The sequence below is a fragment of the Camelus ferus genome, chromosome 5 (assembly GCF_009834535.1).
Source record: "Camelus ferus isolate YT-003-E chromosome 5, BCGSAC_Cfer_1.0, whole genome shotgun sequence".
Classification (NCBI taxonomy): domain Eukaryota; kingdom Metazoa; phylum Chordata; class Mammalia; order Artiodactyla; family Camelidae; genus Camelus; species Camelus ferus.
Genome location: NC_045700.1, coordinates 19,944,328 through 20,067,022, shown reverse-complemented (window position 1 = coordinate 20,067,022; position 122,695 = coordinate 19,944,328). Strand labels below are relative to the sequence as shown.

The window sequence follows — 122,695 nt, the reverse complement described above, 5'->3', positions numbered from 1 at the left end:
GTGGGTGTTAAGGTGCTGTCCAAGCAGATACAGAAAGCTGGAGTGTGAGACGTTAGGAGATGAAAGTCATTCAAATATCTAGCAAATAAAAATTGGAGGTACCTAAATAGGGAAAAACCATGTCAAGGGAAAAGGACATTTGAAAAAAAAATTAGTGAAAAACCACTTCAAATTCCTTCTGCAGAAAATTGGTGGTGGTTGGGAGGTGGTCAGGCTCTTATAAAAGTCAGTTCCTGGGAGGATAGGTTTTCATTCCCCGTTCTCTGGGGTCCAACCTTAAGCTTCTGCAGCTGTGCCTCCACCACTTTAATGGACTTACACTCAGGATGACTGACCCAATATTCTGCTCAAAAGTTTCTCAAATGAGCCTCAAATCGCCTGGAACTACCTTCAGCCTTTGAACTTACCATTCCTCTGAGCCATTAAATGGCTTTTTGTTGTAACTGTTTAACGAGTTGTGTTTGGGTATTTGCAACCAAAAGGCTCATTTGACCGTCTAGGCTCACTGTGGGGCAGGGCGGAGCTGTGGCATACCTACTGCCTGATCCACAAAGCTGAAGAAAAAGACAGTGAAGGAAAACACATTTACAGAACACTACCTTAGCTAATCAAACCCAAAATGTCCAATTTGAGAGTGCTTAGGGTTCCCAGAAAAAAGAAGACAGAAATCTGGGATGAAGAGAGATTGGAGTGAGCCCCCCACCCCACCCCCAGCACTGTCCCTGGGGTCTAGTCTTCTGCCATAGCCTGGCTGTGTGACCCTAAGAACATCACTTTCCCTCTCTGGGCCTCAGTTTTTTCATCTATGAACTGAAGTGTTAAGGAAGATGTTCCAGTTCTGACCTTCTATGGCTCTGTTCTCCTGCCTTTTCTCTATATATGAAGCTACATCAGAAGGAGGTTAAATGATTTCCTAGTAATGGTATCCATCATATTTGATGTACAAGTAGAAAAGGTGATTATTCATTCAAACAACCACACATAGATGAACAATGCATGGGAACACATGTGGAAAGATAGTGACAGGTTTACAACAATCAGCCTGATCTGGTGGAGATGTAGTATCAGCAGTCAGGGCAACAGTCTCTCTGCCTTGTCAGTCTCCAGTGATGTAGTCTTCACCCCGTCGCCCTCTCATCACCTGCTGGACACCCCGGCTGCCTCTCCTCCCCTCCCTCTAGCCTCTCCCCTCGGCTGCTGACGGTGGCATCAGCCACCTTACACTGCTGGTAGTGCCTTCTAACGTTCAAGTGAAGAGACAGAGTTGTGGCAAAAAAAAAAAAAAAAAAAAAACAGTTTCACTACAGAGGAATCCTTTGAACCTGGAGGAACTGATACATTTCTGTGATAAAACTTCATAAATCCCCCAGTCATGCCGAAACATCTACAAAGAAAATGTCTAGTTCTCTCCTGAAGAGTCCTATAGAGCTAAGGATGTAAATAGGTTCTGATAATATTCTGTTAAAGCTTTAGTGCATTCCAAATGTGGAGGCTACGATTCTGTAGGGAGAGGAAGAAAAGAAGGAAGGAAGGGAGGAGAGAAGGAAGAAAGGAAGAAAAGAGGGAGGGAAGGAGGAAGGGAGGGAAGAAGGGGAAAAAAATAAGTTTCTAGTAGAGCAGTAGTTCTTAACCATGGCTGAAAAGTAGTATCTCCTGGGTGAAAAATGTCAATGTTTGAACCCACTTTTAAAGAGGTTAAAGTCCCCAGTGCCATCAGCATTGAGAGTTAAATAACATAGCATCATATTAATAAAATAGTGACTCAAAAATATTCAATAACTCAAAAAGAGTGGCAAACCAAATGGATTTTAGTAGTTCAGAACTGCTACCAAAAAGCCCACCAGCTTCTTAGGGCCCCTAAGAATTCCCTCTCTCCTTGGGGTAAGACTGCCATGTTCTTGAGTCCCAAATCCTACTCCTCTGAGGAGGGCTCCTCATCTCTCCCCTTTCCTAAAATCAGTACCAGACTAATGCTCAGGCTCAGGACAGTCAAACCTCTTTTCCTGATGATGCTGGGGCTTCTAGCATCCAGAGATCATTCCCGCCACTCTTATGAGTGAAAGGTTCATTCATTCACTACATCACAACTTTTATAACTGCTGGCCAGTTGAAAAGTACCTGAGGCAGAGTGGTGAACTGGAAACAGCACTGCACCGAGAACCCGAAGGCCTTGAATGGAGTTTCAGATTTGCCCACAGTCTCTCCAGATGACCTGAAGCAAGTCACAGTGACCTTTCAATCTTCCATTTCCTTAAAAGTAAAACAAGAAAGGTGGTTAATGTCTGAGATCCTCCACAGCTCTGAAAGGCTGGGCTGCATATGATGTTCTTATCTGCATTCTTGTCATGATGCTAAGGGACAGTAAAGGGTGAGAAAGTAGTACAGAGGAGAAGCACAAGGAAAAAGCTAATGGTCCAATGAGCCACAGGCTGCCAAATTTGCTCTCAAATCATCGACAACATCCTTACAAGTTCCCGTTTTAAAAGACTACAGTGGGATCATATGGCAGTAAAATTTGGTAAGTTCTACTCTCTGCTACTTGTCTATATGAAAAGACCATTTTCACTCCCTTGCCACCACAAAAGCCACCAAAAAGCCATCGTTTTTGCAAAATGAAAAGGCAATGATCTGATTCTCTGGTCATTAAATTGCCTCTAAGAGGAAAAGTAATGATGTTAAAAAATAATCATAACAATTCCTCAAATATGCCAGGAAAGTTTTAAAATATTCCAACCCCAAGTTTGGTTCCCTGTTCCTTTATAGTAGCTCTTGCAGTCACATCTCTCTGTTCCTTTCTTTCCAGCTACCATAATCATCTCCTCATGCGGCCTCCTCCGTAAGACCACCATGCATGTTAACACTGCATGTATCTTTATGCCACTTGAGTATGACTTTTCTACTCCAAGAAGTTTTAAGACCCCTTATTTCCCGCAGATCAAGCTTAACTATTTAGACTGGCATTCCCAGCTCTCTACAGTCTAACCCATAACCTACCCTTTCCACTCACTTTTCCTCAAAGCTGATCTGGTCCACTAATTGTCTCTCCCTCAATTATGCTGTAAGAAGTCCCTCCACTGGGTCTTTGCTCACAGCTGTTCCTCCCACGAGGAACGGCTTTCCCCCTCTTCTCCCACACAGACTAATCGTGGCCATTCTCAGAAGCTGACCCAGCTCACAGTTCATCTTGGCCATGAAGCTGTCATGCTGGTTTACAATGATCTGCCCTTCCTCCAACTGTACAAGGCAGCCCTTAAATTTAACCTCCCTGTGTTGTCTGCTGTCTTTTGTCTGTTGCATGTTTCCTGGTTAGACTGTGTGTTCAGAATGACACAGTCAACATACTTAATGCTTCTATCTGCCTATATTTCCCCGTTCCTGCCTCTTTCCCTCTTTTTCTCCTTTTCTTTCTTCCTTCCACTTTCCCATTGTATGTACAACAAACTTTGGGGAGTACATTAAATTAGGAGTAGGCACCTTATCAATAAACTGAGTAATAACAGACTTCAGTCAGTGGGATCCTTGTTGCTTTTCTCTCACTCAGCTTGATCAACGGCATACACACATTCTCCTGTGTCCCTTAGCTTGGAATTCTACATCCTTCAGCAAGTCCCTTTGTGAGAATACTTTGTATTATTAAGACACATGTCCAAGTTTTGGTTCCACTTTAAAACTGTATGTATAAATTTCCCAAAAGGGCAGAAATGGCCTAAGGAATAGGAATAATTTAAAGAAAGAGTGAAGTATTCCAGTAATTCAATCACTTATTCATTTTAATAGTGTGTAAAGTCATGCACCCCTCCTTTAGAGAGTCAGTGATAACAGAATCGGAAACTGCTAAATCAAGAAGGGATCTTGTCCTCTCGTTTTATAGATGAGTCACCTGAGGATCCAGCAGAAAACACCGAGTCTAAGTGAGGTACTGCACCTTGCAAAGCTGTTTGCCCTTATTCCTCTCCTACCAGCCCCTCTCCAAACAGGGGTTCCTCTAATGTCCGCCAAACTCTTCCCTATTAATCATTTCCCAAATATTGCCCATAAATAAAATGCAGCCTTATTCAGGGACTTAAAATTGGACAAGAAGATCAACTCACAGAGATGTCTTCCAATTTTTGATACTACCTTATTTATGCTTCTAAGATCAAGTAACATTCTAGAAGTGAGCTCTAAGCCTTGATAGAGAGAATCTGTGTGGAGGTGAGGGCTGGCTATGGGAAGTGAGTTCTATATTTAGATATGGAAATGATTATTTTGTTTGTTTTTGAGTCTCTTGCAAGGAATAGGAAGAGTCTGAGGACCAGCAGAAGTGAGTTGTTGCTGCTGCATCCTTTACCATGGGCCCTAGAAGCCCCCAGTCAGTCTTGGTAAGGGGTTAGGAAGGATACACAACCCTCACTTGCCTCTCTTCCTCCGTACAGGGATGGAGTTGTACTCTAGAGATACCCTACATGCACCCTCAGGGACAACACCTCTCAAAGTCACACTGGGATCCCAGAACACTGTGGAATGACCTCCCTCCCCAGCTGCACAATCTTGACACACTCAGTGAAAAGAGGGTGGGACCTTACCCTACCCAGGTCAAGCCTCCTGCTCTTGGTCCTGGACCATTTCAAAGACTTACAAACTCCCCTTTTATTTCTATTTTGAAGTAGGGGGAGTAAGAGGAGGAGAAGGAAACAGCCCCCCCCCGCCCCAAATTTCAACGCAAATTTCACTTTTTTTTATGTTTTAAAGGCTGGAAATCAATCTCAACTCCACCCCCTTGCCGCACAATGTTTCTCTTCTGTAAGAGAATGTAGAAACTAGCCTTGCCTAGTGTATTCTTTTGAAGCAGCTGCCTAGAGACATCCCTGGAGAAGTGATTTTACCTCTCAGGACCTTAGATCTCTCATCTGTTCAATAAGGAGGTTGATAGATGATGTCTAAATCCTCATCCATCGTAAATGTGGAAGTCCCTGAGCCCCACTGCCCCCTGACTTTTCCACTCGAGTGTCCAGCAGAGAGACAGTTAAAGGTTAAGGATCTATCCAATGAAGAATTGTTAACGTGGGGGTGAGGATCACGGGCAGCGAGTTTGCAGCTTCGCCCAGCCTCGGCAAGTGGATCCTTCCAGAGTGAGAGTCTGCGGCAGGGCCTCTTCTTCACCCTCTCCCCTGGTTCCCTGGGCCCCCGCAGCGCAGCTCTAACCGGTCTCCTGGACACCCAACAGCCTACAGGATCCTCAAGCCCGAGTAAGCCTGGACCTGCACCGCTGCACCTAGCTCGATTTCTCACAGCCCTGCCGCCGCCCCTCTTCTAGGTCCCTCTTGGTTCCCACTACTTTCCACTTCCAGAAATCCTTCCAGCCGCTCCAGCCGCACTTCGCATCCCGTGCTCTGAACTCCGCGAGCTAGGACTGGCGCGGAGTGGGGCGCTCTCCCGGTTCCGCCGCCCCCACCCCAGCCCCCGACGCCCCGCCCCAGGACCCTGCCGTCGCCGTCCCCTAGAACTCCCTGTGTGCTCTCCTGGCGCGCTCTTCCCTACGTCCACGCAGGGAGACCCTCCCCACAACCCCGCTGCCGCCTCCCCAGCAGAACAAGAGCTGGTCAGTGGTCAGGGTGTCTGGGCCAACCGAGCCACCCAGACCGGCCCTCTGCTGGGCAGGAGCGGAGCAGGCACCGGGCCTCGCCGGGTCCCAGGAGCGCTCAGCTCTGCGGGGCAGCGACCCGGCGGGGCGGGATCCCTACAGCAGCCTCGCGCAGGAACCTGACACCAAAGCGCCGGAACCACCGCCTCCCTGCCCTCGGGTGCCCTCCGCGCTCACTCGGACAGGGGGACGCAGGAGCCCCGGGCCCGGCTGGAACCGCGCGCAGCACGCCGGAGCTCCAGCGGCCCCGCACGCTCCTCTTCCGGCCCCCTCCTAGGAGGGGCGCGCGGGGTTCCAGAAGCACCGCCCGCCCCCCTCCCCCTTCCTCGCCCGCCCACCCACCGGACCCGCGCGGCGCGGCGCGGCGCTGCGCTCGGATTCCAGGAGGGAAGCGCCGCGCCGTGTCCCTGGCGTCCTCAGTCCTGCCCCCGAAGTGGAGATGCGCGAGAAGCTGGCGAGGGCGCGCAGCTCGTGAGACGCCGCGCCAGCCGGCACCATGCGCCTGCGGCCGCTGCCCCTCGTCGTGGTCCCCGGCTTGCTTCAGCTGGTGAGTGCCGGCCGGCCGCGCGCCGCACGCCCCACGCCCCACGCGCCGGGGCCGCGTTTCGGCGGGAAAAGCGCGCCGGGGGCCGACTCGGACGCTGAGCCTGGGGCTGGGGGCGCGCGGTGGCGGGAGTTTGGGGTTGCCTTAGAGGCTGGAGGGGGAGAATCGGGGAATAGAACAGAGGGGACCCTGAGACGGGTGAGGGGCTTGCGAAGGGTTGGGGCTTGCGGGCTGAGGTAAAAAAGGCAGAAAGTGGCCGGGAAGAAGGTGCGAGAGAAGGAGGGTTACTGAGAAGCGGTCGAGGAGGGGATAAGGGTGGACGGACGTGGTGAGGATGGGCTGAACGACCTGCCAATGGCCGCGTTTGGGGGGCTTGGTGGTTCCTATTTTTCACGTGGTGGTATTTTGCCCGGGTGCCTGCAGACACTTATTCTAAACCCGGTATCGCGCCTCCTCGTTCGCTAGGGCCGGTTAGTGGCTCCTTGCTGAGGAAAACTTAGGCAAAAGAGCGGTCTGTGAGGTAGACTGGATTTCTCGTTTTCCATCTGGCGCAGGGCACTGGGACGGGGTTTTGCGCCGGCGGGGACGCAGGGAGTAACTTTGAAGCCCAGCTCCACGCAGGAGCCCCCTCCCCGGCATCTCTAAGCAGTGTGCTGCCGCCGGCCGCTCCCGCCGGGTCTGGGCGGCCCGGGGCGCGCTGGGGAGCACGAAGCGTGTTAGAAGGCGGTTCAGGGTCCGCCGGCGAGGCTCTGGGCGACTGTGCCCGGGGAACTCTAGTCCCTCCTCGCTCTTCCCGCCTGGCGCCCCGCTCTCCTCCTTCCGAGATGTATCTATATGCTGTGTGGATTGCTAGTTACTTACACTTAGGAGAGATTCCAAGTAAGACCTTCAGGAAGACAACTTACGAAGTAAAATTATAGAAGGGGATTGCTTTGGCTCCTTCCGCCTCTGTGATGGATTTCTCTTGGCCCTTAGCTTAATACTTTGCTGTTAGAGGGTTTTCTCCAGATGCCAGTTTCTTTGGTCCTCATATTTAAGACTTTACCCAGTTTAATCTGGGTGTTAAAATTAGGTTCAGGAACCCAAACGTAATGATCCTTCCTTCCTCTTTCTTTCTCTCTGTTTCTCTCTTTCTATTATTTCCTTTTAGAGGTAAAGAACAAGTAACTTAACGAAAGTTTGTCTATGATAGTATGACATTGTAAAGGCAGAGATAATTGTGCAAGTTTTCGAAGATGGAAGGGCTTCTGAAATGTCTCAGTGAAGAGGAGAGGGCATGGAAGGGCCTGTCCATTCTTTTTAACAGCAGAGATTAGCTTCACCTGCACATCATTAACTAAGAAATTCTTCAGTGGCATCAAGAAGAAAATGCAGTGATGTTCCCAAATGTCCTTGAATGAGCCAGTACATACTGGCTATACACAATATTGCATGTTAAAATAAATTTTACATCTAAGGCATTAAGCATGCAACAGTATATGTCAGGTTAGTCTTTAGTATCACTTGCTTTTTAAAATGTTTGCTCTGGATTCCAATAAACGGTGAGCTAACAAAGCAGCAATTGTATGGTGTGTGTAAGTAAAATTGTAAAAGCCTGGGGAAATCAGGTACTTAGGTGGGATCTTCAAAATATCTTCATGAATCTCTTAGTTCATTAATTTGATTTTGCATTTAGTGATCATGGACTGTGTATCTGTTCTACTGTGTTAGACTCTTAAAGATGAGGAGCGACATTGGCGGATGTGTTGGGAAAAGTTCTATCAGCTACTGTATTGGAAATGTTAGCTTTTTTTTTTTTCCACACCACCATAGTCCATAAGGAATAAGACATACATCTTAGACGGGATTATATACTCTCCTTAAGAGCTAGATTCTAATATTACAGCATGGATTGATTGATTAGTTTTTAAGGACGTGGATGTCCAGTTCTAACCCATTTTTGGATTGTGCTTGGGTTGTAATGCTTTTTCCCTGGAGCACTTTATCATGGTAAGTGAGGTGGGGAGCTGCAGCTGTGTGATAAGCACACATTCCTTACACTGCCATCCTTTTGGACAATAAAAAGCTGTTTACATTCTCCACAATCTTAGAGCTGTTTCCAGCCTTATAACACAAAAGGGTTAGGCTGTGAAAGGAAAACAGAGTGGCTGAGCCGGAGAGATCTAAATTAAAACATACCCCAATGCTGCCACTTGCCCCATCCCAGCAGATAGAAAAAATAAAAAAAAAGATCATAATTTGGCTCTTTGGATGGCTTATAGTTTTATTCTCCCTTATCAGCTAATATTGAACTTCTTTGCTAAATCCAAATAGCAAGTGGATAAAAGTATTTTCTACATTTGAAAACTAGTGTTTTAATTTTCTAGGAACCATGTCCACTTAGTACAGCTGCCCTTGGCAGTGGAGGGACTGGGGACGTGGTTAAGTTATTGTTGGAATTGGATTTTATTTTTCCACTCACACTTCCAGCCTGAAGAATATACTTTTTTTTTTCAAGTGCTAAATATTTTTTAAATGAGTAGTGTATTCATTTGGGGATATTGTAATTTTAATTTTGAGAATATTATCTGATTCAGTCATAGGGAGTTGGGCCCAAATAAGTCACTAGCCACATAATACTGGTACAATAACTAGAAAGTTTTTACTTATTTGGAGAATATTTAAAAATTTTAAGAAAACGGTGAACTGAATTGCCAAGTATTGCAGGTAACCTGTAAAGTGTGTGTGTACGTGACCTGTCCTTGCCCAGTTTTCCTGGTGTGTGCCCAGTGTTTCAACAGACAAGTTGTTATACCCAATTAATAGGATTACAAGGGATTTGCAAAATTTGAGTATCAATCCTGAATGTGTAAGTTATTTTGAAATTCTTATTCAGCAATATATTCTTTATAAAAATGTTATTAGCACATTATTTCTTGTCTGCCATCTAATGAAGAGAAAATTAGCATTTGAAATTATTTTAATAAAACAAGTGTTATTTCATGACATGATACAAGGTAAAGACTTTGCCAGTTGACAGCTTCTTACAGATTTGCATGATTATTTGTAACTCATAAGTGGGAGTTTTGCCTCTAAGTTAAATGTAGATTGTAAAAAGATTCAATTTGAATTTAAATAGATGATTAGCTTGAGTTTAAGATAAAATTTAGGGGTGATTTTAAAAATTAGTTTGTTATACATTTCAATTTGTTTGTCCGTGATATAATGATGACATGAGTTTATAAAGTAATATATAAATTAAAAGCGGTGTAAGTTAGTGAATTTTTAAAATCCTATAAAATCAGAATACTTGTGATGCAAAGTGTTACTATTTTAAGTTCATCCTCACTATATAGTATCATCCCAAATGAACTTATTTAAGGATATTTCTGTTTATCTTAAGAGATTATTAATTTTAACATCTATCTAGTAAGGTATTCATAACATATATTTATCCCTAGTTCTGTAGTTATAAGAAGTGGTAACTCATGACTGTCTTCCATTCAAGAATCACAATTTCCCTCATACAGTTTTGATCAATAAACATCAAAACAGTATTTCCCAGCGTAGAAATAGTAGTGGTCTATTGTCTGGATGACAATGCAGAGGGAAAAAAATACTACCATATCGTGGTTACGACTTAGAGTTGTCTGGGCTTTAAAATTCTCTCCTCGTTAAAAGCATCATTACCTTAGACATTTTTAAAAATGAGAATTGGAATGAGACAATCAAGTCCTCTATTCCAGCCACTCATCTCTCAGTATAAATTGTGTTCCCTTGGCCTGTTCTAAGATTGCATTATGTAGTTCTGTTTTAAATGCCTTCCACATAGAAAACTGACTCCTCTTGGAAACTTCTTTTATAGCACAAGAGATTTCCGAATGAAAAAGAAAAGCTTCATTATTTTTTGTTCTGTAGCTTTTTCTTAATTTTCTCTTTTTTTGTTGTTTCTGGTTAGTGGTCAAGATGCTTAATAAGGCAAAAGGCTTTTTTGAAAAACCTTTTAGAGGTTTCACATTGTCAGCTTAAAATGTGTAGCTCTTGCACATCGAATGAATGAAGAAATGTTGCTTTTTACAACACCTCGCCCACCTTTTATTTATTAAAGAGCTAATCAATACATTATGAATGATTTAGTTATTTAGTAGTAGCAATCAGAGATGAATATAAATGTGTCACAGGTTTGTGATTTTGTAAAAGCTCTAGGACTATCTTTCTGTTTACATATTCTGCGGACCCTTTTACCTGAAGCTTTACTGGGTAAGATTTGGAAAAAGAATTATAGCCGCACACTCAACTGCCTACAGTTAGGGCTGTGTCAGCGTTTCTATTAAGAATCTCATTTCTATCTTAGCCATAAGCATTATTGCGGGTTAAAAGTTGGCATTTAATATCTTGATTTGGGAGTCAGTTATTTTAAGGCTGCTTTAAAAAATTGGTCCAAATGATTTTGAGCACTCATCCATGTGAGTTTACTGTCTAGGTATTCTTACAGTATGGGAATGACGATTTAACAAACTAGTTTCTATATCATTCTTGCACAGTAGTTATAATTTAAATCGTAGCATGTTTTAATTATTTAATAATCTTTTTGCATTAAACCTATTTATTGAACCACTGTATGATTTTGTAACACTCTTTCATCATGAGTATTTTTAATTGTGCCAAAATCAGATGCCCTGGTTGGTCTTTATTTACTAACAATTGTATAAATCTTTATTTACTAATAATCTATTTTATTTTTATTACTTGTGATGTGACCAGTGGTGTTAATGACAACTCCATTCTTTATTTTAAAATCTTGCTCAATAAAAAAGGATCTAAAGAAATTTACAGTATAGATTTTCATATTACAAAAAGAATTCTAAGATACGATTGATCGAAAACTTTCAATTTATGTTATTTTTAACTTATGAAAATCTAGATGAAAACCTTCAGATAACTGGTTCATTATGCTGTAAGGTCAGTATATAATAAGGAATTCTGTTTCTTTATAGCACTACAATTAACAATGAATGTTTCATTATTGAAACCCAGAAATTGTAAGAAACAGTTTTCCTAGCCAGATCATTCAAGACATTAAAACAGTTGTCTTTAAAATTGCCGTTCTTATAAATTTTGCCTTCCTTAGATTTATGGACCTATGGTAAGGAAAGTGGGAAGTTGTATAAATGTAAGCTACAGCGGTAATAACGCTGTCTTAGATTTACATACACTTACTGTTTTCAAGTTTCTTTCACAGTTTATCTCATTGTACTCTCCCAGTAAATCTCCAAGATAGAGGACACGTTAAATGTTTCCACTTGTGTATTGAAAAAAACAATGCATTTGGAGCCAAAAGACTTGGGTTCTGTCTCTAAATAAATTACATACTCAACAAACATTTACTGTTTTGTCCCGATTTTACACTGAGACTATAGCAGACATTGAGGACATAGCAGTAGACAAAAGAGAACTGCTATGAGCATGTGAGTGTGTGAGGGCATGTGTCCACACACGTGTGTACCTGTGTGTCTGTGTGTACCCTGGACCCCCGATCTGTGCAGTGAAGCCATTAGTGATGAAGAGAATGAAAAATTTCTAACCTCCCTTTCCTTTTTTTTAATGCAGAGTAACAGTGTTTCTGATTTTTCTTTTTATGAATTATGTACATCTTCAGTTACTGCACAATGTAAAATGTGTCTTACCTACAAACATAATTGCTTTAAATGTTTTACATGGAGTTTATGCTGTTAACCATATCACAAATGATGCACTTATTTAAAAACAGATTTAAAACACTGAAAGACTGATTAATGTTATATCTTCTTATGGAAAAGGGAAATTTAGTGAAACTAGGCAAAGAGAATTGATGAACACTTATTTAACAGCAAAATCAACCAAATTTTAATTAAAATGGTGCATTTCTCCCTCTATACCATTTTTAAATTATAGACTACTAACATCTAGTCATTACTTTAATTTAAATAAAAAGTAAATTGACTCTCAGTTAAATTCTAATTATTAAGATAAGCAATATTACAGTTTAATACTGCACTTCAACCAGAAAACTAGCATGTGGCTTTTGTATGCCTCAGTAGAATCCAACCTATTTTTTTTTCTATTTTTTATTGTGGTAAAATGCATGTAACATAAAATTTACCATTTCGACTATCTTTAAGTGTACAGTTTAGGAGTATTAAATAGATTCTATTTTTTTAATTGAAGTATAGTTAGTTGATTTACAATATGTTAATTGCTGGTGTACAGCATTAGTGATGTATATATATATATATATTCCTTTTCATATTCTTTTTCACTATAGACCATTACAAGGTATTGAATATAGTTCCCTGTGCTATATAGTAGGACTTTGTTGTTTATCTATTTTATATATAGAAGTTAGTGTCTACAAATACTGAACTCCCAATTTATCCCTCCCCACCCTTCCCCAACCCTGTAACCATAAGTTTGTTTTCTGTGTCTGTTTTATAAATAAGTTCATTTGTATCCTCTTTTTTTTTTTAGATTCCACATATAAATGACATCATATGGTATTTTTTTTTTTCTGGCTTACTTCACTTAGAATGACAATCTCTAGTCCATCCATGTTGCTGCAAGTGGCATTATTTTGTTCTTTTTTATGGCTGAATAGTATTCCATTGTATAAATATACCAGAACTTCTTTATCCAGTCATCTGTAGATGGACATTTAGGTTGCTTCCATGTCTTGACTCTTGTAACAGTACTGCTATGAACACTGGGGTACATGTGTCTTGTTGAATTTCAGTTTCCTCAGAATCTAACCTATTTAAATCAGGAATACTTTTAATAACTACAAAGGTTTCAGGAGTTCAGATGTAAATGGTTCAAAATTTTAAATAGAAAATCAACAAAGAACTGACATGTGAGACCTATGAAAGATGGAGAAAACTGTTAATGGTCTCAACATTAGGAGACAGGTCAACTCAAATAGTGACTAGTCCTGGAGCTCAGTCCAACTACATTTTAAACAACATAAATGTCTCTAAAAACAAACCTTGACTTTGTGATATTGCTGGTTTGGGCCAAAAAAGGGATTGTCAGGTCATAAAAACGCTTAACTAAGTCTCTGAATTCAAGAATATGCAAGATTGTGATTTTCACACCTTGTCATACATACTGACAATTTTAAAATCTCATCAGCTTTACCTTAATGTTACACAGCATGTGTATTTATTTATTCACTCAAAACAGCAAGTAATAGTTTAGATTATTTGAAGGGAGAGACCACATGTGTAATTTATATGCCTGTTAAGAGTCCATGATCTGCATGAAATTTGAATGGATAATGTATACAGTAAGAGAATAGGGACTCAAAAGAACCATTTAACATTTTGTAGCAATGATAACAATCATTTTTATTAATAAAGTTTTGCATTTGAATAGCCCAAACAGGAGACAGGTGGGATCAGTGTAAGAAATATGGCTACAGAAATGAAAAGGGAGGCGAAGTTTTTTTCAAAGGTGTCTTTTCCATGCTCATGAATTCACCTGCTGCTCCCACGTGAGAGAGAAAGGCTTTAATTGCTGTTAAGTGCCACTCGATCTTGGTTTTTTTTAATGGGCATGTGGGAGTATGAGAAGGAGCTGGTGTGGGAGGCTGTCTAGTAGGTGTTGGCACTTGTGCAGAACTTGGGAACATTCATAGATCACTTTGCTTTACCAGTAGCGTACTTGTTCTCACTCTCCCTTTCTTCCTCTTTATGAAGATGTGTATTTTATTGTAGAGGTAGCATACCATAGTGGGTGTTGTTGGCTCTCCACCCAGATCTCTTTGGATCTTTTTTCAGCATTTCTGTGCCCCCTCCCCTTTCCTGATTTCTAGAACACAAGGCACTTGTAACTCTCCTTCAGAGCATTCCTCTGGGTGTGAGGTGCCCCTTGCCCAGCACTCAGAGCCAAAGTGCAGTCCCCCTCCTCCCTCAATAGCTCTTGACAAATGACTGACAGGTGCTAGAATGTGAAATGCTTGGCTCCCTTGCTTAAGGTTAAAGGAGTACACTGGAGTGTCCCTGTGGGAGCAGGTTGAAGCTCCCTTCAAGGGGCCCTCTCCTGAGATCACACACATCCGTGGCTTCCTCTTATTCATTGACCTCTTGCCCCAACTCCTTTCCAGACTTCCCTGGAAGCGCTTCATTATAAATCAGTTGTATTCAAACACTTGTCTTGGTGTCTGCTTTTGGGGAATACAACCTAAATTATCTGTTTAATTTTTTTTTTTTAATTTTTAAAGGTTACACTCCAATTACACTTATTGCAAAATATTGGCTCTATTCCCCATGTTATACAGTACATCTTTGTAGCCTGTCTTACCCTTAGTAGTTTGTACCTCCCACTCTTCCACCGCTATATTGCTCCTCCTCCCCTTCCCCAATGGTAACCACTAGTTTGTTCTCTATATCTGTGAGTCTACTTCTTTTTTTTGGTTGTATTCACTGTTCTTTTGCATTTTTTAAGATTCTATATATAAGTGATATCACGCAGTATTTGTCTTCCTCTGTTTGACTTATTTCACTTAGCATAATGCCCTCCAAGTCCATCCATGGCACTGCAAATGTCAAAAGTTCATACTTTTTTATAGCTGAATAGTATTCCATTGTATATATATATGCCACATCTTCTTTATCCAGTCATCTATTGGACACTTAGGTTGCCTCCATATCTTAGCAATTATAAGTAATGATGCTATGAACATTGGGGTGAATGTATCTTTTCAATGTAGCATTTTTGGGTTTTTTTTTTCTGATGTATATGGAGAAGCAGAATTGCTGGGTCATATGACAGTTCTGTTTTTAGTTTTTTAAGAATTTTTTTTAATATTCAAAAAATTTTAAAGCAGCCATTCTCACCCCTGTTTGCTCTCTGCCATCTCACACTAAGATAATTACTATTACTAGTTTAATGTGTCTCTTTCCAGAAATTATAGATATATGTACTTTCATCACAATTATATCAACACAGCATAATGTTCTGTACTGTGTGTTTTTAATACAATAATACGTTGTGGCCATTTTTATACAATATAGAATAACATATTTTTGAGGACTTATAGTATTTCATTGCATTGATGTGCCCAAATGTATTTAATCAGTCCCTTATTAATATTTTGATTATTTTGAATTCTTTAATACATTTCTCAGTATATCTAAAAAATGAATCCCTAGAATTGAAAATTCTGGTTGAGAATTTACAATATGAATTTTGATAAATACAAATTTTCGCCTAAATGACTATACCAAAATACAGTATCACTCACAGTGGATATACATATCTATATCTCTATTTGGCTAGTGATTTTTTTTTAACCTTTCCCCTCTATTAGAGGAAATCACCTCATTGTCTTTTAAATGTGTTATATATTACTTACTAGGAAGATGAAGAGTATTATATTTAATAACCATTTGAATTTATTTTGTGATTTTTCCTTTTTAATAATTCCCCATTTTTCAATTTTTCTTCTACAGCTTTTAAACTTTTTTTTTTTTTTTACTATTGCTCTTCCACAGTTATTGTTTATTTTATTATTCCTGGATGTTTTATACATTATGGGATTGTTGTGGCTACCATTTCTAGGCCTGACATTTAAAAATTGTTTTTTGCTGGAATATATGGAAAGCTATTTATTTTAGTGTATTTATTTTATCAGTTTTGTTTCTGAACTGGATTATTAGTTTTAATAATTTTTAATTTGATTCTCTTGAATATTTTGTATAGAAAATCATATTATCTGTAAATAAGCCTATATTTGGTTCTTTCTATTGAACATTTATTACTCTTAAATTAATACTTATTCTCCTAGTGTACTGGGCAGAACCTTCAGAATATTACTGAATGACACTGTGAAAGTGGGTATTTTTTTTCATACTTCCAACTTAAATTTAAACTTTACTAAATATGTTAGCTTTAGTTTTTAATAAATAACCTATAAAGAATATACTTTTATTTTTAATATATCTTAACATAAATTTATGTCAATCATTGAGGTGGATTTAAGATACATTTTTAGCACCCCTCAAAATGATCACATATTTTTAAAATGTTAACCTGTTTATGTTTCTTATTTATGAATAGGTCTCCTAATACTAAGCTGTTTAAGCAAAGTTAAATTATCTATATTTTAATACACTGATATATGTGTTTTATGTTGTTGGTATTTTATTTAAGACAGTGGTGCCACATTCATAAGTAAAATATAGCAAAAATGAAACATCAGATTTTACATCAGGATTATTCTAGGATCATAATTAGAAAGCCTTCTATTTTTTTCCCCTCAGTTCTGGGAGAAGTTAAAACAGTTGAGAATTGTATTTTCCTTGGAAGTTTGTTAGGAACAGTTTTAATCCATTTGAGCCTTTTTGTTTTAGGAAAGGAAATCTTTTGTAAACATTTCATTTCCTTTGGCTACTTATCCATTCAAGATTTTTTTTCCACCCTTATTAAATCCCTTTTATTAATGTTAAAAGAAAATTATGCATTTTTATGTATCTTCAAATTTACTTAGCATAAAGTTACACTACAGTTATCTTAATTAAAAAAAACTTACTCCATCTTTGGGATTTATGCCGTATTCTCCCCTAAGTTTGTACTAGTGGTTTGGGAACAGTGGTGATAAGGGGCTGCCTTCACTCTCCTTCTGCCCCTGGGAGTAGAAGCCTTTTTGGCAGATTCCATACCCAGTTTACTAAGCCGTCTAAGCTGAATGAAGCCTGTTGTTAGCGGGTGAGCCTCCAGGACCTCAGCCCTCTTTCTGCTTCAGTGAAGGACATGCAGCATCCTGGTACCTGCCCCGTGCCTGTTTGCACTCCCCACTCCTCCTGTGCTAAGCTTGGTGGTGGGAAGAGGGATCTCTGTGGGAGGTAAACCCTAGTTTACTGCTCTGGTGCTGTTCTCCTTCACCTTTGGTTGGTTACTGGCTGCTCAGCACACGGGCTCTTCCATCATTCTGATTCACTCTTTTTTGTCTTCCAGAGATTCTTACATTTTGTAGACTCTTGGCATTCTTTCCTTTTTGTAGCACCACTATGCATTCATTCTTGTTTTTGCATTTCTAGTCCATTTCATTGGAAGTTTGGGAGGGAGGCAAGGTAAATACATTCACTCTGCTTTTCTCATTGCAACTGGAAATCTGTTAGTCATTTTTGGCTCATCTTTCTTCATCCTCTGCATTATCCATTCAGTCACAAAATCCTATGAAAATTTGTTCCAAATCCATCTGTAAACTGTCTCTTTTCTCTCCACCTGCTGCCATTTCATCACTACAGCAGCCTCCTAGCTGGTCTGTTTGATTTCAACATGAGCCCTCTAAGTGCATTCCATATGTCACAGATCATCTTTCTTAAATTCTCCTTTGATTTACTATGCCACTCCACTATTAAAGATGAGATTGTGGTTTCCTTTTCCTTAAACATTGAGTCTAAATTTCTCTTTCTGGTTTTCCAGCCTTAAATCTCTCATCCAGTATTCATCACATACTCTTAACTGTATCCTTTATACTCTATGAATACTTTAGAGTAAAGGGAAGGCATAGATTTTGAGATCAGACTGACTTGGATTCCAATGCTTTCTCTGGTGTCTTGGACAAGCCCATACATCAACTCAATTTCACTTTCTTCTCCTAATATAATAGTGATAATTATAGCTATCTGTTGGAGTTATAATCATTTACAAAAAATGTGACATGCTGAACACGTAAGCATTGGTTTAACAAAGGTCAGGTTTCCTTTCCACCTCCAACTGTTTAGGGTCGTTATGTGCAAGCAACAGAAACTGACTTTGACAAACGTAGGCAGAGAAGAAATTCGTGAAAACTGGAAAGGTTGGAGAGTCAGGCATGTCTCGAGTAGAATCAAGTGTCTAGGTATCAGGAAAGTATCAGTTAGCCGAGATGATGAATAAATGTCAATCTCTTTTTTCTCCAGTTTTTGTTTCACTTCATTTAAGATGTCATGTTCTGGCTGGGAGAATGTGGTTGACTTGGGTCATATGCCTTGGCTTCCCACGGGTGGGGCACTTTGATGCATACTTCCACACATCCTATGAAATCAACACAGCATGTTCCTGTTAAAGGATTTGTGATCATAACTCCCACCTTAGAAAGAGCTCTGTTAGAGAAAGAAAACCAAGCACCTACAGAGAAGACTAGGATTGAAGAATGGAATTCCAGGTCTTCATATTAATCAAGCGTGATCTTCACTTGTAAACAGACATAGACATCAAGATCACTAGACATTTAAGCAAAATTGTTAGCAAAAAAAAAAAAAAGCTAAGAAAAAGAAGAAGAACAAAGAGTAACAGTGGAGGGGACAGATTTCAATTTTAAATATTCCTAAATAGTATTCTTGGAGAGTCAAGAGGATATTGCATACTGAAAATAAGAGCTTTTCATAGCCTGTTATGAAGAAAGATCAATTAGATAATGAGAAGGAATTCGTGGAAGTGAAATATAAAACTGACAAAATTTAAAAGTTGGGAAGAAGATTGAGAAGGACCATGTTGGTGAACTGTAAGGTGAAGTCAAGGAACTCTGCCATGACAGAGCAGAAAGACCAATGTGGGAAATACGACAACAGTGAAGAGACATGGAGGAAAAATCCAGCGAGGACCCCCAGAAACAGATAACAGGATATGAGGGGAGGGCACATAGTCAAAGGAACAGTGTTGAATGGGCTGATTTTTAATCAAAATAGGGGGTGGGGATATAGCTCAGTTGTAGAACATATGCTTATTATGCACAAGGTCCTAGGTTCAATCCCTAGTACCTCCATTAACCCAAAAAATTAATAAATACGTAAATAAATAATTAATTTTTTTTAAATTAAAAGAAAAAATCCTGGAGAAATTCCTTTAGTCAAAGGAAAAAAATAGAAAATCCTAAGAGCTTTCAAGAGATTACCAATGAAACAAACACATACCTCTTTAAACATACAGGATGTTAGAAGCAATGGAATAGTTCCTTCAAATTTCTGAGGGGAAAGAATAGCAAACCGACAGCCAAATTATCAATCAAACATGAAGGGAAAGAGGAGGAGAAAGAGAAAATCAGAGAAAATAAACAATGACATTTGGAGCATGCAGGAGTCTCAGGGAAGTTACCCCTCACTCTCTATGGGAAAATACGCAAAGAGGTATATCAGCAAAGCAAGAAAGAATATAGCACAAGGGAATGATGTGGGGTACAGTGGGATCTGAGGATGACTTAGAAGAAGTGAAGGAAGCTAGAAAGGGTCCTTTAGCCCCTAACCCTGGGATGATGTGGGTTCTGGTTTCTCCTCTGTGGGCCTAGTCATACTGTGGCTTTACTGGGAATTTCATTTAAACAGTTTCAGTTTTATGAATGCTATTTATTAGTGTGCTGTGTTTGAAATGGATTTATACACAAAGCATGAATGATTTAAATATAGTTTAAGAGTGGAATGTAACGATAATAAACATTAATGAACTAAAATAATATAACAAAAAATTGGAGGTAGTGATAAAGTTAGGCGAACATACCTGTTTCCTTATTTTTCATAGTAAGTTGTCTTCTAATGTCAATAAATTAAGAAATAGACTGAAAGTCTTGAAAGCTACGAAATAATAGAAGAATGAAAAATAATACAACCAACAGAAATTCAGTATGTAAGTTTAGTTGTTTACTATGTGCTCTAATTTTTTCTTATCATTTAAGTAGATTAGAAAAAATAAATTTAATATGAACATCTGGAATAGACATTTTGAACTTAAAATGTGATTTTGTATTTGTGTACTTATTTTTCTATAATGCTTTTGGCAAATACTATTGATCTGAGAATCCAAATAGAGGAGGTCTTTCCAGTGGAGGGAGCTGCTCAACAGTTGTAAAGACGTCCTTATGATGTGGCCATGAGTGTGCGTTCCCTAGGAGATGGTGAATATGTTTATGACGTAGATTGTGGTGATGGTTTTTCACAGGTGTATACCTATCTCCAAATTCACCAAGTTGTATACATTAAATATGTACAGCTTTTTGTGTGTCAATCATACCTCAGTAGAGTGGTTTTAAAAAAAAAAAGAAAAAGAGGTAAGCAGAGGCTATCTGTTGGGTCATGCCGTCTGCAAGGGCTTCCCAGCCTCAGCACTGTTGACATTTTGAGCCAAATGATTACTTGTGTGGGGCATAGGGGTGGGAAGAAAGGGGTTGTCTTCTGCATTGGAGGATATTTAGCAGCTTGCCTGGCCTCTACCCACTTAGATGCCAGTAGCACTCTCTCACAATTGGGACAACCCAAAGTGTCTCCAGACATTGACAAATGTCCCCTGAGAAGCAAACACACCCCAGCTGAGAACTACCACTGAAGGGGATTCCTGGCTGTAGAAGGTGAACCAGGTTCCCCCTTTGATCTCTCCCAACTAAATACTTTGCCTTTGAGCTGTTGGGAAGGGGTCAGCATTTTGCAAAGACCAAGTTTATTTCTTGGTGCTTATTTCCATTTTAGGCAAGTTCCCTTCAGTTCAGTTTAATTCAACCAATATTTTTAAGTGCCGGTTCCATCAGGCACTGTGCCCAGCGCACACATATCTACTTGACAAATCTTCCATTTCGAGGGAAATGATTGATGAGTGAGCCCTCCCCCACCACCCCCACCAGATATTCCTCTCCTGGATAAGATTTCCCTCTCTGGTAGAAGTTCACACGTTTCATTTTGCCTCAGGTAAACATCTTACCAGTTGTTAGGGCTAGCTCAGGGGGTCTTAGTAACTAAAACTTTCAAATTTCCATATTTTAAAATGCAGTAATGAGAAAAAATTTCTTTGTAGAAGACAGCAAATAAAACCAAAAATGATAATCATAAATAATAGTAAGAGTGAACTAGATCACACTTTGATGTGCATAGTTATGACAATTAAAATATGGTGGGATTACAAACCTCAGTGAATGTGTCCCAAACCCAGATAACACGATGGCTATCAGAACTGGAGAGCAGCACTTTTGAGTGGAAAATTTGATCCAGTGTTTTTGAAATTTTAAAAAATAGCTTAAAACTATTCAGTTCAACCCTTAGGGAGCTAGGATACACTTCCTTTTTATTGAAAATTGGGGATTTTCAAGTTTACAAATGTGAAACAGGGAGTTACTCTATTTTTTATAAATGGAATGAATGAGTTTCTTCTACAATGAAATGCATTTTTAATCAAGTTTCTCCTTTAAGACAATTATCATTTTTAAAAAAATTGTGTCTATGAAGGTGCTGTAAGACTTGTATCTACTCCCCTAGAGATAAACATGGTAATAAAAAAGCAAAAAGAATACCTGTTGGTATTCTTTGAAATTTTGAAATATGGTATATTTTCATGAAATTAAAGCTATACATAAATAATGACCATGCTTCCTAGGATGAAGTCTGAGAACCCCAGTGGACGGCAGCTGGGCTGCTGCTCCAGGGAGGTGTAGAGGGGTTTTTCCCTTTATGATTATGGTGGATGAACCTCTGGATAGGCTGTAGCTTTCAGAGTGAGTGTGTTATGGACGTTCCGGGCAGGCCAGTGCGTTCAGGCACCTGCCTTTATACATACACACGTGCGTGCACAGGGATGACATTCTCCTTCTGAACCTCTCCCACCACCTCAAAAGTGTTATCTTTTCATTTGCAAGAGGATGTCTTGTCTCTACTTTGAAAGTTATAGACCTATATTATCCTTCTGTCACTCTGTCCAAATGCCTAAATAAGCCGTTATTGACTGATACTTACTCTTAGCTTCCTAGCTTCCATCAAAGACTAATGTAGGATATGGCCATAGAAGAACTTTTTTTTTTTTTGGTAATGTATGTTCATATTTTCATTCATTCTTCCATTCAGCAGTTGAAGTGTCTTCTGTAGGCACTGCACTACACTCAGCTTTTCCTAAAAATGTATTCATAAGGACAAAAACCTGCTTTCCTGATAAATCAAGTGTCTTTATTTAAGGAATGAGAATTTCAAGCTCAATATGTTTCCTTTTTCACTTTTCCTACCAGGAAGAACAGAGGTAATTTTTAGCTCATTGCAACAAATACCCAATTAAACCCAAATTTCTTGACGTTTTCTCTCCTTTATATAGTTCTTGACCTTGTACAAATGGTTCCCTTATATATGGCTTATATTATGCACCTTGGAAGTACTTTTTGGAGGCATTTGGGCCCAAAATCTATGTGCCAAGTTGTACTACCCTCACTGTCCTAATATGCCCGAGATTTGATGGAGTCATTTCAGTTCTGTGGGTATGAATTTCCTCTAAATTTCTTCTTCTGAGAATTAAGGTCTTTAGATTCAGTGATTCCCAAATGCTGGTTCCCAGGCTGGCTGTAATGACCACAGTGAGAGAGCATTTTCAGCGCCTCCAGGTGTGTTACATCACTGTCTCTGGGCTGGGGCCAAGGCACCAGGTGATGCTGGGGCCCAGCCAGATTTGGGAACCCCTGGACCGGATGGCCTCTTAGATGTCCTTTAGCTGTATGAATTGATAATGCTGTAGGAGCCTTGGCCCCTGGTGGGTGGAACATAAGCCAGCCCCGAGGGAAAGAGCTGCATTTGTACTGATAACACTGCCAGTGATGCAGGCGGGATAATGCCCCAGGTCATGTAGATCTCCCCTCCGAAGGTGCGTTAAGCGTGTCCCTCTGGGCTCCAGCACACTTAGTGCACGCCTCCACTGTAGCATGCATCTCATGACACTGCATTTGCAGGTGGACGTCTTTGTGTATTCCACTTAACCCAAGTGAAATCTTTGAATGCAGAGAATATGGACGTCAAAGTGTTAATACCACTTTGACATCCAATCACACAGTAGGCATTCACTAGATGCTCGAATGAATGAACCATTGACAAAACCCACTCAGTAACCGCCCCCCCCCCCCAAACAAAAGGCTATGCTTCCAAGTCAACGGAAAACTACCTGGGACCAATTGCAGAGAAGTTTGGGTGGCAAATCAAATCTAAGCCCTTAGCTTGCTGGTTCAGTGTCGCTGACCTCCTACAAAGTGTGCGTGAAGCCCCTTTGTCTTGGAGCTCTGGATTTATATGGGAAAAGACCCTGAAATTTTCTTATTAACAGTATCATAAGGATCCTTTGGGACACAACTTCCACACATAGGTTAAAGTGCCAAACTAAAATAGACTGTTGTTTGTTCTGTCTGATTCTTTCAAAACTAAGTCTGTTTTCTTATATAAGGACAGAGAAAGGACATTCTCAACAGCCAAGGAACTGATTTGTTCCGTTGTTAACCCTTTTAGAAGGAAATAGAGGTAGCCTACAAATAAAATTTGAAGTTTATCCACAAATGCCCACTTTATATGCTTTATAATCTCTTCTTTCCTATTATTGACGCATGTGTTTCTAGTACAATATGCCGTGGTCTTGTCCTTTTTAATGTATCAATATTTATATAATTAGAAGAATAAATATTACAGGAAAAAAGTTTTATTTCTCAAGTGTCAATTGTTAGGTTATAAAAATACTTTGAAAACAAGGATTTAGACATTCAACAATTTTATATTCTGACATTTTAGTTCTCTACATTAAGCTCCTTATTTCGTTTATTTACTTTTAGTGATGTAATAGGTAATAGATTAATCTGCTGACATTTATATACTAAGGGCTCTTTCTTAGTATAGCTTAATTTACTCTCTTTTCAAATTGTAATTACTGAATCAGATTTTTATTTTAGTATTAATTAAGATGATTATTTCATGATTGAGTCTTTTTCAATTTCAATGACCAGATACGGTTTTAACAGTCATCACTTTACTTACCAATAAGCACTGCAGCTTTCTTGTAACGATGAGATATGCCCCAACTCTCCCATCTTCTGTATAAGTAGATGTAACATAATGTAACATAATGGTGTGTGTTAGTAGGCATGTCCTGGCCTGGGGCACCAAGCCTGGCTGGGAGGGAATGGTGCCTCTTCTCATTATACTAAACAAGGGTATCTGCAGCAGACAAGGAAGCAGATCTACTTGCAGTGGAAGAGTATGATCTGGTTTAAGCAGGACACAGCCCACAAGCTCCTGTGTGATAAAGGCATCCTCTGTTTATCCACAGCAACTCCATACAGGCTGTCAGAGACGGTACTTTTTATCTGGGCATAGCTTTTCTTCTGGGTTCTGAACAAACACATCAAGGTATACTAGGCCCTTCTGGTATGTTGTACAGCATTCAAGTCAGTAGACCAAAAATGACATGGTGAAGGCACGTGACCAAGTAATTACGTGAATTCCTTCTGTGATGTTGGGCTTGATTTCCTGCCTTCGGATTGATATTGGGAGGATGTGGAACCAAAGCATCTGTGTCCAGTTGTTATTGAATGACATCCCTATCATGGAAGAACAGCCCTTTATGAGTGCCTACAGTGAGCAAAAGCTGTCAGCTTTGAATGCTACTAATGACAGATTTGAAGGGTTTTTTTAGGAATTCCGGGATGCTAGGGGCTTCTGGGTACAGTGCTAATCGCCAGGAGAGATGTGCATGAGACTTGGTTGCTTTGGTGATGTAACAAATGTAGTAGCTTGTAGACGCCTCTTATCTGCAGTTGACCTTGTTGATGATATAACAGGCTCTCATCTCCAGGAATGTCAGGGATAGGCTAGAGGATGTGCTGTAAAAGAAGCAGAAGTTGTGGTTTTTGTCCTCACACCTGCTCCCTCTCCCATCTCACATATACTCAGCTTTGAATCCGCTTCACATGCCTGCCAACAGAATCTCCTGCTAAGCTCTTTCTCTGGGGACCCAGGTTGTCCTGGCTACTTCCCAGTCCTGTGTATACCGTCATTCCCTAATCCAGGAAGAAACTCTCTCAAATTTCAGTTGTGCCTGACCTTACGCCTCTCTGTGTTTTAGGAAGCCTCATGTAGGGTTTCCACCTTTGTCATCCTGTACTCTCTGAAATGTGATGACGTTTGTATATTTAGCGCTACTCCTATGACATCGTCTTTGAACACCTACAAGCACTTTAAATGGTTAGCTTCAGACACCTGGCTTTTAATTTTCTAAATCTCAGAGCTGCTAGGTTTCTCTTTAGCTGAATCTGCTAACCTCCTTTTTTATCTTCAGATGATACGTACATTTGAATGCACACGATAAAAAGTATTTTGCTTCAGATACGTACTTCAATCAGAACTTTGAAAGTTAAATATTCTTATATCTGCCAGTGGCCGGAAAACTACTTTCCCAACTTTATTTTAGTGAACTTTGGGGGTGGAGGAAGATGTGCTTGAATACCAACGCCCAAGCCCGGATCCTCCCTTCTCAGCCTCCAATGGCACAGGAAACCCCCTTCAGATTTCCAGCAAACTCTCAGAATAGCACTCCTTTCTGTGCCACAGAACATGCTTCAGCATCTTGCTAAAACCAACAGGAGGCACAGCAGATGTATTAGTAAATCACAGAAATTTCAAAACTCTAACAAGATACAACCGTGTAACACTGAGAAGCCCTGATGCATCAGAGTGACTGGAGTGGGCTGTGGCCCCGGACTGTTGAGGACCTGACCAGGAAGCTGGGTGTCAAGGTTTCCCCATCCATAGGTGATGGGTGAGGTCCGGTAGCAAGGATCAGAAAGAATATTCGGCATACAGTTAGCCTTGGGCAGCCAGAGAACGTTTTAGAGCCTGCTCTGGTGAAATAGTTAATAGAGGTTCAGTGGAGCTCAGATGGAAGAGACTGGAATGGCCTGGATAAGCTCAAATAGAGAGAGGGTTGAGGCAAAGGGTGGCAGGAGGTCAGGCATGAGGAGGACATAATAGATCTCTGAGCTTCAGGTAGAGCTAGCTCCAGCAACCTGAAAATTCCTTTAGGATGGAGGGTCACTTGGCAGTGGTATTAATCAGTCAGAGGCTTGTATGTGGAGAGCCTGGTTGAGTCAGTGGCCACTCTTGCTCTGGATGTTTGCTTGGCAAGGGGAGCTCAGGCCTTTGTCCAGAGCGTGCTTCCTGTCAAGGAATGAAATAATTGTTCTTCCACAGCATTGGGCTTCAGAAAGAAGGTCCATGTCTGGGCTGAATGAGCACTCCACCTGCCTGTCCACGCAGTCCGTGAGCCTGGAATGCTCATCTATGAAAATGGTTCTCAGCTTTTAGTTTGCAGCCACCTGGGAAGGTTGCTAAAGATGTACCTTCTTTGGCTGATGCTCAGGAAATGGATCCCAGGTGTTTAAGGATCCCAGCTGCTCAGGAAATGGATCTCAGGTGTTTAATGGATCCCAGGAGCCTGAATTTTAAACAGCATCTTAAAGGGCTTCTAAGGCAGGTTTTAGAGACAATTTGAGAAACACTAGCCTAAAGGTAGCTGGTTCTACTTCATTTTAGGAAGTATTCCCCCAGGGACATTATGGCGTTTTATGATGAACCATTAACCTAAAGATCCTGAGAGCATTTTCTCCCCTAAAGCGGGGACCCTTATGCAGCGGATGAGATGGGGTTCCCCATAATCTCAGGATTGTAACTTCTCAGGATTTCACCATACCAATGCTAAACAGGTTTCTAACAGCTCTTTCTGTTTCAAAGGGTCAAGCTGAGTGATCTTAAAACTCAAGCAGATATTGAGTAAGAGGACAGACTCAGAATATGCAACATAAGAAAAAGGAGAATGGTTTGCAGATGAGTTTATTACTGCCCCCTTAGTGGCTGGGGAGCAGGTAGCCCGTTTATCTCACTGCTGTGTCACTAAGACACTTGGGTGTTTGTCCACTATACGGTTGTGTTTGTTACCTTTCCCAGTTGTCTTTGAGAATAAACAAATTGTAGGTGAGTTTTAACTTTTTGATTTAGGGGAAAAAATGTTTTAGGATTGGTTATGAATGTGAAACCTTTTTCAGAATGATTGTTAATTTAAACACATTTTAGAATAGTGGCATAGGAGCCTATAGTAGACACTATTGGCTGGCTGTCACAATCACCGTCTATAACCTCTTTGTTCTTTATAGAATTCTAGCATAGTGTGGCTTATAAGACCTGGGTTTGGCATATGATTAGAAATTTGCTGAGTGCTACTTCCAGGAAAACTTTTGCTGTTTTTGGTTAAAATAAGGATACATTAAAAAAAAAATAAGGGTACATTTGGCTGGAATGCCTTTTGCCCTTTGGCACCTTGCCCCTTTTCCACCTTCCACGTGGGTTATAGACTTGTAGCTAGAGGGTGCAGCAGCCATCCTGTGAACATGAGGCAGCAAGCATAGGAAGAGGGCTACAATCTTGAGCATGGCAGGCAAGCATGATGACAAAGCCTGGGTCTCATTGCTTTGTCAGGCATCTGTGCCAGACCTAGCCTGCCTGTCTCAGGACTTTTTCTTGAATTTCTGTCTATTTAAGCCACTGTGGTAATTAAATGTTTTTTGTTCTGTTTTATTTTGTTTTAAACAGCATGCTTTCCTAGCAGATACAGGAAACTAAAACATTTTGTGACATATACCACCTAAATAAAAATACCCATTATCAAAGATGGCTGTGAACCATTATGAATAGGATTTTTTTTTAAAAGGAAGAAAGAAAATCCTTTAAACCCATGCACAGTAGTCTAATGGGGTTTAGAAGGTGTTACAGGGAGTTTCAAATGACACTTTCCCTCCCCCAGCATACATGGTCATAAATTGATTTTATAATTTGGGAGTGAGGGGCACCAAATGTCTCAGGACCTGAGATGATGACTTCTGTATCTCCTAAGATAGCCGGAGGAAACACCTGCATGACATGAATGTTTTGTGATTGGGCCAGCTCTCATCCCCTCAGAATAGGAGGCTGAGAGTGAAATGTTCTGGACCTGTTTTTGAGTGAACTTGTGGCAGGTGTTCTTGGTGAGGTACAGTTGGTGTAAGCAAAGTCTGATGCCTCTGGAATTCTCCAGACATGGTGAACCATCAGGGAAATAGATCTGTAAGGCCACGGTCTCTTAACTATGAGTCTTTTAATTTTGAGAACTGGAATCTGCAAATGTAACGCTATGACTTAACAAATGTAGGAGGTTTGAGAGTGAAGCAGGGCAGGTTTAAGCCAGAAGACTGACGCAGGAGTCTGCTGGGCCCGGCCAGGTGGAGCATGACTCTGCACAGAAACGTACGGTGTAGGGCACTCGAGGCTGGGGCAGGAGATTGAACTTGAAACAACTCTTCTCACTAGGCCAGCTGTGTGACTCTGAGCCTGTCACAATATCACTAAACCTCAGTGTTCTTCCCTGTAAATATTGTGTGAACTTTAAAATTATGCTCAGACCTAAAATTCTATGATTCTACAGTCATTCTATGAGTCTGCAGTCACAGGGGTAGAGGAATGTGGTCCTTTGGATCAGAGCAGAGTTCAAGCAGGAGCCTCCTAGATCCCTGGATAGCTCTTTGGTAATAATACTTAATATTATTATAGATAGAACCCAGGTGATAATATTTAAAATCAGTGGCCAGATTTTTCAAAAGAGGTATAGTTTTTTCATTTTGTTTATAGTTTCCTTTGCCGTGCAAAAGCTTTTAAGTTTAATTAGGTCCCATTTGTTTATTGTTGCTTTTATTTCTATTGCCTTGGTAGATTGCTCTAGGAGAAAAGAGGTACAATCTTATTCAATTTGATTTTTGATTTTTCTGGAGTTCTTAAAAGGTTTTGGCCTCTTTTATAAGATGTGGTCTGTGGATTTAGGAAATAGAATTTTTTCTGAAAAACTTGAGTCTAAGAGTCAGATTCAGCCCTGATTTATCTTTATGCCTCTCCCTTCTCTCATCACACAGCTTGTAAAAAGCCAGATTGTGACAGTGTACTCCTTGGACCACCACTCCTGTCATTCAGAAATGACTCTGGGAGAAAGTTCATCGTTGTATATATTACAGTTCAGCTAGGCAAGCAGAGCCAATGGGAGATTAGATAGGTAGGTAGACAGACACATACATACATATACATACATGTGCACATACACACACATATATACCCATCCATCCATATGTGTTTTGCATATATATATATACACACACACCCCTACACACTTACAGCTGACATATATGAGAAAGAGAGATTTATCTGTGAGTGTGTGTGTATACATATAAATGGATTTATTACAGGGACTTGGCCTATGTAGTTTGGGGTCTGGCTAAGCAGGTCTGTAAGGCTGTCATCTCTGCTTCCAGTGCTGGAACTTGAAGGCCACACAGGCAGTCAGGAAAGGGAGATCACAAGCTGACCAGAACTAACAAGCCGGAGTTGTAACCCCACGAGGATAGACTGGCACCTATGTCAGCGCTCGTTAACTCTGACCGTGGTTACAAGGGTGTCCTGCAGAAGCCAGGGCTCTTCAGGCCCAGGAATGAGACAAGATGGGGGGGAATCCAAAAGAAGGTGGATCCAATCTCAGACCCACCTGCTGCTTCGTGTCAGTGCAGCAGATCAGCAATGTGTGTGAGCCCCAAAGTGGCCTGTTTCCTTCTGTCTGCCCTAAGAATCTCCCAGGAATCTCTCTTGTGACACCCCCCCCCCAACCTAACTCAAAGAAAATTCCGAGCAATATGGTTCAGCCTAGCCAAACTGACCCTTGGCACAGCCAATACAGTGGAGAATATGCAGAGATGTGAAGCATGTTCCTGCCCCCGGGAACGTTATGGCTCGCTCTGGTTGATGGAGATCTCTGTGTAACAGTGCTCAGCATAATCCTTGTAAACTGCTGGTTCCCTTTCCCAGGGAGCCTTGTTTTGAGGTGGATTTAAACCTACGCTCCGTCTTTTCTGTTGCAGCCATACTCCTTAAAGACAGTCACACTTCCTCAAAATAAAAAAGAAGACTATACGTTACATCACTTTGCTTAGTGTGTGAGCTTAGTCATTAAAATGAGCAGGTCACAGACCCGCTGAGTGTCGCCTCATTTGTTCAGTGGTCCGAAATTAAGGCTATCATTTAATACAGTAAATTACCGTTTATCCCATTTAACTGGTTTGCCTGGTGGCCTTGACTTTCTGTCAGAAATACTTACTAGTCCCATGCAGCCCTGAGAGTTTGAAGCCACTGGATGCCTTCCTGAGAACTTTCTTAGTACAATAGAGTTGCTGGTATCAAGTTAATTTTCTTTTGCACCCAAGGTATTCATGCCATCTCTGTTATTGTTATTCTGTAATGTAATGAATTATTATTGTGAGCTGATAAATATTGAAAGGTGTTTTTATTTCTAAATGTTTAAATGCCTTTGAAAGGTTAAATAAAGGCTGATTATTATTATTATTTTTTAATCACTGGGAAATTAGGATGGGCAAGACAACTGGAAAAAAAGGCAAAAGATATCCTGAAACTCTCAGCAGGTTCTGCACTTAGATTACTTTGCAAGTACGTTCTTTGGGGGGAGGCGGGGTACTTAAAAAATAGGCACTGGAAATCTTTTAAAAAGCGTGTGGTTTTCGTAAGAAATGCAACACACAACTTCCATCATTGGGCCCATTCTCAGAGAAAGATCTTGGCCTTACAGTGAAAGACTGAGTTATTTATGTGTTTTGGTCCAAATTTGAAACGTTTATATTAGAAGTCCTAGCTAATGTATTAAGACAAAGAAAATAAGTAAATGGTGTTCACATGAGAAAGGAATGAATAAAACTGTCCTGATGCACAGATGACATGTTTGCATAACTAGAAAATCCCAAAGAATCAACAACAACAGCAAAAACTCCGGGAATAAACAAGTGAGTGCAGCAAGGTCTCAGGATACGAGGTTAATGTACAAAAGTCAGCTTCTTTCCTGTACGCCAGCAAAGAACAATTGGACTTTGAAATTAAAAAAAAAAAAATTTACAACAGCACAAAAATAATGAAGTACTTAAGTATAAATCTAACAAAATATGTCAGGATCTGTATGTGAAAAACAATAAAACACCAATGAAAGAAATCAAAGACCTGAATAAATGGAGAATTAAGCTGTGTTCATGGATTGGAAATTTCCATTTTGCTAAAATGTCATTTCTTTCTAACTTGATCTACAAATTCAATGCAATACCAGTTAAAAACCCCAGCAAGCCACTTTGTAGTTACTGGCAAATTCGTCCTAAAGTTTATGTGGAAAGACAAAGACCTGGAACAACCAACACAGTATGGAGGAAGAACCAAGTTTGAGGACTCACATGACCCAGCTTTAAGACTTACTACTAGGCTATAGTAATCAAGACAGTGCAGAATTGGCAAAAACAGACACATAGATCAATGCAACCAGTTAGAGAGCTCAGAAGTAGACCTGCGCAAATATAGTCAGCTGATCTTTGACAGGGGAGTGAAGGCAATTCAATGGAGAAAGGACAGTCTTTTCAACAGATGGTTCTGGAACAGCTGGACATCTGTATGCGAAAAATGTGCCTAGACACAGACCTTACATCTTTTACAGAAACTAACCAAAATGGATCATAAACCTAAATGTAAAATGCAAAACTCTTAAAACTTCTAGACGACAATATAGGAGAAAATCTAGGTGACCTTGAGTCTCTTGACAAGTTTTTAAACACAAAATCAAAAGCACAATCCATGAAAGAAAAAATTTGATAGTTTGGTCTTAATTAAAATTAAAAATTCTAGATGAAAGCACTAATAAGAGGATGAAAAGACAAGCCACAAACTGAAAGAAAATATTTGTGGAATACATATCTGACAAGGGACTTACATCTAAAATATACAAAGAATTCTTAAATCTCAATGATAGAAGACAGCTTAAAATGGGCAAAAGATCTGAACCTCATCATAGAAGACATACAAATGGCAAATAAGCACAGGAAGATGCACAACATCATTTGTCATTAGAGATCTGCAAATTAGAACAGTTATGAGATACCGATACACACCTGTTAGAATGCTGAAAATCGAGATAACTTTCAATAGCAATTGCTGGCAAGGATGTTGTGGAGCAACAAGAACCCTCATTGGTTGCCGATGGGAATGTAAAATGGAACAGACACTTTGGAAGACAGTTTGGCAGTTTCTTACAAAGCTAAACATAGTTTGATTGTGTGATTCAGCAGTTTGGCTTCTAGGTATTTACCCAACACATTTGAAACCCTATTTGCACATAAAAACCTGCATGCAAATGCTTATAGCATGCATTTATTCATCATCACCGAAAACTGGAAGCACACAAGATGTCCTTCAGTTGGTGAACAAATAAACTGTGGCACATAATAGAATATTATTCAATAATAAAAATTTGAACTATCAAGCTATCAAAATATATGGATGAATCTTAAACACATATTGCTGAGTGAAAGAAACCTACTGAACAGCTACCTACTTTATGATTCCAATTATATGACAGTCTGGAAAAGGCAAAATTAAAGAGATAGTCAAATGATCAGTGATTGCCAAGGGTTCAGGGGGCAAGTGAGGATTTGAATGGTAAAGCACAGGAAGAGCTTTTAGGGCAGTGGAGCTCTTCTATAGGATACTATCATGGTAGATACTTGACATTATGAATTTGTTAGAGCGCATACAATTTTGCAGCACACAGAGTGAATCTTCATGTATGAAAATCTTTAAAAAATTATTTAAAAGGTTGACTGAACTGAAAGAGCTTCCAGTGGTTAAAACTGGATAATTTGAGCAGCAAAAGAGCTTAGTATTGATCCTAACTCAAGGTTTAAAATAGATATGTGTGAGTCCTTACTGATACGAATGCCTGAATAAACAAATGAGGGAGAACAAACGAGTCTCCCATGCAGGAGAATTCCAGACGTTTTGTAGAAATGCCTCACCCTCAAGGAGAGAGAGCATACTCCACTTGTTAATCTCAGGCTGTGCATAGTGACTCCCTTCCAAACAGAACAGTATGGAAAGGGGAAACCATGGATGTGTGGTGGGACACACACATGGGAGGCACTACCTCAGCCAGCTGATCAAAGTTATAGCCAACTGTGGTACCATGTTGATAGCCTATATTCCCTTGATGTAATGGGAACAAAATGGCACTTAAGCTCCATGGTCTTCCAACTAAAAACACAGTCTAATCATGAAAAAAACATCAGGCAAATCCCATTGGAAAGACTCTCAAAATACCTGACCCGTACCCCTCAAAACTGCTAAGGGCATCAGAACCAAAGCAAATCTGAGAAACTGTCACCACCAAGAGGAGGCTAAGGAGAAATGATGACTAAATGTACCACGTATCCTGGATGGGATTCTGGAAAAGAAGAAGGACACATTGGGGGAAACAAAGGGGATCTGAACAAAGGATGAGCTTTAGTTAATAATAGTGTGTAAAAATTGGTTTATTCATTGCAAGAAGTATACCATACTGATGTCAGAGGTTAATAACAGGCGAAATCAGGTATCAGGTAAGTGGGGACTGTACTAGCTTCATAATTTTCTATAAACTTAAAAAAATTCTAAAAAGGTTATTTTTGAAAAAAATATTTAAGGTATACGTGATGTGCATACACATCTCAGATATAGATAACTCGAACTGGCCAAGTGCCAGGCCTAATCTCATGACATAAGACGTCTTCTCCCAAAACCCCTGTGATTAATTCAGGACCAGGAATTCCACGTGATGTTTTCCTTTTACTACATTATCCAGTCCCCACTGTAACCCCACAGGGGTAGTGTTTTTCTTCAGATCTGTCAATAAGGAGACTGATGCTGAGAGAAAATGAGAGTCTTATCAGGATTCTGTATCTAGTAAATAAGATTGGAGTGGAAAAGAAATCTTATGTGGACTTTTTGTATTTCCTTTTCACTTTGGAAGATTCGAGAGTCCTTTTAGACCATACGTTGTTAGATAAAATTGAATCACTCTTTATTACTCTATTCTCAAAATTAATCTTTTAATCCCTTCAGGGCTCCATTTCATAGTTTAGTGTTTCTTTGAGACCAAACTCAAAGTATTTTATGCATCTCGAATATTCCTAAAGTTAACTCCCCACAATCTCAATGTCAATTTCTCAATTTCGTATTAAGTATTTAGTGTTGAATATTAAATGTAGTATTTAGTATTACAATTTAAATTCAGTATTCCTCACAACCTTTCAAATAAGAATTGAAGATACCCTGGAAATAAAAATATAGTAAAATTAATTAGAAAACATGTAAACAGAAGTATGAGAGGATAAACAAATACTTTAGCTGTAAAAGTTAATACAGTTGTTAAAATTCATCATGAAAGCTGCCACTATTTTACCCAGTGGCCAAGAAAAACAAGGAATGTGATTAAATCATGTCTTCTTTGAAGAGCGAAAATACCAATTTCTCAGAGAAGCAAAGCTTTCCCTTGTTCCAGATCCGGAAAAAAATTTATTTAGGATATTTCAAGGGGGTAAAATGAAAGAATTATTCACAGTAATTTCACAACAATACAGAAATCAAATTCATACTTTTGTTTCTCATAAAACCAGATTAAAAGATGGAAGCCATAATGATAAAAGACAACTCTGTGCATGTAGTTACTACAGATTGTGTTATAATGGGGTCTATATGTATTGTAATATATTCCAGATTGCACTTTGAGACTATGTTGGACAACCAAGAGCAGTATATGGATATATGATTATATAGATGGACCTGTCTGACATGACGTTTGAGCTGAGACCAGGGTGAAATGAAGAAGTGGGATGTGAGAATACTTGGGGAAGGTTAATCTGTTCCCAGGAAGAGGGCACAAGAATGCACTGATGCCCATTTATTTCCTATTTTAGGTGTTAATTGACTGAATAACAACAATATTGAAGTAGTAAGATATAAATGTTACAGGAAAGATACTGGGGCTTGTCCTGTGTGACAGCATTTAACATTACCTGGTTGAGCAAGAAGCCTTTTTCCCTCCCCTTGATGATGGTGGTTTATTACAATGCAGCTTTTGAAACAGTCGTTTAATAAAACTGGAGACTGTGTCCTTAGAAGATGTAAATAGACTTACGATTTCCTTGGAATATTTTTCCATAAGATAAGAAGGATTATAATGGGAACAGACGTGCTTCTTCCAAATATATATGTATATGTGTTGGATTGAGAGACGTAAATTTGCTACTTATTAAAAGTAATTTTTTAAAACTAGGAAGAAGATTAAAAACATTATTGAAAGACCCTAGTAAAGTAATAGGCCTATCATTATAAAAAGTTTAAATGTGTGGTAATTTCAATTATACTTTTAATTTATCTACAAGAAATCATCTCTGAACTAAAAGGTAAAATGAGGAAAATAATTTGTGAATGGCCAATGGCAGGGTTTAGATGTTAGAGAGATGTACTTAAGGAGGTCTGATCTATTAAGAAGCACAGGACCATGGATTTTGAAGCATATTTCCTAGAACAGAAAGCTTTATGTTATTACTCTAAGGTTATTTTATTTCACATACCACCCACCAAATAAATATATTCCAAACTGACCAAGTTCTGAAAGCTAAGCCTAACACCTCCTATGGGGGTTGATTTTATACTTTTTTTCAAGTAACAAAGCATTTGTTAGATAATATCTAATAAAATAAACTCTGTTTAACTTAACTCAGTGCCATGAGTAACTCTTGGTTAGTTTCTTAACAACCTAAAAAGGTTTCTTCTTTCCAGTTATTTTTAATCATGTTTAGGGGGTGCATTTGTCTGGCCACAGTATGTTCTCACTGAATCAGACTTGCCGGGTCCTTCAACCGGAAGATCTTTCCTGTGCCAGTGAGAAGCTGTGAAGTAGACTATGGCTGTGGAAACCGGCACTGCTATTTATAATTGGTAATGAGAGCCTCAATGTTTCTTTCTGCTACAGCCTGTAATATTTAGGATTTTTTTTAATTGTCTTAAAGTTTCTGGGACTCTGCATACATCTCCTTTTCCTGTTAATTTTTGAAGCCATATCATTGTACAATAGATTTGTCATCATCCACTTGTCTCTAAGGCTTTCATAGGTAAGGACTGTGTCTTATTCACCTTTGTGTCTCTAATATGGTAGGCATAGTTTGTGGCCTTGCAGCAGCAATTAATACATGTTTGCTGAATGAATGAAGATGAATGAGGCTTCACCTGCTGCTATGCATTTATAGCTCAACTTGCTGGGCTAAATCCATGACGTTTGTAATATCTATATACTCTAGATAGAATTTTTCATTCTTTTGTGAGCTGCTTTTATTTTACATCCAAAAGTGATGAGTTATTCAGTTCTTCACTTGCTTACGTCACCGACTATATATGGACTGTATATTAATATTTAGAATTAAATTATTTGCATATATTCCAAGTTATTTTTTTACTCCATGAGAACACATGAGGGCTTTCACATTCACAAAATGCTTCTTTTGAACGTAATAAATGGCACACTATAAAAAGAAACATCTTTTCAGTCTTCACCATGGAAAAGCATAAAATAAGAAGACTTGTGTTTCTGATGCAGCAAAAGATGGCATTATTGCTTTCCTCCTGTAGGAACCTCGTGTCACCCTGAATATCACTGCATGTATATCACTTGTGTGTTTTCTGTTTAGGACCAAGAGGAAAAACTGTTTAAACTGAAATGCCCCCAATCAGTGAAATGCCTACTGCATTATTCCCTTGCCTTCCTGGAGATCCACAGATAATCAGCACCTGTGTTCTGGGTGTCTGGCTTTCCCCTGACTTCTCAGCATTTTTTTTGAAATGAAAAACAAAACAAGTCCTCTATGTAAGCAACACACTCCCTGCTGTTGGTTTGATTTAGATACCAGGAAACGCTTTTACTGGTCTCAAATTAAGTTGGTAGAGGAATGTTTGCTCATTTAAATTCATCCCTTATGAGGAACAAAACTTAGACTGTGGTGTTTTCATAAAAGAAATATTTCATGTCAGTGAATTTAGTTATTTTATCCTGTCATTATAAACTATACTCTTAACTGTTTGTGATTTAAAATTATAACTCTGTGCATTCTTAGCATGCACGAGGTCCTGGGTTCAATCCCCAGTGCCTCCATTAAATAAATAAATACACACATAAACAAATAAACCTAATAACCTCCCCAAAAAACTGAAAAAAAAATCCTAAAAATAAAATAAAATAATCACTCTATTTTTTTCGCCTGTAATTACAGCAACTGTCCTCAAACCCTTGAACGTTTTTGCTGTTTTATTTTTTAAACTAAGAATTCTGCATGGGATAAAGAAGCACATAAAAGATAGTTTTAGGGAAACCTTTAATTCTTGAACTTGTGTTAAATTTTCTGCTTTTCTTAATAACGAGTTTATTTTTTCAGTATCTTACATGCTCAAAATCCATCATTAGAAAGTTTAGAAACATATTGATCATTTAAAGGGTAAAGTATATGACAGTACTTTGATAAACACCTATGACAGTAATTTGATAACTGAAAATTTAGGCCTGAATGAACCAAGTTATGAGAAATTATGGCCTTTTGGAAAGAGAAGTAGAGGTAGAAGCAAGAATGCAAAACTACTTTTCTTCTGTTCCATTTTGTCTTGTAATCGCAGAGTAGTCCTTAAGTTTGCCGACCACAATGCACAATGTTCTTTTTAAAAAAAAAATACCGTTCTCAGTCTAACTGCAGGTGCTCTGTTTGGTATATTGATTCCTCTTATTCTTAGTTTGCAGGAACATGCCATCTTTGATTTCTAAAAGCAAATCCAATAGTAAGTAGAAGTTCCGATTTTCACTGTTTAGACATAGCAATATCTTCTTCCTGTCACAGTAACTACATTTTCCACAGGGATATTATTGTGTACGTGTGTGTGTGCGTGTGTGTCTCAGATGCAGGTATTTTTCCATTTCTGGCCCATTTCTATAAATTTCAGCAATAAATCTTTCTAGCTGGTACCATAATTTTAGCCCACCTTTTTGTTGTTTCTGCTGTCATTCTTGTGCAAGAATTGGACCATGATGGGGAGGCGGCCCAGAAACAGCCTCATTGGGCAGCAGGATGTGTCATTGCGAAGCTGACCTATGCAGGATATAAATAATGACGCACAGCTGAGGTTTAATGAGCGCTCACTCTCAGACATTGTGCTAAGAGCTTCATGGAAGTCCTCACAACAGTCCTCCGAGAACAGTAAAGCCATTTCACTCCTGTGTTATGGATGACAAAACTGAGGCCAGCGAGGTTAAGCAAATGTTCATTATTCATCAACCCTCTTTCTTCCTGACACACTGCAGTGTCACGAGGACCTAACCTGGTGCCTGGCGCATAACAGCGTCCACAGGGCATTGGTTGCGTGAATCCATGAAGATGCTTGCCCTGGTAAAGGACAAAGCCTTTATAGGAATCCATGGCATCTGATTCCAAACCCATTCACCTAATCTCAAAAGTAATGTCAGTGGGAAGCTGTTAAAATCATCTTAGGGAAGCAAGCCCAGGAACGAAAATCAGAGGATTTGCAGGAAGGGCAGAGGATGAAGAGCAAGGGGAGGTGTGCAGATTAAGAATGAGCCCAGGGCAGGGGAGATGAAGGCAGTACTCAGAAACTGGACAAAAGAGAGGTAGTCTAGACAAATTATGAAGAGACAACTAATACCCATAAATGAATTTTACGAGTGGTTGGCACACTTACGGTTAAGCCCGGTCAACTTCGAGAAGGGAAGGGACGCTCCCAGTCCTTCTTGTCAAGGCCCCTGTCCCAGGAAGGATGGGCTCGGCCAGAGTTTGCCTGATTTCAGATAAGAGCTCTTAAAGGGCACTGACATGTGCATCTGGTAAGATTTATGGCCACCTTTCTGACCCACACTCTTCCTAGAGCTAACCTGGGCACAGCAGGGCCTCCATCACAATGGTGCCATGTTCCAGAGAGGATCCATCAATACTGTGATGGTCTCACAGCATGGCAGGAGAAAGGTCATAGTCTGGGGCGAAGTGTACCATGTGGGACCCCCAGCAGCCTTTGGGATTGCATTAAGGATTTCATTTGGATCTCCAGTGGTTCTTAACAGTGGTCCATCCAGATGGTGTCAGAGCAGTCCCAGAACTAGGATATGTGCCTCCTTGACTGCTTGTCCTAGTAAACCAGACCCTCCCCAAACTCTGTGCCCAGCACAGCCAGCTGAGGACACTCATCGTTTCAGCAAGGTCCATTAGGCAAGGACGCCATTTTTCTCTCCCTGCCAGATCTCCGTCAGGCTTACTGAACTGTCATAACCTTGTCAAGCCTGAGGACATTTGATAAATGCTCATGAATGTTCATCACAGCACTGTTTATGATAGCAAATAATTAGGAACAACATAAATGTCTATCAACAGGAGAATGCTCAAATAACTTGAGATTTATCTTCATAGTGGACTGTTTAACCTTAGATGGTCAGGGAGTACAATGTACTTGATGAACCCCTGGTATGGATTGGCATCTATATATTTATGGAGAAGCTTCCCACAAGGTTTAAAACAAAAGGATACCCCCAGGGTCAGGCACCATCTCTGTCAAGGTCAAGTTGCTTGTCTTTAGAGTCTCCTGGTTTAAAAACATCTTTCTTTGTAGGAAGTCTACTTGGGGGGTAAAAAAAAACGAAAGGAAGTATGTGTTGGCATTGAAACCCTCTTTGAGGTAAAGACAATTTCTGACGTGAAATCAATGGTGGGAATTATTTAGTAATAATGGAGCCATAGGACTTGCCAAGGTGAGTAGGGTGGGAGCAACAGAGAGCAGTAGTCTTTTGTTGCCTTCCCATCTACTTAGTTCAGGATTGTTGGTTACAAGAATATTAGCTTCCTGAGGATCAGTGATATCCTTACCCACTGGGGCATTCTTGGTCAGGTGGACAGCTGGGTATACTGGGCAGGGTTTGGCTACCGAAGCTGTCTGTTGCCCTGAGAGCCACCACAGGGCAACAGCCATCACCTGACAGTCAGATGCAGGTCACCTTTAGTTCTCTGTCTGGCTGGAGCCTGGTACAGTGAGGGGGCTTGGAAACTCTTGGCTAGTTCCTCCCCAGGAGATGCTCTTTATTGTGGAAGTTGTATCCCCAGGTACTTGCAGGCAAAGTGAACTGCCCCCTTCACAGCGCACAGGTGGTTCTTCTGTCTAATAGCTTGCCCTTTCTTGAGTCCCAGTGGGCAATAAACATAGACAGGTATCAGAGTGATTGATGGGGGCCATGAAGAGGTCTCCATTGGTTCCCTGGGGCATCTCCTATTATTACATCAAAATCGATGAGCCTGGAGAATCTGGTGGGCGTGGCTGTTACTGCAGGCTCGACATGCAGTATCACCTCACACCATCGTAAAATGGGCCCACGGTGCCAATTTAATCCAGTCAAACAACCACACAAGAAGGAAGTCCAGTTGTGTGCTGCCACCTTCCTCACTCCAGTCCCCATGACTGTCAGCACTACCACCAGAATTTCAGGTGGTCAGTAGTGATCTGACCATCTCTTGGTGGACTAGGCCACCAGCAATGGTGTCCCGTGTGGGTAGGGTGACTGTACCAACACCAAACGAAGTTATGACCCTTCAGTCATCTCCTAACTATGAAGTATATCAAATTCAGTAAATAAAACATTATAGATACAGTTAAAGCACTTTTCTGCTGCCCTGGTTCCCACCCTGTAATCCAGTTCCTCTTTTTCCCATCCCGGGTATAATAGCTCTGAAATTGCTCCTGAAATTGTAGAATGGCTTTTCCTGGTGTGTTGCATGTTTTAATACGTATAAATAAATTTATTATAGTGTTTAGGACTAGTCTCTGTGTTTTAAAAATGTACATAAATCATATCATACAATGAACATCCATTTGCAACTGTCTAACTCAGTATTATGTTTCCAAGGATTTTCCTTTCACTTTCAGGTTTCTTTTTTTTTTTTCCTCAGTTAGAAAATATTATACAATTAACTTCCTTATATAAGACTTCAAGTCCGTAACAGGTCCAGATAACTTAGTTAAAAAAAAAAAAAGAATATACATAGGTAATGAGCAAAAGTGAAAACTTCCATGGCCAGTACACATTTGAAAGCATTTTCAACCTCACTAATAATCACTAGCAAAATGATTCTATTTCCATATCCATCTGTGTGTTGGGACAATTTAGGTAAACTTACACTCTTAAGTACCATTCTCAGAGTGTCATCTGGAACAACTACTTTAGAAAGCACTTTGTTAATATCCAGTGCAAACCCTATGATCTCCTTGGTCCCGATTTAGGGAATGACTCCTCTCAACTTCTCCTTTCTAGCATAAGTCAGGAATCATTATTATTCCGTTTTCCCAACATACTAGGTGTCTGGCGTGCCCAGCTACAGTTACAATCAAAACAATGAGCAGGGCAGTCTGAAGGCTTTCTCTGTTAGTCTCTGGAGCAGCCGGAGCCAAGGTGTGGCTGAAAATCAGGCTCCCATTGTCAACACTGTAGCAGCTACAACTGTTTCCAAAGCTTTGCTGGCTACACATGGAAAGGTGACGGCTAGGCACACCTTTCGGCACGTGCACCCTAAAGGCTGTGTGGCTAAGAGCCCCAGACTCTCCAGGGACACGTGAACACTCAATTGTACACTGCATACGGGCATGGGGATGGGAGGACACCTCTGGAAGCAGCAGTCAGCACTCAGAGATCCCCCATCCAACCAGGGAAGAAGTGAGCCTGACCCTCGGTCTTCACATGGTGAGCCTGGAGCCAGGAAGAACTCTTCCTGTCACATGGTGGAAGAAGCCAAAACGTAAGGACCAGAGGTGTGCCCAGGAGAGAGTAACTGGAAGCATATTCAAGTTGGTCTGTAAAGTAAGGGAAGTTCAAGAAGAGGAAGGGAGTCTGGACTCCTGAAGGAGGGAGATGTAGGGAAGATGGCAGCAAGAAGTAACTATAGGGAGGATCAAATGGACACTTACCCACTGCCAAAGCATGGAGCTAATCAAGGAAAAGGTTAGTCTAAGAGGTGGTTTTAGACACTCGTAGAACAGCCAGTTTATACAAGCCTCTGAAGACTAACATGAAATAGTAGGACCAGTACCAAAGATGACAGTAAATTACCATCCTGCCTCTCTCCCAGTGCAAAAGCCTGTTTTTTTGCCCTACTCTTTTCACTTTCCTTTATATTGATAGAAAAGAGATCCATTATTAAGCCAATCATCAATTCACAAATTATTTATCCGTACTAATTAGAGGGAAAAGCTTGTTGCCTATTTTATTAATGGAAAGAAAATCCTTTATCATGTGCCTGTAGGCCATTTGTATCTCTTCATTGGATAAATGTTTGTTTAGATCTTCTGCCCATTTTTGGATTGGTTTGTTTGTTTGTTTGTTATTGAGTTGTATAAGCTGTTTGTATACTCCGGAAATTAAGCCTTTGTCAGTCACATCCTTTGCAAATATTTTCTCTCATTCCATAGGTTGTCTTTTTGTTTTCTTTATAGTTTTCTTTGCTGTGCATAAGCTTATAAGTTTAATTAGATCCCATTTGTTTATTTTTGCCTTTATTTCTATTGCCTGGGTAGACTGCCCTAGGAGAACATTGCTGAGATTTATGTCAGAGAGTATTTTGCCTAAGTTTTCTTCTAGAAGATTTATAGTCTCATCTGATGTTTAAGTCTTCAAGCCATTTTAAGTTTATTTTTGTGGATGGTGTGAGGGAGTGTTCTAGTTTCATTCATTTACATATGGCTGTCCAACTCTCCCAATGCCACTTGCCAAAGAGGCTGTCTTTTCTCCATTGTATATTCTTGCCTCCTTTGTCAAAGGTTAATTAACCATAGGTGTGAGGGTTTATTTATGGGCTCTCTATTCTGTTCCATTGATCCATATGTCTATTTTTGTACCAGTACCACTCTGTTTTGATTACTGTAGCTTTGTAGCATTGTCTGAAGTCTGGGAGGATTATTCCTCCAACTTCGTTCTTTTTCTTCAGTATTGCTTTGGCAGTTCTGGGTCTTTTGTGATTCCATGTAAATTTTAGGATTATTTGTTCTGGTTCTGTGAAAAATGTCCTGGGTAATTTCATAGGGATTACATTAAATCTGTAGATTGCTTTGGGTAATATGGCCATTTTAACAATATTAATTCTTCCAATCCAAGAGCATAGGATATGTTTCCATATTTTAAAATCATCTTTAATATCCTTAAATACTATTTTATAGATCTCCACATATAAGTCTTTCACCTCATTTGTCAGTTTTATTACTAAGTATTTTAATTTTTTAATGCTACTTTAAAAAGGTTTTTTTTTTTTTTTTTACTTTACTTTCTGATATTTCATTGATAGCATAAAGAAATGCAACAGATTTCTGTATGTTAATCTTGTATCCTGCCACCTCGGTGAATTCGTTTATCAGTTCTAGTAGTTTTTGTGTGGTGCCTTTAGGGTTTTCTATATATAGTATCATTTCATCTGCATATAGTGACAATTTTATCTCTCCTCTTCCAATTTGGATCCTTTTTATTTCTTTTTCTTGTCTGATTGCTATGGCTAGGATTTCCCATAGTATGTTGAATAGAAGTGGTGAGAGAGAGCATCCTTTTCTTGTTCCAGATTTTAGTGGGAAATCTTTCAACTTCTCACCATTGACTATTATGTTGGCTATAGGTTTCTCATAAATAGCTTTTATTATGTTGAGATATTGAAAAGATAGTTTTTATTAAGGCCAAGTCACTCCTCTACTGATAAAGTTCATAAAGAGAGTAGGATATTTGAAGACATGGTAAAAAAATAAATTAAAACAACAGGATAGCTTCAGTCATCTTTATAACAGTTTCATTGAGATATAATTCACAGACCATAAAATTCACCCCTTTCAAAGTATGTAATTCAGTAGGTTTATTATAATCAGAGTTGTGCAACCATCACTGCTATCTAATTTTAATTTCAGAACATTTTTATCACCTCAAAGGAAATGCCATACCTAATAGTCACTCTCTATCTTCTCTCTCTTCCAGCACTTTAATTTACTTCTTATGTGGATTTACCTATTCTGGACATTCACACAAATGGAATCATATGATAAGGTGGTCTTTGGTAACTGGCTTCTTTCATGTAGCATAATGTTTTCAAGGTTCATCCATGTTGTAGCATGTATTAGTGCTTCATCTGTTTTTATGATTTTGTAATATTCTATTGAATGGATATACCACATTTTCTTTATCCACTCACCAGTTGATGGACATTAGTATCAGTCTTTTTCTACTAGAACTGGATCCTGTCCAGATGACCATGACTTCAAAGAGTTACCTCATAGCATATGTAAATGCATTTCTCTTTGCGTTGGGGAACCTAATGTAATTGATGCAGACCAAATGCCTTTGTCACGGGCAATCAAAGAACTATTTTGATGCAATAATAGCTTCAGTCATTTTTATAACAGTTCATAAGTCTCTCTTTTTATAACAGTATCATAACTCTCTTGAAATACATTTGCAAATTCTTTCTTTCAGCAAGTTTTTGAAATGTGAGTTATAAGTACCAGAAAGAACAGTCCTGAAAATAAGAAATGATCTCACTAAATTATACCAATATGCATGGATTTAGAAGTGCAAGTGCAGGATGAAATATTGCTGCCGTTTCTGTTTGCCATATCCAAGGCCAAGCAATATTGGCTGTTTTTTATCACTGCCATATCTCTATTGTGTGTTCATTCTGTTCAGGGTCAATCTCTAGGCCTCCTTGATATCTTTGGAACCTGAGCTTCAAAAAACAGTGTTGTCATTGCAAAACTTGTCAGGTTTTAAATTATGTCACCATTTCCTTCTTTTTGGGTTCATCTAATAAAGTTGCCTTTCTCTGGACCCAACAGCACGGGCAGATGCCAGCCTGCTAGGAGCAGATGTAGTTGCAGCCATTTGGGAGATTAGCACTGCTCTTCCGTGTGTCCTGCTGGTGTCTTACACACACTCCTGTCCCGTGCATACATCATGGGATCCAGTGTTGTCAGTGCACGCTCACGGTGTGTTGGAAACCTTGGGAAGAAACCTTCCATCTCATCTTATCTGGCTCTACAGTCATACCAGAATTTTTTGAAATGATTATTCTCCAAAAATATCATTAAGAAAAGTCCTGTCAAAAATACATTCTGATATTTTCCCATCAGAGCCCAATTCATCTCTTAATTATCAAAAGAAACTACTGGTTTCTTTCAACATGCTTCATTAAAAAGCCCTCACTTCCTCCCAGGATTCCTCAGTATTTTAACATATGTAGGTTCCAGAAAAAACCCACACCTCCTTCAGGGCTCTAGCCGCTTCACCACAGCAAAGCACCCAAAGATAGAGGCATCTCACATCGGCGAGGCTGTCAGACACCCTGCTCTGAAGTTGTTGAGGATAAATAAAACCATCTAAATTTTGAGCCCAAGACTCATTATTCCTGGGATTAATACCTCAGTAATGAACTGGTTCAATTCGAGCCAAATTTTGTGTTGATCTCTTTCACTGGGAATGCTGACAGTTGGCTAGGATTATGGGCAAATGATTGCATGAGGTTGATGTTGCAAGCCCACTAAATAGAGAGCAGTATGCTAGCGTCTGTGGAAGGTGTAACCGTGACTTAGCAATAACGCATTTTACCATGGCAACACTCTTCCCATTAATGCCCAAGTCAAGCCCCATACAGGGCATTCTCTGCTTTGGGGATCCTCTCCTTCTGTCTGTTCTGCATCCAGTTAATTATGAGGACAGGAGGGAGATAGAAGTAAATGTAGTTGATATCCAGTCATTTCTAGCAGTAATCCAGGGTAGGATTAGATGGAACCACTATAGAAAGTATATAATACACCACCTTGCTCTCAAGTCAACGTTTGCTACTTTTGTTGTTTTAATCTAGGCTTGCTTTTTTCCTAGTTAAATTTGGATCTTGGTGCCTAGGTTACTTCATTTTAGGACTCCATGTAATTTATGAGTAGAACTACTTCTGCAAGTAAGGAAATTAGTTGGCTGACAAGAGGTGCTATTGGCCCCAATTGAGATATCAGATTACTTGTTTATCTCTTCCAGAAATCACTAGGATTTACATCATACCATTTCAGAACTTCATTAGCGAGAAGTATTTTTGAAAGTGGAGGATGATTTCCCATTTTTCTAACATTTTTGAAAATCACTTTGAAAAGCTGCTCAGCAAAGGTAGCTGTCAAGGACTCTGGGTTGACATTTCTCTACCACCATTTCTGAACCACCCCGTGCTCATCCCGGTCTGAGTGGCTGAGTGAACGGGGATGCGCGAGGCTGGCCAGGCCATCCATCTCTTGGACCAGGGGTGTCCATGGCTCTGCCAGCACTCTCTCGGTCAGAGATGATAACCACTGTGAACATCATGCGTCTGCGGACAGATTCCTCCTGCCAGCTTCACTTGTCCCCATCCACAACAATTGTGTTGGTGGGGAGTCAGGCCAAGGTGTACAGACAAAGGTGTTTTCATTCCCTTTCTCAGATCTGTTAAGTGGATTTCTGTTCTATTTTAAAATAAGTCATTTTCACAAGGAGTGGATACAGCGCATATTACTTGCCAGAAAAATCTGGAGGGGGAAGCCAGAAGTAAGGGGATTGTCCCAACATGGTTCTCCACCTTAAGGAGCTATTTCAAGGCGTATTTTCCCACCCAGCCCCCGACTCACAGCTCTATTTGTATTGGCTGCTCAAAAGTGCAGGAGGAACCAGCCCTTGTTCCCACATGGCTTTAGCAGAATTTGCAGCATGTGGTTATTATGCACATCATTTCAGGTCTATTACATAGCCTCCCCTTCCCCCTCAAGCCCCATTGTGAATGAACTTCTTACTGTGATCTATTAAGCAAGCAAGAGACTTTAAACTTTATAATGCAATAAGAATTAAAATTTTGGATGATAAAAGTTATTACACATGAGTGAGTTTGTCTCTCCAAATCAAGGAAATAAATTAGGTTCCCTGCTTTGTAGCATATGGTATCCTCAGAATTGCCTTCATATAATTATAACTCTGTTTATTAAAAAGAATTATGTAACAATATGGTTGATTTATTCTGATGTGATTGGCTTAGTAACTTAATTGGACTGAGCAGTATGCCCGAGATAAAATTAATTTAATTAGCTGATTCATTTCAGGATGACTAGACCCCCTCACCCCACTTTGATAATCTTCTGGAAAGGTGTGCAGGGAAACAGGCAAAGTTTAAGAGCAGCTGGGTACCTACCTGTGTGGCATATTGAGTAAGAGAAGAAACAGGGAAAACAGAGCACCTCCAGCCAGAAAATTGAAAAATAATACTTTACCTCATGTTCTTACCTTTCTTTTCCAAAGGACAGACTCTGTCTACAACTTCTGTGATTCTAGGACCCACTCTTCCTAAGGTGACTGGGACCCAGGTACCAAAATCTCCCCTGGTGCCTGACTTGCCCCACCCCTTCTGCTGCAGTGTTTCAGTCATGATCTCCAGCTGCTCAGAGATCCCTCGTGCCATCAGGGCCCTAATGTGAAGACCTGAGCATGAGGGTAAGCCTGAGCCCAGCGTGGGCCAGTTGGCACGATTCTTTTCTGTGGATATGGAACACCATTGTGCAGAGTTGCACCATTCCACATGACAGGATTATAGTGAACAGATACAGATGGATTAGGGCAAAAATAGCCCAGTCACTACAAAAACCACTGAGACTCTACATCCAGGTAGTTCTGGAGTCAAGAACTACACCCTCCCATCTGCTTCCTATCTGTTCTCCCTGCTTCTGTGTGGATCTTTTATTTTCTTCTCATTCTAATCCATTCTGTATAGTGCCACGCTACTTTACATATATATTTTTTTGTTTGTTTACACACACATAGAAATCCTACCTCATTCCAAAAAGGACCTGAGACAGCTTCACAACTGCTCGGTTCATATTGCACCACACCTTTGATCATATGTCTTTTCCCTACTTGAGCGCAGATGGCTTCCCACCAACTGAACTGCGGAGGAGAATCGCAGTTCCTCAGCCTGGCAGCCAGGTCCCTCTGGGATGTGCTCCCACCATAATCCCCTGGCCCTGCTGAGCACCACCTCACTGTGGGCCCATCCTCAAGTGGCAGGCGCTGGGGTTTCCGGCCATTTCCTCCCTCGGCTGTTCTCTTCCTCCCGCTTTGTGCCCTCCACGTTCATCCCATCTTCAATTCACAAAATAATTCCCATATGAAGCCTTTCCTGGGCACCATGGCTAGTAGTTACTTCTCCATCTTCTGAATGTGTGTGTGTGTGTGTAATCTTGGTGTCAAATATCGTGGGCATTTAAGTCCACAATTTTCCTTACACATCAGCGGCGGTCCTCCTCCGTCCCAGTGCCTCCGTGCACAGTGGTGTAGCGTGGAATCTCAGATGGAATCCGATGGTTACTTGTTGCGTGAATGAAAGCACATTACTATTGTTGGGTTGGTGGTTGTGGTTGTTGCTGTGGTTATTTAATTTTTATCATTGATCCAGTGCTTTGTGGTTTCTGCTCCTCGGGCAATAAAAACATTGCACATGAAAACAATAATTGCAGTCGCCTTCACCATCCTACATCCAGTGTGGACTTTAACTCATTGTTTTATGAAGTTTCTCCTCTTAAAAAAAAAATAGACCCTGTTTGCCAGGAGTTGATTAATTATTAGGACCAAGATGTCTTTCAGGGTTTGCTGACTTTCATTGTACTGTCTGATGCATGTATGAGTTGCAAGCAGACAGGTTCTCTGAGGATGCTGTTATAGGTCTGTCCATCTGCAAAGAAGCTGATGAGAGATAAAATTCCCAGCTCCTCTGATTCTGTCCCCTTCAATGTTATGGCACATATGACATGAGTGATAACATATTTCTCCACAAACAGGACTAACCAGGCAGAGCAAGGGGAGCAAATTCAGACAGTTCCATCGGTTCTGACTCTTTGTTTCAGTGTAGTTAGATCAGACTTGCCCTACATTGCATTGAACTTGGGTGCATTGATTTCCTTTGTTGTAGGAACAAAACTGTAAAAGAGAGAATAAAGCAGAGGTGCTTCTACAGTGAGCACTGAGGTGATGGAGGAAATCTATATTGGACAAAAGACTCATTTATCAGTGCCATGACAGTCCTTTGAATAACCACAATGTTTTTTCTTAGTCCTTTATCCTTGTGGACTGAAGTAATAGGCATATCTCTAAAAGGCCACATACAGATTTTTGCACAGAATGAAGGGAGATGAAAATATGTTTTCCAAAATAAAATTAGAAATAATACTTACCATTTTAGGTGAGTCCACTAAATGTCATGCATTATTCCAAGTGTTTTTTTCTTCATAATTTTATTTAATTGCACAAATAGACCCATTCATTACATAGCACTCCCATTTTACAAATAAAGAAAATAAGTTTTAGAAAGTAATGAAGTCATATTTAGGGCCCCAAACCTAATCCAAACTCTGCTTTTTTTTCCTACTACACTGGGCTGTGTCCACATATGAGAATGAAGGTGATCTGTTTAACGAGACGATAGCTTACCTCCTTTGTGGTTATTAACCACAAATTAGACTGACAGTGACTTTCAAAGGATGACACACTAAATAATGATTCAAAGAAGTGCTCTACTTATTCGTTGCCTGAAAATCGTGTAAGTATTTTAGAGATACTGATTAGGATGCCAGCAACTTCAAGGGCTGGAAGGACCATTCAGTTCTGACTAATCAAACATACTGCTCTTGACTTGAAAGACTTGAGAGAGAATGTCCCAGCGAGGCTGAGACACTCCACAGACAGATTGATGCTGAAACACGTATTAAAATGGGTGGAGATTGGAGACAGGGGAAAGTGAGAAACAAGGACACCAGGTTAGGATCCTTAGATCCCTGATAGGATCTAAAACGTCCTACAAAAATCACTGCCAGCATTCTGCTCTTTTCAGATTCACAGAATCACCCGGGACTAGTGACGTTTAGGTCAGTAAAAACCAACATCTCTACATTCAGACATCCATTATCATGGATTTTGCAGAATAGCACCATATCTATGTTTACACACAGCATATAACCTTGACACAACCCGCCTTCCTACCTGACATCAAACTACCGACTCCCGTAAGATTTTGTTCTTGGATTCTTCTCACTTGCTGATATCTTCTCTACCACACCCAGATAATACCACCCTCTATCAAGACTTTAATTCCCACTTACAAACCAGTAACTCCTAAATCCACATCTCTGACCTTGACCATTGTTCTGATTCCCATCTCCTTATTCTACATCTGTATCAAGATGCCGCTGAGCAGTCACAGGCTCAGTCTACCCAACGCTGAGTTCTTGGTCTTCCCCTCTTATCCCTGAACACACCCTCCTCACCGTGTTACCACTCTTGGTTAGTGGTACCATCGGCCATCCAAGCACCTGTCGGGGAGGGGAAATAATCCCCGCCTACCCCTCTTGATGTCTTGTAGCTGGACTAAGAATAAAATTGACACAAAACAGATTAACAGCAGAAAAAGAAACAAATTTTAATCCATATGCATGGAGGTTTCATAGCAGTGAGATCTAAGGAGTGACCAAAGCAGACAGCTTTTATACTTTTTAGAAAAGAAACAATAAATGTGTGAGGAATTAACAGGACAAAGAAACATAGCCTTGGGGTGCTCAGTCCACGAAGAAGAGAAATTAGGCTTAGGGTAGTAAATTAAAGAAGGTAACAAGGTTTGTATCCATAGACTTCTCAGCCCAAATTCCCTATCTTTGGCCATAATGGTGTCCTTCCACCTCCACCTTTCACTTGAAAGATTTATTTCCTGCTTTCATGGAGACAGAAAGGAAGGTCATAGTGTCCCTTTGAGTTGGCCGTTTCTTAAATAACTTTAAAACAATCAATAATCATTGAGGCACATTTCGGGGCAGCCAACCTTGAGCCCCAACACCCAAATACAAGTCCCTGAAATCATTCTGGGTGCATTGTTCCTTCACCCTACTTGCCCACCCCATCAGCCACCAAGGCCCTATTCATTCTACCTCTTCCAAATCTCTCACCACTGCTGTCGTCTCCCTCTCTTCCATGTTTCATCCGACCACAAGTGCATATTTACCTTTGAAGATTCAGCTCAAGCACACTCTCCTTCATGAAGCCTTCCCTCGCTTGGCCATCTCTTCCTCCCTATCACCTAGAGTGTTAAACAGTTACTTTATCTCCTCACCTCCCTGCGATATTGTGATTTATAAGAAATATATTGGTCATTCATTTATGGTCTTCAATATATTTCTCCTATATATGTGGTCTTCCTGTTTTGACTCCTGGCTCTCAGCTCCCACAACCTTTGAAATTTCCTGAACAGTAAGAGCAATAGGAGCATCTTTTGTTATTATATTTGGTCTCTTGTCCTCAGTTCCTTAAAACCACTCCAGAGCAGTAACAGTGAAATGGATGTCTTGTTATTTACAAGCCCCTTCCCACCACAACTGAGTTTATATTAATGAGATGACTTTGGAAAGCACCTGAGGATGGGGGCTGGTTGCCAGGGGAACCGATTATGAATAGAGGGTTAGAACTTTCACTCATACTCCCTGATTTCCACGGAGGTGAGAGAGGCTAGAGGATGAATTAGTCACCAGTGACCAATGACTTAATCAGTTATGCCAGTGTAGGTGGTGCCTCCAAGAAAACTCAAAAGGAGGGGGTTCGGTAACCTCCTTTGATGACCCTGTATAATCTCTCTTAATGCGGCCAGAAGTCATGAGAGCTTTCTTGGATGTCATATCCCCTCGTTGGCATAATTGCAGCTAAAAGACAATTAAACATACAACTATTTTTTTTCACATGAAATGACAATTTCCCCATAAAAATTTTTTTTTCAATTTTAAGTGCAGGACTTCACATTTCTCTCCATTCATTTCAATGCTTTCCTTCTTGACTTTTAAGGTCTTTTTGATTCTTGGTTCTATAATCTGACATATTAATCTTTCACAGCTTTGAGTCATCTACAGATTTGATAAATGGTTTCCCTCTTGATATGAACAGAAATGAAATATCTAGATGTTCATTCAACCCTTGTTTAAAGTCAGCTGTTCTCTCTTAATCTCTGTAAATTTCCATTCTTCCTTTCTACATTACCCTTAGTTAACAACATGGCCTTCTGTTTATCTTGGTTTCTTTAAATACGCTTATCACTGGACCATTCATACTGCTAAAAAAGAACAAAATTCAGCTGAGTAGATTTGCAGATCTAATTGGATTTATTCAAAGATTCATGAATCAGACAGCATCCCATCTATCAAGTAGAAGGGAGCTCCAAGGAGCTGTACAAAAAGGAAGGTTTTTAAAGGCAGAGAGACGGTAGGACAAGGAAATAAGAAAAAAGAAGAAAGGATTATTTCAGGCAAGGTCATCTTCCTTTTGGGGAAGAGTGGGGGTCCATCAGGCAGATTACATCACCAGTGTTGATGAGGAAATTCCAGATGGGCTGGTTTAAAATTCTTCTGGAAGAGGCTGAAGCTGCAGTTTAATTAGGCATTAACTTTTGCTGATGTGCGGCTTAACACAAGCGACTCCATTTTGGACCTGTCATTTCTTATTTTTAAACAATTCTAAAGAATCTCAAAGAAATTTTTCAGATCATAGAAAAATCATCTTTAAGGGAATTTCTTCTTCATACTACTTCATTATAGGTTGTGTAGATACAGAGAATGAGAACAAATTCTTAGCACATACAGCACAGGTTACTTCAATACATTCACTTTTCTTGAGTTCTAGAAAGAAAGGAAAGGAGGGAGGGGGAGAAAGAGAGGAAGGAAGGAAGGAAAGGAAAGAAAGAGAGAAAACGAAGGGAGGGAAGGAGGAAGATAGGAAGGAAGGAAGGAAGGAAGGAAGGAAGGAAGGAAAGGAGGAAAGGAAAGAAAGAAAGAAAGAAAAAGCCATGCAGGGTGTTTGAAGGATTCGTGCGTGCCAAACAGGACAAGAGATGATTTAAGAGAGAGGGGTCACAGAAACTGCACAAAAAAAGGGGAAAGGTAGTCAGTTGCTTGGAAGTTTATTTTTCATAATACCAAATATTTGTGATTTACCTCAGAATGTCTTCATTTAATTGGGAGGTTTGGGCTTTATGTCAGATGTGCTGTGATGTGTGTGATCAATAGCAGTGAGCAAACCTCTAAAAGTAGAATAAAATAAAGAAAGAAATAACTCTGAAATTTAAAAAAAAAAAAGAGAGAGAGAGAGTAAGGGATGGAACCAGGAAGAGCCATATTATTCAGAATTATAGAAGTCAGTTTTTAGGCTTCAAGTAAAAGGTCAAGGCCACAAAATAGAATCAGGATACCAGCAGAAGGAACCTGTAAAAGACCCCAGGCTTAGAAAGAGAGGTCAAAGAGATTACCGCACAGGCGCATAAAGCCAAGGTGACAAGACAGTGGAAAAGGCCGGGGCCTGTGTAGTGCGGCTTTGAGGTGCAGGCATCAGAAGGCCAGGCCAACAGATCCGAGAGACCCTGAGGACCTCCCCTCATTTAGAACAAGGTCCACAGCCTCCAGTCTAACATCAACAGAATTTTACAGGAGACTTTCTCATGAAGAAAGTCCCCATCATGGTGGGGACTTTGGAACAGTGCCTTTTATCTTTCTGTCCACATGACAGGTCACCTGAGGAGCTTCCCGCCCCCCTCCTTCTCTGTGACTTCCCACGGGCCAGACTTCTTTCCAGGATTCTAAAAACACTTTTGATTGCGCGAGATGATTATATCCCTAGTCCCAGAGCCCCCCTTCTGACACAGCATGTGTGAGATCAGCACACTTGGAAAGCAATGCAGTCGGTAGGTTCTTCTTTCCAATTTGACATACTCTGGATTTAAACCAAGATTTCTGAGAGCAATCAGCCAGTTCCTTAACCCGCTTTGCCACATTAGTCACATTTTCTGTATGCCTGTTTCCTCTTAATCCACGTATCCTATCCACACCTGCCCACTCGGAGCAGCCTACAGAGACATCACACTGAGATTTTGGCAGAGGTGCATACACGCAGATTATAGGTTGAAGCAGTGTATAACTCATGAGAACTGAGAGAAATAACTTAAAAACAACTGTAAAACTTTGGGACAAAAAAAAAAAAAAAGAAGAAAGGGGTACTATTTCAAAAGGAAGCGACTTTTAAGAATTATGAGGCTGGACTTGTCAGGACCGTGCCACCACTTCCTCCTTGTGATGGTTTGACGGCTCTGCTCACTACAGACCAGAATGCTGACGTTGGGTTCTGAGTGTCCAGCCCTTTCCTTGGTCCCTAAGCCTCCAGTTCTCTCCATGAGTTGACCTCTCCATTTTCTAACAGGTTTGCTTAAATCTTTCACCTTTTATGTCCTCAGACTTCTCAGTCTCAGCCTGGCATTTATGGGAGAACACCATCCAGGCACAGCGATGAGCATTTTTAGTTCCATCCCAGTAGTTCCATCCTTTTGACTCCTACCTTAAGTTGCCAAAGCGCTGGAGAGACTCTGCCAAAGAGCAGACTATTTGTGAGTTACCACAGTGCTGTCCTCTCCAGGATTTATTTAACATGTGGGTTTCCTTGGTTGTCATTGCTTCGTCAGCTCCTGGATTAGAGCTGGCAAGAGCAGGTGCTCAGTAAAGCATCCTGCTTAAATTTAACCAAGTCTCTTCCTAAATCCAATCAGTTTACTTTCAATGACTTTTTTTTTTTCAGCCAGAACAGAGCAGTGCTGAGCTCACAGTTGTCTGCTCGGCAGCTAGTCCCCAGCCTCCTATTATGAGCACACAGAGCATATCCTCTGCTCAATGAGCAAACAAAAGGGGATTCCTGCTCTTAAAAAGCAAGTCGTATCACAGAGGAGACAAAAACTAAAACATAAAAAGAAATAATTAAATACTGTTAAATGTTTGTGGAAGCTCTGGAGGAGAACAGGGAACTCTAAGACAATATTTACACTGGTCATCAGAGGAGACCACTCTGCAGAGGTGAATCAAGGGCAGGACTCAGAGGACAATGATGGAGAGCAGAGGGGAGAGCATTCCAGGGAGAGAAAAGAGCATATGTGAAGCCCCCAAGATGCTGTTAGAGATACCTGTTGCAGCATAACAAACCCCCACAAAGTGAGTGACATAAAACCACAATGTTCTACGCTCCTGGGTCCTGTGGGTCAGGCATTTGTACAGGGTGCGGACTGGGATGGCTTGTCTCTGCTCCACAATGTATGGGGCATTGTCTGGATAACTTATATCACTAAGGGCTGAAATCAGTCGGAGTTAATTGGACTTCACTCCTATGTCTGACTCTTATGCTAGCGTGACCCAAAGCCTAGACTTAGCAGGGACCATGAACCCAAGCATCTACACGTGGCCTAGCCAATGGCTCAGTCTTCCTCATAGCATGGTGCCTGAGGGTAGTCATATATCTTACATAATGACCCAGGGGCCTCGAGAGTGAGCAGCATATGACCCCTAGCCCTTTATAGCCTGGTCTCAGAAATATTATGGTCTGAATATGTGCCCCCAAGTTCAGTGTTACAGTGCTATCCTCCAGTACCTCAGATTGTGACAGTATTTGGAGATAGGGCTTTTAAAGAGGTAATTAAGGTAAATGAGATCATAGGGGCGGGCCCGTCTACTATGACTGGTGTCCTTGAAAGAGGACACAGGTAACACCCACAGAAGGATGACCATGTGAGGACACAACAGGAAAGTGGCTGCCCGTAAGCCAAGGAGAGACTCCTCAGGAGAAGCCAGCCCTGCCAGCGTCTTGGACTTCCAGGCTCCAGAACTGTGAGAAAATCCGTTTCTGTTGCTTGTCATCCAGTCTGAGTGTTTGCTACAGCAGCCCTGGCACACTGTTACATCACACAGCATCATTTCTGTTGTGTTCTGTGGGTCACAGCAGTCCCATGGACAGAAAGTGTCAGAAGTGTGGGGCCGTGTTTTAAAACCACAGCATGTTGGAAGGAGCTTGGCAGTTTGAGGAACTAATAGGCCAGTGTAGTCTGGCTGTAGAGAGCAGGGCACCTCATGGGAAGAAGTAGTGTCCACAGGTAGGCGGGAATCCACTCTTTGAGGACATTTTAGCCATTGCGGAGAATTCACAGTGTGCTCTAAGTGCAGCTGGAAGATTTTAGAAGGTTAATCAGGAGAGTGATGTTTCGATTTATATTTTTTAAAGGCACTAAAGCAGCTGCGGGGAAGGGGACAAGAGGAAGTGGAGTGACTGACTCCGACGCTGACTGACCAGTTCAGGTGAACAAAGTCTTTGGCTTGGATGAAGGCAGTGGTGGTGAAGGCAGTGGTAGATGGGCCCAAAGTAGGGTTTGAAGGTAAAATGGACAAGACTTGATGCAGAACTGAACGTGCAGTGGAGGGAACTGACAGTACGAAGGTTCACCACCAGGTTTCTGGCTGGAGAAACTAACAGTGATGTTTACTGGGATGGGAAAACCGAGGAGATAGGATTGAGGCAGGAAGAAGAAAGCAAATCAAAAGTCTTATTTTGGACATGAAAAGTTATCTCCTGAACATTCTTCAAATGGGGTTTAGCAAATCTCCCCTAAAAGAATAAATTCTCAGAAATGAAAAGGCTCCCTGATTATTATTCACATTTATCTCATTGAACACTGAGAAGCAGAGTAGTACGAAATTATCTGAAACCATCAAAGACAAATGCCAGCAAGGTCGCCTCCAACTTCAAGCCTCTACCTCCCTACCTCACCCCTAGTTGAAGGTGGGCTCCAAGCATACAAATATGCACTAAAAGCTGTGCTTTCCATTAAAAAAAATAATAGAAGATTAGCCTTGTTCAAACATCAATCTCACTTTATGAAAGAAGAAATGTAATTCCTTTTAAGGCACAAGTAAATCCAATTTGTCCAGGAGAATAATCAGAATGGTATTAGAACTCTGTATACATATAGAAAAAAAAATATAGAACTCTAAGCAGAATTCAATATCAGTCTCACTTTTTAGAAGAGGAAATAACATATTTTCATTTTAAAAATAAGTATAACTTAATCTCTAATGAAATACAAGGATAGTTCTGAGCAGTTGGGAGAAGAATGGACCCATATACAATAATCTAAAAGGTTTTTCTCTGAAAAGCAGGTAATCTTGTTTAATAACTGGGCCAATATGTATAAGAAGAAATATTAATTAAAGTTCTGATCTAATGTAACCCTAACAATTAATTAGATTCATAAGATACCTTAATACCTACCAGGAAAGGGTTTAAACCCTTCAGCAAAACTGTGTCTACATGAATTCCAACATTTGCAATGAAAAATGAAAACAAAAGTCATTAAAATATTTTATAAAGTCACATCTGGATTTTTTTTATTGATTTTTCCCATTGTACTCTGTAATTTTGTCTTTGTTAATTATTCAAAGCTTGATGTCTAGATAATGGCAAACATTTTTATCAAAGGCTAAGGGAGTCTACATTGTTACTCTGGCAGTATTTTCATCTAGGAATTTTTTATTTACACTCTTTGGTGTAAGCACAATTTATGCTTTAAGGAAGAATGTGTTTCAGGTGAACGCCTTCTCTTTGACTTCTGGTACATTAAGCACCCTCTTATCAAAAATAATGAAAACTAATATTTATATCGAGATCTTTCACTATGTCAAGTGCTGTGCTAAGTAATTGAAATGACTTTCTTTTTAATCCAAATATTCATTATCAGATAGGTGCTATTTTTGTACTCAGAAGGTTGAAAACTCACTTTCAGAGATTATATTGGTCTGCTGGGGATGCTATAAAAATATACCACAGACTGGGTGGCTTAAACAAAAGATTTATTTTCTCACCGTTCTGGAGGCTGGAAGTCCAAGATCAAGGTGCCAGCAGGGTTGGTTTTGGTAAAACCAGATGGCCACCTTCTCGCCATGCCCTCACATGGGCTTTCCTCCGTGTGTGCAGAGAGAGAACTCTGGTGTCTCCTCCTCTTCTTATAAGGACTCTGATCCTATCAGATTAGAGCCCCACCTTATGACCTCATTTAACCTTAATCACCTCTTTAAAGCCCCTGTCTACAAATATAGTAACACTGGGGTTAGGGCTTCAACATATGAATTTGGGGAGGCAGGAGGAACACAGCGTAGTCCTTAACAGAGATAGGAAGAAACTTACCCAAGGTCACGTACCCAGGAAATACAGGACTAAGTTTGCAACCCAGGCAGCCTGACTCAGCCTGACTCCAGAGACCTGAGCCTCCAACTACTCTTTCATATTTTCCTGCACTTAACCTTATATAATCACATCTGTGTCTGTCTTCCAGAGACCTTGGCAGGGTACACAACAATTAGGAGTAAACACAGTGAGCAGAAATTTATTTAGATCAAAACAATATGAAAACATGTCTTGTATATTCAACTAGTAAAATTTGGTTTAGGTGCTGTGTTGGGGATATTTTGTATCTGTGTGTTCCTTTTTTTTACTTTTTTCAAACTGACACAAAGTAAGCAGCTTACTTCAGTCAGGACTGAATATTTTTAATCTCTAGAAATCCTAAGGAAAGTAGTGCAGTAATAATAATAGTTCATTTGTGCAACACAGTTTCTACATCTTGGTTAGTAATCTAGGGGGAAATATATCAACATTATGTTAATTAAGCTCTAAGTTGGCCTACCAAGGGGGATATTATGAATGGTGCTGAGGAGAGAAAGTCAATATGCAAATAGTTACAATATGGAGATATAGTCAGGAAATCTGTAGCACAGATGAGACAAACTCATACCTCCATGAAAGAAGAATATGAATGGAGCTAATGTGAATGACAGTAGACACTAGCATGCGAACTGGAACAGTGCTGATACTTCTTACCTGTGCATTTGAGAATTCTCTACACACAGTAAATGGGTTTTTTAATGCAGGAAAATAAAAAAGCACAGAGAGACTGTCAAAGAAAGCCACTGATTATTGAAACTGGAAAATATAAGTCATTGTCAGAAGACTGTTTTGAGATACAAAGAACAGTTGTGTACATAGCTTGGTGGAACATGTGGGATAAGCTCAAGAATAGTGGGTATAAATATATATTAAATGTATATAACTATATAACAGTGTCCCTACAGTGCCAAATATTATGTAACACATATTACATCTATAACATCCTTTTGGGCAAACTTGAATTAAAATTATTTGTGAAAAAAAGCTTGCATGAACTTTACCTAAAATGGAGAGTCACAATTTAGCATCTGTTAATTAATTATTTGCCTTCAAGTCAACAAGTATTTATTGAATCAGATACTCATGTCACATAGGAAATCATAGCTTTGTGGATTGATCTCCTTTTTCCATCCTTCCCCCAGGACCTGCTATTTATCACAGATTGGGATATTAGTAAATACGGTAAAATCTGAGTTCAGAGAATGGGTAAATATGTGAATCTGTCTTACCTGTTTGGGAGTGCAGACTCCATTAACAAAGCATCAGATGAAAAATTTAAAAATCAACCACTTTGTAAATATTTGTAGTGCATTACCTCAAGTACCTGCACATTTAAAAACATACAGAGGATTGAAATAATGGGATAAAATATTTCAGTAATTAACTGGCCTCTCAACTCTTTTGTTATGGAATGGACATAAGCCATATTTATATTTCAGACAACATTCTCAAAGCAAATATAAATAGTAGTTCAGTCGTGCTGTATCTTAGCTCATCTTTTCCACTGCTCCCATTTGTTAATACAGAAACACAGTGAGCCGTCCGTAGGTGGAACACCATATGTGGAAGGGCAGGCTCAGTGATAGTAACAGTGGCAATCCCAGTGACGGCTGTCACTGTTGTCTCTTCCATTAATAGACTGATTCGCAACTCTGTGTAATCCTATTATGTTCGAGAGCCTAGTTCCAGAGGGAGCAGGTAGCACAATGCCTGCTGTGTAATAAGTACTCCATTGCTGTTGGTTTAATTAATCAATTTTAAAATTCCTTTTCTTGAGCCTTTGACAGACTAATATGGACAAAAAACACATACATGCACAAACAATTATCAGTGGTAGAATTTGGCCAGTGTACCAAATCACTTTAGCACTGAAGGAATCATACACGATGGCCTACTTGGTGTTTCTTCCCAGTGAGGCTGTGGTTTTCTTAAAGGTAGAAATTACGATAAATAATATGAGGGGGGGGAAGTGGTTAGTATGAAAAGGACAGGTATCCAACAGTGAACAGTGATCTGCTGAGCTCTCCCCACAGAGCCATACAGAATGCTACATATGGTGTTTGCAAGCACACAGACACATGCGCGCGCACACACACACATACACGCACACCAGCAGCCCTTTGCACAGCAGTGGTTTGGTGAAGGTAGCTCTGACATGAGTTCATTCCTTGCTATATGTAGCCTCACACACTGCAAACTCTGAAGACTTGGAGAGAAACAGTCATGCTAAGTGTGAAGCAGTCCTCCCTAAACTTGATAAAATCTTCTGTCTATCTAATGTGATTCCTGATAAAAGTATTAAGAAACCATAAAATGAATGGTTTAGGAATAATGGTGAAATAGTCCAGAGGCTGTGAATATGAGCCCGTGATAGAGAAGAACACCTGAGGCCAGAGGAAAGAGGCCTGAGAACCTATTTCAGCTTAGTCAGACTGCAGCTTCTGGATGTAACACCTGTGAGCTTGGGGTGAGTTTCCCAGCCTCTCTTAGTCTCAGTACCACCTCTGAAAATTGGAAGTAATGATAGTCAACCTAAAGCAGTACAATTAAAATTAAACTGAGTGCCAAGGACCTGTAAGGAGGCTGTAAATGTTTTGGTTTTGGGGTGGGTTTTTTGAATCAATTTTTATAAATAGTGGCTAACATTTGCAAATCTTAAACTCCCAAATTTATCCCTTCCCACCCCTTTTCCCCTCATAACCATTGTTTACTATGTCTGTGAGTCTGTTTTTGTTTTGTAGATGAGTTCATTAGTGTCCTTTTTTTTTTTTTTAAGATTCCACATATAAGTGATATCATATGGTATTTTTCTTTCTCTTTCTGGCTTACTTCACTTAGAATGATGTTCTCTAGTTCCATCCATGTTACTGCAATTCTTTTTTATGGCTGAGTAGTATTCCATTGTATAAATATACCACAAATTCTCACCACTTCTATTCAACATAGTTTTGGAAGTCCTAGCCATAACAATAAGGCAAGAACAAGAAATAAAAGGGATCCGAATTGGAAGAGAAGAGGTAAAAGTGTCACTATATGCAGATGACATGATACTATATATAGAAAACCCTAAAATCTCCACACAAAAACTATTAGAGCTGATAAAAGAATTTGGCAAGGTAGCAAGTTACAAGGTTAACACAGAAATCAGTTGCATTTCTTTACACTAACAATGAAATAGCAGGAAAAGAAAGTAAAGAAACAATCCCTTTTTAAATTGCATCCAAAATAATAGAATACTTAGGAATAAATCTGACCAAGGAGGTGAAAGACTTATACATGGAGAACTATGAAACATTGATTAAGGAGATTACAAATGACTTAAAGAAGTGAAAAGATATCCCATGCTCTTGGATTGGAAGAATCAATAGTGTTAAAATGGCCAATAAATGTTAATTTCCCTTTATGATTTAAAACTTAAGGGTTTTTTACATGCCTAATGCTAGGAACTGAATGGGCAAGGTTCAGTGTTTTATATGGAGATACAGCTAGATAAAGCAGGATGCTAAGAAAATCCAAGGCTGTTCCCCTAACAATTGGCTTAACACGAAAACCTCACTTGAAGAAAAGAGGCCTTACTCCTTTTTTATCATGAAAACTAGATTTCAAGGACGGGTTTGAGTCAAAGGGGCTTGGTTTCTCCTCAGATGCAGATATCTTCTGCAAAGTACACTTAACCATGTTTTTCTACATCCATTTTTTACCTTTCAGTATTTATAATATTCAGTGGATTTCTTTCTTTCCATTGCTCCCTCTTGAACTAAATTCTCTGCCACTACTGATTGTTGATTGTCGAGGCTTCATTGAAGCTACTTGGAGTAAAGCTTTGAGTCTTGAGGAACACAGTTTGTGCATTTGTTTATTTACGTTGCTTGGCTTTGCATTCATGTGAAAACCTACAGTGAATCTCCTCAGTGTTGTTCTGAGAAAGAAAGTATCTCATCTCAAGCCGTTCTTGCCTCTTCTTGCCCTGGTGATAGATATAAAATAATGTGACACTTAACCTTTTTATTTTTGTTCACCCGGAAAGCAAGTAGTCAAGGACACAGGAGGCAGGAGATAATAGCTGAGAAAGCACCCTATGTCGCTCTTTTTCCCCTTTATTTTATTTTATTCTTCTCTCCCCTTGTCATTTATATTTTGGGCATTTGCTGATGAGGAGAGAATTTCTGGTGAAAAGTCTAAGCTCAGATCTGGTTGGTACAGGGTTTCATCCTATTCTTTGGCCCTTCTTTCCTCACTGTGACACTCTTGACTGTGTTCCTGATGGGCCAAGCAGCTGGAAGGGAAGGTGGAAGGGAACTCACGGTTTTGAGCAACTGCTAAATTCTAGGCATTTTATTTACCTTACTTTATTCTTATAAGATCAGCCAAAATTTCTTGAGCCAAAGATCACACCTTGGTCGCCCATCAGCAAATCCTCTCAGCACCACTTTCTTAAAAACCTAGAATATAACCATTCCACAACACCTCCACCTTCCGGTCTAATCTGGACCATCTTCCTTCTTCCACTGGCCCTTTCCCGTATCGCCTCACTGTGGGAATGATCTCTGCTCCCGACGCCCCCTACAGTCTCTACTCAATACTGCAGCCCCAATGAGGCTCAAACAAGTCAAACGGTCAGCGGAGCTCTGCTCGGGGTGGCTTCCCATCTCTCTGATCACTCAGAGAAGATACTGGATGCCTGTGCTTACTGGGCAAGTCTCCGCGCTGCCCACGGATCCCACTGTGGTCAGACCTGAAGAACCTCCCTGTTCTCATCTCCACCACTTTTCTACTCTGACCACACACGCCTCCTTGCCTTGACATTCCTTCCCCCATGCCCAGCTTACTTCCACATCAGAGCCTTTGTTTTTTTGGATTTTTTTTGATGAAGATTCTTTATTTTATATTTTATTGAAGTATAGTTGACTTACAATGTTAGTTCCAGGTGTACAGCAATGCTTTTCATTATCCATATATAACTGACAATACAATTCATTTACACATACATATATATATATATATATATATATATATTTTCAGATTCTTTTCCACTATAGCTTAATACAAAATATTAATATAATTCCCTGTGCTGTACAGTAGGCCCTTGTTGCTTATCTATTTTATACATAGTACTGTGTGTCTGTTAATCCCAAACTCCTAGTTTATCGTTCCCCTCATTTCCCCTTTGGTAACCATAGTTTGTTTTCTATGTGCATGAGTCTGTTCGCATCAGAGCCTTTGTACGTTCTATTTTCTTGGCCTAGAATTCTCTTTTCCCCAAATATCTTCAAAACTTACTTCCTCACTTCCTGCAGGAGTGTGATCAAACACGACCTTATCGCAGACCCATCACTGACCATCTTATGTAAAAAGCAGTTCTCAGTTTCTCAGTTACTGTATTTCCTTGAGCTGCTGTGTTCTTCTTTACTATATTTAGAATATATATGTTTATTGATGTCCTGTCTGCTTCCACTAGAATACAAATTTTGTGAGAGAGGCTACTAACAGATGCAGTTGAGTCTCTGGGAGAAATTAACTCACTTACCCATAGTGTAAATGGAACAGCTAGACCACAACCTCCAGTCCGACTGTCTCTGCTGCCTGTGCTCTCTCTCTGCTAAATCAAGCAGCTGACAGGAGCAAAAATAGCCAAGCTCCATCCGTTGCTACTGCGGGTCTGCACATTCGATAAAGACAGAATGCTCAAAGCACATTGCACTCGCATATCTACCTGCTGCATCTAAATCCTGCAAACTTACAGGCATTATCCACTTAGCTGACAAGGTTACTTGGCCTGGGGAAGTTTAAGCCTCTGTCGCTCTTAGGTTTACAGGAGAGAGAAGAAAGGTAGGAGAGCAGGACGGAGCCTGACAGGGGACTCCTTAACTCCCAGAGTTTGTGTCATCTCTCTAGCTATTCAACATACTCTTTTTTATTAGCTTTCTTCTGCACACATCATATCTCACCCATTAAAAAAAAAGTCATGCTTAAAGTGATCATTCGGCTTACAGTGTTACGGCCAAGCCCTACCTCCCATTCCTCCAGTACTTCCTCTGTACTGTGGCCAGGAAGGTCTTTATAAAACATGAATCTTATTATTTCAAAAATCCATTTGGAAAAAGAAAAAACTGCTCTACCGTATAATCATGATTCCTTGACCTGGCACGCTAGCCTCCAGGACCCTTTCTAATTGAATTCTTGTGCCCCTCTCAGCCTTCTGCTCAGACTTTCTCCCTCTGGCAACTTTTAATTTCACAATGCAAAAGTATTTAATAATGCCCTGCATGCATCATTCCATTTCACATTTAAACACTTTTTTTTCCCAACTCCAGACACTCTGAAATACTACCTTCTCTGCCCAGTTTTTGCCTGTGGTACATTTCCAATCGTCCTTAATATCGAGCATCTGTTGAGAGCCTGCTATGTCAGGCGTCGTCCGAGGTGCTTTATCCATGGTTAATGCTCACTGCAGCCTGCTCACAAGCATTTCTATCCATCTTTTCAGATAAAGGAATTGAAGCTAAGAGAGCCCCAGACCCCATGACTAGATGGTGGGAGAGCAGGCATCTGAGCCACACCTCCCTGCCACAGCGCCGGTGCCCAGAGTCCTCCCCCTGTGCTGGGTGCTTGGCACCTGCCCCTGTGATGGCGTCTCCCTCTGATAGCTGCAAGCCCCTCGCTGCCAGAGGTTTCTCTTTCTTTTTGTAGCCACAGTGCCTTTGTGACCTGGATCATCAATTTTACAGTTATATAAATAGGATTAATCGTCCGTGAAAAAGACCATGACTGGGAGTTACATCGTCCCATCACCAGTCTTGGACCAGTCAGCCCTCACTCTTAATCACATGGCCTTGTCCCTCATCACCCATTCCAAGCTGTCTAAGAAAGCCCGCACTTCATCGAGGTTTATTCCTTCGGTTTGTGATAACCACAGGTCTGAGAACCCAGCCTTCCATGCACACTCCTGTTCCGTTACGACCTGCCAGTGAGGACGTTTGCAGCCATCCTTATCTTCTTTTAGCGAGATTTTGCTTTATGCATGAAGATGGGGTCCTCTACCACTCATTGCCTGTGCCCGTCATATAATCAGTTGGAGATCTGCTTTGCACAGTCCTTCCTGTGGTGGAAATGACCTCTGCTGATTTAACCATACTCCTTTTTTTATTAAAAAAAAATTATTACACTTATAATGTATGTTTCATGTAATCGACCCAAAATTCAATAGATTTATTTTTTATACTGAACTGGATGATTTAAAAGTTCATATGAAAAAATAAATAGAAGAATTCTCAAGAATGTAAGTGGGAGGAAGAATAATGAGGTGGTACAGGGAGTTCGAGATATTGGAATTTACTTTAAAGCTAATGTAATAAAAAAAAATGCTCTTTGCACAAGAAAAAGCAAATAGAGCAGTGGAATAGAATCAAATTGAGAAACATATAGAAGTAAATGTGAGACGTTACTATATAATAATGAAAGCATTTCCATGCCATGGGAAATGGAGTTCATTTAATAAAAAATATTGCCATTATTTGGCAATCAAAACAAAAAAATAGTTTGAATTTTAATAATGTAAACAGTTCAGTTTTAAATGAAGAATGTAAGGGGAAATATAGCACTTTACATTTATAAATTTATATTTTTGACTTGTTAAAACATGTATTACCTTTTTAATTTAAAAGAAATAGTTACATATTACATACTATATGTTACATATTCCTAACATTAAAACAATTCAAAAGTTTTTAAAGTAAATACTGAAAGACTCCTTCCATTCCCCAGTACTGTCAGTTTATAGTTTCTCCTCCCTAATATTCACATATATACATACACACATATTTTTTTTACCTTAATGGGGATGACACAATGTTATTTTGCAGATTCCTTTTTTTTACATAAAGTATGTAATTGTGTACAACCTTGTACAAAAATAAACATTGACAAATCTCATTCTTTCCAAAGGCTACATACACAGTGTTCCATTATGATTCCACTTCAATTTATTTAAGTAATCCTTTACTAATAAAGGAGGTATAATGTAGTTTTAAAAGCCAAATCATACAACAGAGGGGGTCAAAATTGAAAAGTCAGTCAATCTTCTATTTTATTTCCAATATTCTTCCCCCGGAATAAACAGGTAAAAGGTTCTGTTTTGTTTCTTCTGGGGTTACCATTACAGCTTAAATTCTATTTTCCTCCTTTTTTTGTTTGGTTTCAACGTTAGAGAGTAACTGTTGACTTCCTGATGTGGAAAACTATACAGTCTAATGAGTTTATAATACCTCTGCCATCACCTCCACTTCCCTGCATCTGCTCTTCAATACTACGATTATGTATTCACGTTTAGTCTATAGGTTAATGCAAAAGTTTTAACCCCGAATTTAAGAGGCTTCAATGAGATTATGCTCTTACAAATATTTACTATACAACCAAGTTATGCTGTTGGATTTAGAGAGAAAGAAATACACCGTTGAGACTCTAATCTCCAGCCACTCAGGCTTATGCTCCAAGCATGATGGCAGTGGCTTCTCTTCTGATTTCTTTTGAGTGTTCTTTTCTTCTTTTGAGTCACTTCAGCTGCTACTCCTGTGGCTCACAGTGGACTACTCTTTTTTAATTATTTCTTTTTTGTTTGATCTGCTGGAGAACCTGAATGAGCAATGCTGTGGAGAGCTTGTGAGGGCGATGAACTTCCTGAGAATTTGTATGACTGAAAATGTGACACAAAATAATAGTTTAAATATGGAATTCTAGATCCATAGTCATTATCCCAGCAAGTTTTTTGGACAGTTTTTGTCCTTTTGAGTTTTAGTGTTTGGTGTTGCTAATGGAAAATCTGTTGTTAATCTGATTCTCCTCCCATTATAGATGACCTCATTTTTTCTCTCTCTGGGCACTTTTTTCATTGTCTTTCCAGAAATTTCAACAGAGCAAATCTAAGTTTGGATCTTTTTTCTCTAACCTCACCTCACCTCAACGGGCCTTTCCATAAAAGGGTCTTGTTTCTTCCTCCTGGAATATTTTTATTCCATTATTTCTTTTATTATCCCCCTCTCTTTCCTCTCTATTCTCTTCTCTTGGAACTTCTTTTTGTCAGCAATTGAGCTTCTTGGATCATTCTCCATATTTTTAAATGTTCTCTTTTATTTCTTTTTTTCTTTTTTTTTTTTGTTATTTTGGATGGTTGGAAATTGCCTTACTTTAGCTTCCAAATCCATGATTTGGTTTTTAACTCTATGCTGATATGTGGTGGTCCATTGAATTATTTATTTTGGCAATCATATTTCAATTTCCAAAAATTCTTTTTTGTTTGGTAGGTTTAATAGTCTCTCTAATTTTTCTACAGATAATATTTAGAATTTTTAGGGTCATTTGGGATCCATTTTGTTTCCTCACATTTCTCTTGATCTTCTGCTGTTTGCTCATATTTATGAATTGTATAGGTTGACCTGAAGTATCATGCCATCGGTGCTGTTAAAAGTTCTTTTGTGGGCTAAAGACCTCAGAGTATTTCTGCTGGGTGGTAGGGTAGGTATATGATTATGTACATGCTTCTTTACCTTGTCTGCATTCATCTAATAATAAGTCCCAGTAGATTTTTCCTTATCGGTGTATAAAGAGCTTTCTCCTTTGTGAGAGCTTCATAGTATTCCATTGCGTAGGTACTTAATGATTTCCCTATTGATTTGAAACATTTGAGTTGCTTCAGATATTAGAACGAGGGAGTCTTTCCTCTAATGCTGCAATGAATAATCTTAGCCATCTGTCATTTTGTACCTGTGTACTTATCCTTACAAGATAAATTCTCTAAAGATGGAAGGCTGGCTACAAAGTTAAATGTATTTTTAATTTTGATAAAGACTGACAAATTGTTCTTTAATTATAAACATTAGGAAACAGTCCTAGAAAGCTGGGGTGACTTGCTCATCATTATAAAACAAGTTTATGTCAGTATGGGGAATGGAACTATCACCTTGCAGTCGTGTAATCCTGCGTTTCTTCTCCTGTGTGACACTTCTCTCACTGTGTTCTACAAACGGGGACTACAGCTATGTCAGGTACTTTGGTGAAATGGATCATCAGAGGCTATTCATGATATCACGAATTGGTGTCTGGAAAAGACTAAATACCTATCTCCTGTTTCCCATAGCCTCATTGCAATAGTGAGAAAGGTGTATGCCTGTGAAGACAATGCAAGAATGATATGAAGATAAAGCAAAGCAAAATGAAAATGAAGTTAGCCATGAGCCAGAAAGTTTAAGGAAATTTTGGAGAGAGACAGCCAGAAACACCAAAGATAAGGGCAGTTCTTCTCAGGATAGCTTCTGAAGAAACTGCAAGTACAAATCATTTAGGACAAAGGCAAGAGCAGATCATCAGGCAGGCGCCAAGATTTTTGAGTTAAGAGCTAAATTTAGAACAGCAGTACATCTCCTTCTGTAGCTCTCACCCCATCCCAGTACACAGAGTTTGGCAGGGGAAGGGTTTGCCCTTAGTAGTGAAGACCTGTTCACTAAGGAATAGATTGGGGAAGGGTCTTAGAAAATGAACTGGACCTGGGAGAGAAAAGAAATGGAGATTTTAGGTAAACTTAGACCTCTACTTCAGAAAGGAAATATAAAAGAAGCAGCTCTGTCCAGGAGTAAACAGCCTTCTACCACCAGAATAAAGCCCCTTTTCCTTGACCATTGTGGGATTCCCAGCCTCCTGTCTGCTCCAAGCCAGCACATAGCTGTCAACATGCGAGAGCACTGGCACAGATGAATTCTGCCCTCCAGTGCAGGAGAGAACGTGTTTAGGAAGCCAGCCTGCACCAGGGCTGTGTCACTTGGTTATAATCCACCCAGCTATGCACATAAAATTTGTGCAGTGTCACATACATCATAAAAACTCAAGCAGTGATTCAGAGTTGCAGCCACGATTGAGAGACCCTGCTCTAAGCAGCTGAGCTGAATAGTTGTATGTCTCTAGTACAAAATGATCTCAGCTCTTTTAAAATTGAGTTTAGAGTGAGAAATCAAATTCTAAATTGACTTAATAGATAATAGCTCTTGTGCCAAGAGAGCTATTAGCTTCTAGTCAATTATAATAAATGTACAGGAACTCGAGTAAAAAGCGAAGTGACTGTAGTTGGACCTAGACTGCAATAGAATCCTTTTCAGCATGTTTGGACGAGTGTACCGAGAGTTGACAGAACATCACTGTCCCCATCACTAATGTAATCAGTGAATAATCTATAGTTTGTCTCAAATTTCACATCTCCTCTTTGTCACTGGCATTCAGGAATTTCACTATGCTTTGTCTACTCAGGGATTGTTTTACTTGTCCTCTTTGGATCATTATCTGTAGATTAATGTCATTTCTCATTTCTGGAAAATTCTCAGGTAGTACCTCTTTAAATATTTCTTCTCCTCCAATCTCTCTTTTCTCTCCTTCTGAAATTCTAACTTGACATTTGCTAGACCTTTCCATTCACTTTGTATTTTTAAACTTTTCTTTCATGGTTCGATCTTCTTGCCTCTCTCCTTCAGATCTCTCTTTCTGTCCACTAATTCTCTCTTTAGCTCTATCCAAATGTCACTTTGGACATTTACATCCCCAAAATGTTTTCCATTTTTAGACCTTATATTTGATTTTATGAGAGAGTTTATATTTTACATATCAACACGGCCATTCCTGATGATTCCTTGCTTCTTGCTTGTATTTTTTATTTTTATGTTATTTCTTTTCTTTGAATTGTTTACAGATAACTATTCCAGTTTTATATCTGACAGTTTCAGTGTCTGCCTCCTTGAAGCTCCAGATCTGGTCCCTGTCATGTCCTCTGACTCTCACCCATGGAGCTTGCCTTCTCTTATGCTTGGTGATCTTTGATGGCAAGCTTTTTATTTTTTCTTCATCTATGGGGCTCCTGAGGGGATGCTTTCCTCGAGAGAGCATTTGTGTCTGCTTCTGCTGGGAACTAAGGTTCTGCACCAGCCTGGGAACATTTGGTCCCTCTGAGGTCACAGTTGGAGACAGGATTCTCAGGCTCAGCCTGTCTGTGTTGTTGTTGCCCCAGTACTTAGTGTCACACTTACTGCACTACTGCAGGGGTAAGACCTCAGGGCAATCTTGCCCTCTCCCTCCACTCTTGGTTCCGAGCAGCTCACAGTTTGGGTTTTTATGATCATACAAAAAGCATGGCCTTACCAGGATCTTTTCTACAGTGGGAGGGTCCTTCACAACAACACTGGCCCAGTTACCTTTATGAAATATTTTTAGCAATTTCTGGGAAGCCGGGAGTGATTGTATCACAAGTAAATGAGTATAGAATGAAATAATCTATTTGGTTAGTTAAGATAAACTCTAATCAGCTGGTTATCATATTTATATAGTGAAAATGACTTTCTTCCTGATCTCTTTTGTATTAGTCCAGAATCTCTTTTCTCACATTTTTAATTAAATCCTAAGTTAATTTACTTGGCCACAATGTTTTATGGATTTTTCATTAAAAAGTGTGAGAAAAATGTTTTAAGCCTTTTAACTAACCTTGCAACTAAATTCACTGGCTCTATTGCACATATGTGATGCTTTCTCCCATCTGTGTTTCTCTAAATAAAGGAATCACAGAGCTGATGTTAATGGACAGCAACAATTTGAAGAAAATGTATCTGCATCTATCTATCCATCCATGTTGTACACATGTATGTCTTTCGAGGTTATAGTATTTGGCATTTGGCGTGAAGTTAGGTTGCATTGTACATGGGCGAATTTCTTTAGGTGCTTGGCTGTGTTCTTGTGCTATGTTGCATAAATCTATTGAAACAAATTAGATAATTTGGTGGGAAATAAAGTAATTCTAATGTCTTAACACCAGTATCTCAGAAGTGGACCTGGTTCTTCAGTACCTCACCTCTTTTTTTTTTCCATCAGGCCATTAGCAGCAAAGTGTATTATTTCCAGTTTGTGGGGAAGTGAACACAGCCTGCTTCCTGCCTCTGTGTTTAGAAGATTCCGGCATTTGCCTTACACATCATGTTCAAAAAACTCCAAGGTTCTGCCTAAGGTGCTGGGAATAGGGAAGTCTTTTACTTTATGCACAAAGGGTTACTCCATTTCTAGGAATTCAAAGAAATTCAGGATACAAAGATCAGCTAAATGAGGGGATATATATGTATATCTCCAGCATCAAGTTGGGTAACTGACGGGCACATAATCAATAATTGTCGAATAAATGACAGAATGAATGGGTGTACTTTTTAAAATAAGGAACCACTAATATAAAACTATCGTACTAGTAGGGAGCTGATGGTGAGATTTTATTTGCTCTTTTATTTAGCATACTCCCACTCCCGTCACATACATACACACAAGAGAGAAGCAGGAATAGAAAATAAATTTTATTTATTCCAGTATGAATTTGAGGCCGGAAATAGCTGATAAGTATAATCCAGATGAGTGATCTGTTGTATTAGGGTGTACATTGACGCTCCTACACTTCCATAACAAGAAAAAGGAGGAAGATCTTCTCACTGGCTTTTCTGGCCTGTTTTGTTCCACTAACTGTAGAATTGTTTTGTTTTGTTTCAGTTTTTTAACATAATTTGAGAGCGGTGTACTGAATAGGAATGTGCCAGTAGAAACTAAAAGTTATCTTGTGAGGAGATAAAAAACAGTATCTGGAGGATTGTTTGGTAATTCGCACTAAAAACAGAAAGGTTCGATAAGAAACACATTGGATTCCCCTGACGGGTGCATTGTGAGTCTGTGTGAAACAGCAGGTTGGGCCGCGTCCCCTGAGCCTGCTGCCCTGTCCCAGGCCTGTTGTCTGGGCCCACGGCCTCAATGCAGAACATTGCTTCATGATAGCATTTCTCTTGGGATCCTGGGCAGGTGGAGATTTTGCTTGCACCAGTTTTGCAGGTTTTCTTGTTTTTTTTTTTAAGGTTTCTGCAATTGACTTTAAGTGCAGTTAAAGCCAGTCTTTAGCAAGGGTTCTCTATTTCTCGTCTTCTCCTTTTGTATTCATTCTGTTTCCCTCATTGAAATCAGGAGATGACTCCTGAGCCCCCCTGATCACCCAGCACCACGCAGCAAGGCTGTGAGCCATGCTCACTCAGTTTGTATTTCGTCTCCCTTCCATGGAGCATCTACAGGTGGCAGGGGGTCAATATCTGTTACTCCCAATGTATAAGGGTTCTTCTGCAGACTGCTGAGGCCAGACACACAGCTGAGAAATTTCAGCATGATCTCTGAGGCTAGCTCCTCGTGTCAAGGGAGGTCAGGTTCTCAGAAAGGCAGCAGTCAAGGACCCAGTCCCAGGTTCACCCCCTTGCAGGGTGGAAGATCTCAAATAACCTCCAAATCCAGTTTTCTCCCCTTTCAACTTAGCAGAGACTGTTTCTCCACATTTACCTATGGAAAGCCTGGAAGCTTAGATAATTTGTATAATTTTTTTTTTCATTCAGTGTTTTCATGACAACCAACATTTAAAATTGTCTCAGGACAATCACAAATGGTAGACACAGCTAAAAGAAGGAAGCATTGGAGGGAATTCATCGCTGAATCTTTACTAGAATGGTCTCTAGTTGTTCCTTTTCTCAGTGGTGTTAGCTGAGTACCTGCTGTGTGGTAGGCCGTGGAGGGTGTAGACAGACATACAAGACACTGGACTAGCCCCCGAAGAGTTTTCCATCCAGATAGGGAAACAAGGGCTGAGCCCAAGGACTTGTGGTGCCGTGGAGTTAGTGCTCAGTGGCAGAGAATAATCAGTGTGTGGCAGAACAGGTAAGTCACTGCTGAGAACTTAGAGGGGAGAAAACGCCTTGTCTTCTGGAAGTTAAACTAGGAAGGTTCGTTTAGACACATTCACAACAGTTGAACTTGATCTGAACTTGACCACAGACAGTGTGCTGCTGCAGATTTGGGGAAAAGTAAAACTGCATCAAAGATGCCTGATGGTCTCAAGGAGCATGCTAGGGTTGTGGGAGAGGGGAGGAGAGGTAATACTGTGGTACATGGTATGTGGGCTGTTTGGAGTAAAACTGACTCATCCACCAGCAACTTGTTTTGATCCTGTAGTCACTAATATTCTGATTATAAGTTGGCTTATAGTGTAAGTCTATTCATCAGGGAACTCTTGTACTTATGTGACATACATGCTTCTTTGCATGTAGGTTATGGTTGTCCTTGTAAGTTAATGAATGTAATGGCATCCTACAGGGCGCGCGCGCGCACACACACACACACACACACACACACCCAGTTCCATGAGCTCAGGCAACGTGTATCCATTCCTAAGAAACAATTCTGCCTAGTATACACTGTTCAAGTAGATTCCCCACCTGCCAGACTGAGGATTAGAGCCTGACGTTGATGAATGTCCCAAGGTGACCTGACTGAGACCATCTGGCAGCCAGCCATCTGCCCTCTTCTAGCGACCCCCTAGACCCTCTGAGTCCTCTTCAGATCAAGCTAAAACATATGCTGTCAACGATGCGAGGCCAGCAGAGAATGGACATTTCACTTCTAGCTGGAGTCATCAGGGAAACTCTGCCCTTGAACAGGTGTCGAGGTTCATTAGGCAAAGGGTCTTGGTGAACAGAACGCAAAGGCCACGTCATGAGCCCAAAGCAGAGGGGTGTGCACAGGCAGGGCAGACGAGCTGCTAGGAAACCATGGGAGATCATGTGGGAAAGATAGGTTCAGTCTTCGTGGGAAGCCACAACTGCTAGAATCAGGTGTTTGAATCATCTTGAGTAGGAATAAGGGAACAACTGAAAGGTCTGAGTGAAAGAACTTGTACTGTGAGAGCTATACTGTGATTGCAGCTGACAGGATGGATTCCACTGAGGGGCAGTTTAGAGGCAATGAGACAAGTTTGGGCAAGTTTGGAAGCTGTTGTCATGACATAATCATGGCCTCAAGTAAGGAGGAGGCAGACGGATGGCTGCAAGTGTAAATGCTAGGAAAAAGGTGATGGGAGTTCCTATAGAAGTGTGCATTAGTCTACCCCCTTTCTCTGGCTCAGAGTTTGAAACAGAATTATGCCACTGTGCAGGACCAGAGTCAAAAGGAGCATCTCACCTCATCTTGGTGAGTGGGGAGCTAGCCCTAGGAACATGGCAGCAAGATGAACATTAATTAAGGAGCAGGGAGGACAGCGGAAAGAAATGCTGAGGGCCCAGGTGAGAGCAGGCAGTGGCTGAGGAGGCTGGTGGTGGGGATGCCAACTAGGGTAAGTGTTGGGCCTGAGCGGTGTAGCTGAGTTAGAAGTAGATTAGGTTGCGTCAGCAAAGAGGGGGATGGAGAGTGAAGGCTGTGTGAATGGGAGAGTAATTAGCCTAAAGTGTGGAAAAATGGTGGCAGCGGGGAGCTGTAGGTCTCGGGCTGGTAAACTGTAATAACTTATAGCAAAATGTGGATATGACTCTTCTGGAGTCTGAAGTGAAGTAAAGATGCCAGGTAGCTTCAAGGTAACCGCCACTAACCACTGGTTGAACTAACCACTCTGCTTGGGTCTCAAGATAAGCTTTGGATCGGAACCTTTGTACTGCTGGTAGGAATGTAACACGGCTGCATTCACTGTAGAATACAGTTTGGCTGTTCCTCAGAAAGCTAAACGTATGATGATTATACCATATGATCCAACAATTCCACGTGTAGGTATTGAAAAACAAGAAAGTTAAAAAGAATTGAAAACAAAGGCTCAAACAGATACTTGGGCACTGATGTCCATTGAAGAATTTATTCAGTCACCAAAGGTGAAAACAAACCAAGTGTCCATCACCAGATGAATGGTACATACATACAATTCAGTGTTCACTCAGCCATACAAAGAAATGAAATTCTGATCTACACCACAACTTGGATCAATCTTGAAGGCATTATGCTAAGTGAAATAAACCAGGCACAGAAGGACGAATGCCGTGTGAGTCTGCTTATATGCAATATTTAGAAGAGGCAATTTCAGAGAGCCAGAAAGTAGGTTACAAGGGCCTTGGAGTGAATGGGGGAGTTATTGCTTAATGGTTTCAGGATTTCTGTGTGGGGTGATGAAAAAGATTTAGGAATAGATCATGGTGTTGGTTGCACAACAATGTGAATGTACTTAGTGCTGCCAAATTGTACACTTACAAATCATTAAAATGGTAAATCTTATGTATATTTTTACCATAATTTTAAATATTTTTTTAAAAAGAAGCTGCAAAGAAGCTGCTTGCTAGGGTTAAGAGTGAGAGAAAAATGCATCTCCTGAGGGGCTGTCCCTGTCCTCCTCCTCCTCCTCCTCGGGGATCCTGGGCCCCACCACTTCCCCTGCTGTTCTGAGAGGATGGAAGGGGCACAGCAGGGCCGCACTGGAGCTGCCAGCCCACATCCCAGCTTCCCCAGGTGACTCTCAGACTCAAGCCTGTGGGGTCTAAATAGCCTCGTTGCTGATTGGAACGAGCTGCCCATCGCTGCTGCCACAATACACATGGGGCCGTGGGAGTCGTGGGAGTGCTTTGGGGTTTGGTAGAATGCCAGGGAACACAGCTTCTGCTGTCATAATTGGTCTAAATGTAAACGCTCACTTGTTTTTGTTTCAAATTGGGATGTGTGTGTGCATGGACATAGCCTCGGTTTGTGGGCATAGAGTGTATTTTGTCAACATGGAGAGAGTGAGTCAGAGTTTTTTGTTGTTTAAACCAGCCCTTGTTTTCCAGGCTTGGCTTCCCTGTCATGTCCTCCAGCCTGTGAGTCAAGGAGAGGTTGGAATCCAACCACTTAATTGGAGGTTTTCCAGTTCACAGTAGTTAACTCTTCTACAACTTGTCTCCTTAATTTAGAACAACATTCAAAGAATAATAAGCACTCTACCTCACGTGAGTTTGGAACTATTTCTAGACTTCTGTGTGCAATATTCGGAACTAAAACACACTTACTGTCTTCCAAGATTTTGCAGTAACATGGTGAAGGGAAAAACAAAGTTGTCCTGAATTTTATTAGTGTTTTTCAATCAAATAGCTAAATGTGGCTATTTGATATTTTTCAGTGAATGCAGCATTCATTTACATATTAAATACCATTACATCTGCCTCCATTAATGAAATTATTTTTAGATTTAGGCAATCAATACAGTCTTTTGCAATATTCAAATCCTGATGTAATAGTGCCAGTCCAATTGAATGTTCAGATAGTTTCTAAAACATCTTAATTTGTCTATGCTCATTCTTCTCCCAAGTTTAGGTTCACGGCTTTGGGGATAGTTCTGGAGTGGTCTGTGTGTCTGACAGCTGGGGAAAGGAGCAGCTGTTTTTGTTTTTGTTTTTTTCCAGATAGGCCTGTCTTATCATCCTATGCCAGAAAAAGAATGAAATTCTCTGATCTAAAGACATTTATTAAATGCCCTGTGTATTGGGCTAAATGCAATTGCGGACAAGACAGGCACAGAACCACACTTGAGGCTCTGCCGATAGACAGCCCTGGTATCTTGAGACAGCCAGAATTGTGACTGCAATCACAAAGTATCCCAGTGAGGAAGAAATGAAGGCAGTATCTATAGTCATCAGCTTGCCTGTCCTGGGAGCCTTCTGACAAGGTCAGATTTTAAAAGGGCAGACGCAAGTCTTACTTATTAAATTAGCTGATGACATGAGGCTCAGAGAGAGGAGGGTGTGATATGTTGGTTGACAGGATTCAAAAGGATCTCAGCAAGCTAGTATAATGGGCCAAATCAAAGGAGAAAGTTAAAAGGGATCATTTTAAGGTCTGGCACTTGGATAGAAAAAGAGCAGCATCACCAGAGGATAAAGTGTATGTGGTTAGCAAGTTTGGGAAAGTTTTAGTTGAAATAAACTTAAGTTGTGAGTCATCAATATGGCGAAAGCTTTCCAAATGTGCATGAGCTTTCCAGAATGCTTATGCAACCCCAACTGCATTAATAGAGTATGGTATTTAGTGAGAGGAAAATGATAGCATAAAGCATTCACAGGCAACGTACACAGACGTCAAGCAAATGCTCTTTGGGGTCAGTCATTTGCCAGATCTCACCTCCAGCTCATGGTAGAAGCTCATTAGGAGTGATTCACAAAATTATCAAATTTACCTTAATCTTTGTAACTTAAACTCTGAACGTTCATTCTTTTAGAAAAAAAATTTGGTGTAAGATCAAGCCTTTTCCTTTGATGGTAGAGCTGACCTTCTGCCAGCACACACAGATATGGCCATATCTGTGGTCTGTGACTGGCCTCCATTCTCATTCACTAGGTGAGTGTCCTAATTGGTTATAATAATATTTGGAATATTATCCCCCTGACTCATTTCCTCATTTAAATAAACCCCATCCTTAATTATCTAAGATTCTTAGCTGCTGGGTTTTGTTTTTTCTTAATGGAGCAAGTATGCCTAAAGTCAACTTCTAATCAATTCATATCTTTCTAGAATTTTTGCACTTTTTTCTTTTTTTCCTTGTACAGTTTTCCTGCTCTCACTTATTTCAACAGCAATATTTTAAGAGACTCACTGACAACAGGTTTCTCCAAGCATTCAATTTGATTTTCATAGAAATAACTTTCTTTTCTCACTTATATTTCATCAGCTAATGTAATATTGTATTAAATTACATAATTAAAATGACCAATATAACTGGCATAAATAAGATGAGGGCAAACGGCTGTCTCACGTGCAAATCAGAAGAGCCCACTAGCGGTGAGCCGTCACTGTACTGTGAAACCAGATCACACACAGAGCGAAATCACCAGGATGGTTCTGGGAATTGAAGGGCAGCCTCTGATTGAAGCAAGCGGAGGCACTTAGTCTAAAGAGGGGCTGGTTCAGTGATACGAATGTCTTCTGCTGTTGGAAGGTCTGTTATATAGAAGACTCACTGAGCTTCTGCATAACTCCAGAGAGAGACTGAGAGAGAGAGGTAACACAGACCGCTGAATAACTTCATAGGCAGACAATGTTCAGCTCATACCAATATGAATTTTAGCAGAGAATTTAAAGATGACATAGGCTCTTTTAGGCGGAACCTGTCATTGGACATGTTCAAACATAGGCAGGATGACCAACCTGGCAGTGCCGGTACAGAACAAATTCAGAATATTGTGGCGAATTCGATTAAATTATGGTAACTCCTCACATTGTAATGACAATGCAGGGAAATCAGTAACTGAGAAAAATCTACTAAGAAGGATTGGGCAGAAGGCATTCCTTGGACTTGTAGCTTGCCAAAATAAGGGCAGTCTGAAATGTCATTGCTTCCTCTTAATTTTAAAAAACATATTCTCCTCTTAAGATATCTGATATCTAACTAAGAATATATGTGATACATATCTGTGTGTGTGTATAAATAAATAGACACTCTCACAGTATGAGAATTCCATATCTCAAATCGAAGAGAAAGAAGCACATATCTTAATATTATTCATAATAATATTTTCTGGAATAAGATTATTTTGCATCTCTACTACACTAAAATGTGTTATATGAATTTGAAATGATTTACAGATCTGAAAAGAAATATGTAAGATTGATAATGCTCAACAGTGCTTACTTTGAAAAATACAGTGATATGCTCTCCCCTGTTGAATAAAATCCACTTGACATAACTACAGCTCTCAGAGTATATAGAACTCTCAGAGCATAGATATCCCTTTATTTTCTTATTAGGAGACAAGACATCACATTATAGTAGTTTTTTTTTAATTGAAGTCCAGTTACAGTGTGTCATTTTCTGGTGTACAGCACAATGTCCCCATCATGCATATAAATACATATGTTTGTCTTCATATTCTTTTACATTAAAGGTTATTACAAGATACTGAGTATAGTTCCCTGTGCTATACAGAAGAAATTTGGGGTTTCTTAATCTATTTTTATATGTAGTGGCTAACATTTGCAAATCTCAAAGCTCGCAGATTTATCCCTCCCCATCCGTTTTCCCCTGGTAGCCATAAGATTGTTTACTATGTCTACAAGTGTGTTTCTGTTTTGAGGATGAATTCATTAGTCTTTAACTCTAGATAGTTGTCACATTTTGAGGGATATAATTTGAGCCCCAGTGTACCTTAGCTTCATTCCATAATGGAGTTTTCCTCTACTTCATAGCTTTTGTATAGCCATAAATTTCCAATTTGAATCCCTTTAAAGCACATCCAAATGAACAGGAAAAATATCCTCCCTTCACATGTGGCTGCACCTATCCAAATTAACTCAGACTTCTTCATGAAGAGATTCATCCTTTCTAACATGAAAGGCTGCTCTTCAGCTGGTACCAGTACTGTAGTGCTGATTGGTTATAGTCTGCATCTGTTCTGATTGGTGGGCACCAACCAGCCTCCATTCTGATTGGTTACTACCTGTGCTGAGCCAGTTGTTAGAACTGTTTAGTATCACCATATTAGAACCCCTTGAGGAGCTTAACACCCCAGGGGATGCTCAGGCTCCACAACCCCCTCATTCTGATTTCATTGGTCTGAGTTGGCACAAGCTTTCTAGGTCAGTGTTTCTCAAACCATCTGTGTAAATGACCCATTGTTGCTGTCATTGCTCGTTTTAAGTTCCAATCTGATATTTTTGTAAAATGAAAAACCACAGGATGGGATGTTACTGCAAATGGCAAATTGCTATAAACGTTTCTAAACACAGAAGTATTTATCTTGGACTGGTGACACTTTGTGGGTCATACTCTAAGAAGCACTGATTCTAGCACAAGGCCAGAGTAATGAACCACAGGCTTAGGCACCCTGGGTTGTCTTCAGTCATTGCCTCCCTTGTAACTGCTTATATTTTATAGTTTAATAACTTACAGGCATCTTTTAGTCAGGACCATTTATTGTAAGGAATTGACTCAAATGATTATGGAAGCTGGCAAGTCCCAAGGTCTGTAGGGTGAGTCAGAAAGGTGGAGACCCAGGAGAAGAGCCAGTGGTGTAGTTCCAGTCCAATGGCCAGCAGGCTTGACACTCAGAAAGAGGCAATATTTCAGTTCAAGTTCAAAGGCAGGAGAAAAAACAAAACAAAACAAACAAATAACAACAACAACAAAACTAATGTTCTGGTTTGAGGGCTGGCAGGTAGGAAGAATCCCCTCTTACTCAGGGGAGGGTCAGTCTTTTTCTTCTATTCAGGCCTTCAACTGATTGGATGAGGCCCACCCATGTTAGAAAGAGCAATCTGCTTTACTCAGTCTACTGATTTACATGCTAATCTCATCCAAAAACACTCTCACAGAAACACCCAGAATAATATTTGACCAAATAGCTAAGCACGCCATGGCCCAGTCAAATTGACCATAAAATTAACCATCACATTATGACAATGGGAAAATACTAAGACCTTATCAGATATGCTGTATTACAGGCATTGTCTAAGGCTCTGAGGGACAGAATGCAACTCAGATCCAAGTTTTGCCCACAGTAGGTTCACATCAGCTATGGGCAAGGGGAATTTGGCTAGCATGCATTCAAACCATTACAATGTAATTTAGTAACTGGTATAATGAAGCCATATCCAGGGAGTTATAGAAGAAGCTTGTAACTCCCAAGAGTTCCATCATTTGGAATAAAGCCTAACCATTTATATTTGTTATGAAGTTCCCCTAACCCACCTTGTAAATGATAAATAGGAATAGACACAATAGGTTCCCAATAAGTACATGTTTCTCAATTAGAAGGTTGTTTGCCATCCCTTTTTTATGATAGCTGTGTCACCAGGATAAGCATCGTTACAATGTACTCAGGGAATTACTGTCAGTTGTGTTTCATTATATCAGCCAATGATTCCCATTTAGTCACATGATGTCTCAAACACTGTAACTGAATGTTTTACTCCTTGAGACTCCCTTAACACAGAGTTAGCAGTAAAAGCTATTCTAACTTGAAACCTGGTGTGATTAGAACCTGTGCTAGGTTTTAATACTAAACCACTCGGACGCCCATGGTGCTGCTGGCTAGTGACCCCCCAGGATCTTTCAGTCATACTCGAGTGGCTGGAAATAGTTTGCCGAGGCACCTCTGCCTTTAAAAGCCACTGGGGACTTATTATTTTAATCCTTGTAGAGCCTGATTTATCCCTTCAAACATCTGTCAGCTGTGCTTTGTCTTAAAATTGGTACCGATGCTACTGATGATTTTTCAGCAGCAGCTGGGAGACATTCATTAGGCTCTCAGAGGGTGTGTATGGCTGTAATATTTTCTTTTACTAATGATCTCTGAAGCACTAAATATTATGCATCCCATATCTACAGGAAATCTTGACTTTTTATTTCCCCACTTCAAGATTTGAAGCATTAGGTTTTACTCAATTAGCTAAGTTATTAACAATCAGGTCCCTGGGTCCTGGAGATAGAAAAGAAAAATGGACTGTAAGTTCCTGGGTTAAATGCTTGTTATTTAACACAGGGGAGAGATCATAGCCCATTGTCTCCAGCAGAGATAAATAAGAGCTGAAGCACAATTTTTCTTAAATGATTTCCAAATGAATTTGTCAATAGAGCAACCCTTGATTTAGCTTGCATTAAGCTTGGCTTAGCTCTTGCTTGCTATTCTCAGAACAGAGGAAAGGTTTTCTGCCCTCCTAAACCTCTCTGTCCTCCCTTTGGTTGGTCATTGTTGAAGCTCTTATTTGTCTGCTCAAAGATTTAAAAGATCTTTCACCTTTTTTTTTTCTTAGCACCTTGAGACTTACTTCTCCCATGGAGACAAAGGCAACAGCATTTTACACGGTACTTGAGCACTGGCTATTCTCTGCCCAAGTCGTCTGCCCCCCTAGCCTCATAGCTGCTCTGCTTCCAGCATTAATATTTTTCCCTCGGGTTAATGTATCCAGGTGATGTGGGGATGAAGGGGATAGAGTAGGAAGGTAACTCAAGAAAAATTTTGAATCTCTTATAATTCTCCTGGTGGTGGATTCTGTGAGTAGGAGCCTCAAGGTGCTATGGTGCTATGGGCTAACTTTAGGATTTTGCTCAAGTCAGGACCTGAATCTAGAATATATTAAAAGGTAAAGAAGCAGACTCTAGGAAATGACAAAGTAGCTTCTGTGTGGCGGAGAATTTTCCCAGCTTTCCTCCACACTTGCCTTGCCCTACGTCAGATAAGAGACCATGTCCCTCCACCTCGCCTCTCCCATCATGGGCAGCCAGGAGGACCTGCTCCCTACGAAAGCCAGCTCTGTGTGTGCCTGGGTGCCACATTCACGGAGAAGCGAAATGCAAGTGTTGTCAAGTGCATTTTCCCAGGTGCCGTAAGACAGATTCTACAAGCAGGCCAGAGCCTGCTTTAAATGAGGTGAGTTTCTGTCCCATGCAGGTGACACTGCTTTACAATTTGTACTACCAGCTATGAGCACTTTGAGGGAAGGATTCGTGTCTTACTCATCTCTCTTTCTTCCTGAAATATTGAAAGGGTATGTCACATAATGGAAAAGACATGGAGTTAGACAGCCAGGGTCTCAGACCCAGATTCTGATCTCTCCAAGCCTCAGTTTCGTCATCTGCACAAAGCAGACAGTACCTGTTTGACCCAGAGACCCTAATCACCAGGCACAGAAGAAGCATTCAGTGAATGTTCCTTTTTACCGTCTCTCCTTGGGTGCAGTGCTCAAAAACCACTGCAGCTGCTCCCAGGATTTTTTTTTTCTTCCCCTTGCTCTTTCCTCTCTCCTATCCATCTTTTTATTCCCAGTCTCATTTTTAAAACCCTTTTTGTTTTACTTAGTTTGCTTTTTTTTCCCCTTCCTTTCTCATACATTTCTAACTGAAGTCTGAGAATTGTACTCAGCTCTGCTAACCAAAGGGCATTCCCTCCTCTGATAAATCCCATTCCAGGCTAGAGATGTCATTGACCTTTATCCTAAAACAAGGAATAACCCACCCCACCCTACGTATCACCCACTTGGGCCAGCAGATGGCAAACCCTCCAGGAGCTGGATTAGCCCTTGCACAGTTAAACTCCTCCCAACCTCACCACGGAACTGTTACGTGCTGTGCTTCCGATTTGATTGCTTTTGTTTTTTTCCCCCAGAAGGTATTATCATGAATAGTTTTACAATTGAGTCTATTTACCCAATTTACCATTCTTCCTGCCTCCTTTGTTGCTTTTCTTAAAACCCAGCTCTCTGCATCTCTTTCAAACTGCCTCCTCTTCAAGAGCCAAGGTAACTCTTGCTGGAGGCTCCAGGGGATGAGAACAGATGTGAAATTCTCCCGCAGTTAGAAGATCAGCACCACTGTGGTCCAACTGCTGATATGAACCCGCAGATAATTGCAGTTTAAAATTAGTATTTTAATGAACCAGTCTTAGCAAATGTAAAGTGGAATCTCCCAGGCATTCAAGAAATGAGCAGGAGGGAGGGCACTAACTAAGAAGTCCAACTGACGTTTGGTCAGCAGGTGCTTGTCTGATGGAGAGCTGAATGGTCCAGTTTTTATGTGCTGCACAAGGCAGGGAAAAGCCCATATGTAGAGGTGAACAGAAATGCCTAAAGAGCAGTGTCAGATTCTGATCAATCATAGAGCAGAGGCTTCAATCCAAGAACCTCAAATTAAATATCACTGCAAAATATAGGGAAATAAATTCCTTATCCATTTAAACCTAATGCCAAGGTTCTCTTTCTTCCCTTTCAGAAATTAATGGCATCATTAAATATTTAGGTGGCCTGATACCCAGAAGTAATTGTTAGCAATATCATAAACTGTTTCAGCAAAACAGAAATGTTAGCAACCAGATATGAGTAGGTGAAAAGATTGTTGAATTGTTAAGGTTTATTTTTTCAAGTGTTTATAGTGCTAAATATATATTTTACCAAGGGCTTGGTTGCTATTACAACTTATTCAATTAAAAGAAAAGCCGTAGATAATGTTAAAAATGGTTTGAATGCTGGATTAAAATGGACTGTTAGATGCATCCCTGTAGGGCTAATGAAAATTGCTGGGCTCTGTGTATTTTTCAGGGCTCAGTTGCTTGTAGAACTTGGATTAGTTGCTTAAACTCTCTGTACCTTGATCTCTCATCTGTAAAATGAGGTTACTGCCATTTGCCTTACATGTCTTACTGAGAAATGGGAAAAACAGAACTTGCTGATGTCCTCAAACGGCACAGGCCAGCACAAGGACATACCCAGCACGAAAATGGAACAGTGTTGCTTTATTACATAAGAGCACACATTGAGGAGACCTACCACATGTTAGCACACAGGCCTCAATTTGTATCTTAAGATATTTTGGCCTTCTGCAGGATTTTGAATTACAGGTTGCTATTAACAACAACAACAACAACAAAAAACATAAACATGTTTCTACAGCTAGTGCTTTGCATCCCAGGAGGAGACAGGCTGGGATCAGGTAGGATGCGTGCTCACCCAAAGCTCTGACTCAGTCTAAATCTGGCAGAAAGCACCCCTGTGCTCGCATCTCTCCCTCTCAGAAACTGGGCACAGCAAGGTCTGCCCCCACTCTCACCCCACTGAGGGCTAGCTCCCTTAACCTACTTACACCTTGAACCCTTTCATCTGTTCTCACTGCTCTTTTTAGCCCGGCTCCCATCCCGGAGACTGGATGCTGCTCTAGGAATTTAGAAGGTAGCTTCTAGATTAGATGAAGCACAAAGAGAGGACTGTCTTGCTCTCTCTTCTCCTGCTCTATTTGGATGATTCTGCTTAATGAACTGTTCACAGCGGACCACCTGGTGCCCCAGGTCTTACTGTTTCTCTGTTTTCACAGCTCCACCCTGGCCAGGCATGACTTCCATAGCTCTCTCCTCCCAGGGCTAGAAAGCAGCACTTGCATGTCAGTGGACACATTGATTCCTTCTGCCCACAAAAGACTACAAAATGGGTTTGCCTTTATTCCAATTTTCTCTACTTACCTAGTTGAAACTTTGTTGCATACTCTTATATATTTTTTTAATTGAAATATAGTTTACAATGTTGTGTCAATTTCTGCTGTACAGCATAATGCATCAGTCATGAATATATATATATTCATTTTCATATTCTTTTTCACTATAAGTTACTATAAGATACTGAATGTAGTTCCCTGTGCTAGACAGTAGGAACTTATTGTTTATCTATTTTATATATATTAGTTAGTATCTGCAAATCTTGAGCACCCAATTTATCCCTTTTCACCCTCTTCCCCACCTGGTAACCATAAGTTTGTTTCTATGTCTGTGAGTCTGTTTCTGTTTTTAAGTAAGTTTGTTTGTCTTTTTTTTTTTAAGATTCCACATATAAGTGATATCATATGGTATTTTTCTTTCTTTTTCTGGCTTACTTTACTGAGAATGACAATCTCCAGGTCCATCCATGTTGCCGCAAATGACATTATTTTATTCTTTTTTATGGCTGAGTAGTGTTCCATTGTATAAATATACCACAGTATCTTTATCCAGTCATCTGTTGATGGACATTTAGGTTATTTCCATGTCTTAGCTATTGTAAATAGTGCTGCTGTGAACATTGGGGTGCATGTATCCCTCTGGACATACTCTTAATTAATTTAGGAGATTGTGTTATATCATGTGTAGATATATATGAGTGTATGTTTATGTCCATACACATTCATAAATACATTTTCAATATTTCTTTCATTTTTGTTCATTGTAATGCACACCTACTAACCATCATGTCCCATGTATATTATGCCAGACATCATATATAAATCTAAATTTGTTAAATACCTTACTGTCTACTATCCAGGCACTGAAGTAGTTTGATTCCCAAAATCCATTACCCTTTTCATTTTCACCAGGTCTGGGTGTAGTTAAGTTCCAGGACTTTATTTAGGAGGAGTAGTTATTAAACTTATATCTGCTCATTGTTGACTATTTTCAAAATATAGAAATGCATTAAAAATTGGGGGAAAATTATCAGTGACCTTTCTGCCCAGTTGTTAAGCTGTAAGTATTCTAGGATATTCAGTCCAACTTTTTCACATTCATTTTTAATAATCAGTGTAGTTGAAATAATATCTTCTATACAATTTTGTAACTATTTTAAACTAACATTACAGAAGTAAACATTTCCTCATGTTGTTAAAACCATATGATTTAAAAATGCCAGTTAATAAATTTTTAAATGAATGTAGCAAAATCACAATTTTCTTAAATTTTTATAAATTTTGTTTGTCTGCAGCTTATTATAGCATAAATAACATTGTACTAAACATCATTCTGCATATATCACAGTTGGTATTTTGAAAACTTTCTAAAGGCTAGTACTTCAGAAGTGCAATTATTGTATGAAAAGGGATATGAAATTTTAAGACTTTTTGTGCATACTATAAATTGCTTTCCAGAGATGCTCTACTAATTTATGTTGCCATAACAAAGTGGGGGAAATATCCTTTCCAGTGATAGATATTCTTTTTTTGAGAAAAGTATGTGTTGTTTTTACACATTTGTATTTGCTAATTTGTTTGTCACAAAAAGTATGTTTAATTTGTACTTGTTTGGTTAATAATGAGATTGAACTTTTTATTGAATGTTAATATTATCCATTTATATATCCTCTAAAGAGAATTACTTTATCAATTTATTATTTTTATTTTGGTTTTCTTCAATACATGCATTTTTAAATTTTTTTCAAATTAAAAAAATAATGTAGATTTAATGTAGAAAATGAAACATAGAGATAAGTACAAAGAAGAAACTAAGAAATACCAAGAATCCATTATCCTGGGACAACCAGTTAATGTTTTGTTCTCTGTCCTGCCAATAATTTTTAACATACATATAAACTGTTTTTTGTGTGTATACTTTTCTTCACTTAGCGGTGTTTCATTTTTCATGTTATTAAATGTTCTTTGTTTACATTATTTTAATGGGTCCCCATATAAATTATATTTAAAGGCTGACATTAAATGTATATACTATATAGTTTGCCATCATGAATAATGCTAGTTAATATGCTTATACATATACTGTGTGCATCAATTCTTTTAAAGTTTTAATCAACGTTTAGAAGGTATAATTTGTGTATAATAGAACTAAAGTATTTTAAGAATACAGTTCCCAGATCTTTGACAAATCTGTACAGGTCTGTAACCACCCCCACAGTCAAGGTATAGAACTTCTCCAGCACTGCAAAAACTCCCCTTAAGCCCCGTGGCAGTAGCACCACCCCCAACCCCTTGGTCAAAGGCAACCACTAATCTGCCTATAGATTGGTTTTGCCTGTTCTAGGGCTTCATTTCAGTGGGAACATACAGGATATATAGACATCTGTTTTCTGAGTCATTAGTGTCTTCTTCTTTATACAGAGTAGTATTTCATTGTATACAACTATCCATTTATATTCCTCTATTCAGAATGACTTTTTTTATATAATTATCATTTTTATTTTCAGTTTGATTATCCACTATGTTCCATTTGATTATTCATTATTTAATTATCCACATTTGATTGTCCATTATGTGGACATTTGGATTGTTTTCCGTTTGGGGCTATTGTAAATAAAGTTGCTATAAATATTTGTGTAAAAGTCTTTGGACATATATGATCATTTCTCTTGGATAAAAAACTAGGAGTAAAACATCTGGGTTCTTAGTGTAGGTATATCTTTACCTTTATGTGAAACCACCAGGCTGTTTTCCAAAGTTGCCCTTTTATGTTTCACTTTCCCACCAGCAATGTAGAAGAGTTTTACTTGATCCACATCTTTGCCACCATTTGGTGTACTGTCAGTCTTTTTTATTTTAGCCATTCTAATGGGCATGTAATGCTATCTCACGTGGATTTCATTTTCATTTTCCTGATGACTAATGAGCAATTTTTAATGAGCTTATTGGACATTTGTTTATCATTAGTGAAAACTATCTTCTTTTGCTCAATTATTTCCCCACTGTTAAAAATTGTTGGTCTTCTTACTGTTAAGTCAAATGAGTTCTTTACTATATGCTAGATACAGACCCTTTGTAAGATAAATGTACTGCAAGTATGTTTTCCCCGTCTGTGGATTGTCTTTCATTGTCTTAACAGCATCTTTCAACTTTGGTGACACACAATTTTACCAGGTTTTCTTTTTTTATGGTTCCTATTCTTTAAATCCTAAGAAAACTATGCTCATGGCAAGGTCTTGAAAATTATTTCCTTTTTTAAAAAAGTCTTATAGATATAAATTTTACATCCAATAATTAAATCTAATGGAACTAATTGTTGTGTATAGTGTAAGAGGTTCATTTTTCTCCATGTGGATATCCGGATACTTCAGCACCCTTCATGAAAAGACTACTCTTTCCCCACTGAATTAGTTTGGCACTTTCATCAAAAGTCATTTGACCGTATATATGGGAGTTTATTTCTGGGCACTCTGTTCTGACCCATTGCTCTACTTGTCTTTCCGTAGTCAGTACTTTGGGTCGTCATTTTGCCATAAGATAAATTCCTAAACATGGGGTATTAGGTTTGAGGGTATTATAGGGTTTTTTTGGGGGGGAAGTAATTAGGTTTATTTATTTACTTATCTTAATGGAGGTACTGAGGGTTGAACCCAGGACCTCGTGTGTGCTAAGCATGCGCTCTGCTACTGAGCTAATATTCTCTCCCACCTAAAGGTATTACAGTTTTGAGGCTATTATTCATGTGCCTAAATTTCTCTTCAGAAAAACTGAATCTGTTTATTTTTCCAAGTATTCCCCAACCTTCAACATAGATTATTTCACTTAAAAAAAAGTCTATGCCAACTTAACTTTTGGAAAATATGATGTCATTATTTTTAAATAGGTATTTAATTATCACAATATTCATTGGCAATTTGTATGTCTTTTCTTGTGAGTTATGTATTTTTATCTTTTGTGTATTTCATTGTGATTTTTAGCTCTTCTTCTTAATGATAGGTAAAATCTCTTCATATCATAAGGTTATTATGCAGCTTTTTTCCTACCATATTTTTTGCAAATAGTTAATCAGTGTGTGTTTGCATTTTAGCTTCGTTTGTCAAAATTTCAATACCAAGAGGTGTTTAAAATTTGTTATTTTATTTCTGAATGGACTTTGAAATCATTTTTTGTGTTATCCAAAAAAAATCCTATTAGATCAAATTACATGAAATATATACATTTTGGAGAGTAGAAGTGATATCTTCCCAGTCAAGCACATGGTATGTCTCCATTAAGGGTAGATTTCCTTTGTTTCTCTGTAGAGTTCTGTGAATTGACTCACAGGAGTCCTAGATATTTCTTGTTAAAGTCATTTCTACACGTGCAAAGCTTTATGTTGGACATCTTTTTCAAATTACTTTCTATCACTGTTAGTACTAAAATATAGAAAACTATTTATTTTTTTCTCATTGATCTGTGTAGCCACTTTGCTGGACGAGTATCGGTTTGAATCCTTTTCATTTGATTTCCTTGCATTTCCTATTTGTGCAACTTATTTTTCTCAGCAGTTAATGCTAATTTAGTCATTTCATTGCCAGGAGCCTTTCTGATTATTTTTCTTTATGCCTTATTGAATTGACCAGAACTTCTGCAACAATTTTAAATAATAATGGTGATAGTAGGTGCATGATCTTATTAAATCCTCAAATATCATTTACAGATCATAAAATAGGATATTAAAAATGAAGGTAATTTGAGACTGGAAGAAATATAAAGATTGTCTAAATGAATACTTAGTTGATTTGCAAATTTCCCTTATAACCCCAGATATTCTGCTTTAATATCTCAGGTGATAAAGACAGGGGAATGGGCCATCTGTGTTAGTTTTCTAGGACTTCCGTAACAAAGCACTACAAGCTGGGTAGCTTAAAATAACATAAATATCTTCTGTAACAGTCTGCAGGCTGTAAGTCCGTAATCAAAGTGTTCGCCAAGAGCATGCTCGCTCGGAAGCTTCTAAGGGAGGCTCCTCCCTTGCTCCTTTCAGCTTCTGATAGCCCCACGTGTTCCTCGGCTGGTGGCAGCAAAACTCCCATTCTGCCTCCATCTTCAGAGATCGTCCGTGTCTCTGCCTTCACGTGGCATTTTACCTGTGTGTTTTTTCTTCCCTTCTTATAAAGACCCTAGTTACATGGGATTAGGGCCACACTCATGACCTCATCTTAACTTGATTACATCTGCAGAGACACTTTCCAACACTGCAGAGCCACGTTCACAGGTGCCAGGGGTTAGGACTTCAACATATCTTTTGGGTAGGACACAACTCAACCTATAACACCATCATAGGAGCAGGCTGTTCTACTGATGGGCAGTCCTCATGGTTAGAAATCCCTTCCTCTTACCAACCACAGTCTGCCTACCTTTTGTCTCCATACTTATACCTAGGGCAAAGCTCTACAAATCTCACCTGGCTTCTGTTGGACAGACTTTCAGATATACTCATAGCTCACTGTTTAGAGATAGTTGCATCTTGATGAAAAAAAAAAAAATCAAGAAACGGCCACAATGAAGAAATAATATATGGCAACCACATGCCACCAACTCATAGAAGATACTTCAGAGGTGCACATAATAAAGCTGGGCTATGGGGATTGTGAGCTTTGAATACCGTGTTCCTGATTCTCATCAACTGTCTTAGGAGGTAATCCTTGGTTCTAATGATTTACGTGGTATCAGAGCATATGAGTTAATCTTGATCACGCCTAATCCAACATATTTGCAGGCATGGACTTTGTCTTACATTTTTATCCTGACCAAAAGTAGCAATAGAGAAACTCCCACACTCCTACAGGTGCATAGTTGAAAAGGATTTGGGTGATCAGTGTTTCTATTCTTTGGCTTCCTTCTAATTACCGTGGTAGCCAGACGGCCTCTGCAAAGTGCTTCAGCTATGTTGAGAGACAAAGCATGAGAGGTGTAGGAACATTCATGGGGCAAAGCCTGAAAGCAGATCAACAAAGACATTAAAAAGGAGACAATATGGGAAAGGGGCAAGCAAGGTGTTAAGTGTTATTAATCGTTAGTTCCTTGTTGGAAATTTCTTATAAAAAGAATATGCATTAAATATAATTTATAGGCACGTATACAAAGGGAAAAAAGTTTAACTTATTCCAAAAAGGCTTTCTTGTGGTGCTGACAACTGACTTAAAAATCAGGCCTTTTCTAATTGTCTTCTCCTCTGTTATCCTCTGCTATTGATGTGATTCCTTTATAAGTATTACAAATCTCCAAGTATTGTGAAGCACCCACTTCTTAGAATTAGGTCATACCAAGATGAGAAGTGAGCTATATCTAAAGATCAAATAAGCTATATTTAAAAGTGATGCCTATTGTGAGTATATTAAATAACTAAAAGCCAAAAATTGTGAATTTCACCTGCTTTCTGTTAGCCTATATTAACAGTGCATGCTTGATCTCTTTTTTTTCCCCTCTTTTGGTATCCTTTCAGAATTAACCTTTAAGAATTTTTCTTCATGGCAAAAAAGGTGCCGGATAGGAAATCGTAGGCAAAGCAAAACACAGCGATGGTTACTTAGCACTGGAGGATCCTTACTAAAGCTTCTCTCACACATATCTTGAATATCATTGAAATGTACAAATTGACCAGAGCACTGCAGTAGCTGCTGGGGATCTAGCACTGGTTCCTTGGTTCCAATCTTAGAATCCTGTGGAAGTCATACTAGCAGTCTGGACTCAGGTGACTGTGTTCAGGAGAGCCTAGGGATTGGGTCTGAAGTTTTCAAGAACCTGCCTCAATAAGGACCATGAAATCCTGGAGGCAGACCCCAGGGCTTTGTGTAGGGTCCAGAAATCAGAACGGCTCAGGGCTGAACCATCTAGGCTAATTCTACAAATCAGTCCGTATACAGACAACCTCATCTGCTGGACAAAGTTCTGACTATCTCTTTAGCACCTGCACCTTGTGGCTGCTACTCTATCACCTCACAGGGTTACATGTGACCCCCTTGTTTCAGTTACTGACTGCATAAAAACTACCCTCCAAATCTGACCTCTTAAAGCAACAGCCGTTTTATTATATCTCATGATGTTGTGGAGCCAAAATTTGGACTGGGCTTAGCTGATTGATTCTCCTGCTCCAAAGGGCATTCACTGGGATCACTTGGAGGTACCCAGCTGGCAGCTGAATTGATCTGAAGGGTTCAGGATGGCTCCACTCACGCCCAGGGCCTTGGAAGGGTGCCAGAAGTTTGGACTCAGCTGGGCTCCGTGTAATGTCAGAGTCTCGATGCATGATCTCTCCAGCAGAAATTTTCAACTTCTGTCAAGGCTGCTTCGGTTCTAAGGGTTAGTCTATTAGTCTTAACAGCTTGGTCCCAATAGTGAGGAAACACTCCCCTGATGTAGAAAACACAGTGGGTACTTAGAGGAAAGGAGTTTGGGGAAGAGGGAGCATTCAAGCAGAGAGTAGTATTTGCTTTTAGAATGAAGATGGACTCAGGAAAACGATCGGTAGCTGCCACACATTCTGATGAAAGGCTGTGGATTCATACATGTCAATCACAATCAATCTGTGCGTGATAGGAGCTGGCACTTCATCCTAAGATGTGAATGATCCCAGCTCTGTTCTGCTTCCATGCCTTCATTTGTATTTAACAGTCTAGAGTGATATGAGAAAGACCACTCAACTGGGAATGTGGCGACCTCAGTCCTAAATTTTTTTAATTAATTTTAAGGCTCTCAATTTCTTAGCCTGTATAATTTTGCGGTTGGAGTAAATTCATCTCATGAAAACTCAGCAAATATTTATTCAACACTTGCTATAAGTGAGACACTCCACTTGGTGCCGAATGCGCTGACCCCCGCCTATGTCTCCACTTTGTACCCATCCCCCACCCCACCCCCACTAACTACCTTTGTTTGATCCTTGGAATTCCCTGAGTCATTTCTGGTCTTGCACATGCTGCCCCTCTGCCTGCAACACCCCTTTTGTGCTGTCCCCACAGCAACCTTGGCTCCTTCTCTCTGTGTGAGCTTAAATGCCACCCTCTTACCCACTCTCAAGTGACTCGCCCTGTTCTCTGGTGGATCTCCTGTTGGTTTTTCTCTCTGCACTCCCTAAAGTTTGTATCTATTCCATAAATGTGTATGTTTACACATTTCCCTCGTCTCTGCTACTTGACACTGCACTCCATGAAGTGGGTGTTTTCACTGTCCTTATCCACCATTGCATCCCACTGCCTGGAAAGCAGAAGTGCCCCCAAAATATGTGTGAAGGGGATGTGACAGGCGATTCAAAGACACCTGCAATCCAGTGAGAGAAGGTACAATGAGGCTGAATGTTCCTGGGGCCTGAGAGAACCATGAGCAAAGTTGTGTGATGATTTTCAAGAGGAATTGAACAAAGGTGATAGGAGATTACTGCGTAGGAGTGCGTGGAGTGCTGTTGAAAAGGCAGGCGGAGCAGAGCCAGAGGACCTCATTCACCATCTGAGGAGTCTGACTTTTATTCTCAGTCCAGGAATCTGCTGATGAGTTTGAGCAGTGGAGGGAGACGGCCTCGTTGTATAAAGGTCATTCTGGATGCTGTACAGAGAGCCATTGTAGAGTCAAGACTGGACACGAGGTTCTGAAGGGGTCTAGTGAGAGAGGTCGCATTGTTGATGGAGGAGACAGAGGGGGTGAAGAGACAGAGACAGATTTAAAATAGATTTGGGAATCGACCATAGGAATTAGTGCTGAATTAGATGTGAGTGGGTGGGAACAAGCGGAGGGCTCGAGGATAACTCAGGGTTCTGGGGTGAGTTACTGGTGGATGGAGAAGCACTCAAAAGGAGAGATTCGGTGGCAAAGGGAGGAGAGTATGTTTGCGGGAGAGAAATCAGAAAGGAAGTGAGTGTGAGTGACCTTGATGTGGGCGCTGTTGAGGATGAGTTTGCCTTTCCAGTCTCTCAGTCTCTGGATAACTTTGCTTTCTGGCCACTTCCTCTGCCACCTCTTCAAGCTACTTCTTGCATGTGCAGCACCTGTTCCCCTGCAGGTTCTTGACGGAAGGATGTTACCTACGTGGTCTCTACATCCTAGTTGCTCAATAAGCACCAAAGTGAACTGAGTTTAATCAACAGGTTTTTAAATTCTTAACACTTAGATTTGCACAGGAAGACCTAGTGAATTACTGATTGCTCCTCCTTTCCCAGTGACACATTTGGAAAGGTTTCCACTGGTTATTAAGTATTCTGGCTTCTTTAATGGATTGTTAAATTTGTCTACCAAAGCCAAGAGCCCTACAGTAAGAAATGGAGCGTATGTGATTTAGGTTCAGGACACTTTTGGTCTGAAATAATCAGATCTCCCCACAGCACCGTAACCTCAGCCCTTTACTTTAACAGTGAGCACTCTGGGAAAGCATCCTCTCTGCTTCACACTTAGGTGGGTGCTGTGCTGATTCTCCCCCAGACCTGAGAGGACGCCCTTCGCCGTAATCTTTCTCTCCCTTTTCCTGTTTGAATAGGGTGAGTCATAGCACCCCTTTCCAGACCCTTTCCTGCGTCTGACCGTGCCCCTGCACCAAGTCCTGGGGTCCAGCGTGGCCCTGAAGCCATCAGGAACCATCTGTAGCATCCCGCTTTGTTCCTTCCTCGAGTGTGGCTTTACTCTCCAGGCTGCCTACCAAAACCACAGGCAGTTGAACTTCACGAATTTGATCTCTAGTAATGTAAGAAGTATTGTATGGTCATTTGGGTACAGGCCAGGAATGATTTTGCAATAAGTAAAATCTCAGGGGAAATTTAACCAAGTCATTCAGTTAACATGGAAATGATGTTGGCACATTATGGGCAGGGTTGTACTTTCTCAGCAACATATGTTTACTAAATATGTCTACTTTATTTTAGACATTGTGCTGGGCCTTGGGAATACAGCAAAGAATAAGAAAATATCCTTTTCCCTAAGGAATTCAGCCAAATGAAGGGAGACCAAGCAAGTTCAGGTGCTATTATAGGGACCCAAAAGGAGGAACCCATCAGATTGTCAAAGACACTTTATGGAGGAGACGCTACTGTGAGCTATTTTGAGGCCGATAAGACTACAACGATCATCTGTTACCTCTGATTCCAAGTTTCATGTTTGTTTTAAGATTCCTATTGCACTCATTCATGAAGCTTATAATAATAATTGTTACACATTTGAACTCGTATGTAATTGTGCATGTAAACGGCATTCGTGTCTCTTGTATATGTTGAGATTTTACAGAAGCTTACTTTAAGGGTGGGGAAAGGTTCCATTGCTCTGAAAGTGTGAAAACACTGCTCTAGGTAATAGATTTATTTAAAGGCTCACAATCAGATCTTAGAAAATTCACTAGGCCACATGCCTGATAGAATTTGACAGGAAATGTTTGCAAAGAAGAGCGTGGCCCACAGCCTTTGGTCCTGAAGCATTTCCTAATCCCAGGACCATCCTGTTCGAATTTTTCTGGAACTTCTGAACCAAGGGTAGGGAGAAGAGTTGGAGGAAAGAAGAGAAAAGGCTACTCAGGGAGCCAGAGGAACAGAGACTTTGATTTTGATCTTGTTTGCGAATGATTACAGATGCCAAATAAAGAAGCCATAGTTGATCTTAGCCAAGTATCTGATGACTGAAATAGAGCTCCCAGGATGTATACCTGGCTGCCTTGGTTGTCAGCAAGGGGCAGAAGTTCCGGGGGCTGTGTGCGCACAGAGCATCAGCCCGGGAGTTCGTATGAGGGAGCGTTGCAGTCAGCTGAGTCCTAACAAAGCGCTCATAGCCTTTCTGCTTCCTCTTCCTCCATTTAAACACAATTTATATCCTCATTGTTCACTGCTACTTCTACAACCATGAAGGAATCATGTTATGTTTTACAAAGTGCAAAACTGGCATTGTAAATACTTTTCATGGTTCATTTGAACTGAGCCTGTCTGTTAACAGGCTAGATACCCGGGTGGTGAACTTCAGAGAGAGTCTGGGCTAAAGGTGGAGCGTGTGAGTTAATATCAGCTTAAAGGTGGTAGCTAAGTCACTGGAATGATGACCCTTTGAAAGTAATAGAATTCGGTCTTTTTGATAACACCCTATAAATTAATTATTTTAATAATTACTAGTAACTTTTTCAAATATTATCTTCAGACATTTTGATTTAGGCCTCATTATTCTTCTATCACATTATCATTACTTATTATTCAGTTCCATTCTCCCAACTCGTAACTCCTCATTCCCCATCTCCACTATTTTTCCTACTCGACTCCTTTATTGACTGCATTTTATTTAAGATTTAAAACCTTTTCCAAAGTGGCCTAAGAGTAAAGCCTAAAGAAATAAAAAGTTGTGAAAAGTCCAGGATGTTGCACACTGCCAGTCAGATTTATGTATTTAGTTTTTCCTGGGCACTTGTTCTGAATCATGCACTGCAATGAGTGCTGGGGACATACAAATGAGCAAGCGATGGTAGGTGCCATCGAGGAGTTTACAAGAGGAAGAGTCAAGTAAAAAAACTAATATTAATTATAAACAATATGACTAGGGCAGTGATCTAAACTTTCACAGTTTACTCTGGGAGCAACATGGAGACACTGGACCCTAAATCGGAACCAGTGATTCAAGTGTCCCTCTACAGTTAACCCTTGAACAACACAGAGGTTAGGGGCACCCACCCCCTGAGCCATCAAGAATCCGGGTATAACTTCATATTCAGGCCTCTGTATCTTAAGTGCTGCCTCTGTAGATTCAGCCACCCACATGTAGTGTAGTACTGTAAGGCATATTTAGTGAAGAACAAATCAACATGTAAGTAGACCCGCATGGTCCAAACCTGTGTTGCCCAAGGGTTCTATGTATTCGGTTCTATGGAGAATATAAGAAAGCACGAGGCATAATTGAGTCATGAAAATAAGAAATTCACACATGGACGTAATTATTAACATCAAAAGGCAGTGTATCAGAGTTTGACAGAGATGCAGACCCAGTAGGACAGATGATAGACAGACTGGTGGATGAATGGATGGATGAATAGACAGACAGACAGACAGACAGACAGACAGACAGACAGACATAATCTAGAGAGCTGTATTTCAAGGTACTGGCTGTTACAGTTGTGGGGCCTGGCCATTCTGACATTTGTAGGGCAGGCTCCAGAAACTCTTGGGCATGAGTTGATACTGCAGACTTGAGGCAGAATTTTTTCTTCCTCAAGGAAGAAGTTTCGTTTCTAAGACATTTCAACTAATGAGATAAGGCCCACTCACAACATCAAGAATAATCTCCTTTACTTAGAGTCAAACTGATTGCTCCAGATAAAACACCAAAAGGGTGTGACTGAACAGCTTTTACTAAAGATATTCAGTTTTTGGCACATGGATCCAATCAACCATCTCAGCAGAAACCAGAAGCAGAGACATGGTTATCCAGAAAAGATGCAAGGAGGGTGGTCTTGTTGGACTGCAGTGTTACACAGGAGATTGACAAGGTTTTAACAATATTATACCATCAGAAATGCTGCCAGCCTGGACTGAGAGGCACAGAGAAGGGACAAAATAATGAATGACTCCAAGGGTAGAGACATGGATACAAAGGCCAGGGCTGACAATACCTCCTTGGGCTACGAGGGAAGGGCTGCCGCACCAGCTAGGCTTGACAGTGAGCCTGCTCCTCCATGATCCCAAATGATGCAACAGAAAAGTGTCCTTCAAGATTTAGGGAGGGAGTTTAGAGGAAACTGACTCTGATTAGAGTTTAGATTTTACTCTCAGTAATAGCAAGATTTTTTCTTCTAGAGTATTTGAATTATGATGTAACTGAATACAATATATATCCCTTAAAATAATTAAAGATAGTATATATGTATACTTTATATTACTTAGGGAGAAAATGTGAATAAATATTAAAATATTAATAATTGTAAGATCTTAATTTTCATCAATTTCCTTTTTTTCATTTTCTAGGATAAAATTCTTTACATACTGGGAAAAAACATTATTTATAAGGCAAACATATTTGTATTACGTTATATTACTATATATAATTGTAGCATATTATTTATATTTTATGTTATTTTTGTGTGTGTCAGATCCATCAGAATATTAGTGTGGAAAGAGCAGTGACTTGATACAAAAGACCTGATTTCTAGACTTATTGCTGCCTCTCAATTCCTGGACCTTGGACAAGCCTCCTAAGTTCCCTGAGGCTACAGAGACTGTAATTCTGAGTATAAATGTCAGGAATGACTATTGCAAAAATAATCTTGACACAACTCTCAGTTTCATACATACAAGCAATATGCATTGGGTTTTTTTCTAGTAAATAGGTGTTTATAGTATAGAAATTGTCACTGATCTTACAAAGTATATTTATATTGGATCATCCTAAAGCAGCATGGTGATGTAGGGTCCTCTAAAAATCCCCGGTAGACTATGAATGTTTACATTTAAGTGAAATATCATACTATGTATCTAAAGCCATTTGCAAAATTACTTTAAATTAATAAACAGTCATGTTTGGTGAAAGATTTGACCAATAAATGGTGACATTTTGAATTGAAAAAAGAAACTCAACTTATAGATGTTAACCACATCTACAAAATGTAGCACTGAGATGTGTGTTTGAATACTGAGTGCAAGAGCCTGGCCAAGTTAACACTTAAATCTTGCCATCACAGGGAGTATACACTAATTGCTAGATTAATGGTACCTGAAGATTGAAATAGCAAATGAATGTGATGATAAAATAAAAAACCATTCACACATGCACCTCTTCTGCCCCATCCACCCCTTTCCCCCCAACATGTTTCCTCATCCTGCATTGAAACTCTGCCTAAACTGACAGTAGAAATACGCTATCTAGCATTTCCACTTCTCCCACTGCTCTTCCCTCTGTGGCAACGTTCCTATTCAAATGCCAGCTTTTAGGGGTCAAGACAGAGATGCTTGCTGTCTCTCCCGGGCTATTGTATTTCAGAAGTATTTACATGTTCCTGTCATGCAAAGCTCTTGTCTCTCACTGAAAACTTGGATGGGGCTTATAAGGACACAGGGTGCCACTTACCATGCTGAGTCATTTATTCCTGAACAGTGAAAGGACTTTTTCTGTTAGATTATCAAAAGAATCCCTTCTTTGACTTTGCAAAACTTGTGTTAAATGAGATTGCACTCTGACCCTGCTTTGCTTGGGAAGTATGGCCGTAGGCTGACATTTAGCATCCCCCTACCACAAGGCGACTCACCATTTGCTTCTAGTCTGTTCAGTAATTTGTTAAGGAGCTCCTTTTATGCAGCTTGCTAACACAAAATGATGTCTAAGTTTACTTTCACACTATTTATTTTGAATGTTTGCAGAAATTATGGTGTGTCCATGCACACGTGTGTTTATACACGTGATATTTCTGTGTCAGAATGTATACTTTTGTTGGGGGGGAGGGCAGGTAAGGTTTTTTGCAGAGGTTGTGTCATTGATTTTCCAGATTACTGTCATCAAGATAAAATAAGAATTGCCATATTTAACCTTAGCCATAAAACTACTGCCAAGCGTTGCAATCTAGCTTTTTGGCTGTTACTGCTAAGATTTCTGTCTTCACATTTATGTTTCCTGTTAGTTCCTGTATCAATTTAGAAACATGTAAAGGGTAGCTATTAAAAGCTATCTGGAAGGTAAAATGAATTTGCTACTCTCAGCAGAAAGGATGGATGTCCATTGTTTAGCTTTCTTCTCCTAAGCAATCATTTGTTTTCCAACTTGCAAAATGAATTTTGAAACAACGCCACATTAGGCCAGAAAATATTAATAGGTACAATTAACACATTGATATGTGTTTGATTCTGTCATCCTTCATCCCTTTAAGCCATTCTTCTTTTAATCTGCTATGACAGTTCTGTAATGGAGCCCCAGAAATATGACTTTAGGGCAAGCCATACCACTAATCATAGCATTGTATGTTGTCCAGCAGATATGTGTTCTATTGTCAGCAGGGACGATATTCTGCATAATTTCTATGCAGAGCAAATGCTTTCCAAGATTTGTTTACAAGCAAAAAATTTAATGGGATGCTAAGTTCAATTATAACAGGGTTTTTTTTCCTTCCTGCTGAGCAGGTTGTTGTTTTATTTTAACTACAGGATACAGAACAGAATTGTTAAAGCAATTCAATTATATAAGCTGTATATATGCAATGTAAATGAAGCCTTATTAGACCACTTTTCATTATTGGTTCTGTAATTTTTCAACCATTGTGGGATCTGCAGGCCACCTCTACATTGGAGAGCAGTGGTCACTTTGGAGGTTCTTGGCTTGAACTAATACCCCCAGTGAAATAATTAATGGCTAGCTATCCAGATTCCATCAAGAACAACATTATAAACAGATCTATTAAACAAATCAGTTATTCTTCCAAACTGGCACTTAGCAATGATTGTCACCGTGAAAAAACATTAATAAATGCTTCCAGGATATCCAAGGGGGACAAGCCAGCTGCCTTTAAAAAATATTTGTACAGATCTGTATCAATTTATCTCTGATAGCATATGCCAGTCCTGTTGACAGGGAAAAGCCAACTCTCCTAGCTTGATACAAATTCGCAAGTTTGGAGCATTCAGCTTATTCTGCCTGATCCTGGAAAGTCATAATTTTTTTCCTTGATGGACAGAAGACTACGTATTTTTGATGTACTATAAAATAGTCAAGGGTATGGCCTTCCTTGTTAATATCAGGTGACCTAGTCAATCTATGCATGCTGGGTTATATCTATTATGGCAAGCATCTCACAGAAAACCAGTGGAGGCTATAAATATTTTATATTTAGCGTAATATACACACTGAAGACTGAAAACATCCTCTTTGGGTGTAGGTGCTTCTTCAGTGCTATGATTAGGTGGGAAAAGATTCGGTTGTTGTGTTTTACCTTTCATTTAAAGCATTCATCAGTTCTTGTGAAAATCATAGACATTAGTCAGACTTGTTTCCTATTAGCATATCTTAACACATCTTTAAACCTAAAGACAAGCCTGTATTATTTCAGAATATCATTATTTATCCAGAGCATACTTGGTTCCTTATCAAGTAGCACTGATATATATTGTAATAATTATATAGGATAACAGAAGAGGGACTATACCATAATTGTGGCAAAGGTCTGACTATCCCAGAACCCAAGAATATCTCTAATAAATATTTAGAAGCTCTTTGAAGGTTTAAGGGTGAATACAAGGCCTGCTAAGGTTGCCACCTCCAAGCATGAGAGGAGCTCCAAGCTCAGTTCTCCAGCAGGAACTGAGCACTGTCCGAACCTTGGAGCCTGTTCAGCATTAAGAGAAGTGGACATGTCCTTTCAGTTATAAGATGAATACGTACTGAGGAGCTAACGGTACTATAACTGATAATACTGTATTATATAACTGAAATTTACTAAGACCCCTTTCTCAAGGGTTCTCATACAAAAAAAAAAGGTAACTATGTGAGGGGATGGATGTGTTAATTAAAATTACTTGATGGTGGTAATCCTTTCACAGTATAAATATATATAAAATCATCACATGTACACTTTAAACACATTATAATTTTATTTGTCAATTATCTCTCAATAAAGCTGGGGGGAAAAAAAGAAAAGAAATGAATGACTGTTTTTCTAGGAAAACCATAACTATTGTCTTACATTATCATCATAGTAATTATAAACAAATCAATATACAATTTGGCACAAGAAAAACAGAAATGTAAGTACCAAGATCAATTCATTTTCTTGTCACTAATTCATTCATTTTCAACTCTCAATTAGTGTATATCTTGGGTTTTTCATTTCTCTCATCAGAAGATAGATATTAATTCCTCAACTCTGTTTACCCCCTTCCCTGTTGCCTCCCCTGTTTAGGACTAGCACTCCCTGCTTGATATATCAATCAATCAATATATATATATATATATATTTCCAGGCCCTTATGACAACTATAAATCAATGGGGGATTATTTATGATTGTTTATTTAGTGTTTCTTTTCCCTGCTCTTCTGCAAATCGCATGAAGACAGGAGCTGCAATCTGCCTTTCTCTGCAGTGTGTTCCCGGTGCCCAGAGCATAGATGCTGTACTTGGAAGGTATTTGATAAATTTGTGTCAAATCAGTGATTAAAAGTGAACACATATTGTAAAAGACATATGCACCCCAGTGTTCATGGCAGCAAATATGTGGTAGATATATACAATAGAATATTACTCAGCCATAAAAAAGAAATAATGTCATTTGCAGCAGCATGGTTGGACCTAGAGATTATCATACCAAGTGAAGTCAGACAAAGACAAATATTATACAATATCTCTTATATGTGGAATCTTAAAAATGATACAAATGAACTTATTTACAAAACAGAAAGACTCACAGTCACAGAAAACAAATTTATGGTTATCAAAGGGGAAGGTAGGGGGCAGAGATCAATTAGGAGCTTGGGATTAACATATACACACTACTGTATATAGAACAGATAAACAACCAGATTCTACTGCATAGCACGGGGAGCTGTATTTAATATCCTGTAATAACCTACAATGGAAAAGAATCTGAAAAGGAATATATATATATACACATTTGTATAACTGAATCACTTTGCTGTACACCTGAAGCTAACACAACATTGTAAATCAACTATATTTCAATTGAAAAAAAAGATGAATGCATGTGTTTGTGACCAAGATTCCAGGCCTCCTCACTTCTCTCCTGGACTGCAGAATTCAGCTCCTCACAAGTATTCTTGCCCATGGACCCGCCTCGCTCTGACTCACTTTCCATCTCAAAGCCTCCTTCGGCTCCTTGAAGTGCAACTCCAGCCTTTCCTTTTCACCATTTTACTTTTGAGAAGACCAGGCTCAGGGAGGGCACGTGGCTTGCGCAGGCTGATAGAACCCTAAGTGGCAAAGCCAGATTTCCATTCCACGGTTCCTGACCCCAACTCCTCCTAGGAAATCGAAGCATCACTGTTCCCATCTCTTGCATTTTCCTGCTTCCAGTTTTACCTGTTCCGATTGAGTGCACCACCCCTGCTTCTTTCATGCATTCCTTCACTCTTGGAACAGTCTTTCTGTTTGTGCAGATTCAGCCACTGGAGAATGTGCCAACAGAGTCTTTTCTGCACGGCAGGGACTTGACTGGGACACTCCACGTTTTCTCTTAGGCCAATCATTTGCGAGTGCCAGGTGGGAGTACTGTAGCACTTGTATGATTGCCGGCCAAGGTGAAAGTCAATGAAGCCGTAAACTTACTCCTGCAAAAATAACATAATATGTTCATGGGAATATTTCTAAACTGTTTTAGGGTTCCCACTTCCCTAAACAAGGTGTGTTAATGTCATCCAGTCTCTTCTTATTTCAGTCAGGAGAGCTGTGTTTCGAGGCAGTGAGCTTAAGGAGCCTAAGCTTCAACTACTTAGGAAATCGAAGCATCTCCTCCCCCCGTGCCATGTAAGTGAAGAGTTGATAGGAGCTAAACATATGTGTCAATTAGAATTGCTAAACCTTGGACTGGGACAGTGTGGCTGGGGTTGGTGTTGCATCCACTGGTGTTTCTTCAAATAAGAAAAATACCACCTGTTAGGATCGTTGTAGGAGAGAGTTACCTGGAATGATGATGGTGTGGTATATATTGAATGACATTTGAACCCCAGAAGCTCACTGCTCTAAATGCCCTTATTCCTTTCTGTTGTTCATGGGTGTAGACAAATCTCCTGCCCTCAACCCCCACAGATTGGGACCCAGCCCCGCATGCAGCTACTGGGAAGAAGCAAAGCTGTATCATGATGATGGTCATTTAGAAAACGGTTATCTCGTAATTTTGACTGTCTCAGATGCCAGGGGAAAGCAAGTAACATTCATAGTCCTGCAGATCCAGTTTACTGTGAATATAGAACACTGCTTTGTGACGCTCTCATTCCTTAGCTCCATTCCCCTTGATAAACAGAAGGACCAGCAAAGACAGCCCCATCTAAAGGTTGATATTGAACCATTGAATGTATAGAGTCAGGTACAATAGCCTGGCTCCAAAACTGAGAAAAGGGACATTTGAATCTAATATCATAAGCAGGTAATTCCAACTCTAAGTGAGATATTTATAGAATAAGGTCTTCTTTATTGAACTAGTCAGTTATCAAAATGGGCCCCATTTTAAAAAAATAAATACTAAATAAAAATAAAATAGTAATAATAATAGTTGATGATGACAGACACATTTATAGCATGTAATATTGCCAGAATAATTTATAAATAGTGAATGATTTCCTAAACAACTCTGAGGTTATTTTAGATAATTCAGTGATGCGGTGAAGAGTTATAAAATGAAATGCTTGAGAATTCCTGACTTAAAAAAAAAAATCAATCCTAAACCAAGTGCCACTGAATTAAATGTAAATTAAACTAAGCTTCTGGTAACAAAAACGTACAAGCCTTTTGAGAATTCTGAAAGCAAAACTTTTAAAAAAGTCTCATCTTCTCTACCTAAGCCAGAAGATTAACATCAACAGTGATTAAGTCATGTTGCTAACATGTACCCTTGAGATGAAGGGATGAAAATGGCACCTTACAGCTGTGTTCTTCCTCCCCAAAGCCCAGTCTAATCACAAGAAAAACATCAGACAAACTCAAATTGAAGGGCATTCTGCAAAATGCCTAAGCCAGTGCCCCTCGAAACCTTCAAGGTCATCGAAAACAAGAAACAACTAAGAAACGGTCACAGCCACGACAAGCCTAAAACTTCACAATGACCAAATGTAATATGGGATCCTAGATGGAGCAGATAAAGGACATTAGGAAAAACTAGGGAAATCTGAGTCAAGTATGGGCTCTAGTTAATACATGATGTATAGGTATTAGCTCAGCAGATGTGACAAGTGTAATACAATGTAAGATGTTAGCAGTACAGGGAACTAGATACAGGGTATACAGTAACTCTGTACCGTGCAACTTTTCAGTAAACTAAAACTGTTCTGAAATAAAATGTTTAACAGATATGGCTGAAGGAAAAGATCTTCTAATATAGTATTTGCAGAGGAAGACGCTTTTGAGTTTATAAATTATTTTCATAATTTGTGACAGTTCTCACATCTGCTACTATAAAATTCATTGCAGCTTCTCTGTCTCTTGGGAAAAAAAATGCATTTAATTATCAGTGAAATTCAACTCCAGTTTGTTATGATGAATGATTTGAACCTGTCAGCTTTTTTTGTCCCCTGAAAAACAAAAGAACTGAAATGAAATACAGTCTTCTTCTCCTACTCCCTTCCTTCCACCTGCTTCATTTAATTGATGAAGGTTTGAGCTTTTATTAATCTTTTTGAGCTCCTCTGTAAGATGCAGAAAAAGCTAATATGATATCATTGTATCTAGCTAATGTGTGTGCTTTGTGAAATTGATACACCCTGCCAAGACATAAATTACTTAAGCTTTGATAAATGTGTTGAAATCAGGGAATGTTCAAACAGATAAAGCGCAGCAATTCCTCTTTTTCTCCCTTTTTTAAACTCCATTTTGTGCTTGTGGTTAAATGTTTTGCATTATTGTTCTAATATGATGGGACGAAAGACTGCAGCGATAGCAATATTAGCACAGAGAGCCCCAGCAAGTACAAAAGCCACGGGGCACACAGCCCTGTGTTTTGCAGATAACATCTAACAACCTTGCCTTGGACAGAGCATTTGCCTACAGGTTCAGAACCACCTCCAGTCCTCTCTCAGCATGCTGTATTCAGGGAAATTGTCTTTAGAAGAATGAGGGTGCCTGCCAGACACTTTGTAATTTCAGATCTTTTGCTGACTCATTTGGTTGGTTGGAATCAAAGATCCACAAACACGTTTTGTTGGCAAAGAGAGCTCACCTGCCCCTGTGATCTGGATATGACTCAGATGCCACCGAGACCAGAAACAGGAGGAAGCATTTGACTGATGCTCTGGGGTTGAGAAGGTTGATTTCTACTCGGTCATTAATTTATTATATGGCACTGCACAAGTTGCTTGATTAACCACTAATCAGTTTCCTGGAGGCCTGAGAATCCATATAATTCTCTGAAGACAATTCTTGAATAAGAGGCATGGGACTATCCCTTGGACCATGCAAGAGCCATCAGTCACTGAATGCCTTTTGCCAGAGGTTGGGCTCAGTAACTTCCATCCATTGTTTGATTTTACTCCTTACAATCCACCAGCAAAGGAGATAAAGGTGAGGAAACTGGGAATCATGTCAGACATTTTAAGTGAAGGGGTGATGAGGTCATCGGGCACCAAATCCTATGCTTTTCCAGCATGTTGTTTCCATATTGGGAGTATGTGGATGAGTGCGGGGCAGGGTTGTGGTTCATCCAACCCCCCCATCAGCCATCCCTGATTAGGTCTTTTGAGGTTAAGCACAAGCCTTGGAGACTCGGGTCATACAACTGTCCGTGTACACCTGTTTAGGAGATGGTGCCCTCCCACCAGTGGTGCACACATTGTAAGAAAATATTTCAGGGAGAAGGGTAATTTGCACCAAAGGGAGTGGAAGTTGGGAGAGGAGGTACCACTCTCAGCTTCTTAAGACAATTAGAAATGTATTTACTCGTTTAATTATACTTTTCTACCAATACATCATTATCCAAAGCTTTTTGAAATTTGAGTTTAGATTTGAAAGTCAGTACCTGTAAGAAGTGCCCGTGCATTTTAAAGTAATAAATAATGAAGTTCTACACAGCTTTTCTCAATATGTTCAATGTTGATGTCAAAGCAAGTTACAAATATGATGGCCTGGAGCAAAGCAAAAAAAAAAAAATCAAAAGATGCATATATCTACTTTTTTAATCTAAGAAACTGTCAGTGAGTGTTTTAATTGAAACAGAATAGAGATCTGTGCTTAATGGGTAAGTTTTATTATTTTTACATAGATCATCCTTAAAATCAAGGGCCCTTCAAGCAGGTTTGAGTCTGAAGAGCACTGTGTGAGAACATATTTTTTAGAAATCAAGTTTCATCTTAAATTCTCGTATGGAGAATCTTTCCTGAAAAATTGAAGAGTCTTTCTAAGGCAAATAAGTACATCTAATTTACATCTGTTTGATAAGTTTAGACTTTTTTTTATACTCATATTTCTTAGGGTGAGTCATATGTTTGGGTCAAATTGTTACAACCTAAGTTACTACAAAGAAAATCTTTAGTTTTTTTAAAAGTCAGTAGATGACTTTTTGAATCTCAGAACCATCACAGCAGAAGTCTTTAGAGATAAGGGAAGGAGCTCATAATGGGGCCTCTCCTGTATTCTGAAATACACCAATGCCAGTTAACTTAAGACTCTACGTGATTGCAAGCTTATCATTGAACAATGGGTTTAATGTTCATAAGTTTTTCAATAACAGAAAAGTAAGGAGAAAATCGGGTGAAGCACTAAGTAAAGAAAAATGATCCAGGCAGAAAAAACTCAGGAGAATGTGTAATGTAAAACAAACATTTTAAGGGGGGTGGGGAGCATATTGCTCCTGGTAGTGAAGAGTGTTGTCATACTTGTGAGCAAAAAAATATTTTTGAATGAAAAATGGATCTTAATGTGGCTAGTAAAGTATCAATTGGGAACATGGTGTGTAAAAATAAGAATTGAGATTTTTTTTTTTGAAAAAAAAAAAAAAGCTAAAAGGGGAAAATGTCAGAAGGGATTTACCCTGTGAAAGAGAGGAGTGAAGGCAGGAGTGAAGGAAGAAGTTAGGAAGTTGTACAAATAGGGCCGTAGAGGTCAGGAATGAAAGGAGAAGTTCCCTCGTACCAGAGATTCTTGGAAACAGGGTGGGTGTGACTCGGATTGACCAAGCAAGGCACATCTCACAACATACTGGAAACAGATGAAAAATCAAAAATAGACAACAAACAAAACTCATAATCACAGAGAAGAGAAATTGGACCTTCATCAATCAGCAAGGGGTTTCTTATCTGCTTATGTGTCCTTGAACCTCTGTCTGGAGAGAGGACAGGACAAGTCACTTGGACCAGGCAGTATCAGTTCTAGTAAATTCAAGTCATATCTGGAGCCAACACTGACCTTCCTGGGCTGTGTATTATCACTTGATTTGATGAGGTTTTGTGCACATCATCAAATGTTAAGTCAGGAAAGCTAGTTACAGTATCAGAAATACCCAGCATATTTTGAGCCAGAAATCCTGGGTAATGATCCCTCTTTTCCTGGTGAATATGCCAGCCCTTCAGCACCAGGAGAGAGAAAGGAGTATCAGCTCAGGCTCTGTGAGCCCTAAGAAGAGGTAGTATGGATTTAGATTTTCAAAACAGTACGTGCAGCAGATCAATCTGCCCTTCTGCCAAACCTCAGTAATTTACGTAAAAAGAAAAGAATTTTTTAAAACACTAGACATGAGGCAGAAAAGCCTTCAGGAAATTAATCAAAGGGACCAATATGTATTATATGACACTCTCCCCAACCACCCACCCTAAAGCTAAAAAAGAAAAAAAAAAAAGAAAACCCCACACATACATTAAAGTCCTTAGATTCCTACTCTGAAGTGTTTGGGGGTGAGGTATAGGTAAAAACACTTTCACAAAATTCTTGTAGAACCTAAGCTTTTATGAATGTATTAACTATAACCTCATGTCTACCATATAGTCAAGTGCAATATTTATAATCCAAGCTACTTTTTTAATTGCATTGAAAGCAATAATTTTTACCAGTCACAGTGCTTTGCCAAGTTTGAAAGGGTTGGGGAAACACTACACAAGCACAGCCCCACTTGGTTCTCATCCTTTTCATCATGCTGACAGTTTTCCAGAGAATCATTACCAGAGTGGTTTGTGCCATTAGAGATAAGAGGCTATCTGTGTTTCCACTAGAAACCTCTATTTTCCAGACCTTATAACTCATCCATAAATATTCACTCCAGGCAACAGTTTCATATATTATGATTCTGTCCTTCAAAATCCATATTGATTTAACTAAATGATTTTTAGAAATCATGAGGACTCTTATATTACAAAAGAATAAAAAGAAAAATCAAGTGCAAATAAAGTGCTGTGTTTCAGTGGATATAATTTGAACCAGAATACTGTGGAATCCATAAAACACATGCACACAACTCTTCCTTAGCAATCCTATCTTTCAAAGTATTATTCAGTTGTAATAAAATTTATCTATCAATAATTAGCCTAGTAATTAATTCAAAATATATATTTCCAATTTCTGTTTCTATAAAGGCAACCAAACTTGATGATATCCTCTTTTTTTTAAATTTTTTTTTAGGTGAATAGTAACTAGGTTTCTGTTTTTATTTTTTTAATGCAGGTACTGGGGATTGAACCCAGGACCCTGTGCATGCTGGACATGTGCCCTACCACTGAGCTATACCTTCCCCCAAAGGCAACCAAATTTGAAATTACATTTTTTCAGTTAAAGCTTTTGTAGAACTTTCTATTGCTGTTCACGCTGCTTTTTTGTTACAGAATTTGAAATGGAATGAGATCAAAAGCAATGAAATTATATGACATAAGCTTTTGAATATAATAGTGCCCTTAATATTTCCAAATATATTTTGAGTTGTCTCGGTATCTTATATTCAGATGGTTTCTAGCTCCATGGTAGAAGCCAGCATTCTAGAGTTGTCTTCTGCCTGAAGGAAAAAGCCTTACACATTTTAATCAAATGAGAGACCAAAATATACTACTTCCCCCAGTCTGGAAAGATAGAATTGTAAAGATTAGGAAACAGAGGTTAAAAACCACAAAAACCCATTAAAATGAAATATAGTCATTCCTCAGTATCTGTAGGGGATTGTTTCAGGACCCCCTTGGATACCAAAATCCAAGGATGTTCAAGTCCTCTATATAAAATGGTTTAGTATTTGCATATAATCTATGCACATCCTCCTGGGTACTTTAAATCATCTCTAGATTACTTACAATACCTGACACAATGTAAATGCTATATTAATAGTTGCCAGACCGTGGCAAATTCAAGTTTTGCTTTCTGGATTTTTTTTTCCCCTCAATATTTTCAACCCAGAGTTGGTTAAATCCTCTGGATTCAGAACCTGCAGATACACTCTTAATCTCATCGCTCCCATTTTTGTACTCACAGATTTACACTGCTTGAATTAAATGGTCCTCTTGTTACACTGGGGTGCCCAGCTGTGTGTGTGAAATGCTGTTTAGCAAGAACTGAAATAATATCACAGGAATTTCCCTGGTGCTTTGGCTTTGGTATGTGTGCACGCAAAGCCTAACCTAAAGTTTATTTCTCTCTCTTCTTTTCAAACAGCTGTTTTGTGACAGTAAAAAGGTGGTGCATGCCACAGAGGGGCTAGATTGGGAAGACAAGGATGCTCCAGGGACGCTGGTTGGAAACGTGGAGCACTCAAGGATCATCAATCCTCTGCGCCTGTTTGTTAAACAGTCTCCGGTCCCCAAGCCTGGGCACTTGGTGTATGCAGACAGCATGGAGAACTTTTGGGATTGGCTGGCCAACATCACGGAGGTTCAGGAGCCACTGGCAAGAACTAAACGGAGGCCAATAGTGAAAACAGGGAAATTTAAGAAAATGTTTGGATGGGGCGACTTCCATTCCAACATAAAAACTGTTAAACTCAACCTCCTCATCACGGGGAAAATTGTTGACCATGGAAATGGAACCTTCAGTGTTTACTTCCGACATAATTCCACAGGCCTGGGCAATGTTTCAGTGAGTTTGGTACCCCCCTCCAAAGTGGTGGAATTTGAAGTTTCCCCGCAGTCTACCTTGGAGACCAAGGAATCCAAATCGTTCAATTGTCGCATTGAGTATGAAAAAACAGATCGGGCGAAGAAGACCGCCCTGTGCAACTTTGACCCGTCCAAGATCTGCTACCAGGAGCAGACTCAGAGCCACGTTTCCTGGTTGTGCTCGAAGCCCTTCAAGGTCATTTGCATCTACATTGCGTTTTACAGTGTTGATTATAAACTTGTGCAAAAGGTCTGTCCTGACTACAATTACCATAGTGAGACTCCATACTTATCTTCTGGCTGAATCTTTCCACAGCCACAGAAATGAAGGATGAATAAACATTCAATTAGAATGACCAAGAACCAAGCCCAGATCTTAATGGTAAAGGATCCCTTTTGTTTCTGGCAGTGAACCTTCATTCCATATAAGGTTTTCAAATTAAAAAAAAAAAAGAAAAGAAAAAGAAACATCTTTAAATGTGAAACGTGTGTGTTTCAATCATAAGTACCTTAATCTGAAGCATCAGATTACATATGAAGCCATCACTCTCAGTGGAATGGCCAAGTCCTCCAGATATTGTTTCTCTAAAAGACGCATCAGTGGTAGCAACATGTAACAGGAAGGAGACAAATTATGCATGTGATAAACATTGCTCTTGAAATGAGCCTGCCTTTGAAATGTGTTTTGGAAGGTTACCTTAAAAATAGCAGATTCAGTAAAGCAACTGAAAAGATTGTATTTGATAGATGAATCACATTTCTGACATCAAATTCTTTTTTTTATTGCTGTCTTTTCTCCCACATCTGTGCTGTTACTGATATGAGAGATGAAGGGGTAAAATTTGTTTCAGTACTCATGTGTGAAGTTACAGTGCCACAGTAGAACAAAATACACTGTTATCTGAGCGAGAGTTGAGTGAATGTGATTTAAAAACACTTAGTCCTGGGTTGGCCACCATCCTTATGAGTCTCATCTGAGCAGTAATATTAGGGTATTAAGAAAGCAAATCTGGATATAACATTAAGTCAGCTCAACAATAATGAAGATCAGGATGTTTTTGGATTCTTTTGCCAAATTCAGTGCTGTGAAGTCGTCAAAAATATCCTAAATCCCTATTCAGTCTATAACCTCATTCTACTCCTTTAGTAGTATGATTTTTATATACCTGTGTAGAATAACTCTGAAATTGAGAGAAAGTGATCGTTTCCGAGGGTAGGATGGAAAAGAAACTGGAAGTGGAAGGAGGAAATTCCAGGATGATTAGTCATCATTTCTAGCCTTTTAGATTAAGTTCTCCTTGCATTTAATTATTTAAATGAGGGATCAAATTCTACAGAAAGAAAGAGGATATTTAAACATGACTATTATGAAGTGTTAATTACCAAGATACATGACTCGTCAGGCTTTTGAGATGACTTCCACGATCTGGTCCTTCTCATCTTCTCTGAGGGGGTCGACGGTCATCCTATGTCAAAAGACTGGCTGATCTGTGAATTAGCAGAGGAAGAGAGTGTGGCTGACCAGTGAAAAGATTTTTAGAATGTGTAAGACTCATGGAATGGTTACTCTTTTTACCATAGATGTTAACTTTTCTCCTTCTTATCTGTAAAATATCACTTACAGTAAAACATTAAATGGAGGACTGAAGGACGACCAGTCCTAACCAACAAAAATGCTCTTACCACCTTGTTCAGAAAGGCAACAGCCCTCATCTCTGTTTTGCATCTCCATGCCTTTCCTTTTCCTGGTGATATCTGCACAGTGTTTGGTTTTTTGTCTTTTGTAAAAAATTGTACTAGGCTTAGTGTGTAGTAGTACAGGCTTGACATTTTTGCTCTGAGTTCATCCGGTGCTTTTGTAATTTTGTGGTTGGTGTGAAATACTTTGAAACATCTTTTTATTTTCACTTAGAAACAAGATTAAAATACTATTTATTGTAAAATATGTGGGAATCATATATGTATATACACTTAGAATTTTCTGTGTACAGAGAGTATGTGTACACATTTCTATGTAAATAAAAAGAATTTGCTAAATCTGTCAGAGGACTTTAGGACTTTGTTATTTTTTAAGACTGTTCTTGTTTCCTTTCCTCACAGTGGTTTATTGTGTGTGTGTTTGTGTGTGGGTATGTATTATCAACTGAGCATTAAGATTTTCCTTGTGTACATATTAAACAGAGCAGCTAGGCTATGTAGAATATATAGTAAAAGGATAATTCATAAACCACTTGGCATATAGTTGGCATCTAATAAGAACTCTGTGAGTGTGGGCTGCTATTATGATTGTTATAATTATTATTACATGAAATGCAATTTAAAACTACCTGATGTTCAAAAGTTGAGTGAGAAAAACGTTAGATCTGTGCAAAGAAAAAAATTCAATAGGTTGGCATGATTCTTAGATTTTTAGCAGGGTTTGTGGAGTTTAAAAAAAAAAGTTTCCCTAGGCATATTTTTAATTGGTGTAGAACATATGCCACATATATTTTTTAGTCATAATTTCATTTCAAAGCCTACGTAATTGTCAGTAATGGTACTTGGCACAATATAAATCAGATCCCATTTAAACATGCAAATGCACACATTTCTACAAAACCATTTTTGCCTTTGAGTACTGCAGTTGAGGAAAAGGACACTCACGGAAGCTAATTTTATACCCAGTCACCACAGATTGTTCAAATGTAAAGGATCAGACCCTTTTAAAAAATGAAAACTAAACTAAGAGGTAAGAACACCTGAAAACAATATAATATTATGTGTCAATTATGCCTCAATAAAAAAAAAATTAGTTAAAAAAAACACACTAGCAGAAATTTAATCTCTAGGCCCACTGTTTACTAGAAAGCAAACTAGTTTGAAGACCTTTTCACCCCTGAGCAGAAACAATCTTGTTACTCATCACCACACAGAGTCAGAAAAGAGGCCTTATTTCCATGACAGTGAACAATGTGATGACACCAGCCTCAGGCCTGTAAAATCTGTAGAAGGGAAATAAGAGGAAAAAGCCTGTGGATACCATGTAGCACAGCAGGAACCAGAAAAAAGGAAACCATTTTGCTTATTCCTACTACTTGGTACTTGGAATTTCAACACATTCTCATGATCTAGAATAACAGAGCAATAATGAGTGTGGTTCTCTGATGTGGCTACTCACGAGAGAACCTGATTCATATCCCATTATATTCTTTAAACTTTCTTCTGCATCCCCGTTCTTCTTTGTTTTATATGACCCAGATGCTACATGCTACATTTTAGGCCCAATTGCTACATCTTAAACATTCGACAGCTGGCTAATCCTGTTGCCATTCAAGACATGGTTCTGCGGGGTCTCAGCTGACTTAGAGAGTCCTCATATTCAAAGTACAGATCAGCAGTATTACCTGTAAGCTTGTTAGAAATACAAGCTCTCAGGTCTTACCACAGACACTGAATTGGAGATTTCAGTTTTACAAGACCCCCATGTGACTTTTATTTACATTAAAGAGTGAGAAGTAACTTCCCTGGAAATTCTGATTTAGTAAATGAGCTGGAGGAACTAAAAATCGACATATTTTGTATACTTTTTTTTTTAAGATTCCACAAATGAACTTATTTATTAAACAGAGACAGGCTCATAGACATAGAAAACAAATTTATGGTTACCAGTTGGGCAAGGAAGTGGGGAGGGATAAATTGGGAGTTTGGGATTTGTAGATACTAAGTACTATATATAAAATAGATAAACAACAAGGTCCTACTGTACAGCACAGGGAACTATATTCAGTACCTTGTAATGGCCTATAATGAAAAAGAACATGAAGAGGAATATATATACATACGTGTATAAGTGAATCTCTATGCTATACACCAGAAGTTAACACAACATTGTAAATCAATTATACTTCAATTTAAAAAAAAAGGAATCTACATCTTAAATAAGCATCCTAGGTTATGCTGGTTCAAATGGGCTTCTGACAATACTTTAAAAAAGTTAAGGGAACAAACCCTTTTAAAAATTAAACTGATAGATTGATAACCAAATAAAGAAAAGTGATCAAACCAATAGTAACATACAGAAGAGGAATATTCAGAGAGTGCAGCCTACACCATCTTCTGGTTCATCCCTCCCATTTGACAGACAAGTAAAACCAAGGCCCCAACAGAGTAAAGGACATGCCCATCAGGAAGTGGCAAAGCCAACTGAAATGTAGAGCACCTGACGTCTAGGCCCAGGTCTTGAGTTACAGAAGAAAGGTAAATTGAAACAGATGATCAAAACAAAATAAAAACGATGGCAGTGAGTTCATAACAAGACATGATCCAGAAGCCAAAACTAAACGTGAAGGTGGCCCGCAATGCCCTCTTTTCAGAATCTTCAGGATTGTGATTTCTGTATGAAGACAACATTTTTAAAAATTATAACTAGAGAAAAATAAATCCAGGATAGAGCCATTTTGTCCAAAGATTAAGAGCCCTGGAATATATTAGAGGTGTGACCAGCTAAGAATTACCGGCAGTAGAACACTGCATTTGACAATATTTTTCATCATAAAACTTGAGAATATGTTTTCATAGAAACAGGTAAATTGCGTGTAATGCCTTAATTGCCTAAAGGTCCAGTTTTACCTCATAAAGAATCTTAAATTAATTCACTGCCTATAAAATAGAGGATGGATTCATGCATTTTTACTTGTAGTAAAACTACAGTTTAACCTCAAGTTAATTAATCAGAACTTGCAATGAATGGAAATTTAATGTCTCTTGTTGTAAGAGACAAATCACAGGGAAACAAGCTTATGTTAGAGATTTTTTTTTTCTTCCTAAAAGTCCTGTAGAAGATATTCAAGGGTCCTTTCATATTCCCCTCATGTCCTACCCTAAAGTTTGAGGTCTGGAACCCTGGGAACATATCCTGTTCTGCTTCATTCATAATCGTCTCCTTTCATCATCCCACTCCGGTCCCCTGTAAATAGTCTGTAATCTCTTAAAAGCAGTGAGTTAACTGCATCCTCTGCAGCACCCAGCAAAGTGTCTGGTATATAGTAGGTACTTATCAATATCTGTCACTTAATTTTTTAAAAATCTCCAGTGTGAAACGGTGATTATTCAATACATCTTCTACCCACGTAACATAAGTGCTCTCTTGCCCCATTTCCAACATGAACACGTTGCTCCAGCTGAATCAGTACCCATCGAATGTTAGCTCTAGAACTACAGAAACGTAAAAGATGGGAACATTTTTGCAAATGATCTAGAATAGGTTTTGCTTACCGGATAAAGAATTGGAAGCCTAATCAGGTTTAACAGCCTGGTTATTTTTATTGTTCCTCCTGCCCAGATAAAGTCATTCTTTCCCTTCTTTATTCCCCCAGAATCACTGATGTTCCTTCCATATTTGTGATAGAGACTGTCAGCTGTTCATACACCAGCATGGACCCTGGTCCTTCACCCGTTGCAGTGGACGGGTCAAGTGTGCAGCTGGCCAGCTAGGCTGCATGTCCTTGCCTCTCGTGCAGTGTGGGGTGGCCTGGTTGCTGAACTATAGCTGGTAGGATGTGAGAGGAAGGGATGTGTACCCTTGCAGGAGTTGACTCATGTAAAAGCACCCTCATGCCTCTGTGCTTTTTTCCCTTTGGAAAACGGCGCCTTGGATAGATGCCCTGAAGGGCTTAAGATGCTGCACAGCCAAAGGAGGCAAAACAGCTGTCCATCTGAGTGTCTTTCCAACCAGTGGAAGAGAGCCACCCAGCTAACTAAAAGCCCACCCTGGACTGCTATTGGGGAAGCAAACATGTGTTTTATTCTATAGTCACTGAATTATTAGGATGGATTTGTTAATGGACCTTAGCATGAGCTAACTGGTACAAACGCTATGGAAGTTCTGTATGTGTTCTAATCCACTCCAATTTCTGAATTATTTCAGTGTATGTCAGGCATTGCAGTAATAATTTCTAACAGACAACTTTTATTTATACTTATTATTTATACTTCTTTATGTGTTCTATCATCCAAAGGAAAAAAAAATGTACGTTCACCAAAGCTAGAGATCACATTTTACACTTACTCGGAATGTCCCACCATGCCCAGATAAAGCTATTGCCTTGTAAGTGATGTATATCTGATGTTATAGTGCATTAAAAGATATATAGGAAGTGATGTACTTAAAAACATTTGTTTTACAAATGACCCGTGAAAAATAGAGTTGGAGAATTTTTAAGAAAGAGTAAAATAGCAATTTAAGAATCGTGCTAATTAGTGAGGGGCGTTGGTATAGCTCGGTGATACAGCATGTGCTTAGCATGCATGAGGTCCTAGGTTCAATCCCCAGTACCTCCATTTAATAAATAAATAACTAAAATAAACCTAATTACCACCCCCCCCCCAAAAAAGAATTGTGCTAATTCTACTTCACCTACTAAGACAGGGAGAAAGAGTATATGCTTTCTTTTCTGTCTTTATTTTTTTTAGTGACACACTTAACATGGATTCATAATTCCAAAGGTCTTAACTGATACACAATGGAAGTCTCTCTCCCACCCCTTCTCTATAGCCACTCTGCTTCCCTCCCCAGTGGAAAACCACAGTATAAATGTCTTGTGTATCCTGGCAGAGATAAATTAATTTGTTTTGAAGTATTTAAATGATGAAAAATGTTTCCTTCACTTTTCTCAGATGCTCCCTTTGGTGTGTGTGTGTTTAGCTGAAGCCTTGTCATGTGTTCATTTGTTATGGTTTCCTTTTTTAGTTTCACAAATCATTTTCAAATGTTAAATTTTTTAAATTTAGAAATATTACCTGCAATCTCATCACCAATAAATTTTCTTCTCATCCTTACCCATATATATATGGGTATGTGTGTGTTCATATATATATATATATATGCAAGTATACATATATATAGGCATATATACACAGTTTTATGTAGTTGAGATATGTACAGTATTGTAGTGTAATGAATATACCATTATATCTTATATACAAAAGTTTTGGCTGGAACATAGAGCCACTGAGAACATTTCCTGCGTAAATCATGTGGGAAATGGTATAGGCCTCAATATGTCCTCAAAAATGGAGTGACCACAGGGTTGTGTGAGGAATGGGACACTCACTGCCCTTCTCTCTTTCTCGTCATCTACACTATGACAAATAGTTTCCACACAATTATTCTAGTCCCTGAAACATAGAACAGTTTTGCAGAACTTGGTGGGCCAAAGAGAAATTACCAATCTTAATTAAGAGGATTAATCTCAGACCCCAGTCCTGCTAAGATCTGGGAAGCTGGCTCACTCTCAGCCCCTCTGGCACTGATGTGGCAGAAGCAGCCTCTCAGTATCATAATCCCACTCCACTCGCTTTCTGAAAGAACCATTCAGATCATGGTATGATAGAAGTGAAAGAATCTTTACAGGGGAAGGGAGCTAATGTTTCTTGGTGCTTACTATTGGTCCAATACCATCCTAGGTACTTTGCAAATAAGTACAGGCTTTGCAGTTAGTCCAACGTAGATTTGCATCTGGAATCTGCCATTTAACAGCTGTGTAACCTTGAGCCAGGTTACTCAGCTTCTCCGAGTTTTCTCATCCTCAAAATGGAGTGATAATACCTAGCTCATAGCAGAGTTGAGGTGAAAGTAAATATCACATAGATTATGAGCAATAAGGGATGATAAGAACCTTAAAGTGCAATACTCTTTTTCTTACTTTCTTGCTACCAATACTTTTATGCTATGCAGAATTATCAAAGCCAGTGTAAATAATTAGATTTCATTGTTTTTGTTAAAAAATCTCTCCCTCAAAAGTACTAAGTGAAAATGTCCTTATTACCAGGCTTAAAGCCATATGTGCAGGTAAACAGGTAATTGGACTTCTCAGGTGTCTTCAGAGAGATGTCTAAGACTAAAAAGTTTTCTTTCTTTCTTTAGGAGAAGCTGAATACTTAGACATAGTGTCTTGCATAGAGAAAATCAAAGATTTTAAAAACAATTAACTTCATATTATAAAGCCCAGATTTCTTTGAAGTGGAGAATCAATATTGCACTAAACAAAAAAGTACAGCAAAAGTAAATTAATTTTACTTAGTTAATAAATGCTGTTTAACAAAATAATGATGACAAAAGGAAAACCTATGACCAAAACAATGTCTATGCTTAGAGGGTGGATTTTGTCATCCACATCTTCTGTTTGTCTTACTTTGGCATAATCGATATAGTGACATTGCTGGATCCCAGCAGCTATTTTGTACAGTGTGGCTCCTTGCCAATTGGATTCTTTTGATAGCACGAGGAATGAGCACCTGTTGCACACTGAGCCAGTCTGAAAATGTGAAGGTAGGACCAACAGACACTTAAGGACTGTTGGCCATGATGTTTCCAATATGTACGTAAAGAAGCAAGTGCAGCCGTCCCACAGAAAGAGAAAGAGGGAAGCGAACAGAAAGGAGCAGAGATGAGAAACGGCAAGCACTCAAGTCTCTCAGTCTGGTTCCTGCCTGGGGCTGGCTGCAATCCCTGCCTTTGCAGAGTGACTGCTTTATGTATCATTACAATAATTTTTTTCAGTAGATCATTGTATTATTCAGGAGTCCTAACAGGAAGTAAAGGTCACCAGGATAGTCTGAGAATCCTGTGGGAGAAGTAAATGTCCTGACTCACTTCACTTTAGGCTTGGCTATGTTACATGCTTTGGCCACTTAGATGTGGGCAGGCTTGACTTTTCCCTATTGGAGCAGAAGTGTTCCAAGTTGTGGGGTTTGAGTCCGGCTTTCTTTCTGGAGTTTCTGCCCTCGGTCATGAAAACATCATATCTTTTCAGCCTGGGATTTAAAATGAGAAAACACTTGGAATTTGAGTCTCAGCTGACCCATACCCTTCATGTTCCATGAGCCAAAAACAAGTGTCTGTTATTTTAAGCTACTGAAACTCTGCATTTGTTTGTTGCCACAATAAAAAACTAACAAATACAGTGAGGTGCCCACAGATGAGCAATAGCTGGAGGCCACTGGTACCTTAGGTTTCAGAAATAAGAAGAGATAGTATCCTGAAAGCCAGTGAGAGCTGTAGCAGTGAAAAAAGTGCTGCCTAGCCTTATGGAAGCTATGGTCCAGGGAATGCAGCCACTGTTCAAAGAAGAGCAGAAGAAAGAAATGAATATCCATCCAGGTCTCTCACTCCTCTTATTCTTTCATACTTGACAGCCCCTCCCACTGTCAAGCCCAGCCAGAAATCAATCAACAAGATGGTCCAAGAGAATGAGCCCATTGCGCTCTGCATCCCAGAGCAGAGCAATGTACTTGTAGACATCAGCCATTAGCCAAAATGGCAGTGAATGGATGGAGAGCGGGAAGGGCAAGTATAGAATAACCCCCCAAAAACTAAACATATTTATGTTCCTCACAACCAAGAATCCTTCTAATGTAAAGGATAAATTTTACTTACACAAAGAATTAATGAGAGAAACATAACGATTCAAGATAAATCCCTCAATAGAAAATAACATAGAGGCCATAGGTTCCCATAGGCTATAAGCTACTTTATTGAGAGGAAGTAACTTGATGGGGACAGGAACCACATTTTATTTAAGCTCATTGCAGGATACGTAGCATTGTTCCACATAATTTATTACATAAATACTTGATCAGGGCAATGACAGTGATGTTAGATTTGCTTCTCTTCCAGAGTGAATTTAGAGAGCTGTATTTCTATTTTCCCAATTATGCAATGTAGAGAAGAAAAGAAATAAACAACTTGGGACCGTAGTTCTCAAAGATTTTAGGTAACAAAAACCAGAGAGGGTCATTTTGCAAAAGACAGTCCTGAGTTGTGGGATTCTACAAGTGATTTATTCTGCTACGTCATGAGAAAATAAATGTCCTTTCCGACTGACTGAGACTCTTTTCATTTGTCAACTATTGATCCCCTCCCACAACCTCTCTTCTTAGCTCCATGATTCTTCTAGAGGTTAAACCAATGAAGCCCAGTCCCATTTATTTCTTCCTACTTTGTACTGTGGTATCACCATCGATAACATCAAAGCTGCCAGCCACTCATCTTCAGTTAGTCGCTCAGCGGCAGACACTAACCAGAGGGGAGCTTTTAGAGGTTGCTAGGCATTTCCTTTCAGAACCCAATAGTGTAAATTAAACCCTGAAAGGAACTCCAGAACACGTATTTTTAAGAATTATTTCCTTTCAATTGTATAAGCATCTCTACATCTGTGGTGCCCGTTTGTTTGCATTCTAAGGAGAGAGCAAGAGGGAAAATCATAATATATCAGCTCCTTGTGTGTTAGGTAGCAGGTTATAAGAAAGAGAATGAAGGGAATGGGCCAAGTTGAAGGTCAAAGACAAATCGCCATGACTCCCAAATGCTCCTGATAATTTATTTCTAGGGTCCACCGATGATGTTCCCCTAACATTTAGTTCCTCAAATCTTGCTGAAGAACTTTTTGCTCCCTAGAGATTTGTGTTTATTGTTTCTAATTCATTAATTTCTACTCCCTGTTTCTGAGCTATTGTGCAAAGATGCTCATCTCCCTCTTAAGTCCTCCTGTTAAACTGGCATGATTCTGAACACCCCAGGGACCTAGACTCCTCCACAAACACTTAGAATACTCAAACATTAGCCTGTTCTGTGGCAGTAAGAGGACAAAAGAAAACATCTGTGTCTGTCTAAGTAATTGTTGTTGATTCCTTTAGATAGATCAGTGATTTTGTCGTTTGAGGGACAGCATCATTTGAATTGTACTGACTTTCTTTTTAGACTGGAGGCTACATAATTAAAAAAAAAAACAGGTTTCTTCCCCGTTTCTTTTCTAGTCTATGAAATATTAATAGCTGGTCATCTGCCCTCAGTGATGCTTGACCAAGATTATTAAAAGTATCACTGGATCAGTCTATTTATTTATTTATGCTTCATCTTGTCCAAGAAATTATTTAAGATGGCTCACAGGGAAAGATTTTTTAATACAAAATGCTATAAATCAAGGATGACAAATGACTTATATGATACGTGAAACTATTGTTTGGTAGTGGAGGCCCAGAAAATGCTGTTAAAAGTTATTTGCAGCCTACCTTGCTGCTCACTGAGAGTGAGTGATGTAATTGATTTAGTGATGTCTGCCATGAGCGTGCTCAGGGAAAACAGTAGCTATACCATTATAGTTTTTTTTAATGTAAAAAATGAAACCTAAGTTTTAAATGAAAATATAAGTGAATAATCATGTCCTGGAGAAGATTTACCCAAATATGACACTAAGGCAGAAACTGTAAAACAAAAGTCTAACAAATTTGATCATTGAATTTCCTAAATATCAAAACAGACCACATGAACAATATTTAAAAAAAAAAAAAAATGAGAGGCCAGAAAATATTTGGCAATACTCAGTAAATAAGATGTTCATACCCTTTAAATCAAAAGACCTAGATTAATAACAAAAATGGTCTTCACAATTAAATATGGACGGAAAACAAACATATCAGCTATACCTAATAAACACCCAACTTAGAATGGCTTAAGCAAATAGAAGTTTTGTTTTCATGTACAGTAAATCTGGAGGTAAGCAGAGAGGTCTGGGCTGTTAAGGAAGCATCATGATGTAATCTTGCCACCAGGGACCAGGCGCTTCCTGCTGTGCCACCCTTAGGTGGCTTTTCTCTCCTCCTCACCACTCGGTGAAAAGACCCGCAGCAGGAGGAAAAGGAAAGACGGGGCAAAAGCTGAATAAAATGAAAGTAGCTGGTTTATCTATCCCATTTTAAAGGGTTTCCCTAAAAGAGACTTCCACATCTCGTTAGCTAGGACTGCCCAACTGCTGTTGCAAAATAGGCTGAGAAACACAGTTGTTGATATTGTTATTGTAATTTAACTTGGCAGATGATGGTCCTGAGTAAGACTGAAGTTGTTTCACTAAAAAAGAAGGGGAGAATGGATATTGGGAAAGCCAGTTACCGCGTCTGCCTTGATCATGAACCTGCAGATCAAAGTAAGGAAAGGTTAAAGGAAGGAAGGAGGGAGGGAAGCAGTTAGGAAGAAAGAAGGAAGTTATTTCAAGAGAGAGGGTGGGAGGAAGATTAGTAAGAGAAATGGCTAATAAACATGTGAAAACAGTTTTCATCTTTACCATTAATCAAATTAATGCAAATTAAGGTTCTTTTTCACTAACTTTTTTTTAAATTTAAGTTTTGTTCTGTTTTGTTTTTTAATATCCAAGTC

General features: G+C 39.5%; 1 protein-coding gene across 2 annotated transcripts; it reads left to right on the top strand.

Annotated features, from left to right (window-relative positions):
• The first annotated feature begins 5,190 nt into the window (after window positions 1–5,190).
• Window positions 5,191–112,542, top strand: NXPH2 (neurexophilin 2). Of its 2 annotated transcripts, none has more exons than XM_032479380.1 (2): window positions 5,191–5,228; window positions 110,066–112,542. In XM_032479380.1, exon 2 carries the CDS (start codon window positions 110,243–110,245, stop codon window positions 110,807–110,809), a length of 567 nt encoding a protein of 188 aa, XP_032335271.1. In that variant the 5' UTR covers window positions 5,191–5,228; window positions 110,066–110,242; the 3' UTR covers window positions 110,810–112,542. The 2 variants fall into 2 exon arrangements, with proteins under 2 accessions (XP_032335271.1, XP_032335270.1); XM_032479379.1 differs by lacking the exon at window positions 5,191–5,228 and adding an exon at window positions 5,519–6,170.
• The last annotated feature ends 10,153 nt before the right edge of the window (window positions 112,543–122,695 follow it).

What these genes read in the sequence shown, in the direction of transcription:
- NXPH2 (XM_032479379.1), top strand. Translation starts at nt 6,120, where the DNA reads ATGCGCCTGCGGCCGCTGCCCCTCGTCGTGGTCCCCGGCTTGCTTCAG. An exon ending in TCCCCGGCTTGCTTCAGCTG is followed by an intron (nt 6,171 to 110,065) that starts GTGAGTGCCGGC and finishes CTTTTCAAACAG; the next exon opens with CTGTTTTGTGACAGTAAAAA.